Source organism: Stegodyphus dumicola, chromosome 6, assembly GCF_044657685.1.
Source record: "Stegodyphus dumicola isolate Sdum_Otavi_A_Nest chromosome 6, ASM4465768v1".
Classification (NCBI taxonomy): Eukaryota; Metazoa; Arthropoda; class Arachnida; order Araneae; family Eresidae; genus Stegodyphus; species Stegodyphus dumicola.
Window position 1 is genome coordinate 43366455 of NC_140773.1, and position 121896 is coordinate 43488350.

Genomic DNA, 121896 nt, shown 5'->3' on the forward strand with positions numbered 1-121896 from the left:
TGGTTCTCAACACTTGATTTAAAGAGTGGGTATTGGCAGGTAGAAATACAGCCTGAAGACCGAGAAAAGACGACATTTACTACGGGACAAGGGCTTTGGCAATTCAAGGTGATGCCGTTTGGACCGTGTAATGCGCCGGAAACATTCAAACGTCTTATGGAAACTGTTTTGAAAGGCCTTTTCTACGAAGCCTGCCTCATATACCTGGACGACATCATCATCGTCGGAAAGAGTTTTGAAGAACATTTAGAAAATCTTAGGAAGGTGCTTCAGAAACTGAAAGAAGCCAATCTGAAGCTGAGTCCCGCTAAATGCAAATTGTTCCGAAAGGAAGTGACTTACCTGGGACATGTCATCTCTGCAGAAGGTGTGCGCACGGATCCTGAAAAGGTATCAGCCATTAAATCCTGGAAACATCCCGAAAATGTCCATCAGCTGAGAAGCTTCCTAGGGCTTTACACCTACTATAGGAAATTCGTGAAGGACTTTTCTTCCATCGCAAGACCCCTACACAAGCTGATAGAGAGCAACCAGAAGTTCTTGTGGACAAAAGAATGCGAGGATGCATTTAACAACTTAAAGGAGGCTTTAACATCTGCTCCAATCCTGACGTATCCTCAGCTTGACGGACCATTTATTCTCGACACCGACGCGAGTAATGAAAGTGTTGGTGCTGTTTTGTCCCAAGAAATAGATGGCCAAGAACGTGTAGTGGCATACTGGAGCAAGTGCCTGTCTAAACCGGAGAGGAATTATTGTGTCACCAGGAAAGAGTTGCTCGCCATAGTCAAAGCTGTAGAACAGTTCCATCACTTCTATACGGCAGAAAATTCCTGCTCCGCACCGATCATGCATCATTGACCTGGCTTTTAAATTTCAAGAATCCTGAGGGTCAAATAACCAGGTGGATACAGAGACTCCAAGAATATGACATCACTATCCGTCATCGTAAGGGATCATCAAACGGAAACACCAACGCCCTGTCAAGAAGACCTTGCCAAGAAAGCTGCCGATATTGTTCCAGGGTGGAAGCGAAATACGAGCTGCTGACTCTGGTCGCAAGACAAATTACAACATCAACATTGGCTGATCGAGAACCGTGGAGTGATGATGAAGTCAGGAAAGAGCAGCTGGAAGACCACGACATTAAACCCATAATTGATTTAATGGAGTCATCAAACAGAAAACCTACCTGGCAGGACATTTCTATCTGTAGTCCTACAACCAAACAATATTGGGCACTCTGGGATTCACTTCACATTCGAAACGGCGTCTTATACCGGAAATTCGAATCGGATGATGGGAAGACGTTCCGATGGCAACTTATACTTCCAAGATCCCGCATTCCTGATGTCCTTAAAGAGTTACATAGCACCCCTACTGGAGGTCACTTTGGAATAATGAAGACCTTGCAGAGAGTTCGTGAGCGCTTTTACTGGAATAATGCAAAGGATGATGTGCAAAAGTGGTGCCGATCTTGCGATGCCTGTGCAGGTCGGAAAGGATTGAAGAGACGCAGCCGAGGCAAGCTGCAACGTTACAACGTAGGGGCGCCTTTTGAACGTATCGCCTTTGACATCCTGGGACCTCTGCCACGAACTGCTGATGGCAACAAATACATACTCGTTGTCATTGATTACTTCACTAAGTGGCCTGAAGCTTATCCTATTCCTGATCAAGAGGCTGTCACAGTAACTGAGGTAATGATACAGCACTGGATTTCCAGGTTCGGAGTGCCTCTTCAGTTACATTCCGATTAGGGAAGGAATTTTGCCTCGGCAGTAATCAAAGAACTATGCAAACTACTCGGCAATTGACAAAACTCAAACGACGCCATTGCATCCCCAGTCGGACGGCATGGTAGAGAGGTTCAATCGAACCATCCTTAATAACCTCTCGTTAGTGGTTTCCAGAAACCAACAGGACTGGGACAAGAAATTACCACTCTTTTTACTGGCTTACCGCAGTGCAGTCCACGAGACTACCGGCTATTCTCCATCACAGATGCTCTTCGGTCGTGACCTTCGTCTGTCTTGTGATCTATTGTTTGGCCGCCCTCCGGATGCTCCTTCATCGTCTGAGGAATATATTCAAGATCTCCAGGCCCGGTTTGATGTGATGCACAACTTTGCACGAGAGCGAGTCAACTTGGCGACGGAGAAGATGAAGACCCGATACGACACAAGAGCTACTGAACATCAGTTCCATGAAGGAGACAAGGTGTGGTTGTGGAATCCGACTCGACGGAAAGGACTTTGTCCGAAATTACAGTCACCTTGGGATGGCCCGTATACAGTCCTAAAAAGACTGAATGACGTCGTGGTTCGGATTCGTAAGTCTTCGAACTCTAAACCTAAAGTCGTTCATTACGACAAGTTAGCTCATTACTATGGCCATAGTACATAATGTAAATAATTGTAAATAATATCAGACCATGGTCCTTTTTGTTTATAAATGTGTATTTGTTTGATTTGTATTTAGTATTTGATTTGCATTTAGTATTTGATTTGTATTTAGTATTTGATTTGTATTTAGTATTTGTTTTGTATTTAGTATTTGATAGCATTTGATTTGTTTAAGTTAGTTATTGCATTTACTGTTTATATTGTTTGATATTGTAATATAATGTTTATGCTTCAGTTGCATTTATGCCACAGTTGTAAGTTTAGCTACCTGTCCAGGGATTGTACTGCCCGGGACGCGCAGTCCTAGGGTAGGGGGCAGTGTTACGAATTTGGTATTTAAAAAGCTAATATTAGTTCAATTACAAATTAAATGGTTTTATTTCTCGCGCAGTGCAGTGCGTGACGAATATTAAAAGAAAGCTAAGCCGGAAAAATTAAAAATACAAGAGCGCGTGCGTTAAATAAATAAATATCTCTTTTTGATTTCGAGAAAGTGCTGGAAAATTCTAGCGCGTGATTTTAAAATCTTATAAAAGGAGGAAAACATCTCAGTTTGTAGTAGTTGCTTAGTTTGTTGTTGTTTAGAAAACTACTGTTGTTGATTGTAGCAAATTTGCGGATTAGCGTTCTTTAGCTGTTTTGAATTACGTTCTATTGGACATTTGAGTAGTTAAAAGATAACTACTGTGAGATATTGTGATACTGCATGATAATTTGAGAAAATTTAAGCATTTCTGTTGTGATAATAATAAATTTTTGTTCATTTTTCATCGGACTTGTGCATTCATTTCATAACGAACCCGTACGCACGCAACAATATTTTATCATCAGAACTTAGAAACTATCACATCCTCGTGAACGGTAGAGGAGCGGGGATCTTCTCCAGAGAGTACATTTAACAGGCTTGCCGCCAAGCAGTGTGTGGCTTCCTATTACGGGTCACTTCAACAGATGTTCGTGGTACATATAAAGATCCTGCTTGCAATGATGTACTCGGCAGTGGGTATGCTGCTTTGGTTTAATGATGTCAAAATAGAACTGTATAGCACTGAGAGGTTTGAATGAGTTTTACAACTTGTAATAGCATGTATTAAGCATCTTGGGGCCGCATATGTAGAATACCAGAAGAAACTATTATGCTTTTAGGAAGGAAAAATGAAAAAGAAGCAGGGCACTTATCAGAAATTAAATGGCATATCCCCAAACTGATGTGTAGGGTTCAACATTCTTTAATAAATCAAATTGTTCTTTTTGCTTGTTCTCTCACTTCTGAATATATCAGATTGCATTTCACGTTAAATTAGTTAATGCATGCAAGTGCAGAGTTCTTCACTTCAAAACATTTTCATTGCCTTAAATGGCTCTCCTGAAACTATTTCCTCGACGAATCTGATTTAGCTCTGCTAGCAATGTTTGCTCAAAATAAGTTCGCAGGCTTTATCTTGTAAATCTCAAACCTGAAATGCTTAAATTCACATGTTGCACAATTAGCAGAAAGTGATTGTGCAATCACTTTCTGCTAATTGTGCAACATGTGAAAGCTGTTCTTTTAATAGACACATTAAAAAAAAACTGCATGTCTGAAGAAGTAATAAAAGGGTTAATTTTAAATCTTCTTCTGTGTTTGGTTACCACTGTAAGGTTAGGACTGGACAATAAGTCACCCGACTTTTTTCATAGACCTAGAGTTTACAAATAAGGTAGCTAGGTTCAAATCATTGGTGCTCAATATGCATAATTAAGTACACCTGGAGATTCATCTACTTTAAATATAGTAATTGTAGGGCTAAATCTACTTTAGATTCACATTAAATTAGATTTAGCCTTGGCTGCAAGCTGAAGAAATGCTAGCAAGTCTGATGGAAGGATGCAGGTTATCTCACACATGCAATTCAAGTTATGACAAATCCAATAATTAGAACAGAGGGAAGAAAGCACTGAAGTAAGTTTCTAGAAAGGCTACAAAGAAAAATGCTACTTTATACAGAGGAGACAAACTTTCACTACTTTCACTTAATTCAGGATTTAAAATAAGAATGATACTGTGATAATTATTTCTGTTAATAAATGAAATATCTCATTTGTACTGACTCCTTGCAATTATTAGACTGCTAGGTCTGTAATAATTCTTCACATAAAAAGTAGATTAACATCCTCCGAATCCAGCTCCTAAAGTTATGCTACATAAAAAGACATTTCACCTCTGCACGTGGCTGTAATTATAACTGACTGATATCCAGGCAAAAACAGACACTTAATAACAAGCCCAAAAAAGTGGTAAGAGTCAACAGGTACAATAATCTGCACATTTTGCTTATTTTACTTAGACACTGCCAAGACTAGCATCAAAATCTTTAACGAAAGCTAAATTTTTGTTTACAAGCAAAAATAATTAAATTCCCAAAGCAATCCTAACCTTACATGTAGTAAAGTCCCATAAAACAGTGGTATTTAAATAACACAAAATATAGATTTGAAAATACAAACTAGAGAAATTTAACTGCAATCATAGAATGTCATCCCTAACTTAAGTGCATATTTGACATAATTTTCCTATTATTTTATTTCAGAGAGAATAATCAAGATACAATCAAATCCTTACCTATGAACTTCCTCTTCCTTAGAAGAACAGAATTCGTTTGTACATTTGTCTTAGGCATGCAGACCTGAACAGCATCCTCATCTTCAGTTTCTACTTCTTGTTTCACCACAAGAGAAACATTCAGAATATTTGTTGGGTCATTTTTTGAACCTATATTAAAAAAGGCTCAAGTTATTAGATTTATTTAAAACCAAAATCAGAAATAATAAAAAAAATGCGCATTTAACGAATGCATTTTTAACTATTACTTAATAATACCTATTGATGAAGAATGTTTTTCGAAGGATTTGATGCCATTCACAAATATAAAAAATGCTCCATTCTGATAATCTGTATCTCCAATGAAAAATTACAAAAAAAGTAATCCTGAGGAAAGCAGTACGTGAACAAAGCATGGACAAGAAAGGGAACGCTTCCGAGGGTGTCAAGTTTCTGCAATTCTCTGATACTTTTTAAGCGAAATAAATTGCGGCCAATTTGAAGAAAACAAAACTACAGAAAAGATTTCTCAAAAAATGCAAGTACTTTAACCCATGTTCCATGGTTTTTAATTTTATTGATTTGCCTTTGTATAAAATTCCTAATGTGACAGCATTTTGAAAATCACAGTCACTATTTGTGCAATATCTTGAATTAGAAAACAGCATGTTCGTAAATGTTTTCCAAAAGAGCTGGCAATTGGTTTTGACTTTTTCGTAAAGGTGAAGATAATGAAAAATAACTACAAAATGTCTGCAAAACATAATATGCTGAGAGGAAAGTAAAAAAAAAAAAAAATTATAAATACACATGTACCTTAAATGATTTTGCAGCTAACAAAATATGGAATTTTCATATTATGTTCATCTTGTCATGATTCCATATTAAAAAAATTATTTCTCTACAAAATAAATTATTTTATATAAAAGTGAGTGTTTCTTTGTCGTACAGACAATAGAAACTTACTAACAACCCTGACTTATCCGATTTTCAAACCTGAGCCAGTCAATATGGTAATCAGAATGAATAATAACTATACAACCTCGGATGCCACCTAAAGAGTAGTAAGTGAAGGCTGCAGTGATGCTATTTGGTGTGCTACTGCATCTTACAGATGTTGCACTTTTTGTAACTGCAGACTATATTTTACCATCCCACTTGCACTTATAAAATGTGTATGTCACCACAACCATTTAAAAGGATGCCTGCCCAGATAATGATTCCAGCACTTTTGTAATAACTGTCGTTCATATTTTCAGGTTTGTGGTACATGGTTCGATCTCTCTAGCAGATGTGTAAAATCCCTCTGCAAACAAAAATGAGTCTTATCAGTGAAAAGAACTCCAGTAACAATAATCTGTGTACTATTGGAACTGGGGGAATTTTGCAGTCTTACGTTAGGACACAAATGGCCTTTATTGCATAAGCTTTTCTTTCTGCAACCTGTCTTTCATGATATGTCTGGGATAGTCAAGTTAATAATATACCTGCATTCAATTCCCTTGTAATAGGGATGAAGACAGTTCATTATTTCTTTAAACAATGCTTGCCAATTAACAGTCCTGAAAGCACATTTTAGGACAGTTTTGACCTTAACCTAGTTATCTACATAAATTGCCAGAATCTTTCAGCCATTTACATATTCTTCATATGATGCTTTTTGTTACTCTCAGGTCTACAGATCTGTGTCAGCATATTTCCTAATCCCTTTCTTAAAATTACAAGCTCATTCTGATAAATCATCATATGTTTTTTCCACAGCATGCACATCTACCACGTACAAAAAATCATAGTTTGGTTATACAAAATAATTACTTTGCGTATGTTCTTAATGATGAATAAGAGGATTATAGTAAAACAACTTGTCTTTGGTATAAGTGCTATGACACTGAATGCTATATTTTTTAATATTGTTACAAATTTGGTGTTTAAAAAGCTAATGTTAGTTCAATTATAAATTTGATTTTGAATGCCAATCACAAGAGCGATGGAAGAGCAGTTAAGACAGCTGATATCAGCCTTTGCTGCATTTAAGGAAGAAATGAAATTGGGCCAAGATTCCGTTAAAGGGGAGATGAGATCCGTTAAAAAGGAAATGGAAGCCGTTCACGAAAAGTTGGAAGCTGGTCAAGTAACTTTTAAAGAAGACATAAAAGATGTACAAGAAAAGATTGAAGCAGGTCAAGACGAAATGAAAAGAGAAATAACCTGCGTAATAGAAAGTAAATTTGAGGCTATGGAAGACAGAATAGGAGCTGTCGAAAATAAAGTCGGGCAAATTGAAGAAAAGGTTTCTTCTGTCAAAGATGAAATAGAAGATAGAGTGTCGGCTGTGGAGCAACGAGTCGAAGGAAGAGTTTCGGCCTTCCAAGAACAAATTGAAGAAAGAGTTTCTGCCGTCGAACAACAAATTGATGATAGGGTTTTTGCTGCCGTCGCCAAAGAGGTTGACAGCCTAAAGAAGTGCATAGCGACGGTAGGAAACAATTCTGAAGGTTTCAAATTTTTATCGATGCCTGCTCGTTCCGTTCTGAAACTATCTACATATGATGGAAAGACCTCCTGGCAGGTGTATAGGACACAATTTTCTATCGTTGTGGATGCGAATGGATGGGATTCCCAAGCTAAGGCCTGTCATCTCGCCGCTTCTCTGAGAGCAGACGCAGCGGATATCCTGCAGACGCTTCCCGAATATCAAAGGCTAGATTTTGATTTTATCCGGCGCTTTGGAGCTGCGCTTCGGCGAGAAATGTTTAAAAGACTACAGCAGGCTCCAATTAAAATCTCGTCAACAGAAGCTCACCGAAACGCTTCAGGAGCTCGCCACGGATGTTGAAAGACTGTCACATCACGCCTTTTAGGAGTGCCCGACAGAAACAAGGGAAATCCTGTCCCTGCAATATTTCATCGATGGCATCCGGGACCCTGAAATACAGAAAGCACTGCGAATGGCAGATGTTAAAGATCTGAAAAGCGCTTTAGTGTATGCCATGAAATTTGAGGCAGCCCAGCAAGCCACCCGTCGAGACCGCCATCCAGTCAGAGCTGCTCAAGTCCAGGAGCCAGGGGATCAAGTCACTGCTCGTCTAGACGATTTAACTAGACAACTGAACACCTTGAGACAGAATATTGGTGACAAGAAACCGACCGTAAAGTGCTGGAACTGCGGTGCTGAAGGACACATACGACGAAACTGCAGAACACCCCAGGGCACGGATGCTAAGACCGCTCCTAACAAACAGCAGGGAAACTAATTAGTGGCCATCTCGCGGGGTGGAGGTTGCCAGATCATGAAAAGCCCCAGTTTAAAGCACTTCAGATTTCTGCAGTGAGAGGCGGCAGTAATGGACTTTTCATAATAGGACATATTAATGGAGTTCCCTGCAATATGACGATAGATACAGGAGCCAACGTTACCATCATCCGAAGAGATTTGGCTCAACAACTGGGAAGCAAACTTATCTGGACGCCGCCCTGCGTTACCCTACAGACTGTGTCCGGTGAGAAGATCAACATCGATGGAAAAGTAAATGCTAACATCACGTTTGGAAGTGCCGCTTACCATAACACGGCATATGTAGCAGAGATCACTGATTCTTGCATACTCGGATTGGACTTTCTAAGGAAATACAATTTTTCCTTGGACTTTAAAAATAACGAATTGCATTCTACATCTGAGGACATAGCGTTATTTGAATAGCGAGTCAATGATGAAGTTAAATCTGTCCATAAAATCATAGCACAAGACAATATCACAATACCGGCAAGAACAGAAATTTTACTTCCTGGATCCATAGCCAAAAACAGAAATTTCCGCTACGGCATCATAGAATATCCCAATAACTGTAATAGCCCAAAAGGAGTACTAGTAGCCTCAACACTCGTCGACCTATCCAGAACGGTTATCCCGGTGAGAGTCGCCAATGTAACTGAGAAGGGGAGAATTATTAAGAAAGGTGAAGTGGTTGCAGCATGTACTCCAGTAACCACCGTTGAAAGAAAGAGTAACATCCAAGAATCCGTGTCCTCAGAGAGAATTACATCAGAGTTATTGCAGAATGCGCAATTAAACGATAAAGAGAGGAATGCTGCCGATCACGTCATTAAAGATCTTCAAGTTGTTTTCTCCCGCTCGTCTTCTGACGTGGGTTGAACTAGTTTGACACAACATAGAATAGATACCGGCGATCATTCCCCGATCAAGCAACATCCAAGACGTCTACCGTTTGCTAAACAGGAAGAGGTGCGAACACTGTTAAAAGATATGGAAGAAAGCGATGTCATCGAGCCTTCAGTAAGTCCATGGGCATCTCCCATCGTCCTAGTCAGAAAGAAAGACGGCTCAACAAGATTTTACGTCGACTATCGCCGGTTGAATGAGGTTACGAAGAAAGACAGTTACCCTCTTCCTAGAATTGATGACATTCTAGACACTCTTTCTGGAAGCAAGTGGTTCTCAACACTTGATTTAAAGAGTGGGTATATTGGCAGGTAGAAATACAGCCTGAAGACCGAGAAAAGACGACATTTACTACGGGACAAGGGCTTTGGCAATTCAAGGTGATGCCGTTTGGACCGTGTAATGCGCCGGAAACATTCAAACGTCTTATGGAAACTGTTTTGAAAGGCCTTTTCTACGAAGCCTGCCTCATATACCTGGACGACATCATCATCGTCGGAAAGAGTTTTGAAGAACATTTAGAAAATCTTAGGAAGGTGCTTCAGAAACTGAAAGAAGCCAATCTGAAGCTGAGTCCCGCTAAATGCAAATTGTTCCGAAAGGAAGTGACTTACCTGGGACATGTCATCTCTGCAGAAGGTGTGCGCACGGATCCTGAAAAGGTATCAGCCATTAAATCCTGGAAACATCCCGAAAATGTCCATCAGCTGAGAAGCTTCCTAGGGCTTTACACCTACTATAGGAAATTCGTGAAGGACTTTTCTTCCATCGCAAGACCCCTACACAAGCTGATAGAGAGCAACCAGAAGTTCTTGTGGACAAAAGAATGCGAGGATGCATTTAACAACTTAAAGGAGGCTTTAACATCTGCTCCAATCCTGACGTATCCTCAGCTTGACGGACCATTTATTCTCGACACCGACGCGAGTAATGAAAGTGTTGGTGCTGTTTTGTCCCAAGAAATAGATGGCCAAGAACGTGTAGTGGCATACTGGAGCAAGTGCCTGTCTAAACCGGAGAGGAATTATTGTGTCACCAGGAAAGAGTTGCTCGCCATAGTCAAAGCTGTAGAACAGTTCCATCACTTCTATACGGCAGAAAATTCCTGCTCCGCACCGATCATGCATCATTGACCTGGCTTTTAAATTTCAAGAATCCTGAGGGTCAAATAACCAGGTGGATACAGAGACTCCAAGAATATGACATCACTATCCGTCATCGTAAGGGATCATCAAACGGAAACACCAACGCCCTGTCAAGAAGACCTTGCCAAGAAAGCTGCCGATATTGTTCCAGGGTGGAAGCGAAATACGAGCTGCTGACTCTGGTCGCAAGACAAATTACAACATCAACATTGGCTGATCGAGAACCGTGGAGTGATGATGAAGTCAGGAAAGAGCAGCTGGAAGACCACGACATTAAACCCATAATTGATTTAATGGAGTCATCAAACAGAAAACCTACCTGGCAGGACATTTCTATCTGTAGTCCTACAACCAAACAATATTGGGCACTCTGGGATTCACTTCACATTCGAAACGGCGTCTTATACCGGAAATTCGAATCGGATGATGGGAAGACGTTCCGATGGCAACTTATACTTCCAAGATCCCGCATTCCTGATGTCCTTAAAGAGTTACATAGCACCCCTACTGGAGGTCACTTTGGAATAATGAAGACCTTGCAGAGAGTTCGTGAGCGCTTTTACTGGAATAATGCAAAGGATGATGTGCAAAAGTGGTGCCGATCTTGCGATGCCTGTGCAGGTCGGAAAGGATTGAAGAGACGCAGCCGAGGCAAGCTGCAACGTTACAACGTAGGGGCGCCTTTTGAACGTATCGCCTTTGACATCCTGGGACCTCTGCCACGAACTGCTGATGGCAACAAATACATACTCGTTGTCATTGATTACTTCACTAAGTGGCCTGAAGCTTATCCTATTCCTGATCAAGAGGCTGTCACAGTAACTGAGGTAATGATACAGCACTGGATTTCCAGGTTCGGAGTGCCTCTTCAGTTACATTCCGATTAGGGAAGGAATTTTGCCTCGGCAGTAATCAAAGAACTATGCAAACTACTCGGCAATTGACAAAACTCAAACGACGCCATTGCATCCCCAGTCGGACGGCATGGTAGAGAGGTTCAATCGAACCATCCTTAATAACCTCTCGTTAGTGGTTTCCAGAAACCAACAGGACTGGGACAAGAAATTACCACTCTTTTTACTGGCTTACCGCAGTGCAGTCCACGAGACTACCGGCTATTCTCCATCACAGATGCTCTTCGGTCGTGACCTTCGTCTGTCTTGTGATCTATTGTTTGGCCGCCCTCCGGATGCTCCTTCATCGTCTGAGGAATATATTCAAGATCTCCAGGCCCGGTTTGAAGTGATGCACAACTTTGCACGAGAGCGAGTCAACTTGGCGACGGAGAAGATGAAGACCCGATACGACACAAGAGCTACTGAACATCAGTTCCACGAAGGAGACAAGGTGTGGTTGTGGAATCCGACTCGACGGAAAGGACTTTGTCCGAAATTACAGTCACCTTGGGATGGCCCGTATACAGTCCTAAAAAGACTGAATGACGTCGTGGTTCGGATTCGTAAGTCTTCGAACTCTAAACCTAAAGTCGTTCATTACGACAAGTTAGCTCATTACTATGGCCATAGTACATAATGTAAATAATTGTAAATAATATCAGACCATGGTCCTTTTTGTTTATAAATGTGTATTTGTTTGATTTGTATTTAGTATTTGATTTGCATTTAGTATTTGATTTGTATTTAGTATTTGTTTTGTATTTAGTATTTGATAGCATTTGATTTGTTTAAGTTAGTTATTGCATTTACTGTTTATATTGTTTGATATTGTAATATAATGTTTATGCTTCAGTTGCATTTATGCCACAGTTGTAAGTTTAGCTACCTGTCCAGGGATTGTACTGCCCGGGACGCGCAGTCCTAGGGTAGGGGGCAGTGTTACGAATTTGGTATTTAAAAAGCTAATATTAGTTCAATTACAAATTAAATGGTTTTATTTCTCGCGCAGTGCAGTGCGTGACGAATATTAAAAGAAAGCTAAGCCGGAAAAATTAAAAATACAAGAGCGCGTGCGTTAAATAAATAAATATCTCTTTTTGATTTCGAGAAAGTGCTGGAAAATTCTAGCGCGTGATTTTAAAATCTTATAAAAGGAGGAAAACATCTCAGTTTGTAGTAGTTGCTTAGTTTGTTGTTGTTTAGAAAACTACTGTTGTTGATTGTAGCGAATTTGCGGATTAGCGTTCTTTAGCTGTTTTGAATTACGTTCTATTGGACATTTGAGTAGTTAAAAGATAACTACTGTGAGATATTGTGATATTGCATGATAATTTGAGAAAATTTAAGCATTTCTGTTGTGATAATAATAAATTTTTGTTCATTTTTCATCGGACTTGTGCATTCATTTCATAACGAACCCGTACGCACCTAACAATATTTTATCATCAGAACTTAGAAACTATCACATCCTCGTGAACGGTAGAGGAGCGGGGATCTTCTCCAGAGAGTACATTTAACAGGCTTGCCGCCAAGCAGTGTGTGGCTTCCTATTACGGGTCACTTGAACAGATGTTCGTGGTACATATAAAGATCCTGCTTGCAATGATGTACTCGGCAGTGGGTATGCTGCTTTGGTTTAATGATGTCAAAATAGAACTGTATAGCACTGAGAGGTTTGAATGAGTTTTACAACTTGTAATAGCATGTACTAAGCATCTTGGGGCCGCATATGTAGAATACCAGAAGAAACTATTATGCTTTTAGGAAGGAAAAATGAAAAAGAAGCAGGGCACTTATCAGAAATTAAATGGCATATCCCCAAACTGATGTGTAGGGTTCAACATTCTTTAATAAATCAAATTGTTCTTTTTGCTTGTTCTCTCACTTCTGAATATATCAGATTGCATTTCACGTTAAATTAGTTAATGCATGCAAGTGCAGAGTTCTTCACTTCAAAACATTTTCATTGCCTTAAATGGCTCTCCTGAAACTATTTCCTCGACGAATCTGATTTAGCTCTGCTAGCAATGTTTGCTCAAAATAAGTTCGCAGGCTTTATCTTGTAAATCTCAAACCTGAAATGCTTAAATTCACATGTTGCACAATTAGCAGAAAGTGATTGTGCAATCACTTTCTGCTAATTGTGCAACATGTGAAAGCTGTTCTTTTAATAGACACATTAAAAAAAAAACTGCATGTCTGAAGAAGTAATAAAAGGGTTAATTTTAAATCTTCTTCTGTGTTTGGTTACCACTGTAAGGTTAGGACTGGACAATAAGTCACCCGACTTTTTTCATAGACCTAGAGTTTACAAATAAGGTAGCTAGGTTCAAATCATTGGTGCTCAATATGCATAATTAAGTACACCTGGAGATTCATCTACTTTAAATATAGTAATTGTAGGGCTAAATCTACTTTAGATTCACATTAAATTAGATTTAGCCTTGGCTGCAAGCTGAAGAAATGCTAGCAAGTCTGATGGAAGGATGCAGGTTATCTCACACATGCAATTCAAGTTATGACAAATCCAATAATTAGAACAGAGGGAAGAAAGCACTGAAGTAAGTTTCTAGAAAGGCTACAAAGAAAAATGCTACTTTATACAGAGGAGACAAACTTTCACTACTTTCACTTAATTCAGGATTTAAAATAAGAATGATACTGTGATAATTATTTCTGTTAATAAATGAAATATCTCATTTGTACTGACTCCTTGCAATTATTAGACTGCTAGGTCTGTAATAATTCTTCGCATAAAAAGTAGATTAACATCCTCCGAATCCAGCTCCTAAAGTTATGCTACATAAAAAGACATTTCACCTCTGCACGTGGCTGTAATTATAACTGACTGATATCCAGGCAAAAACAGACACTTAATAACAAGCCCAAAAAAGTGGTAAGAGTCAACAGGTACAATAATCTGCACATTTTGCTTATTTTACTTAGACACTGCCAAGACTAGCATCAAAATCTTTAACGAAAGCTAAATTTTTGTTTACAAGCAAAAATAATTAAATTCCCAAAGCAATCCTAACCTTACATGTAGTAAAGTCCCATAAAACAGTGGTATTTAAATAACACAAAATATAGATTTGAAAATACAAACTAGAGAAATTTAACTGCAATCATAGAATGTCATCCCTAACTTAAGTGCATATTTGACATAATTTTCCTATTATTTTATTTCAGAGAATAATCAAGATACAATCAAATCCTTACCTATGAACTTCCTCTTCCTTAGAAGAACAGAATTCGTTTGTACATTTGTCTTAGGCATGCAGACCTGAACAGCATCCTCATCTTCAGTTTCTACTTCTTGTTTCACCACAAGAGAAACATTCAGAATATTTGTTGGGTCATTTTTTGAACCTATATTAAAAAAGGCTCAAGTTATTAGATTTATTTAAAACCAAAATCAGAAATAATAAAAAAAATGCGCATTTAACGAATGCATTTTTAACTATTACTTAATAATACCTATTGATGAAGAATGTTTTTCGAAGGATTTGATGCCATTCACAAATATAAAAAATGCTCCATTCTGATAATCTGTATCTCCAATGAAAAATTACAAAAAAAGTAATCCTGAGGAAAGCAGTACGTGAACAAAGCATGGACAAGAAAGGGAACGCTTCCGAGGGTGTCAAGTTTCTGCAATTCTCTGATACTTTTTAAGCGAAATAAATTGCGGCCAATTTGAAGAAAACAAAACTACAGAAAAGATTTCTCAAAAAATGCAAGTACTTTAACCCATGTTCCATGGTTTTTAATTTTATTGATTTGCCTTTGTATAAAATTCCTAATGTGACAGCATTTTGAAAATCACAGTCACTATTTGTGCAATATCTTGAATTAGAAAACAGCATGTTCGTAAATGTTTTCCAAAAGAGCTGGCAATTGGTTTTGACTTTTTCGTAAAGGTGAAGATAATGAAAAATAACTACAAAATGTCTGCAAAACATAATATGCTGAGAGGAAAGTAAAAAAAAAAAAAAATTATAAATACACATGTACCTTAAATGATTTTGCAGCTAACAAAATATGGAATTTTCATATTATGTTCATCTTGTCATGATTCCATATTAAAAAAATTATTTCTCTACAAAATAAATTATTTTATATAAAAGTGAGTGTTTCTTTGTCGTACAGACAATAGAAACTTACTAACAACCCTGACTTATCCGATTTTCAAACCTGAGCCAGTCAATATGGTAATCAGAATGAATAATAACTATACAACCTCGGATGCCACCTAAAGAGTAGTAAGTGAAGGCTGCAGTGATGCTAGTTGGTGTGCTACTGCATCTTACAGATGTTGCACTTTTTGTAACTGCAGACTATATTTTACCATCCCACTTGCACTTATAAAATGTGTATGTCACCACAACCATTTAAAAGGATGCCTGCCCAGATAATGATTCCAGCACTTTTGTAATAACTGTCGTTCATATTTTCAGGTTTGTGGTACATGGTTCGATCTCTCTAGCAGATGTGTAAAATCCCTCTGCAAACAAAAATGAGTCTTATCAGTGAAAAGAACTCCAGTAACAATAATCTGTGTACTATTGGAACTGGGGGAATTTTGCAGTCTTACGTTAGGACACAAATGGCCTTTATTGCATAAGCTTTTCTTTCTGCAACCTGTCTTTCATGATATGTCTGGGATAGTCAAGTTAATAATATACCTGCATTCAATTCCCTTGTAATAGGGATGAAGACAGTTCATTATTTCTTTAAACAATGCTTGCCAATTAACAGTCCTGAAAGCACATTTTAGGACAGTTTTGACCTTAACCTAGTTATCTACATAAATTGCCAGAATCTTTCAGCCATTTACATATTCTTCATATGATGCTTTTTGTTACTCTCAGGTCTACAGATCTGTGTCAGCATATTTCCTAATCCCTTTCTTAAAATTACAAGCTCATTCTGATAAATCATCATATGTTTTTTCCACAGCATGCACATCTACCACGTACAAAAAATCATAGTTTGGTTATACAAAATAATTACTTTGCGTATGTTCTTAATGATGAATAAGAGGATTATAGTAAAACAACTTGTCTTTGGTATAAGTGCTATGACACTGAATGCTATATTTTTTAATATTGTTACAAATTTGGTGTTTAAAAAGCTAATGTTAGTTCAATTATAAATTTGATTTTGAATGCCAATCACAAGAGCGATGGAAGAGCAGTTAAGACAGCTGATATCAGCCTTTGCTGCATTTAAGGAAGAAATGAAATTGGGCCAAGATTCCGTTAAAGGGGAGATGAGATCCGTTAAAAAGGAAATGGAAGCCGTTCACGAAAAGTTGGAAGCTGGTCAAGTAACTTTTAAAGAAGACATAAAAGATGTACAAGAAAAGATTGAAGCAGGTCAAGACGAAATGAAAAGAGAAATAACCTGCGTAATAGAAAGTAAATTTGAGGCTATGGAAGACAGAATAGGAGCTGTCGAAAATAAAGTCGGGCAAATTGAAGAAAAGGTTTCTTCTGTCAAAGATGAAATAGAAGATAGAGTGTCGGCTGTGGAGCAACGAGTCGAAGGAAGAGTTTCGGCCTTCCAAGAACAAATTGAAGAAAGAGTTTCTGCCGTCGAACAACAAATTGATGATAGGGTTTTTGCTGCCGTCGCCAAAGAGGTTGACAGCCTAAAGAAGTGCATAGCGACGGTAGGAAACAATTCTGAAGGTTTCAAATTTTTATCGATGCCTGCTCGTTCCGTTCTGAAACTATCTACATATGATGGAAAGACCTCCTGGCAGGTGTATAGGACACAATTTTCTATCGTTGTGGATGCGAATGGATGGGATTCCCAAGCTAAGGCCTGTCATCTCGCCGCTTCTCTGAGAGCAGACGCAGCGGATATCCTGCAGACGCTTCCCGAATATCAAAGGCTAGATTTTGATTTTATCCGGCGCTTTGGAGCTGCGCTTCGGCGAGAAATGTTTAAAAGACTACAGCAGGCTCCAATTAAAATCTCGTCAACAGAAGCTCACCGAAACGCTTCAGGAGCTCGCCACGGATGTTGAAAGACTGTCACATCACGCCTTTTAGGAGTGCCCGACAGAAACAAGGGAAATCCTGTCCCTGCAATATTTCATCGATGGCATCCGGGACCCTGAAATACAGAAAGCACTGCGAATGGCAGATGTTAAAGATCTGAAAAGCGCTTTAGTGTATGCCATGAAATTTGAGGCAGCCCAGCAAGCCACCCGTCGAGACCGCCATCCAGTCAGAGCTGCTCAAGTCCAGGAGCCAGGGGATCAAGTCACTGCTCGTCTAGACGATTTAACTAGACAACTGAACACCTTGAGACAGAATATTGGTGACAAGAAACCGACCGTAAAGTGCTGGAACTGCGGTGCTGAAGGACACATACGACGAAACTGCAGAACACCCCAGGGCACGGATGCTAAGACCGCTCCTAACAAACAGCAGGGAAACTAATTAGTGGCCATCTCGCGGGGTGGAGGTTGCCAGATCATGAAAAGCCCCAGTTTAAAGCACTTCAGATTTCTGCAGTGAGAGGCGGCAGTAATGGACTTTTCATAATAGGACATATTAATGGAGTTCCCTGCAATATGACGATAGATACAGGAGCCAACGTTACCATCATCCGAAGAGATTTGGCTCAACAACTGGGAAGCAAACTTATCTGGACGCCGCCCTGCGTTACCCTACAGACTGTGTCCGGTGAGAAGATCAACATCGATGGAAAAGTAAATGCTAACATCACGTTTGGAAGTGCCGCTTACCATAACACGGCATATGTAGCAGAGATCACTGATTCTTGCATACTCGGATTGGACTTTCTAAGGAAATACAATTTTTCCTTGGACTTTAAAAATAACGAATTGCATTCTACATCTGAGGACATAGCGTTATTTGAATAGCGAGTCAATGATGAAGTTAAATCTGTCCATAAAATCATAGCACAAGACAATATCACAATACCGGCAAGAACAGAAATTTTACTTCCTGGATCCATAGCCAAAAACAGAAATTTCCGCTACGGCATCATAGAATATCCCAATAACTGTAATAGCCCAAAAGGAGTACTAGTAGCCTCAACACTCGTCGACCTATCCAGAACGGTTATCCCGGTGAGAGTCGCCAATGTAACTGAGAAGGGGAGAATTATTAAGAAAGGTGAAGTGGTTGCAGCATGTACTCCAGTAACCACCGTTGAAAGAAAGAGTAACATCCAAGAATCCGTGTCCTCAGAGAGAATTACATCGGAGTTATTGCAGAATGCGCAATTAAACGATAAAGAGAGGAATGCTGCCGATCACGTCATTAAAGATCTTCAAGTTGTTTTCTCCCGCTCGTCTTCTGACGTGGGTTGAACTAGTTTGACACAACATAGAATAGATACCGGCGATCATTCCCCGATCAAGCAACATCCAAGACGTCTACCGTTTGCTAAACAGGAAGAGGTGCGAACACTGTTAAAAGATATGGAAGAAAGCGATGTCATCGAGCCTTCAGTAAGTCCATGGGCATCTCCCATCGTCCTAGTCAGAAAGAAAGACGGCTCAACAAGATTTTACGTCGACTATCGCCGGTTGAATGAGGTTACGAAGAAAGACAGTTACCCTCTTCCTAGAATTGATGACATTCTAGACACTCTTTCTGGAAGCAAGTGGTTCTCAACACTTGATTTAAAGAGTGGGTATTGGCAGGTAGAAATACAGCCTGAAGACCGAGAAAAGACGACATTTACTACGGGACAAGGGCTTTGGCAATTCAAGGTGATGCCGTTTGGACCGTGTAATGCGCCGGAAACATTCAAACGTCTTATGGAAACTGTTTTGAAAGGCCTTTTCTACGAAGCCTGCCTCATATACCTGGACGACATCATCATCGTCGGAAAGAGTTTTGAAGAACATTTAGAAAATCTTAGGAAGGTGCTTCAGAAACTGAAAGAAGCCAATCTGAAGCTGAGTCCCGCTAAATGCAAATTGTTCCGAAAGGAAGTGACTTACCTGGGACATGTCATCTCTGCAGAAGGTGTGCGCACGGATCCTGAAAAGGTATCAGCCATTAAATCCTGGAAACATCCCGAAAATGTCCATCAGCTGAGAAGCTTCCTAGGGCTTTACACCTACTATAGGAAATTCGTGAAGGACTTTTCTTCCATCGCAAGACCCCTACACAAGCTGATAGAGAGCAACCAGAAGTTCTTGTGGACAAAAGAATGCGAGGATGCATTTAACAACTTAAAGGAGGCTTTAACATCTGCTCCAATCCTGACGTATCCTCAGCTTGACGGACCATTTATTCTCGACACCGACGCGAGTAATGAAAGTGTTGGTGCTGTTTTGTCCCAAGAAATAGATGGCCAAGAACGTGTAGTGGCATACTGGAGCAAGTGCCTGTCTAAACCGGAGAGGAATTATTGTGTCACCAGGAAAGAGTTGCTCGCCATAGTCAAAGCTGTAGAACAGTTCCATCACTTCTATACGGCAGAAAATTCCTGCTCCGCACCGATCATGCATCATTGACCTGGCTTTTAAATTTCAAGAATCCTGAGGGTCAAATAACCAGGTGGATACAGAGACTCCAAGAATATGACATCACTATCCGTCATCGTAAGGGATCATCAAACGGAAACACCAACGCCCTGTCAAGAAGACCTTGCCAAGAAAGCTGCCGATATTGTTCCAGGGTGGAAGCGAAATACGAGCTGCTGACTCTGGTCGCAAGACAAATTACAACATCAACATTGGCTGATCGAGAACCGTGGAGTGATGATGAAGTCAGGAAAGAGCAGCTGGAAGACCACGACATTAAACCCATAATTGATTTAATGGAGTCATCAAACAGAAAACCTACCTGGCAGGACATTTCTATCTGTAGTCCTACAACCAAACAATATTGGGCACTCTGGGATTCACTTCACATTCGAAACGGCGTCTTATACCGGAAATTCGAATCGGATGATGGGAAGACGTTCCGATGGCAACTTATACTTCCAAGATCCCGCATTCCTGATGTCCTTAAAGAGTTACATAGCACCCCTACTGGAGGTCACTTTGGAATAATGAAGTTCGTGAGCGCTTTTACTGGAATAATGCAAAGGATGATGTGCAAAAGTGGTGCCGATCTTGCGATGCCTGTGCAGGTCGGAAAGGATTGAAGAGACGCAGCCGAGGCAAGCTGCAACGTTACAACGTAGGGGCGCCTTTTGAACGTATCGCCTTTGACATCCTGGGACCTCTGCCACGAACTGCTGATGGCAACAAATACATACTCGTTGTCATTGATTACTTCACTAAGTGGCCTGAAGCTTATCCTATTCCTGATCAAGAGGCTGTCACAGTAACTGAGGTAATGATACAGCACTGGATTTCCAGGTTCAGAGTGCCTCTTCAGTTACATTCCGATTAGGGAAGGAATTTTGCCTCGGCAGTAATCAAAGAACTATGCAAACTACTCGGCAATTGACAAAACTCAAACGACGCCATTGCATCCCCAGTCGGACGGCATGGTAGAGAGGTTCAATCGAACCATCCTTAATAACCTCTCGTTAGTGGTTTCCAGAAACCAACAGGACTGGGACAAGAAATTACCACTCTTTTTACTGGCTTACCGCAGTGCAGTCCACGAGACTACCGGCTATTCTCCATCACAGATGCTCTTCGGTCGTGACCTTCGTCTGTCTTGTGATCTATTGTTTGGCCGCCCTCCGGATGCTCCTTCATCGTCTGAGGAATATATTCAAGATCTCCAGGCCCGGTTTGAAGTGATGCACAACTTTGCACGAGAGCGAGTCAACTTGGCGACGGAGAAGATGAAGACCCGATACGACACAAGAGCTACTGAACATCAGTTCCACGAAGGAGACAAGGTGTGGTTGTGGAATCCGACTCGACGGAAAGGACTTTGTCCGAAATTACAGTCACCTTGGGATGGCCCGTATACAGTCCTAAAAAGACTGAATGACGTCGTGGTTCGGATTCGTAAGTCTTCGAACTCTAAACCTAAAGTCGTTCATTACGACAAGTTAGCTCATTACTATGGCCATAGTACATAATGTAAATAATTGTAAATAATATCAGACCATGGTCCTTTTTGTTTATAAATGTGTATTTGTTTGATTTGTATTTAGTATTTGATTTGCATTTAGTATTTGATTTGTATTTAGTATTTGATTTGTATTTAGTATTTGTTTTGTATTTAGTATTTGATAGCATTTGATTTGTTTAAGTTAGTTATTGCATTTACTGTTTATATTGTTTGATATTGTAATATAATGTTTATGCTTCAGTTGCATTTATGCCACAGTTGTAAGTTTAGCTACCTGTCCAGGGATTGTACTGCCCGGGACGCGCAGTCCTAGGGTAGGGGGCAGTGTTACGAATTTGGTATTTAAAAAGCTAATATTAGTTCAATTACAAATTAAATGGTTTTATTTCTCGCGCAGTGCAGTGCGTGACGAATATTAAAAGAAAGCTAAGCCGGAAAAATTAAAAATACAAGAGCGCGTGCGTTAAATAAATAAATATCTCTTTTTGATTTCGAGAAAGTGCTGGAAAATTCTAGCGCGTGATTTTAAAATCTTATAAAAGGAGGAAAACATCTCAGTTTGTAGTAGTTGCTTAGTTTGTTGTTGTTTAGAAAACTACTGTTGTTGATTGTAGCGAATTTGCGGATTAGCGTTCTTTAGCTGTTTTGAATTACGTTCTATTGGACATTTGAGTAGTTAAAAGATAACTACTGTGAGATATTGTGATACTGCATGATAATTTGAGAAAATTTAAGCATTTCTGTTGTGATAATAATAAATTTTTGTTCATTTTTCATCGGACTTGTGCATTCATTTCATAACGAACCCGTACGCACGCAACAATATTTTATCATCAGAACTTAGAAACTATCACATCCTCGTGAACGGTAGAGGAGCGGGGATCTTCTCCAGAGAGTACATTTAACAGGCTTGCCGCCAAGCAGTGTGTGGCTTCCTATTACGGGTCACTTCAACAGATGTTCGTGGTACATATAAAGATCCTGCTTGCAATGATGTACTCGGCAGTGGGTATGCTGCTTTGGTTTAATGATGTCAAAATAGAACTGTATAGCACTGAGAGGTTTGAATGAGTTTTACAACTTGTAATAGCATGTACTAAGCATCTTGGGGCCGCATATGTAGAATACCAGAAGAAACTATTATGCTTTTAGGAAGGAAAAATGAAAAAGAAGCAGGGCACTTATCAGAAATTAAATGGCATATCCCCAAACTGATGTGTAGGGTTCAACATTCTTTAATAAATCAAATTGTTCTTTTTGCTTGTTCTCTCACTTCTGAATATATCAGATTGCATTTCACGTTAAATTAGTTAATGCATGCAAGTGCAGAGTTCTTCACTTCAAAACATTTTCATTGCCTTAAATGGCTCTCCTGAAACTATTTCCTCGACGAATCTGATTTAGCTCTGCTAGCAATGTTTGCTCAAAATAAGTTCGCAGGCTTTATCTTGTAAATCTCAAACCTGAAATGCTTAAATTCACATGTTGCACAATTAGCAGAAAGTGATTGTGCAATCACTTTCTGCTAATTGTGCAACATGTGAAAGCTGTTCTTTTAATAGACACATTAAAAAAAAAACTGCATGTCTGAAGAAGTAATAAAAGGGTTAATTTTAAATCTTCTTCTGTGTTTGGTTACCACTGTAAGGTTAGGACTGGACAATAAGTCACCCGACTTTTTTCATAGACCTAGAGTTTACAAATAAGGTAGCTAGGTTCAAATCATTGGTGCTCAATATGCATAATTAAGTACACCTGGAGATTCATCTACTTTAAATATAGTAATTGTAGGGCTAAATCTACTTTAGATTCACATTAAATTAGATTTAGCCTTGGCTGCAAGCTGAAGAAATGCTAGCAAGTCTGATGGAAGGATGCAGGTTATCTCACACATGCAATTCAAGTTATGACAAATCCAATAATTAGAACAGAGGGAAGAAAGCACTGAAGTAAGTTTCTAGAAAGGCTACAAAGAAAAATGCTACTTTATACAGAGGAGACAAACTTTCACTACTTTCACTTAATTCAGGATTTAAAATAAGAATGATACTGTGATAATTATTTCTGTTAATAAATGAAATATCTCATTTGTACTGACTCCTTGCAATTATTAGACTGCTAGGTCTGTAATAATTCTTTGCATAAAAAGTAGATTAACATCCTCCGAATCCAGCTCCTAAAGTTATGCTACATAAAAAGACATTTCACCTCTGCACGTGGCTGTAATTATAACTGACTGATATCCAGGCAAAAACAGACACTTAATAACAAGCCCAAAAAAGTGGTAAGAGTCAACAGGTACAATAATCTGCACATTTTGCTTATTTTACTTAGACACTGCCAAGACTAGCATCAAAATCTTTAACGAAAGCTAAATTTTTGTTTACAAGCAAAAATAATTAAATTCCCAAAGCAATCCTAACCATACATGTAGTAATGTCCCATAAAACAGTGATATTTAAATAACACAAAATATAGATTTGAAAATACAAACTAGAGAAATTTAACTGCAATCATAGAATGTCATCCCTAACTTAAGTGCATATTTGACATAATTTTCCTATTATTTTATTTCAGAGAGAATAATCAAGATACAATCAAATCCTTACCTATGAACTTCCTCTTCCTTAGAAGAACAGAATTCGTTTGTACATTTGTCTTAGGCATGCAGACCTGAACAGCATCCTCATCTTCAGTTTCTACTTCTTGTTTCACCACAAGAGAAGCATTCAGAATATTTGTTTGGTCAATTTTTGAACCTATATTAAAAAAGGCTCAAGTTATTAGATTTATTTAAAACCAAAATCAGAAATAATAAAAAAATTCGCATTATCGAATGCATTTTTAATTATACCTTAATAATACCTATTGATGAAGAATGTTTTTCGAAGGATTTGATGCCATTCACAAATATAAAAAATGCTACATTCTGATAACCTGTATCTTCAATGAAAAATTACAAAAAAAGTAATCCTGAGGAAAGCAGTACGTCAACAAAGCATGGACACCAAAGGTAACGGTTCCAAGGATGTCAAGTTTCTGCAATTCTCTGATACTTTTTAAGCGAAATAAATTGCGGCCAATTTGAAGAAAACAAAACTACAGAAAAGATTTCTCAAAAAATGCAAGTACTTTAACCCATGTTCCATGGTTTTTAATTTTATTGATTTGCCTTTGTATAAAATTCCTAATGTGACAGCATTTTGAAAATCACAGTAACTATTTGTGCAATATCTTGAATTAGAAAACAGCATGTTCGTAAATGTTTTCCAAAAGAGCTGGCAATTGGTTTTGACTTTTTCGTAAAGGTGAAGATAATGAAAAATAACTACAAAATGTCTGCAAAACATAATATGCTGAGAGGAAAGTTAAAAAAAAAAATTATAAATACACATGTACCTTAAATGATTTTGCAGCTAACAAAATATGGAATTTTCATATTATGTTCATCTTGTCATGATTCCATATTAAAAAAATTATTTCTCTACAAAATAAATTATTTTATATAAAAGTGAGTGTTTCTTTGTCGTACAGACAATAGAAACTTACTAACAACCCTGACTTATCCGATTTTCAAACCTGAGCCAGTCAATATGGTAATCAGAATGAATAATAACTACACAAACTCGGATGCCACCTAAAGAGTAGTAAGTGAAGGCTGCAGTGATGCTAGTTGGTGTGCTACAGCATCTTACAGATGTTGCACATTTTGTAACTGCAGACTATATTTTACCATCCCACTTGCACTTATAAAATATGTATGTCACCACAACCATTTAAAAGGATGCCTGCCCAGATAATGATTCCAGCACTTTTGTAATAACTGTCGTTCATATTTTCAGGTTTGTGGTACATGGTTCGATCTCTCTAGCAGATATGTAAAATCCCTCTGCAAACAAAAATGAGTCTTATCAGTGAAAAGAACTCCAGTAACAATAATCTGTGCACTATTGGAACTGGGGGAATTTTGCAGCCTTACTTAATAGGACACAAATGGCCTTTATTGCATAAGCTTTCCTTTCTGCAACTTGTCCTTCATAATATGTCTGGGATAGTCAAGTTAATAATATACCTGCATTCAATTCCCTTGTAATAGGGATGAAGACAGTTCATTATTTCTTTAAACAATGCTTGCCAATTAACAGTCCTGAAAGCACATTTTAGGACAGTTTTGACCTTAACCTAGTTATCTACATAAATTGCCAGAATCTTCAGCCATTTACATATTTTTCATATGATGCTTTTTGTTACTCTCAGGTCTACAGATCTGTGTCAGCATATTTCCTAATCCTTTTCTTAAAATTACAAGATCATTCTGATAAATCATCATATGTTTTTTCCACAGCATGCACATCTACCACGTACAAAAAATCATAGGTTGGTTATACAAAATAATTACTTTGCGTATGTTCTTAATGATGAATAAGAGGATTATAGTAAAACAACTTGTCTTTGGTATAAGTGCTATGACACTGAATGCTATATTTTTTAATATTTTATCATCAGAATTTAGAAACAATCACATCCCCGTGAACGGTGGAGGAGCGGGGATCTTCTCCAGAGAGTACATTTAACAGGCGTGCCGTCAAGCAGGTTGTGGCTTCCTATTACGGGTCACTTCAACAGATGTTCGTGGTACACTGCTCAAAAAAAAAAAAAAAGGGGACAGTCCTATATCTCCCGATCTACTGGGCCGATTGACAAAATTCAAATTGCGTTCTTCATGTCTCGAAAGCGCGACTTAGGATATATATTAGATTTATATATAGCACTATTATAACATAGGTTTTATCATAACATAGGTTATTCTAACATAGGTTTTATCTACATAGGTATTTTTTGACACAAAAAATTTTGAATTATAACCTATAAAATTTTTACCATCATCTTAAAGTAGGTATATTTTTAAGCATATCTGCAAAAAATTAGACTTTTTTATTCAAAATTTTCTAAGATATACACAAATTTACATATTTTCGTGTTTTGAAATTTGGCATCTCTTTTTTGAGCGATAATAACGCCAAATGTGGTCTATGGATTTTTGTTACACTGTATTGCCACAGCTATTTTTAAACTTAAATTTCAAGTAAAATTTTACGGAGAATTAATTAAATGACATTTTTTCCCTCAATGATGCGTAATAAATATTTATTAATACTATATGAAAAGCTATTTTTATAAATAAATTTTTAATATTTTTTTTAATTTCTCTCTATCTTTTTTTTTTTTTTTTAATAAGAGTAAATTTTTACCTTCGGCGTTTTATCGTCTGCTACTTTACTTCAGTTAAATTGAATTGTCTAAAACTGAGAATTTTCGTTTGATGTTTATTTGAATTTTATGACATTAACTGCACAATTTATTTCTAAACAAACTGATGCTTTTGAAGTGGCTGAAAGAGCGGCTGGTACTATCATCCATATTTTTAAAGCACAGTATATTTTTATAGAAACATAAGATTTAGAATAATCATTTTTATAAAAGTCAAATTATGATATAAATATACAACCCTCTAGAAACTGAATTAATGGAAGTTCAATGGTTATGTAGAAATGATCTGCAGCTACTTAATCACTGGATAAGTCAGCAGACAAGTAAGAATAATTACATAAACGACACCCAACATTCTGAATTCAATTAACAACGAGGATACGATGTTTATTAAATGAATTCAAAAAGTTTTAAAACATAAAAAATCAACTCATTTTTTATCCTAAAATGTATTTTTGTGAGTAGCGTATTTTCATTATTCTAATTTAAAATTCTAATAATTCTTAAAATTCTAATTTAGAATGTAATTGTCAAGAACTGATTCCTAATCATCAGTAATATAATAAGTAATCATTACGGTTATTAATAAATCCTTATAAAATAATTGCAAATATTTCAAAAAACGTTCTGTCTGAATGCAAATATTTTTAATTTTATATTAATCAAGATTGCACATGATATTATTTATTTGCACTTCAATTCTTAACGTCAGTTCTAGTAGAAGTTACAAATCAATTATATTTAATTAAGGATTGGATTGGATTATTTAATGATGGCAAAGCACACGAGGGCTATCTGCCTAAAGGGAGGGATGCCTTCGTGGAGGACTTTCTAAGGGAAACTGGCTCGTATACACGTTACACATCGGGAAAACCACAAAAACACCCATGCAACCAGCCTTTTCGCGGGATTCGAACCTCGGACCGAACTACCAGTGATCAGCGTCTTTACCGCTCGGCCGTTTGTGGGCCTTTATGAAATGGAAGGTGATAACTTTATTTAAAATGATTGTCAGAAATACCAAAATGTTTTAAGTTGGATACTTTTTAATATACTTTCAGAATGCTTAAAGAAAAAGAGAAGAAAAATAAATTTTTTCGTAAAATTTAGTATTTTTTTTTTTTTTAATTTAAAACTTTTCAATGTTATGATATTTGATTCTTGCGATTTCAAAAATAAAATATTTGACTAAAATATGAATAACATTTTAAGAAACCAAATGTAGGATAAAATTGTGTAAAGCAATGGGGCACAATGATAAAACTGTTTAAAGCAGTGTATGCAAGTCATCCTAAGTTAAAATGTCGGTTATACATCTTTCTTATTTATATATGTCTTTTCTGAACGGAACATTGAAAGGCGTGTAAAACTGTGCTTTAGTGTATTTTCTCTTTTAATATAGTATGCAGTTTTCAAACTCATCGTAGTCTGGGTTACAAAGTATTCTTCCGAAAGAAACGCAGTTCAAATAAATAAAATCAAATTCTGGAAAATTGATATTAATACATATATTTAAAATGCTCAGTTCGAAGAAATAAATAGAAAATTTTAAAACAATTATCTGAAGAGACAATGCAACACAAACAATTAAAATAAAAGTATAAAAATTTAAAAATTACCTAAAATAATAACTATGACGAAAAATATATATACAGAAAAATATTTAAAAAAAATAAACGCTGCACCTTTATTTACGCAGTTCGAATAGGTAAATAGAATTTTTTAAAACAGTTATTCGAAAAAGAAAAATAAAAAAAAAGTGCAACTTAAACAATTAAAATGAAATTCGAAAAAGAAAAAATTACTTAAAATAATAAGTTATAATTAAAAGTATAATATAAAGAATATTATTTGGAAAAAAGGAACGATGGTGACTTTTTTTCCTCTCATGGGAAAGGAAACTAGGTTGCCATATATTGAGAAGTTCACCAAGTGAAGTATTCTTGGCGCAAACTGACAAAAAAGTGCCAACATAAATTTGTGAATTTCTCCGTAAATTTCGCTCCAAATTTTACAAAATTTCATATTTAGGCGTAATTTGAGTCGTAGAATCGAAATATGTAAAACAATTGGTATGTTATTTCAGAAAAAGAATCATAGAATATCATCCCTAACTTAAGTGCATATTTGACATAATTTTCCTATTATTTTATTTCAGAAAGAATAATCAAGATACAATCAAATCCTTACCTATGAACTTCCTCTTCCTTAGAAGAACAGAATTCGTTTGTACATTTGTCTTAGGCATGCAGACCTGAACAGCATCCTCATCTTCAGTTTCTACTTCTTGTTTCACCACAAGAGAAGCATTCGGAATATTTGTTGGGTCATTTTTTGAACCTAAATTAAAAAAGGCTGAAGTTATTAGATTTATTTAAAACCAAAATCAGAAATAATAAAAAGTTCGCATTTAACGAATGCATTTTTAATTATACCTTAATAATACCTATTGATGAAGAATGTTTTTTGAAGGATTTGATGCCATTCACAAATATAAAAAATGCTACATTCTGATAATCTGTATCTCCAATGAAAAATTACAAAAAAAGTAATCCTGAGGAAAGCAGTATGTCAACAAAGCATGGACACCAAAGGTAACGGTTCCAAGGATGTCAAGTTTTTGCAATTCTCTGATTCTTTTTAAGCTGAATAAATTGCTGTATGTTTGGGGAAATCGACACTACAGAAAAACATTTCTCAAAAAATGCAAATGCATTATTACCCATTCTACTTGGTTTTTAATTTCATTGACTTAATGCCTTTGTATACAGAATTCCTAATGTGCCAGTATTTTGTGCAATAACTTGGCAAAGAATTAGAAGACAGCATGTTCGCAAATGCTTTCCAAAAATGTTGGAATTAGTTTTGACTTTTCCGTTCAGATGAAGATAATCCAAAATAACCACAAAATATCTGCAACACATAATATGCTGAGAGGAAAGTTAAAGAAAAAATTATAAATACAAATGTACCTTGAATGATTTTGCTGCTAACAATATGGAATTTGCATATTATGTTTTTCATGTCATGACTGCATATTAAAAGAAATAGGCAGAATCAGCTATTTCTATAGAATATAAATATGAGCCTTTCCTTGCCATCCAGACACTAGAAACTTACTAACAACGCTGACTTCTCTGATGTTCAAACCTCAGCCAGTCGATATGGCAGTCAGAATTAATAACCAATATATAACTTTGGATGCCACCTAAAGAGTAGTAAGGGAAGGCTGCAGCAATGATAATCGGTATCCAGGTGTATCTTACAGACGCTGTACCTTTTGTAACTGCAGACTACATGCAAGTTATTCCATTAGCTGGATTCTTCGAACCTCATGATGAAAGATTTGTTTTTCAGCATGATGGGGATAAACATTATCACATATTAGTAAGAGACATGAACATCTAAACAGTTTCACATTAGAATGCCAGAACTGCATTTGTTCATATTTTACCATTAACTAGTCATTAGTAAGTGGTGACATGCGCTTATTAAATGTGCATGTCACTGCAACCATTCAAAAAGATGTCTGCACAGACAAATATTCCACCACTTTTGCAATATCTATTGCTTATATTTTCAGGTTTGTGGTACATGGTTTGCTCCCTCTAGCAAATGCGTAAAATTCCTCTGAAAACAAAAATGTGTCTTATCATGCAAAAGGAACGAAGTCAGTTTTTTATTTTTTAAACAATGCTTGCTAATTAAGTCCTGAAAGCGTCTTTTAGGATAGTTTTGACCTTGACCTAGTTATCTACATAAATCGCCAGCATCTTTAAGCCAATTAGATTCTTCATATGATGCTTTTCTTACTCTCGGGTCTACAGATCTGTGTCAGCATATGTTCTAATCCCTCTGCTAAAATTACAAGCTCATTCTGACCAATCATTGGATGTTTTTTTCCCACGACATGCACGTCTACCATGTACAAAAGTCATAAGTTGGTTACACAAAATAATTACTTTGCATATGTTCTTAACCCTTTCGCGATGGCACACCTTTGTTTAAGACGCTCGTGCGTGACTGAAGGGAATCGAAAGCAGTCACCATACAGGATGGAGGTTTTGCATTGCTAAACCTAATTTTATAAAAAATAAAAATAAATAAATAAATAAATAAATAAATAAAAAATCAGAAAACAAAAGTTTCACTTCTAGCATCGTAATTTTTGGTATCATTTTAGATTATTACTTGAGCTTTTATATATGTTAAAATTAGCACTTAATAACATTTTTTTCTTTATTTTACATGTAAATATACTTAAAAAATTGCTTATCTTGTAAAATAATTTTCAGAAGCGCTATTCATATTATTCCGAAGCTTTAATTGATAAAAATCCATTAATACAGTCTAAAATTAATAAAACAACACAATAAAGACTATTTACAGTAAGAAGTAACAAAATTTAAAATGAATACTAAGTGTGGTAAATCTTGAAGCACGGAGAAGTATCACTTTCTAACTCTTAGAAAAAGGTATCACTTTCTAAGTCTTTAGAAAATAAATCATCACTCTCATCTACATTAGTAAATGGTTCATTAACCATACGAGGGTACTCTTCCTCTGATAAATAGTGCCTTCCCACCATAACAGACTATAGGTGACGTTTTCCGAAATAAAAAGAGAAGAAGCAGAAAGATATCTGAAGGCAATGCAAAATGTAACAAAATTCCACATAGTAACGCTAAAAGACCTTATTAGAGGGAAAAATTAGAATAAAAAAAGGAATTGGATATAAATCAGACACACGAATGTTCAGATTAGCACACCGTGATTTAAAGAGCCACCTCTGTTTACACTTTACCTCTCCCCCACCCTTGCAATAGTTGATGAGTAAAATACCAAAGTCAGGCAGAATATATCAAACTCAAGGTCAGGAACCTAAAACATTTCAAAAGTAATGGATATAGGACACAATCTAGCGGCCTTCAGAAAAACATTCCAGTTTAAAATGCACACATGCATCACTCCTCCTTTGAATGCAATCTCTAGTGATGCGTGGATGGGATGCCCAGCTGTAAGAGACGTTCTTAGGGAATGCCTATATGGGACGCAGGTCCTGAAAGGGTTAATGATGAATAAGAGAATTATAGTAAAACAACTTGTCTTTGGTATAAGTGCTATCACACTGAATGCTATATTCTCTAATATTTTATCATCAGAATTTAAAAACTATCACACATCCCTGAACGGTGGTGGAGGTGGATCTTCTCCATAGAATACATTCAACAGGCTTGCCACCAAGCAGTGTGTGGTTTCCTATTAAGAATCACTTCAACGGATGTTCATACTACATATAAAGAGCATGCTCGCAATGATGCACTTGGCAGTGGACACGCTGCTTTGGTTTAATGATGTTGAATAAGATTGTATCAAAGTGAGAGGTCTGAATGAGTTTTACAACTCATGAAAGGACGTACTATGCATCTTGTGGTTGGATATATAAAACGACAGAAGAAACTCTTATGCTTTTAGTAAGGAAAAATGAAAAAGAAACAGTGTGCTTATCAGCAATTAAATAACATAGCTTCCACCTGCTGACTTAAATTGTAAGGTTCAACATTCATTAATAAGTTAGGTTGTTATTTTTGTTTGTCCTCTCACTTCTGAATCTGTCAGGATGCACACTAAGTTAAATTAGCTAATGTATGCAAGTGCAGACTTCCCTTTAAAACATTTTCATTGCCTTAACTGACTTTCTTGATACTATTTCCTCGGCAAATCTGATTTAGCTCTGCTAGCCATGTTTGCTCACAGAGCCAAATCTTGTTGGCAGGTTTTATCTTTTAAATCTCAAACCTGAAATGTTTAAATTTTTCTTAAAATCAGTTTCTGCTAATCCTGCAACATGTGAAAGCTATTCTTTCAATAGACAGATTAAAGAAATCGAATGTCTGAAGAATCTATTTTTTGGTTCATTTTGGTTTGGTAAATGGTTCATTTTAAACCATCTGTGTTTAGTTTTCACTGTAAACTTAAGACTTAGACAATAACTCACCTGACTTTCTACACAGAGCTAGAGTTTACAAATAAGGTAGTTGGTTTCAAATCATTGGTGCTCAATACGCATAATTAAGTACACCTGGGGATTCATCTATTTTAAATTTAGCAATTGTAGGGCTAAATCTACTTTAGATTTACATTAAATTAGATTTAGCCTTGGCTGCAAGCTGAAGAAATGCTAGCAAGTCTGATGGAAGGATGCAGGTATCTCATACATGCAATTCAAGTTATGATAAATCCAATAATTAGAACAGAGGAAAGAAAGCACTGAAGTAAGTTTCTAGTAAGGCTACAAAGAAAAATCCTACTTTATACAGAGGAAGCAAACTTTCACTTAATTCAGGATTTAAAATAAGAATGATACTGTGATAATTATTTCTGTTAACCTTCTAAAACTGGGCCGAAATTCTCATAATATAGCCTTCAGACTGGCATGATCCGAAACAGTTTTGCCCCCTCTTTGACATTTTCCTAATGAGAAAAGTCGTTAGTCCCCCTCCATGGATGAAGTAAAATTTACATGTTTGTCGGACGCTTACGTCCCATAGTAGAGGGGTTGCTAGATTTGGAATTTTTTTCAATGATTATTTTGCTTTCATTTAAATGAAGTTCTAAATAAATAGTGCATAAATAAATATGCAGTACCGGATGCATATCCAGTGCACAATTTATTTAGAACAAAATGTATGCAATGTTTATATTTCACTCACTATTTCTAATCAATCTCGTAAATAATTTGTGAATTTTTTAACTTTGTTTTCACTCTTCATTTATATTCGCGTATTTTCGTATTAGAAATTAGAAAGCGAGAACAAAATTTAACAAAATATAATAAATACGGACTAGATTTGTAAGTCTGCAGGCTGGAATGCGATTTTTAATAACATATTTTCATTAATAAAATAATGGTAATGACTAATTTAATGAAATAATAATAATAATAATATTTATTACCATTAGATGATTAGAATGAGATACAATACAATTAGATTTTGAGATGAACTTACAGCAATAATAAAGCTTTACATAACAATAACAGAGATTTAAATCTGCTTTTTTCAATAATTTTGTTATTATAATATAAAAATCAAAATCTGAGATACATTGGTTGCGTTTAATCATTTAACTTGGTATATTACATTGGACTATCAGGCAAAGAAGGTATATCTTTAACGAGAATTTTTCTTTGTAAAATTGGCTTTTGGTTATGTTAGCAGAGAAAAAAATTCGTGACCTATACATGCAATCATCAAAAGAATTTTGAGAACAGTTTTAAATGTTCATGAAGAATTAATTATATGTCAATTTCTTTTCATAGGTAGAAATTTCGTCTAAAACCATCGTTATATCCAAAGGTTGAAGTCTATTTCATTTTCAACGAATATTCTATTTGCACATAATATATTTTCTAATTTATTTTAGAAAGAGTAATCTTTCAAGTTTTCGAAAGAATAAGGACATACTGGGTGTTGACACAATGTAGTAAATCTGTTTTTCATATTTCTTCCAGTAATGAAAACGATTACCCTGAAATATTTTCAAAGCAAAATTAAGAAAACCGTTTTCGCCAAATTTTGCATAAAGTATCTTCTTGTGTATTTTTTTATTTAAAGTGTGGAATTTTCTCTTTGAAAATATCAAAAATCATGAACGGAGCAAAACTAATTCATGAGAAATAACTTCGAAATGCAATAATTCCATCGTAATATGAAATAGCAGAGAAAAGTGCAATACAGTTTATTTATTCACAAATAATCCCCCTTATATGCGTAATTTATGTACTGTCGATTGAGAAATATAGGTTAGTAAATTAAACCGGTTATTTCAATACTTTTCCTTTATCAATATTTTTATGGGCTCTTCAGTAGAGCGGTAAAGGTGGCTGAACACTTGTAGCTCGCTTGGGTTTGAATCCCGGCTAAATAATTAAATTCACGGTTTTTGTGTAACGTAAATGCAAGCCAACTTCTCTTAGAAAGTCCTCCGCGAAGGCATAACTCCCCTTATACAGGTAATTGTTGTGTGCTTTGATGTAATTCAGTAAGCAAACAAAATTAATCCAATCAAACCCGAAGAACGGGTTGATTACACGTGGAGTCTTCCACCAGGAACGTAAATGCGAGCAATTTTCTCTTAAAATGCTTTACACGAAAGCATCCATTCCCTTAAGCAGATAGCGTTTGCGTGCTTTTCTGTAATTCAATCCTAATTTTCATACATTTAATAGTAAATTGACATACACCTTATTACAGACAAAATAACAACCTTTTTTAAAGATATTTTTTATTAACTTGTCTGAATTCCCTTTATCACTTGAGGAGTATAAGAATTTCAGCAAATAAAACTGTCCGAAATTTCATACAATGTAACTGATGTTTTGATTCAATTTAGAAGTAATGTGAGCTTTACTGATATTTAAATACTTTTTGGCAGATCTCATCCTAAAAGAGGGTCTAAAGATAAATTGATTTTATTTAATTTACAATCAATGAAAATCATTGAAAGCAATCACTGAATGAATAAAAATCACAAAAACTATTATGCATACAACTGTATTTATCTCCTGATAAATCAGACAAAATTGCCTACATAATAGAAGCACTTTGAAAGAGTTAACAGTTCTTAAGGTTTTTATGCACTCAATAAAAAATTTTCAAATTAAAATCTTATTATTCATAAGTATGAAAAGGAAGTAAACGATAAAAGCGGTTTTACCTATTTTCTAGAAGGGCATTAAATCTAAAATATTAATCTATTCTTATTTGTTATGATTAAAAAACATTAAATATGGTAAGCTTAAAGAGCATGCAAAATCGCTGACGTTTTAATCATAGCAAAAGTCAGTACTAAAAAAATTAGCATTAAAATTATGAGACAGATTGAGAAAGAGATGGCCTCTATTTGATTTTCAAGTATATTGGCATGAGACGAAACCTGCGGTTTTTGCCAAAATGTAGCCAAACTGATAAGAAGAGGGAAATAATGCTTAGCCAGCAGCTACTCTGAGCAGCGACAATGGACCACCCAGAGATCTACAGATAGGCGATTCTCTAAAATGGGGAGGGCATGGATGGTACGACAGTTGTACCAATGCAGGCGTCTGAGAAAGTCATTCTCCTGGTACAACTGCTGTACCAGCCAGCTTCAGAAAGTTAATAAATGAAATATCTCATTTGTACCGACTCCTTGCAATTATTAGACTGCTAGGTCTGTAATAATTCTTCGCATCAACAGAAGATTAACATCCTCCGAATCCAGCTCCTAAAGTTATGCTACATAGAAAGACATTTCGCCTCTGCACGTGCCTGTAATAATAACTGACTGATATCCAGGCAAAAACAGACACTTAATAACAAGCCAAAAAAAGTGGTAAGAGTCAACAGGGTACAAAAATCTGCACATTTTGCTTATTTTACTTAGACACTGCCAAGACTAGCATCAAAATCTTTAACAAAAAGCTAAATTTTTGTTTACAAGCAAAAATAATTAAATTCCCAAAGCAATCCTAACCACACATGTAGTAAAGTCCCATAAAACAGTGATATTTAAATAACATTTTATCTGATTTAGCTCTGCTAGCAATGTTTGCTCAAAATAAGTTCGCAGGCTTTATCTTGTAAATCTCAAACCTGAAATGCTTAAATTGTACTTTAAATCACTTTCTGCTAATCGTGCAACATGTGAAAGCTGTTCTTTTAATAGACACATTAAAGAAACTGCATGTCTGAAGAAGTAATAAAAGGGTTAATTTTAAATCTTCTTCTGTGTTTGGTTTTCACTGTATACTTAAGATTGGACAATAACTAACCTGACTTTCTTCACAGAGCTAGAGATTACAAATGAGGTAGTTAGGTTTGAATCACTGGTGTTCAATATACATAATTAAGTACACCTGGGAATTCAACTACTTTAAATTTAGTAACTGCAAGAGTAAATTTAAAGTACATTTAACCATTGCAAGGCTGCAAGCTGAAGAGACATGCCAGCAAGCCTGATGAAAGGACGCAGCTATCTTATACATGTGGTTCAAGCTATGATAAATCCCACAATTAGAACAGATGAAAGAAAGCACTGAATTAAGTTTCTAGAAAGGCTACAGAGAAAAATGCTACTTTATACAGAGGAAACAAACTTTCACTTAATTCAGGATTTAAAATAAGAATAATAAGTATCTCATTTGTACTGACTCTTTGGAATTATTAGATTTGCTAGGTCTGAGATAATGCTTTGCATCAACAGAAGATTAACATCCTTGGGATCCAACTCCTAAAGTAATGCTACGTAGAAAGGCATTAAACTTCTGTAGCTGTCTGTAATAATAACTGATTGATTTCAAAGAACAAACATAAACTTAATAACAAGCACTCAAAAGTGCTAAGATTCAGTAAGGTACTAATTTCTACATGTTTTGCTTACTTTAGGCAGGCATTTCCAAGGGTGGCATTATAATCTTTAACTAGTGTTGTATATTAGCAAAAATGATTCCAATCCCAAAGCACTGATATTTAAAGAACATTTTCAAAAAATATAAAACTGATTTTTAAATATAAACTGGAGAAATTTAACTGGAATCACATATTATTTATTACCCCTAGCTTAAGTGCATATTTTTGCATAATTTCCCTATTATTTTATTTCAGAAAGAATAATCAAGACACAATCAAATCCTTACCTATGAACTTCCTCTTCTTTATTGCATCAGAATTTGTTTGTACATTTGTCTCAGCCACACAGTCTTGAACAGCATCCTTATCTTCAGTTTCAATTTCTTGTTTTATCAGAAGAGAAGCATTTAGAGTATTTGAAAGATCATTTTTTGAACCTAAATTAAAAAAGCTGAAGTTATTAGGTTTATTTTCATCTACATTTTCTTTGTTAAGTTTTCTTTCGTAATGCCTGGTGGAGGGAACGGGGGGGGGGGGACTAAGCATACCTTTAAACTTTACAAATTTTAACCTGTTATTCCTTACTATTCAAGCATTTTCTTTTCCTTTACAGTATTTTGAAAATTTATTATTTTTTATTCTTAGGTAATAAATTACTCATTTTAAACCCAAAATTAGAAATGATATAAAATTTTACATTTTACGAATGTCTCTTTAATTATACCTTAATAATACCTATTGAGGAAGAATGTTTTTTTGAAGGATTTGATGCCATTCACAAATACAAAAATTGCTACATTTTGATCATCTGCATCCTCAATGAAAAATCACCAAAAACTAATCCTGAGTAAAGCAGTACGTCAACAAAACATGAACACCAAAAGTAACCATTCCAAAGATGTAAAGTTTGTGCAATTCTCTGATTCTTTTTAAGCAAAATAAATTGTGGTCTGTTTGGGAAAAACGACACCACAGGGAAAAAAATTCTAAATAAAGGCAAATGCTTTACCCATGTTTCTTGGTTTTCAATTTTATTAATTTAATGCCTATGTATAGAATTCCTAATGTGCCAAAAATCACAGTCATTATTTGTGCAATAGCTTGGCAAAGAATTAGAAGACCGCAGGTTCACAAATGCATTCCAATATAGTAGGAAATTAGTTTTGACTTTTTCGTTATGGTGAAGGTAATGTAAAATAACTACAAAATGTGTACAACACATGTCAAAAAAAAACTACAACGTTGGGGAATATCGGCTAATTCTGCAACATGTGAAATCTGTTCTTTTAATAGACACGTTAAAGAAATTGGATGTCTGAAGAATTAATAAAAGGGTTCATTTTAAAACTTCTCCGTTTGGTAATCACTGTAAGATTAAGTCTGGACAATAAGTCAACTGACGTTCTTCACAGAGCTAGAGTTTACATATAAGGTAGGCAGGTTCGAATCAATAGTGTTTAATATGCATAATTAAGTACACCTGGGGATTCAACAACTTTAAATTTAGTAGTCGCAAGGCTAAATCTAAAGTAGATTTAGTCATTGTGAGGCTGCAAGCTGAAGAAATGCCAGCCAGCCTGATGGAAGGATGTAGATATCTCATATGTGCATACTAAGCTATGATAAATCCAATAATTAGAATAGAGGAAAGAAAGCACTGAAGTATGTTTCTGGAAAGGATACAAAGAAAAATCCAACTTTATACAGAAGAAATAAACTTTTGCTTAATTCAGGATTTAAAATAATAATGATACTGTGACAATTATTTCTCTTAATAAATGAAGTATCTCATTTGTACTGACTCCTTGAAATTATTAGACTGTAAGGTCTGTAATAATCCTTTGCATCAACAGATGATTAACATCCAAGAATCGAGCTCCTAAAGTAATGCTACATAAAAAGACATTAAGCTTCTTCATGTGCCTGTAATAATAATCGATCGATTTCCAGGCAAAAAGAGAAACTTAATAACAAGCCCAAAGTGCTAAGATTCAGTAGGGTACAAATTTCTGTATATTTTGATTACACAGACATTGCCAAGGTTACCATCGCACTCTAACTAAAGCTAAATTTTTGTTTACAAGCAAAAATAATTCCATTCCCAAAGGAATCCTAAGCATACATGTAGTGAAGTTCCATAAAATAGAAACAGTGATATTTAATAAACATTTTCAAATAACACAAAACATAGATTTGAAAATACAAACTAGAGAAATTTAACTGCAATCATAGGTTACTATCTCTAACTTAAGTGCATATTTGACATAATTTCCATATTATTTTATTTCTGAAAGAATAATCAAGACACAATCAAATTCTTACCTATGAACTTCCTCTTCTTTATTGCATCAGAATTTGTTTGTACATTTGTCTCAGCTACACAGTCTCGAACAGCATCCTCATCTTCAGTTTCAATTTCTTGTTTTATCAGAAGAGAAGCATTTAGAGTATTTGCCGGATCATTTTTTGAACCTAAATTAAAAAAGCTGAAGTTATTAGATTTATTTTCATCTGCATTTTCTTTGTTAAGTTTTCTTTCGTAATGCCTGGTGGAGGGATGGGAAAGAAAAACTAAGCATACTTTCAAACTTTACAAATTTTGACCAGTTATTCTTCCCAATTCAAGCATTTTCTTTTCCTTTACAGTATCTTGGAAATTTATTATTTTTTATTCTTAGGTAATAAATTCCTTATTTTAAACCCAAAATCAGAATAGCTGGAAATCGAAACGGGATTGTCTTTTAGTGAAAGGTCTGAATGAGTTTTACAACTGGTGATAGGATGTACTAAGCATCTTGGGGTCCAATATTTCATACATGCAATTCAAGCTATGATAAATCCAACAATTAGAAAAAATAAAAGAAAACAATGAAGTAAGTTTCTAAAAGGACTACGAAGAAAAATACTTTACACAGAGGGAGCAATGTTTCAGTTTATTCAGGATTTAAAATAAGAATAATAAGTATCTCATTTGTACTGACTCTTTGAAATTATTAGATTGCTAGGTTTGAGATAATGTTTCGCATCAACAGAAGATTAAAATTCTTGGAATCCAACTCCTAAAGTAATGCTATGTAAAAAGGCATTAAGCTTCTGTAGCTGTCTGTAATAATAACTGATTGATTTCAAGGAACAAATATAATAACAAACCCTCAAAAGTGCTAAGATTCAGTAGGGTACAAATTTCTACATGTTTTGCTTACTTTAGGCAGGCATTTCCAAGGGTGGCATTATAGTCTTTAACTAGTTTTGTATATTAGCAAAAATGTTTCCATTTCCGAAGAAATTCTAACCATAAATGTAGAAAAGTCCCATAAAATAAAAACATTGACATTTAAAGAACATTTTCAAATAACACAAAACAGATTTTAAAATATAAACTAAAGAAATTTAACTGAAATCACAGATTACCCCTAGCTTAAGTGCATATTTTCCATAATTTCCCTATTATTTTATTTCAGAAAGAATAAGCAAGACACAATCAAATCCTTACCTATGAACTTCCTCTTCTTTATTGCATCAGAATTTGTTTGTACATTTGTCTCAGCTACACAGTCTCGAACAGCATCCTCATCTTCAGTTTCAATTTCTTGTTTTATCAGAAGAGAAGCATTTAGAGTATTTGCCGGATCATTTTTTGAACCTAAATTAAAAAAGCTGAAGTTATTAGATTTATTTTCATCTGCATTTTCTTTGTTAAGTTTTCTTTCGTAATGCCTGGTGGAGGGATGGGAAAAAAAAACTAAGCATACTTTCAAACTTTACAAATTTTGACCAGTTATTCTTCCCAATTCAAGCATTTTCTTTTCCTTTACAGTATCTTGGAAATTTATTATTTTTTATTCTTAGGTAATAAATTCCTTATTTTAAACCCAAAATTAGAATAGCTGGAAATCGAAATGGGATTGTCTTTTAGTGAAAGGTCTGAATGAATTTTACAACTGGTGATAGGATGTACTAAGCATCTTGGGGTCCAATATTTCATACATGCAATTCAAGCTATGATAAATCCAACAATTAGAAAAGATGAAAGAAAACAATGAAGTAAGTTTCTAAAAGGACTACGAAGAAAAATACTTTACACAGAGGGAGCAATGTTTCAGTTTATTCAGGATTTAAAATAAGAATAATAAGTATCTCATTTGTACTGACTCTTTGAAATTATTAGATTTGCTAGGTCTGAGATAATGCTTTGCATCAACAGAAGATTAACATCCTTGGGATCCAACTCCTAAAGTAATGCTACGTAGAAAGGCATTAAACTTCTGTAGCTGTCTGTAATAATAACTGATTGATTTCAAAGAACAAACATAAACTTAATAACAAGCACTCAAAAGTGCTAAGATTCAGTAAGGTACTAATTTCTACATGTTTTGCTTACTTTAGGCAGGCATTTCCAAGGGTGGCATTATAATCTTTAACTAGTGTTGTATATTAGCAAAAATGATTCCAATCCCAAAGCACTGATATTTAAAGAACATTTTCAAAAAATATAAAACTGATTTTTAAATATAAACTGGAGAAATTTAACTGGAATCACATATTATTTATTACCCCTAGCTTAAGTGCATATATTTGCATAATTTCCCTATTATTTTATTTCAGAAAGAATAATCAAGACACAATCAAATCCTTACCTATGAACTTCCTCTTCTTTATTGCATCAGAATTTGTTTGTACATTTGTCTCAGCCACACAGTCTTGAACAGCATCCTTATCTTCAGTTTCAATTTCTTGTTTTATCAGAAGAGAAGCATTTAGAGTATTTGAAAGATCATTTTTTGAACCTAAATTAAAAAAGCTGAAGTTATTAGGTTTATTTTCATCTACATTTTCTTTGTTAAGTTTTCTTTCGTAATGCCTGGTGGAGGGAACGGGGGGGGGACTAAGCATACCTTTAAACTTTACAAATTTTAACCTGTTATTCCTTACTATTCAAGCATTTTCTTTTCCTTTACAGTATTTTGAAAATTTATTATTTTTTATTCTTAGGTAATAAATTACTCATTTTAAACCCAAAATTAGAAATGATATAAAATTTTACATTTTACGAATGTCTCTTTAATTATACCTTAATAATACCTATTGAGGAAGAATGTTTTTTTGAAGGATTTGATGCCATTCACAAATACAAAAATTGCTACATTTTGATCATCTGCATCCTCAATGAAAAATCACCAAAAACTAATCCTGAGTAAAGCAGTACGTCAACAAAACATGAACACCAAAAGTAACCATTCCAAGGATGTAAAGTTTGTGCAATTCTCTGATTCTTTTTAAGCAAAATAAATTGTGGTCTGTTTGGGAAAAACGACACCACAGGGAAAAAAATTCTAAAAAAAGGCAAATGCTTTACCCATGTTTCTTGGTTTTCAATTTCATTAATTTAATGCCTATGTATAGAATTCCTAATGTGCCAAAAATCACAGTCATTATTTGTGCAATAGCTTGGCAAAGAATTAGAAGACCGCAGGTTCACAAATGCATTCCAATATAGTAGGAAATTAGTTTTGACTTTTTCGTTATGGTGAAGATAATGTAAAATAACTACAAAATGTGTACAACACATGTCAAAAAAAAACTACAATGTTGGGGAATATCGGCTAATTCTGCAACATGTGAAATCTGTTCTTTTAATAGACACGTTAAAGAAATTGGATGTCTGAAGAATTAATAAAAGGGTTCATTTTAAAACTTCTCCGTTTGGTAATCACTGTAAGATTAAGTCTGGACAATAAGTCAACTGACGTTCTTCACAGAGCTAGAGTTTACATATAAGGTAGGCAGGTTCGAATCAATAGTGTTTAATATGCATAATTAAGTACACCTGGGGATTCAACAACTTTAAATTTAGTAGTCGCAAGGCTAAATCTAAAGTAGATTTAGTCATTGTGAGGCTGCAAGCTGAAGAAATGCCAGCCAGCCTGATGGAAGGATGTAGATATCTCATATGTGCATACTAAGCTATGATAAATCCAATAATTAGAATAGAGGAAAGAAAGCACTGAAGTATGTTTCTGGAAAGGATACAAAGAAAAATCCAACTTTATACAGAAGAAATAAACTTTTGCTTAATTCAGGATTTAAAATAATAATGATACTGTGACAATTATTTCTCTTAATAAATGAAGTATCTCATTTGTACTGACTCCTTGGAATTATTAGACTGTAAGGTCTGTAATAATCCTTTGCATCAACAGATGATTAACATCCAAGAATCGAGCTCCTAAAGTAAGGCTACATAAAAAGACATTAAGCTTCTTCATGTGCCTGTAATAATAATCGATCGATTTCCAGGCAAAAAGAGAAACTTAATAACAAGCCCAAAGTGCTAAGATTCAGTAGGGTACAAATTTCTGTATATTTTGATTACACAGACATTGCCAAGGTTACCATCGCACTCTAACTAAAGCTAAATTTTTGTTTACAAGCAAAAATAATTCCATTCCCAAAGGAATCCTAAGCATACATGTAGTGAAGTTCCATAAAATAGAAACAGTGATATTTAATAAACATTTTCAAATAACACAAAACATAGATTTGAAAATACAAACTAGAGAAATTTAACTGCAATCATAGGTTATTATCTCTAACTTAAGTGCATATTTGACATAATTTCTATATTATTTTATTCCTGAAAGAATAATCAAGACACAATCAAATCCTTACCTATGAACTTCCTCTTCTTTATTGCATCAGAATTTGTTTGTACATTTGTCTCAGCTACACAGTCTCGAACAGCATCCTCATCTTCAGTTTCAATTTCTTGTTTTATCAGAAGAGAAGCATTTAGAGTATTTGCCGGATCATTTTTTGAACCTAAATTAAAAAAGCTGAAGTTATTAGATTTATTTTCATCTGCATTTTCTTTGTTAAGTTTTCTTTCGTAATGCCTGGTATAGGGATGGGAAAGAAAAACTAAGCATACTTTCAAACTTTACAAATTTTGACCAGTTATTCTTCCCAATTCAAGCATTTTCTTTTCCTTTACAGTATCTTGGAAATTTATTATTTTTTATTCTTAGGTAATAAATTCCTTATTTTAAACCCAAAATCAGAATAGCTGGAAATCGAAATGGGATTGTCTTTTAGTGAAAGGTCTGAATGAATTTTACAACTGGTGATAGGATGTACTAAGCATCTTGGGGTCCAATATTTCATACATGCAATTCAAGCTATGATAAATCCAACAATTAGAAAAGATGAAAGAAAACAATGAAGTAAGTTTCTAAAAGGACTACGAAGAAAAATACTTTACACAGAGGGAGCAATGTTTCAGTTTATTCAGGATTTAAAAGAAGAATAATAAGTATCTCATTCGTACTGACTCTTTGAAATTATTAGATTGCTAGGTTTGAGATAATGCTTCGCATCAACAGAAGATTAAAATTCTTGGAATCCAACTCCTAAAGTAATGCTATGTAAAAAGGCATTAAGCTTCTGTAGCTGTCTGTAATAATAACTGATTGATTTCAAGGAACAAATATAATAACAAACCCTCAAAAGTGCTAAGATTCAGTAGGGTACAAATTTCTACATGTTTTGCTTACTTTAGGCAGGCATTTCCAAGGGTGGCATTATAGTCTTTAACTAGATTTGTATATTAGCAAAAATGATTCCATTTCCGAAGAAATTTTAACCATAAATGTAGAAAAGTCCCATAAAATAAAAACATTGATATTTAAAGAACATTTTCAAATAACACAAAACAGATTTTAAAATATAAACTAAAGAAATTTAACTGAAATCACAGATTACCCCTAGCTTAAGTGCATATTTTCCATAATTTCCCTATTATTTTATTTCAGAAAGAATAAGCAAGTCACAATCAAATCCTTACCTACGAACTTCCTCTTCTTTATTGCATCAGAATTTGTTTGTACATTTGTCTCAGCCACACAGTCTTGAACAGCATCCTCATCTTCAGTTTCAATTTCTTGTTTTATCAGAAGAGAAGCATTTAGAGTATTTGAAAGATCATTTTTTGAACCTAAATTAAAAAAGCTGAAGTTATTAGGTTTATTTTCATCTACATATTCTTTGTTAAGTTTTCTTTCGTAATGCCTGGTGGAGGGAACGGGGGGGGGGGGGGGGGGGACTAAGCATACCTTTAAACTTTACAAATTTTAACCTGTTATTCCTTACTATTCAAGCATTTTCTTTTTCTTTACAGTATTTTGAAAATTTATTATTTTTTATTCTTAGGTAATAAATTACTCATTTTAAACCCAAAATTAGAAATGATATAAAATTTTACATTTTACGAATGTCTCTTTAATTATACCTTAATAATACCTATTGAGGAAGAATGTTTTTTTGAAGGATTTGATGCTATTCACAAATACAAAAATTGCTACATTTTGATCATCTGCATCCTCAATGAAAAATCACCAAAAACTAATCCTGAGTAAAGCAGTACGTCAACAAAACATGAACACCAAAAGTAACCATTCCAAGGATGTAAAGTTTGTGCAATTCTCTGATTCTTTTTAAGCAAAATAAATTGTGGTCTGTTTGGGAAAAACGACACCACAGGGAAAAAAATTCTAAAAAAAGGCAAATGCTTTACCCATGTTTCTTGGTTTTCAATTTTATTAATTTAATGCCTATGTATAGAATTCCTAATGTGCCAAAAATCACAGTCATTATTTGTGCAATAGCTTGGCAAAGAATTAGAAGACCGCAGGTTCACAAATGCATTCCAATATAGTAGGAAATTAGTTTTGACTTTTTCGTTATGGTGAAGATAATGTAAAATAACTACAAAATGTGTACAACACATGTCAAAAAAAAACTACAACGTTGGGGAATATCGGCTAATTCTGCAACATGTGAAATCTGTTCTTTTAATAGACACGTTAAAGAAATTGGATGTCTGAAGAATTAATAAAAGGGTTCATTTTAAAACTTCTCCGTTTGGTAATCACTGTAAGATTAAGTCTGGACAATAAGTCAACTGACGTTCTTCACAGAGCTAGAGTTTACATATAAGGTAGGCAGGTTCGAATCAATAGTGTTTAATATGCATAATTAAGTACACCTGGGGATTCAACAACTTTAAATTTAGTAGTCGCAAGGCTAAATCTAAAGTAGATTTAGTCATTGTGAGGCTGCAAGCTGAAGAAATGCCAGCCAGCCTGATGGAAGGATGTAGATATCTCATATGTGCATACTAAGCTATGATAAATCCAATAATTAGAATAGAGGAAAGAAAGCACTGAAGTATGTTTCTGGAAAGGATACAAAGAAAAATCCAACTTTATACAGAAGAAATAAACTTTTGCTTAATTCAGGATTTAAAATAATAATGATACTGTGACAATTATTTCTCTTAATAAATGAAGTATCTCATTTGTACTGACTCCTTGGAATTATTAGACTGTAAGGTCTGTAATAATCCTTTGCATCAACAGATGATTAACATCCAATAATCGAGCTCCTAAAGTAATGCTACATAAAAAGACATTAAGCTTCTTCATGTGCCTGTAATAATAATCGATCGATTTCCAGGCAAAAAGAGAAACTTAATAACAAGCCCAAAGTGCTAAGATTCAGTAGGGTACAAATTTCTGTATATTTTGATTACACAGACATTGCCAAGGTTACCATCGCACTCTAACTAAAGCTAAATTTTTGTTTACAAGCAAAAATAATTCCATTCCCAAAGGAATCCTAAGCATACATGTAGTGAAGTTCCATAAAATAGAAACAGTGATATTTAATAAACATTTTCAAATAACACAAAACATAGATTTGAAAATACAAACTAGAGAAATTTAACTGCAATCATAGGTTATTATCTCTAACTTAAGTGCATATTTGACATAATTTCCATATTATTTTATTCCTGAAAGAATAATCAAGACACAATCAAATCCTTACCTATGAACTTCCTCTTCTTTATTGCATCAGAATTTGTTTGTACATTTGTCTCAGCTACACAGTCTCGAACAGCATCCTCATCTTCAGTTTCAATTTCTTGTTTTATCAGAAGAGAAGCATTTAGAGTATTTGCCGGATCATTTTTTGAACCTAAATTAAAAAAGCTGAAGTTATTAGATTTATTTTCATCTGCATTTTCTTTGTTAAGTTTTCTTTCGTAATGCCTGGTGGAGGGATGGGAAAGAAAAACTAAGCATACTTTCAAACTTTACAAATTTTGACCAGTTATTCTTCCCAATTCAAGCATTTTCTTTTCCTTTACAGTATCTTGGAAATTTATTATTTTTTATTCTTAGGTAATAAATTCCTTATTTTAAACCCAAAATCAGAATAGCTGGAAATCGAAACGGGATTGTCTTTTAGTGAAAGGTCTGAATGAGTTTTACAACTGGTGATAGGATGTACTAAGCATCTTGGGGTCCAATATTTCATACATGCAATTCAAGCTATGATAAATCCAACAATTAGAAAAAATAAAAGAAAACAATGAAGTAAGTTTCTAAAAGGACTACGAAGAAAAATACTTTACACAGAGGGAGCAATGTTTCAGTTTATTCAGGATTTAAAATAAGAATAATAAGTATCTCATTTGTACTGACTCTTTGAAATTATTAGATTGCTAGGTTTGAGATAATGTTTCGCATCAACAGAAGATTAAAATTCTTGGAATCCAACTCCTAAAGTAATGCTATGTAAAAAGGCATTAAGCTTCTGTAGCTGTCTGTAATAATAACTGATTGATTTCAAGGAACAAATATAATAACAAACCCTCAAAAGTGCTAAGATTCAGTAGGGTACAAATTTCTACATGTTTTGCTTACTTTAGGCAGGCATTTCCAAGGGTGGCATTATAGTCTTTAACTAGTTTTGTATATTAGCAAAAATGATTCCATTTCCGAAGAAATTCTAACCATAAATGTAGAAAAGTCCCATAAAATAAAAACATTGACATTTAAAGAACATTTTCAAATAACACAAAACAGATTTTAAAATATAAACTAAAGAAATTTAACTGAAATCACAGATTACCCCTAGCTTAAGTGCATATTTTCCATAATTTCCCTATTATTTTATTTCAGAAAGAATAAGCAAGACACAATCAAATCCTTACCTATGAACTTCCTCTTCTTTATTGCATCAGAATTTGTTTGTACATTTGTCTCAGCTACACAGTCTCGAACAGCATCCTCATCTTCAGTTTCAATTTCTTGTTTTATCAGAAGAGAAGCATTTAGAGTATTTGCCGGATCATTTTTTGAACCTAAATTAAAAAAGCTGAAGTTATTAGATTTATTTTCATCTGCATTTTCTTTGTTAAGTTTTCTTTCGTAATGCCTGGTATAGGGATGGGAAAGAAAAACTAAGCATACTTTCAAACTTTACAAATTTTGACCAGTTATTCTTCCCAATTCAAGCATTTTCTTTTCCTTTACAGTATCTTGGAAATTTATTATTTTTTATTCTTAGGTAATAAATTCCTTATTTTAAACCCAAAATCAGAATAGCTGGAAATCGAAATGGGATTGTCTTTTAGTGAAAGGTCTGAATGAATTTTACAACTGGTGATAGGATGTACTAAGCATCTTGGGGTCCAATATTTCATACATGCAATTCAAGCTATGATAAATCCAACAATTAGAAAAGATGAAAGAAAACAATGAAGTAAGTTTCTAAAAGGACTACGAAGAAAAATACTTTACACAGAGGGAGCAATGTTTCAGTTTATTCAGGATTTAAAAGAAGAATAATAAGTATCTCATTCGTACTGACTCTTTGAAATTATTAGATTGCTAGGTTTGAGATAATGTTTCGCATCAACAGAAGATTAAAATTCTTGGAATCCAACTCCTAAAGTAATGCTATGTAAAAAGGCATTAAGCTTCTGTAGCTGTCTGTAATAATAACTGATTGATTTCAAGGAACAAATATAATAACAAACCCTCAAAAGTGCTAAGATTCAGTAGGGTACAAATTTCTACATGTTTTGCTTACTTTAGGCAGGCATTTCCAAGGGTGGCATTATAGTCTTTAACTAGATTTGTATATTAGCAAAAATGATTCCATTTCCGAAGAAATTCTAACCATAAATGTAGAAAAGTCCCATAAAATAAAAACATTGATATTTAAAGAACATTTTCAAATAACACAAAACAGATTTTAAAATATAAACTAAAGAAATTTAACTGAAATCACAGATTACCCATAGCTTAAGTGCATATTTTCCATAATTTCCCTATTATTTTATTTCAGAAAGAATAAGCAAGTCACAATCAAATCCTTACCTATGAACTTCCTCTTCTTTATTGCATCAGAATTTGTTTGTACATTTGTCTCAGCCAAACAGTCTTGAACAGCATCCTCATCTTCAGTTTCAATTTCTTGTTTTATCAGAAGAGAAGCATTTAGAGTATTTGCCAGATCATTTTTTGAACCTAAATTTAAAAAAAAGCTCAAGTTATTATTTATTGTTATCTGCATTCTGTTTGTTAATTTTTCTTTTGTGAAACCTTGCAGACTGAAGGAAACACGACAATGCATACATTCAAAATTCACAAATTTTGAGCAGTTATTCATTACGATTTGAGGATTTTTTTTCCCCTTACAGTAACTAAAAAAAGTATTATTTTTTATTATTAGATAAAATTAGATCATTTGATACCAATTACTAATAGAAAAATTAGGTGTTTTCTGTTTTGTTTGAAAATTCACCAAAAATTATTCCTGAGGGAAAGCAGTATGTCACAGAAGGATGGACACCAACGAATAATTTCAAGGACTTCAAGTTTGTGCAACTGTCTGATATATTTTTTAAGCAAAAAGAAATTGCACTCTATATGTGGTAAACCACACCAAAGTAAAGTATGTCTAAAAAAAGGCAAGTGTTTTATTACCAATGTTTCATGGTTTTTAATTTTATTGAGCTAATACTTTTATATACGAGGTGAATCTGAACAAGGGTGCAAAACTTTACAGTGTGACTGAACACAGCTATATGAGCAATATTCATTGTACAATGTATAGTCGTAACACAAACAGTGAGAAATTAAAAGGTAGTTTGTCACTGAAACATTTAATGAATTAACACAAGAATGAGAGGAGATATTTTAGAAAATATTTCATGAACAGGAATATAATTGGTGCACGTGTGCAAAGGAATTGCTCAAAAGATCTTCTGCAGGCTGTAATGCAGACACTTGTGCAATGGGAACTGAAGTACATTTGCGAAGACACCAAGCATTTCCCGAGTATGGCTGGCAACAACAGAGAACCTGACAACTAGATCCATGTTTGTTTCAATGGGGTATTCATAGATTAGGCTTTTCATATGGCCCCACAGGATAAAGTCTAAACATGAGAAACCTGGTGAAATGACGTCCTGGAAATTTCATGGTTTGCATAACCAGCCACCGTCTCAGCAATCTACGGTAGGAAATGGCACTGGGTGCGAAGACTGACCCTTTTTATACCATTTACAATGCCACATAGCAGTTCACTGTTTGTGTTCCACCCAGCTTTATATGATGAATATTGCTTGTATAGCTGTGTTCTATCACCATGTAAAGTTTTGCCCCCTTGTTCACATTCACCCTGTAGAATTCACTGTTTGCGTTCCGCCCAGATTTTTTCAATGAATATTGCTTGTATAGCTGCGTTTTATCACCCTGTAAAGTTTTGCCCCCTTGTTCAGATTCACCATGTAGAATTCTTAATGTGACATCATTTTGAAAATCAGTTTCAACTTTTGTGCAGTAGCTTTGCAAAAAATTAGTAGAAAGCCTGTTTGCAAATACTCTCCAAAATAGATGAAAATTAGTTTCTTACTTTTTGATAAAGGTGAAGATAATCGTAAGTAACTGCAAAATTTTTCCTCTACATAATACTCTGGCATGATAAATAAGTAACTATAAATATGTATGCAACTTGAATGATTTTCCAGTTGAAAACACAGAACTTGCATAGGATCTTTAACTTGTCATGCCTGATATATTTTAAAAAATGCAGAATCAGCTATTTGTCTGCAATATAAATTTACATGAAGCTAGCAAATGCAATATGAATTCAGGTAGGGAAAATTTAGCATTACATATTTTTAGAGATGCACTGAAAAGGTCAGTATGATATTTGTTTGTCCTTGTCTGATATGCAAGCTTTACAGTTATTGTGCATTAAATTGTCCCCAAGTTCCTGCATTAACAAAATGCATACATTCCTGAGTTTGAGATTTGCATTATGCAGAGTTCTTACTACATTCCAGTGAGTCAAGGAATTAATTTTAAGGCCTGCACTAGGCAGATCAAGATCCAGGCACCTAAATGGCATAATAGCTATTATTAATATAATTGATGACTACCCTGAAGATCAGTAAGAAGTTTTTACACTACTAAAAGAATTGGGCTTTAAATGTATCCAAATGTAAATTTGTGGCCAAAGAATTTTCTTACTTGGGGTACAAAATATCACATTAAGTACTGATACAGATGACTCCAAGAAAGTCACAATAAAAATTTGACTGACTGTGGTAAAGAAATTAGTGTTGGATATGGATATTGTCAAAACTCTCATTTTACACACAGAGGGATGGGGGTGAACCTTTCATAATTCTGTAATTGGTAAGTAAAACTACAACTAAGATCATAATTACCATTATATTTTGAAGTCTCAGGTTTAATTGTCTTCCAAGGAACAGCCACTGATTCTTCTTCACTTTCTGATGTAACATCAGAGCTTTCTTCCTTGTCTTCTCCAAGCTCATACCTATAAAATGAAATGAATAATACACAGTTTAATATGTATATCAGCTAACAAAAATAAATAAATAAACAAACAAATGAAATTTAAAAAATAAAAACTTACTTATTAAAAATTTCTAACTGCAAGAAGTACTTTTGCTATCACTCAAAATACACTTCATTGAATTTAATATAAAATAAAATGACAGGAAAATGATTACAATTATTTAAGTTACTTTTTCTCTTGCATTCATTACATTAAAAACTAAAAATATATAATTAATTTATTCTGCACTGTAATAGATGAAGACACACATATTTAATGGATTAATTTTATGCAGTTATGCAATGAAGCAAAAGCATTTAAAAGCGATTGCCTCTAAAGTTACAGCACATCATTTCTATCCAGCATGCTGATATTCTGGAAAATCTGGGCAGTCGAAAGAGAAAAAAAAAAAAACCACTTTCAGCAGTGGTTTTTAAATATCTGTAAGACATTAAATATAAAGTAACAAACAATACTTTGCATATAATATGTTAAATAATTTTAAATGTAAAACATTTTAATAGTATTTAAAATAAATATTACACGAGGAAATATGCGAGAGTATGAATCATTGAAGCATAACACAAAGATTGAGGAAAGAATGATTGGATGGAAAAAATATGTAATTATTGTGGTTGGTAAATCATGTATGGTAAGTTGGCTTTAATATCTGGACTATGCTGTAATATCTTAAATGCATTAATTAAGTTTAAATGAAAGTTTCAGCTGAAAGGTGATAAATACATTGCTCGATTACAATAAATATAGGATGATTCATGTAAATAATGCTTTTGGAGAGCCTACTCAACATTAGCACATGAAAATTTGTTCTAAAACCAAAAGTCAAAGGAAAAGAAAGAATTCCTTACCACCCATAAGGTAGTTTTAAGTAATTCAAAAGGCACTTTACAAAAATGTTAACCTTTTAATTGATTTTCTGCTATACTTACTTTTCCCAAGGTAAGAGAGCTTTTTTCTTATAGCAATCTAATATCCACTTCTTGCTTACAATTTTCCCACCTGCCCTCTGGACTTGGACATATTTAGGAGTATTTACAAATGCACATCTAGAAAAGTAATAATACATGTTTAAATATAGCCTGTTGTTTCCACTATGGATTCAATTAGACTGTACTGCTTAATTACATAAAAGTATACAAAAGACTTTCTATGGAACTTAAGTTAGTACTGTATTGCAGAGAAAATCATAAAAAATGCATGGTACACCCAAAGCCCATGGCCTGTTTGTGAGAATTAAATTTACCACAGTTTAGTAATATAATCTACAAGTCTCCAACAAATGACAGATGAACTAAAGCATTGATGACATAGCTATTGTTTGGCATAAAATATCCCAGTTTGAAAGGATTATTACAAAATAGTAATGTAGTAGTACTAATATCCTTCAGCATATATGTGGCTCTGGACTATGTATCCTTCTTTACAGTGATTAATTAACAAAATGACAATAATTTAGTTTAATTTCTGTTCCCAGCACAAAGTTTACGTGAATTAATGGTAAATTCAACAATATCCTATTGAAGTATATTATTCATTGCAAAATATATTTCTTAATGCTTTTACTGTCAAGAATTGCCAATTTCCACTCCGACTCGATAAACTACTGAATGCAAAAAGTCAAATTCTTAAATTTATCTTATTTTAATATTAATTGAGTCTACAAATTGCACATAATAATTTAAAATCAATCTTACAGTATCTGCTTAAATAAGGACATACTAAGAGGCAATTCTCATATATATATGAGGAAAAGCTTTTTCTTGTTAAAAAAAGCCTTTATTTCAAATTTATTCCCTAGATCTTAATAACTAGGTATAATTATTAGATTACTATAAATGTTTTTTTAATTAAACACAAAAGTATCTTTAAGGTGTTTATTGTTTTTTCATTAACATTAAAAGATGCTATTGTGAAATGACAATGCATAAAAAATTTCTTCCATCTTAAATTTAGTATGTAAACTTATTATTATATATTATTATTTAACTGAAATGCTCAAGACAACATACATTACAAGACAACTCTCCATGCCAAAATGTCATGAACAAAATAGGTATATAATATCCTATATTTAGCAAACCACAAACATTTTAACAATATTTCTTTGATATCTATCATTTGGAATTAAAGTAAAGTTTTAAAGATAAAATTCTTTAACAACAAATGGATAAAAACTTCTGTATACAGTTCTAAATATAGTTCAAATAATAATACACTTTTTTAATATTTCATTGTTTAGATTACTTTAACCCCTTCGTGCCGACTGTCACGTATATGTGCCAACAACGAACACACTTATCTACCGGCCGACACGCAGGCGTGCCAGAGCATTGTTGCGTTTTCTACCAACTGTCACGTATTTGTGCCAGTACCTTGGAACGTTTTTCAAACTATAATTCTGCCACAAGATGGCACTGTATGTCCATATGGTTTCAGATACATGTACATTAGAGCTTCTACTCAAAATGAGAGAAGCATGACTCACATACACGTGTTTTTGATTATATAAACAAACGGGGAACTAAATGTTTCCGAATGGCGTGATTTATGATGTCTCTTTAAATCGCACTTATTTCGCACGTGGTTTATTGTAAGTAGAAGTTTTATATGTGCTAAAGCATTGAGTATTTCCGTTTACAGTTCAGTTTTTAGAAAAATTAGATCTTGTTAGATGTGAATTCTTTCTGTTTTTACCGTTGCAATGTCGAAGCGTCGAAAATGTTTAAAAAATGTTTAAAAAAAAATATGATTCAACAAAATTTTTTAAAATTTTCATGCTGTAAGTTTTATGCAACTCATTAACAAATATCAACACTTAAAAGAAATTAGAAGTATGTAACAAAAACTAAAAACAAGGACTAGATAACGTTAAAAAATGCAGCTAACAATTTTCAATGTTTTTGATAATGATTCAGTGTTTTTCACTGAATCATTATCAAAAATTCAGATTTCAGGATTTTTCACCGATATACTAAAACAATAGAATTATTTTCATATCAAGTATATACTATCATAATATAAGTTAATGATATGAATTATACCATACAACCAATTATGTGAAAAAAATCATGTACAAATCAGATAATAAGCATTTAAATATTGCCCTTTAATCCTTTAAATCTCATTTCAACTTAAATAACATGTCACTGGATTCTCATACTGAGCAAGTCAGGAGTTAAAAACAATCAATCCTCTACTCACTTTGAGACTGCCGCCTGATGCAGTAGTAGTCAACCCGATTCCTACTGTCCACTGGGCGTTCCAGCTTTCATAGTGGGCAGTAGTGGGGACAACCAAACAGTACAGGGATTACATAATAATTGACTAACTTTCGACCAGTCAAGATCAGTCAGCCGTCACTCTGTTACAGGGCATTTATATTGGGACTCCACCCAACCTCTTTTGCAACCATCTGGCCCTCACCCACCTGACGAATGCCAGAAGACAAGAAGAAGGTCTCGCACATCGAATCAGAAAAGCACACAGCCTTCCAAAAATCGCAACCATGCAACAGACTTCAAGCACATAAGTTTTGTTCATGTGATGTAAGTGAAGCTAAATCATTACATAATAGAAACAAAAGTCAGTATGTAGTTACATTTCCGACAGAAAGCACGTGCTTACAGCTTCAAGCAAAATATTATGAAATATCGTGAGCGCATGTCTTAAAAAAGGAAATACACACATGGCTATTCGCCAGAGTATCTGAAGATTCATTTCATAGAATCTGTTGCAAATAAACATCCAATGTGCTTCGTATGCCATTAAACATTATCTAATGAAGCTAAGTCGATTGTGAGAACATCTTTCTACAAAACATCCAGATGACAAGAACAAGCTCAGTGAATATTTTCAGGAAATATATAAAAAATTTCAAAATCTTTCAGCTATCATTGCATCATTTAAGAAACAGCATACAACGAACAAAGATGGATTAATTGCCCCTTATGATATTTCACAATTATTTGCAAAAAGTGGTAAAAGCTATAATATTGGAGAAACTGAAATAGTACCCTCTATAAAAGAATTTATCTCAGCAGTAATGCATCAGTATAACTCAAACTTTAAAAACATTGCCTAGTATAGTAAAGTGACAAATTGATGAAATGGCAGCTAAGTGTTGAAAACAAACTTATAAATATTCTCCAGAATTCTCCATTTTCCATGCAACTGGAAAAATCTACCATAGCAGATAATGACGCCTTTGTTGATGGCATATGTACACTGTTTTGATGAAAACAATATATTATGAGAAGAAATGCTATTCATAATAAATCTCATCAATCACAGATACAACAGGATTACCTATATTTAATACTGTGAGAACATACTTTACATAAAATATTAATGCTGCATGTGCTACTGATGGTGCTAGTACCATCAATGATAGGTCACAATTGTGGATTTGTTGTTTATTTGAAGCATGACAAATGTTTATGTATGCAATGCCAAATGTTTTACATATTCATTGTGTGGTGCAAAGACAACTTCTTGCAGGAAAACATCCAAGTACGAATTCCCATTCATCATTAACTATAATAATTCGAGCTGTACACAAGATCAAATCCAACAAAAAGAATGATAGAATGTTTTGGCAACTTTTCTAGGACAATAATGAAGATTTTATTAAGTTACTTTTGCCTTTTTATTAAGTTCGTGGCTGTCACAGGGTACATCTTTGGCTAGATTTGGAGCATTTTATGATAGTATCATACAATTTTTTTAAAACTAATAATAAGATCAATCTGCATCAACAGTTAAAGAGAGTAAAGAATGATGCATTTTTCTTGGCAGGTATTTTCAGAAGGTTTAACAATGTCAATTTGTCACTTCAAAAAGCTAATAAAACACTTATATGTTGCCAAAGTATTGTGCTATTATTTATTGATAAACTTGAACTACTTCGTCATAATCTATTGAAGACAGAATTTCATCAGTTTCCTCAATTTTCATCTACAAAAGATGATGTAACTCCAGAGTATATTGACAGATTCAGTAGCCACCTCAACAAACTTAAATCTGACACATAAAAAATGATTTGAAGATATTTTGATGCTGAAGGTGTATGATTGGGTGAAAATCCTTTTATCTCAAATACTGAAGAGGCTAATACAATTTGCTAAGAAGAATTGTTAGAAATTACATAGATATGAAAAAAAGGGGGTAGATATGAAAACCTATGGCAAAATGAAAAAATGCCGGTCTTCTATCACAATATCTGGAAAATGGTATTCAGTTTATTGATCCCTTTCCACATCATATCTTGTGAAATCAAGATTTATTTCTGTTAATCCTATTATAACACAAGAAAGAAACCACCTGAATATTTCCAATTATTTGTTCTTCGTGAAAATTGAACAATATTCAATATTTAGTTTCTCAGCATGAGACCCAGGGATCCCACTAATAACTCAGCTAATATAATTTCTATGCATGTAAAGTATAAATAAAAAAATAGATTTTCGTAAGTTGCTTTTTATAAAGATTTATTCTGCCAAACTTAGTGAAAATCTAACATAAAGTACTTGGTAAGTAATTATTAGCACATGTTTGCTATAACTCTGCTTTATCAATTCTATAAAATAAAGTTACTTCTCTACTTTGCAAATCACCATTACTGTGGAACCAGTGGGCAGTTAGGAAATTTTACTGCTAACAGAGATACAAATGTGGATGGTAGGTATAAAAAGGTTGACTACCCCTTGCCTAATGCATTTGGCTGATATACTTAACATATGTGAGGATGAAATTCATAATAAGTGGAAGAAAAACATTTTTTGTTAGGGTTCTGAGAACAGAAAATTTTACAATGTTAGGAAATAATTACTATAATACGAGGCACATCCAGAAAGTAAGTTTCCCGATGTTTTCCCCTTTAAAGTAAACGTAATTAGCCATATCAATTGCGCATGCATAACAGATCTATGACGTATCAATCATATGCTAGTCGGACAGGTCCTGCCTCATGCCAGTAGCGTGATAGCAGTGGTCCGAAATGGAAGCTCTTATTCCTTCTCCCGCCGCCTGCGAGGTTCGGTTGGTGATAAAGTTCTTGAATGCACAAAGCATTGCGCCAATTGAAATTTGCCAGCTCTGACAGGTGTATGGGACAAACATTATGAGTAAGTACATGGTGCGTCGCTGGTGTAGGCAGTTTTCGGAAGGTTGTCAAAGTGTCCATGATGAAGAATGCAGTGGGCGACTGTCCCTCATCAATGATGATTTTGTTGAGCTCGTGCGGCAGCATGTGATGGAGAGCCGTGTCGCTTCACGATTACAGAGCTGAGCAGCCATTTTCCGCAGATATCATGATTCTTGTTGCATGTGATTGTCACTAAGCATCTGCTGTTCAAAACAGTGTGTACCAGGTGGGTGCCGAAAAACCTGACACCCGAACACAAAATTGAATGCTTAGGAGCAGCACTGACATTTCTGCAATGGTATCGTGATAACGGCGGTGAATTTCTCGACAGGATTATCACGGGCAATGAGACTTGGATTTTGCACTTCACCCTAGAAACCAAGCAGCAGTCAATGCGCTGGCGGCATAGTTGATCTTCGATCAGGACGAAATTGAAACAGACGCTGTCGGTACGGACAGTGATGTGCATGCTGTTCTGGGACAGGAAGGACATTCTATTCATTGAGTTCCTTCCACATGGTGAAAGAGTAAATGCTGACCATTACTATAAAGCATAGCGGAAATTGCGACCTGCCTTTCAAAACAAGAGGCGTGGAATGCTTACTGCAGATGTTGTGCTCCTCCACATACGGCTTGACGCACAGCAGCTGTTTTGATAGAATTTGGCTGGGAGTTGTCTGATCATCCACCCTACAGCCCTGATCTTGCTTTCAACGTTTGTCACAAGCTGGTTCCATTCACAGGCGGAAGACTTAACATACTTAACATATATGACAGAGGGATACAAAAGTTGATCCCACGATACAACAAGTGTCTCAATTCTGGTGGTGGCTATGCTGAAAAAATAGCTGAAATATTGCTGTACTTGTTGCCAGTAAATATGTTTTTGAAAGTGCGAGTTCTTTAAAAAAAAAAAAAAAAAAAATAGGGAAAATTACTTTCGGGATGCCCTACGTATTTTTTTATTCCCTTGAACTTTATGAGTATAATTTTTTAAGATGAAAACTAGTTCAAGTTTGCATATTCTGAGCTTTAATTAAAAAAAAAAAAAAAAAATCTTACACAAGATGTGTGCAAGAACTATTCCAGTCTCCTCTATATTTAGCTCCCATTTTCAGAGCTTTATTCCTCAGCTTGCTCCTTAAAGAATTTACAAATCCACTCAAGACAAAAACTACTTTACTCATGATTTGGTTAAAAGGCTTTTTCTTATTCATTTTTTGAACTACAAAAGAAAAAAATAAACAAACAAATAAATAAAATTATAAATAAACAATAAAACAAAAAATTCATTTTAAAATAAAAATTCAATACAGTTTAGGAAAAAAAAGTATTAGTCATAGTACACATAAAAATTTCTTAAAAGAGAAATGATACCGCTTTAATTTGATTCTAATAGCACTCATCATTTTTTTTTATCCCCCTATGACAAAGCCAAAAGATTTCTACAACTATATGTGATTCAGATATTTAACTAGAAACATTTACTTGTGTCCATTGCTTTTATACATTGAATTACTAGTGATCAAGATGAAAAAGTAAAAAAAAAAAAAAAAAATCTGAAAGCTTTCAGATTTTACATTCCTTCCAAAGGGGCATTTTTTTAACACTTTGTCTGTTACTTTTATTTATTAAATATCATATTCTTCACATTTTAACCATAAAATTCAGTTCAACAGCAATATCACAAAATAATTTTAAAAGGAGCATATCTTTCAAATTACCGATAGAGACTCGCATGCTGGAGATAAAAATGTTTTTTTTTTTCTGTACAGTGCTCACTTTGAAATCATTTTGTTAATCAAAAATTCGTTAAAGTTTTACAAAACATGAAATAAATAATAAAACAAAGTCCAAATTTGGACTTCCAGATGCCCATATTCGGGCAGAAATGTACATGATTCAAAATTCGATGGCTCTAGCTATCGTTTTATTACAATGCGAGAAACATACATATATTCATGCAGATTCTTCATTATTTATTTTTTTTTAAATATAATACACGGCACTAATATTTGGTGGCAACAATTTGAAAAATGAATCAATGCAAAATGCCAAAATGAAATTAATAATCCTTCCTGACAAATTGCCTCTTTGGACTAATAATAAAATATGAGTAGAGAAATTATAAATTCCACACTATATTTCCTACCCCAAATCCTATTACTACTGCCCAAGTTAAAATTAACAAAAAATTAGCTCTTTTTTAAATCAGAAAGGCCAGATACTTGGGACATAGAGCATATAAACTGAAGAAAATGACAATTTTTGACAATACAGTATAATTTTAAGTTGTGGGAAAATAATGAAAAATTTAAAATATAACACACACACGCACCAAAAAGAAAAAGCATTCTGGTAAATATGAATTATAAATAGACATAAAAAAGTAAACTTTTCAGATAGTAACAATAAGAATAAACTAATTATTGGCTATAAAACTTAGACTATTCAAATAATTTTTAAAATATTAGGTTAAGAAATTTTAGGGGGAAATTAATAAAATTTCTCCCTAAACACATAAAATTATGCATAATTTTATCCTTCTTTAGAATGTAAACAATAAAATAAGGAAAATGGAATTGAGGAAATGGCTATCTCACTAATTTGACGAGATACTGCACATTATAGTTGACATACGACAACTGTTTGGTGACAAATTTCGCGAGAAATCGCTAAAAGTCGCCAAACTTGAAGACTATTTGCCGACATTTTCTCCGATTCCCATATCACTATAATTGGTATTGTAATTGACAGGGTTGCAACTCAAGCAGGAGAATGAAATTCTCTGACTTTCCCAGGTTTTCCAGATGTGATTCAAGAAAATTCCAGATTATCTACGTAGTGTGCATTGGCTGTGCCGAGGGTAAATTAATTATGAAACAAAAACTGACAACAAACATAGCCAATTACATGATTTAAATATACATAAAGTCCCAAAAGCATTACTTTTATAACAATAATAGGAGTTGTTTTCTTCACTAAGGATTGAGATTAGAATCTTGAAATTATTGAAATTGAGATTAGAAATCGGAATTTGAAAACGGCTCTCGGCACACATTTTGCAGCTAAAAATCTGCAGAAATAAATCTATTTAACCCTTTGATGCGCACTATATTATGTTTATATTTTTTTTAAACTGAAAATACTAGAAATTAATTATTATGATCCTAGAGACAAGTAATATATGAATTTTAAAAAAATCTACTCTTGCCCATTGCTCTGTGGTTGGTGGTTGCAATGTAATGTATGTAAATTTTTTACATTATTATGAGGTTTCTTCCTTGTGTTACAAAATGTACACTGCCTGGATCTTCTAAATTTCACCGGCATATATCCAGCATTATTTAGTTTCTTTTCACATGAAATTTATGGTTTTTTATGTTAATGGGGGAGAGGTTGGTCTTTTTGGCTTTGGTACGGATCATTCGCTTCCCATTCATATTTATTTTATTCATATTTCGTCCCAAAATATTTAGAAAAATCTTTAATTTAAATAAAACTTTTACACAATTTCTATTTTTCATTATAACAAAGTATATTTACACTAAATTTAAACCACACCAAATAATTTATAAACTTACAATACTAGCTTGGGAAGCAAGTGTTTTGAAGTCAGAAAAAAATCTCTGGAAAAGAAAGACCTTTTCACTAGGCAGGTGCATGTATTTTTAGTAGTAAAATAACTCTGTGGTTTCAAAGCCCCTATCTATATCCAGGTAAAAATAAACATTCCCATTTGAAAAGCAAGCAAACACCATTGTGAAGAGCAGTGGTTTCAAGGCGCGACCACCGAGCCTCTACAGGATTGTGAGCATTGTGACGCAACGCTCTAGAGTGCACAGTGATCGTGCCCTGAAACCACAAAGCAAATGCCATAAATACAGATAGGTGTATATATATATATATGCAGTTTAATTATTGCAATTTTTTATTGTTCACGATAGAAATCATGATGTGTGATGAATAACTTATGAAATTTAAAGTTGTTTATATTAATAAAAGGAAGTTATTTTGTCTCACTGAAAACAAATTTTAAAAGGCAGGTGCATGTAATATCTTAAGTACTAAGACTTAAAAAATGTATGATTCTGCAGTCATTTTGTGTTATTTAGAGGTAAAAGATCAGTAATCAATTGATTTTTCACTCAACAATTTCGGACAGAAAAGGAGAAAAAATTTGAAAATTGGTGGTTTCAGGGCACGACCACCGCATTTCAAAGGGTTAAATGATAATTTAAAATAAATTCAAGCATTTTATATTTATTTAGCAGCATACATAAGTAATAAATACGTGAACTAAATTTTACGATGGTATGTCATATTACTTCTAGAATTAGTTTCACAAGTATGCCATAGAAAATTGCCTGAAATTTGGAAGTATTATTAACTAATTTAGGAATTTAGATGGAAGAAGGTGCATTAAATGATACAAATAACATTAAAATAAAGTCAATTACTTAAGGATTAAAAATGATTTACAAAAATCAATGGTATTTTGGTGAATACAGATACATTAAATGGTTAGCCTAGATGATTTTTTTAAAATTTTATTTTACTGCAAAATGACAAATAAGGCATTTAAGAAAGAAAAAGATTTTGTTTTATATGAGAATTGGGAGGATTTACTTTCGTTCAACTTCCACTGCACATGTGCATGTGAATCTCTGGATTCTCGAGGCTACTGGAAACTCGTTTTGCCAAAGGACAATCTGATTGCCGCTGCAAAAACTGGCTCTATGCCAGCTGTCCACATGATGCTCACACGATACATGATTCGCCAAGATAGTGATCGCTTCTGACATTGGCGGGAAAATCACTTTTTCGGGAACTGCAATATGAAATTCCCTAACTTTTACAGACTTTGACTAAAATATTTAAATTCCCTGATATTTTTGATCAATTTTTGAATTCCCTAACTTTCCTTGGTTTTTCAGGTTTTCCAGGTAGCGTGGCAACCCTGATTTGACCACTACATTAGCTGCAACCTTAATTCAGCCCTTGCATGCTTTTCAGTAATTTTGAGAAGCAAAAAGTACTAGAAATACCTCGGCAGCTGGATGAAAACTATATAAGACTGAAGACACCATCCGCTCTTAGTTGTTGCTGCAAATTGTTAGTTCAGCATGAAATTGGAACACTGAGATATCTCAGTTAGCTTCTTCTTCAGATATGCTTTGCACTGTGTTGTGTTTAACATTCTTAGTAGTTTGAAGTGTAACTACTGATTGTACTCTGTGATACTGTGAACACCTGTACGAGTACTTCTGTGGAAAGTTTCAGAACTCTTAAAGTGTTTCTTTTATAAAATAAATTTTATCAACCAATTACCAGACTTGTATGCATTCAATCTATTATGAATCCATCCGCATACATATATTTATCTATTTGCTTATTTAACTGAGAATAGCAGAACATGCAAGGGCTATTGGTCTAATGGAGAGATACTGTCATGAGGACTTTTCTAAAGAGAAAGTGAAAATTTTTACTGCTAAATTGAGTATGCACATTATATGTGAGAAAAATCCATGTAGCCAAGCTAATTGCAGGGAAATAAACCTGAGACAAACTTTTAGTATTCAGCCACTGATGGGATTACGCATGTGTAATTCAGAAAAAATGCATGGTAATAATCTGTTACAGTAATAATCTATCTGGAGTACCATGATATTATTACTATACACAAATGAATATTGTGTACTTAAACAGGTGTAGGCATTTTACAAATATTACTGATCAAAAATCCTCATCTGCATTGGTTATTAATACTGGACACACAGCGTTTACATTTTTAATACTCAAGGGAAAATGTGTCCTATTATAGTAAGTATTGTTGTAGTAATAAATATAGTATATTTAATATTCATTATCTTTCACACTACAGGCCAAGATGAAGATATTTTGCCCAAAGATCAAGATCCATTTGTGTTCATGCATTTAAAAAACGGTGCTAGTTTTATCTTAAAGGAAAAGATGGTTCTGAAATCATGGTATAAGAAAAACAGTCTAAGAGATGAAGTCTTGTAGTCTGTCAAAAACAGACAGGCATCCCATTAATAAGGGAGGTTTTAGGTGCAGCCCCTGAAGAGTATTACCTAAGCAAATCTGGTGCATTTCAAGTTATGCAAAGCACAGCAAATACAGTGAGTTTGCTTAGGTTCTGCAGCAACACACTTGCTATATTATCAGGCTTAAAGACGAGGAATGGGAAATCAGCCCAACATAAACAGAAGTGCAAAGTGGCAATGAATTGAATAAGCAACTAAAGGAAACATGACAAAAAAAAAAAAGTATGAGGATTCAGGTTCAACAGAAGCATTAAAGGACCACAGCTCATCAAAAATAAAGCATGGTGGCTAGCACTGATATCAGTACAGAACCTCGAATGCAAATTATCCAGTTAACCCGAAGACCAAGAGAATTCAAGATAACATGGTTTGTACACATTTCTGCACGTGGAAATTCAGTACTTTTAAGGACTATTAATGAAAAAATTAAGGACCTATCCGCAAATGGTAGCTGAATAAATTCAATTAACTTATGTCTGAATTTCACTTTTCTAACAACACTCTAAGAACAAAATACACCCATAAGCAGGATGCATTCTTATTAAGCATAGTTTAATAAACATAACTATAGAACAAATTCGAGAATAAAATCCACTTTATAAAATTTATCAGGTAGCATTAAATATTTTACATGTATAATAGTTGGACATATCTGAAAGAAGATTCAGGACATTTTATTTGTGTTTTGCTAACAATTAGCTTTATATTGATTTTTTTCTTTTATGTCTCATTTTGTCGCGTACTTAGTCTAGAGGTTTAGCAAATAGCAGGTAGATTTTACACCAAATGGCATAGGTTAAAATGAGAAATAAAATCATAATCAGCATGATTTCTAATAGAAGACTGGCTGTTGCCAGTACTGCTGCTTGCCTAGAGAGAGATCTGTTGACCAGAACAAACCTGAAAGCCTGATGTAGGTATGGTTGGCAAGTTTTCAAAGTTAGTTGTGCTCTGTCTGTTTGATGCAGTTAGTGTTGTAGCTTCATGTAGAGATTCTTTGGATTGTAACCCAGTTAATATATTTTAAGGTTGCAATAAGCCACTAATGCATTAGAGGAAATAAGGTTGTTAAGTCTCCCTAGATGCAAAGAATAAGTTTTACATTAATTTTTACATTTTTGTGTTGTAGCTTCTGACCAGTAATAATTAATGAAAGCCAATAACTTGCTTTAATAAGCAGAGATAACTTTTAAAGGTGAGCAGTTAGTTATAAACAATTAAATAAGGTAGTTAAATATCCTTAGTCATTATAGATTTATATGACCACTATTAAATTCTATTTATTTTTTAAAAACATTTTTTAAAAAAGTACTATTAAAATCACAATCTAATAACATTTCAGTTTAAAATGCATCAATTTATGACATTGATTCTTAAACGGTATTAAGATAATTCCAGATTAAAAGCTATAAAACATATATGTTTTATAGCAACAACACACAACAAAATATTTATGCATCTTTTTAATTTGAAGCCTTCCCAGACATTTTAGCTTAATTTATATCAATTTTTTACTCTTTAAACATCTTTCCTAAAAATTAAAAATCTGTTTCAATACACAAACCAATGTTCCCACTAGTTGTGTTCTTTATCTCTTAACTTGCTAATCTTTTAACAGTGTACATAATGAGGTTTTATTTGATCTGGTCAAAGTTAAATAGTCGACAATGAAAGACATGAAGCAAATTATCGCTACGTCTGAAAGTAACTACAAAGATACATAAAGGTTTAAATAAACCTTTTATTTCAAAAGAACTTAGAGCATACAGACACATTCTTATGTTGACAAAATCTATCTTTGTTTTCGAGAATACTGTAATTTCTATTCTGTATGTGAGAAAACTTGTACAACTGATAGTATATGAGAAAACATACACTTTATACACAAATAAAAAATATGTGATCTAAAGATAATTGCAATGTAATAATTTTAATAGTAATTTAGTTTTACTACAAAAAATTACGAAACATCATAAATTATGGAGCATTTAAATCAAAATCACAAATGATACAGCCGATAGTTATTAGTTTAAAAATGCATATTTCTCAAAATTAAATTTAAAATGTCTATTTTGACATAACTAATTTTTAAATCAAAAACTAAGCAAGCAAGTATAAAAAATTACAGTCAACACAAAAACTACATAATCAAAAGCATTTAAAGTTTTCATTTTGCAGTTCCATTACTGGCAAATTAATCTACAACTAAAATAAAAAGACTACCATTATATTTTGAAGTTTCACGTTTAATTGTTTTCCCAGCAACAGTCATTGGTTCTTCTTCACTTTCTGATACAGCATCGGAACTTTCTTCCTCGTCTTCTCCGAGCTCATACCTGTAAAATTAAACAGATAACACATACAACACAATTTGAAATACATATCAACTAACTATAAAAACTAACAACCACCAAGCAAAAATATTTATTAAAATTTTTTTAATAAACAGTGAGCTTCCAACAATAAAGAAACAGTATGTATGTACATTCCTCATATTATGAAAAAATGGCAGCACCTAGAGCCACCAAATTTTCAGCACATGCAGTCTTCCACCCAAATGCGTGTATATCGAATTCCAATTTTTGCATTTTATTTATTTCATGTTCTGTATGAAATTAATGGCATTTTCCTAAACGAGCTTGATGACCTAAAAGCAATGTATTTCCACACAGCATGTTTCAAATTTAATCAGAAAAATCAATGATTTAACAGAAAAGTATTGGCACTAATGGAAATAAAATATTTTTATCTTCCACATGCCAGTGCATTGCCATTCCACATTGTGTAAGACATTTAATTTTTCTTTCCAAGTTTAATCTGTCTGTTTTTGATTTTTGATTAACAACATACATAATTTAAAAGAATTAAATGCATTTTTTCAATTACATTATTATTGATTACTACTTGAACCCATGAAATTATACTAGCTGGAACCAGTATAATTGTTATATTTTTTTCTTTTTAATAATAACTTTTTTAGACAGCTGGACGCACAAGAAGATAGTCACATTAAAAGGTATACATATACTTAATTTATACTGCATAATAATAAATGAAAACACTAATATTTTAATGGGTTAAATTAATAAAATCATGTAAAGCAATAAAAGCATTTAAAAGTGAATTCCTCAAAATTTTTAGCAAATCATAGCCAGCCACCATGCTGATATTCTGAAAATAAGAGCAGTAAAATGAAGGTTGGGGGGCCCCTGTTGTAAACAATGCTCTGCTAGATATAAACACATGATAATTAATTTTAGCATGAAATAACTATTATGTACCAGTAATATTTTTAACTATACAAATCTCTACTTTCATTTTCCTGAAATACAAAGTATTCTTCATCTGCAAGAAACTGTGAATAATTCCTTCCTGGTATGTCAGATTTTCGTAACAAAAAACAAACGTTAAAAAATAACAACTTCTTTCATTTAAGCTTTAATCTATTTCATCCAAAAGATATTTTTAAATAATTCAAAAGACATTTTATAGAAGTACTACAATTTTGAATGACTAGCTGCTATACTCACTCTTTCCAAGGTAAGAGAGTTCTTTTCTTATAGCAATCTAATATCCACTTCTTAGTTATAATTTTCCCACCAGCACTACGGACTTGGGCATATTTAGGCGTATTTGCAAATGCACATCTAAAAAAGTTATAATACATTTCTCATTATTGATTTTCAAACTTAAAAAGAGTATTTAAAAAAACTATCAAAGAAATTACATATTTACAGATAATATGCAAAGATTATAATATGCCTATTGGTTTTTCACAATAACCGGCTTTGAATTGAATTGGACTGGATTACTTCATTAAAATATACAAAAGACTATACAACTTAGCTTAGTACTGCATCTCAGAGAATACCATAAAAATTGCACAACAAGAAAAATATATACAGGGTTATCCAAATTAAACTTCCCCAACTCAGAGGCCTGTGCAGAGTGTTGTATGGGTCATAATGTGATGAAATTTTAAAAACAGACACTTCAGATCATGCGCTAGAGATTTATTAAACAAAAAAAATTAGTACAAGAAGTTGCCGATAGGTGGCGCTGCAGATCAAAGGGACATTCTACAGATGTTCTATATGTGTGCCGTGGTTCTCCACAACTCTTTCCATTCACAAAGCACTGTGTTCCATAGCGGAACGCAGTAAGTCCACATTAATTCCACGAACATGTCGAATAATTGCGTCTTTCAGATGTGCCAAGGTTGCTGGGTGTTCTCGGTAGACCTGATCCTTTAAGAATCCCCATAACCAAAAGTCGCATGGCGTAAGATCAAGCGAGCGGAGAGGCCAAGCTGTTGGGAAACAGTGGCTGATCACACGTGCATCGGTAAAAGTTGCCCGTAACACCTGTTTAACACCACGAAGAATATGGGGAGGTGCACCATCCTGCATAAATATCGTGTCCTGGAGGCGGCCACGTTGTTGCAGTGCTGGGATCACAAACTATGTCAACATGTCCTGATACCGTTTTCCTGTGACAGAGCATGTTTTGAACCCTGTTGGAGTCACCTCTTCAAAAAAATAAGGCCGAATGACAAATGTTGCAGTGAAACCGCACCATACAGTAACCTTTGGAGGGTTCAAGGGCACTTGATGGATTGCGCGCGGGTTTTCACTTGCCCAAATGCGGCAATTGTGCGTATTCACTTCACTTGATCATTCAGGTGAAAATGGGCCTCATCCGTCCAAAGGATGTTCCATGGCCAAGCAGCATCGACTTTCATTCTGGCAAGGAACTGCAATGCAAATGTTTCCCGAACTACAGGATCCCCGTCGGACAGCTGATGACGACTACGGATTTTGTAAGGAAAATAACCGAGGATTCGATGCATCACACGCCAGACGGTTGAATAGGACATATCAACAGCACGAGAAACAGTTGGCACACTGACAACACCATGTGGCGATTGACTAGTGGGGTTCACGACCGCCAAAGCAACGTCTTCTACGCGTGCAGATTCCACAACTTGTCGTCCTCTATCTGGTAAAATTCCCAGCTGTGTCGTTCTTTCGAACTTCTTCATGATGTCTTGTAGAACGCGTGGTGCCATTGGTCCTCGGCGTAAGATCTTCAGCCGACGGAATGCTCTTTTCGCAGCACAGGAGTTCTCGTCATTATGGTAGACAAGTTTCACTAACAGAGCTCTGTCTTTCAAAGTCGCCATTGTGCATCAGCGAGCTGGAAATAACTGCCTGTACAAGGCCTGTCTTCCACTTTTGTAGGGCTCGTCTTTTGGATACGTCGCACAGAAGCTTTATTTCTGCAAATCACGTTGCTGCAATATGCACATTACTAGTGTTACAGCGCCACCTATTGGCAACTTCTTGTACTAATTTTTTTTTTGTGTAATAAATCTCGAGCACATGATCTGAAGTGTCTGTTTTTAATATTTCATCACATTATGACCCATACAACACTCTGCATAGGCCTCTCAGTTGGGGAAGTTTAATTTGGATAACCCTGTGTATACTCAAGCGGTTCAATTTACAATAGTTCACTAATGTAACTAATGTATTCTACAAGACGCCAAAAATAATAATAATAATAATAATAATAATAATAATTTTCAGAAAGAGAAGTAAAAGCTTTGAAGACATGAAGACTATGTTTGGCATGAAGTATTTTAACTTGAAGTGATTACTGCAAACGGTATGTGCAGTATTGCTAGATATTCTTATGCATATATTTAATTTCAGACGAGTGATTCTCAATCACTTGTGCCACCAAATTCTTAAAGTGTGCTGCCAAATTTTAGAAATGTATATAGTAAAAATTATAATGAGTTTAATCCTAGTACACAATACACATGAGAATTGCAGAAATTTGGTTTTTAAGCATTAATAAGCGCATCAATAGTAGTATCCAGGCTGATTTTGGTGCTCTGGAGGAGAGCACATTTTGGAGCATTTTTGTGCATGTTCAGTATATAATTTAAATTAAGAAGTTCTGATTGGTGCAGATGGGACAGAAGCATTATTCAAACCATCATTTGAAGTTCCAATAATCTTGGTTTGTCAGCTGAACTAAAAAGAAGATAAAGAAGAAAGGATAACCTATTTTCAGGTAAATTTATTTCTCTTTTATTTTTTGTACCTTTTACAATAACAGAAGTGGTTTTGCAGAGTTTCTGATTGGTTACCATTTTTGTAATTAATTGGTTACTAGTTTTTGATCAGTTACTGTTTCTATTTTGCATTCGTGAGCCTGAATATGATTTTAGTTTGATAATGATTCATTTTCAAGTAAATTTACTTCTCTTTTATTTTTTACAATAACAGTAGTGGTTTCGCCGAGTTTCTAATTGGTTACTATTTTTGCAATTAATCGGTTACTGTTTCTATTTTGCATTCGTGAGCATAAATGACTTAGTCTAAATATGATTTTAGTTTGACAACGTCTTTTCTTCTACAGCTGGAGTTGCTAACACATATTGTTCTACAGTTGGAGTTGATAATGTACTTTTTTGGTTATGATGAGTAGTGCTACAGGTGATGAATTTTTAAATATGAAATTTTTAGAACTGGAAGAAAAACATGCTGTTACTTAATGGAGAGTAGATGCCGGATGCTGTCGAAGGCTTTCCGTCGTCCTAAATGTGGAAAAGATATGGAACTTGCCACCCGATGTTTGCTGAGAATTATATTTTTATTTGTTATACGTCTGTTAAAAATTATTTTCAATTTCTGAATGCTTGCTTTTGTTCTTGTGTCTCGCCATATGCTTACGGATTTATAACTTTCAGATTATCATTCTGTTTTTGCCTAAGCAAACTTGTGCTGACATTTAACTTTGAGGTTGTCAAAAATTTAGCGACAAACATAAAAACATCATTTTTGTGAATTTTAACTTTTTGAAATTGGAAAGACAGTGAGTGAGTAAGTGAGTACAATGGAAGTCTCACAGATGGTGGTAAACTGAATTATCAGGGATTAATTAAGAGAAAAAGATCACGGTTTACATTCACGATTTATATATATATATATATATATATTTTTACCACACCCAGTTTTCATGTCTCTGTGCACTCAGTGGATTTAAAAAAAAAATGCACAATTTTTTTTTATAAAGGCAAAAATAATCTTTAATGTCTTATGTAAACAAAAAGATGCATCAATACTGGTCTTTTGTCGAAGTGAAGTTAAATAAAGCAGGGTTTACTTTAAGTATTTCAGAAAACAGATTAAATCTAAAAATTAACAACCACAGAAAAGAATAAATTAACAGTAAAATATAAAGTAAGCAATTCATATAATCTCCAGAAATATCAAGATAAGTGTAACCTTTCCTATTACTGAATTGTTCTTGTACCGCATATCTTCCTATGCTATCAGGACTTTCCAACCAGATATCAACGATAGATATCATTCTCATTTACACTCTGTTTATGGATGATTACCTTTTTTCCACTTTAAATTATTAGTCATCAGGCTTCAACAATTTTTTCTCTCTCATAATGCCTTTAAATTATGCATAACTCTTCAAAAACACCATCACTCCAATAAAAATATTATTTGGCAAAATTTGTGAAAATGTTTATTTCATACGTTTTAAATAATTTCATTGCAAAATAAAAATAGTTCTAAAAATAAATTAGAAATATGTAACAAAACGAATTTAAAAAAATAGCAAATTTCATTGAAGCAACAAGCAACATGTAAGTGTATAGAACATTAAAAAAAGCTGAAAAAAACTGATAAAATATTTCAGAATTTTTATGCCTAATTATGTTATTGAATAAGGCAATAATACTCTTAAGAGCAAGCCCAATCCTTATCTTGAACTACCTTATGCTAGCCAATGCAAGCCACGTAAATGATTAGATTTTTAACATGTTGATAAACAAAAAGAAAACAAAAACAAAACAAAAAAAAAAAAAAAAAAAAACACGCACCAAGAAGGAGTTATCCGAATGGGACGAATATCGGCAGAAGTAATGTACATGTACAGAACAAATGATTACAGTGAGAAAAATTGGATGATTTATTGAAGTGATAGAGCTTTACAAAGTAAAATAAGTCAGTAACGCGTTTGTCCACCTCTGGCCCCTATGCAAGCAGTTATTTGGCTTGGCATCGATTGATAGAGAATGCGGATGTCCTCCTGAGAGATATTCTGTCCAACTGGCATGTTAGATCGTCAACATCCCGAGCTGGTTGGAGGGCCCTGCCTATAATGCTGCAAGCATGCTCAATAGGAGAGAGATCCGGCGACCTTGCTGGCCAAGGTAATATTCGGCAAGCACTAAGGAAGGCAGTAGAAACATGTGCAGTGTGGGGGCGGGCATTATCTTGCTGAAATGTAAGCTCAGGGTGACGTTACATGAAGGGCAACACAACGGGCCTTAGAACTTCGTCGACGTACCACTGTGCTGTAAGGTTGCGATGGATGACAACCAAAGGGGTCCTACTATGAAATGAAATGGCACCCCAGACCATCACACCTAGTTGTCGGCCTGTCTGCCGGAAGAAAATGAGGTTGGCATCACATTGCTGTCCGGGGTGTCTCCAGACTCACCTTCAATGGTCATCAGGGCTCAGTTCAAAGTGGGACTCATCACTGAAAACTATTCTACTCCAGTCAGTGACATTCCAGCGCGAATGAGCCCGACACCACTGCAAACGGGCTTGACGTACAGAGGTCAATGGTAGTTGGCACAAGGGGCGCCGTGACCTCAGCCCCTTTCTGTGAGCCGTCTATGAATGGTCCTTGCGGTCACTAATTACACATACAATCGATGATAATGATGCATTTGGGGCTGTGAGTGCTGCTCTGACGATTGCTTCATGTTCTGCCGTTTCTCTAGACCTACCGCTTCCTTCTTGACGCTATGTGCGACCATGGTACATCCATTCCTGCCAATATCGTCTAATAGTGGCATCGCTCCTGCTCAAATGTTCAGCTATTCGACGATAAGAACAACCGGCTTCTTTAAGCCCAATTACACAACCTCTCTCAAATTCTGACATCTGCACATATCGTTTGCACACTTGTATGAGAGGCATAGTTAATGTCTACCAGAGTACACGGAATGAAATTCGTGAAGAATTTATTACCTGGAATCACTATTTCGTAATTTCTTCTCTTAAATATCCTGCCGATTGTGCAGATCAGATGCGCTGTAGCGACAACCGTTCATTCACTGGCAGCCAAAATGTAAAATTTTGCATTTTCCGTCTAAACCCATATGCATATCAATTTGTCTTGCGAATTCATTTCGTAACGAACCCGTATGCACGCAGCAATATGATTAGGTTTGGGACAACCTGATGAAACGTTATGATAGGAAAAATTAATTTGTCATGTCACTTGACAAAATATTTCTTGAGCAACCCAGAATTACTAGCGCCGATCCTGTTAATATAAGAAAACTATCTGATATGTCTGATGAAGTTGTCTGTGGATTAAAATCTCTTGGTGAAAAAGCTTTGTCTAGAGATGTTTGGCTAAATAATTTTTTACTAAAAAGCGCTAATCCTGAAATGTGCCATTTATGGTCACAAAAGATTGGCGAAGAAGAATTTTCTACCTTAGAATGTTTTGGGAATTCTTAAACTCAAGATATGTTCCACTCGAAATGTTAAATAGTCATAATACTGAAAGGTGGGTATTGTATAAAAATCAGTGCACTGTTTCTAAGTGTTTCACATAATAATAAACATTCTATTCTAAAATTTCAGCAGTGCAATGGTTCTCATGCTTTAATCAAAGTGATAGGAATTGAAAAGTGCAGATATTGCAACCAAGGAAAATATCATACAGAATTTATTATGCTTCAATTGTTTTGGGAATCATCAAGTAAAATTTTGTTCATAGCAAACTTTATGTTTTATTTGTAAAGGAAAACACCATACTTTACTGCATGAAGATATGAAATGTAATAACGTAATGTTGTCATATTCCTCTCTGTCTGATGAACAAAGTTGTAACTCAGACGAACAAAATAATATTTCGAGTTTTTCTGTTCAAGATCAGAGTATTTAATTTTTACCAACAGTAGCAGTAATAGTTTATGATTCTACTGGTCATGGTCATGAATGTATTAACCTTTTCGACAGTGAAAATGAAGCTTCTTTCATTAGTGAATCATTTATTCAACAATTAAACATCCAAAGACAAAATGCCCACATTTGTGTAAAGGAACTTGGTGATTCTGAAGCAGCATTAACTCACGGTTATGTAAATGTAAAATTATTTTTGAAAAAAATTAATTTGAGTTAAAAAAAAAAAAAACGGTAAGCATACATTCTTAAAAAAATAACTTCACATGAGAAAAGAAAAATTCATTTAGAAAAAACTGAACCTCACATTCGCCTTCAGGAAATATTGACAGCAAAGACCTTGATTATTTAAATTCAATTAATCTTATCAATTCGAATTTCAGTATGCCCAAACAAATAGACCTGAAAATTGGAGTTGACTATTTCTTTTCTATCCTTTAGCCAGGGCAGACTGTTGGTTATAAAAATGTGATTGCACAAAATGCACAAATGTGATTGCACGGTTGGGTTGTATTAGGATTAAAATAGAAGGCAATGCCCCGCATCCCATTAGTGTTAATCACATCAGTTAACATACTGAGGATAATGTCGATGGAACACTTAAGCGTTTTTGAAAGTTGGAAGAATTAATGCTCCAGAACCAGAATTCTGTCATAAATCAAACCTCTTTTTTTATCTTTTTTTAGAATATATTTTCTATGTTGTGACTAGAATCTTGCACTGAGTGGGTCACGGTTTGGAAGAATTTGATCCTCCACACTACCTTGAGTTTCAAATAGTCTAATGGGTTTGGCCGATTGTCTTAATGTATGCAAAGACAAAAATTATTAAAAATGGAAAAAAAAAGTGTCCCTATGTTGTAATCTGAAAAAAGAAAGCTGTACAGCTTTACGGAATAATTACTGCAACAGTATAATTATGCAATTCTTGAACATGACCAAACTTGCATAAATTATACGAGGCGTATTCGGAAACTAAGTACCGTTTTGAAAAAAAAAAAAAAAAAAAAATAGTAAAACAATTTTTTCGAATCCAATTTTATTTTTACATGAAAATACACGTCTTAAACTATTTTTCAACATAGTTTCCGCCAATGATCAAATGCTTGTCATAGCGGGTGACCAGATTTTGTATACCATCGTCAAAGAAACTTCCCACCACTTTCGATAACCTAGACTCCACAGCATTTTTCGTGTCATCGTTAGATCCAAAGTGCTTGCCACCAAGCTCGCGCTTCATGTGCAGGAACAAATGATAGTCAGATGGCGCCAAGTCCGGGCTGTACAGCGAGTGATTGAACTGCTCCCAATGAAACTGTCGAATTAACGATTGAGTGACACCAGCAGTATGGGGCCGAGCATTGTCATGGAGCAGCACAATTCCTTTACTGAGCATTCATCTCTGTTTGTTTTGAATTGCACACCTTAGTTTTGTTAAAGTCTCACAATATCGTGCCGCATTAATGGTTTCACCTCTGGGAAGAAATTCAGTAAGCAAAACGCCTTTCCTATCCCAGAAGACAGAGCACATGATTTTTTGTGATGGCATTGTCACTTTGAACTTTTGTTTTTTCGGAGAATGAGTGTGTCTCCACTTCATTGATTGTTGTCTGGTGTGAAATGACACACCCAAGTTTCATCACCTGTCACAATTTGGTTTAAAAAGTTTTCTCCCTCATCACTGTACCGCGTGAGAAATGTCAGGGCACTTACCAAGTCGCTTTGTTTTGTGAACATCAGTGAGCATTTTTGGAACCCATCAGGAACACAGTTTGCGATTCAGGCGGTCAGATACAATTTCGAGCAAAACAGTACGTGAAATTTGTGGAAATGCCTCTGAAAGAGTTGTCATTGTGAAGCGTCTGTTCTCATGAATTGCTTCATCAACTTTCCTTACCAAATCATCGGTGACAACAGAAGGCCGACCACTCAGCCTCGGCGTGGACATTTGTTCGACCTGCATTAAACATTCTTACCCACTTTCTCACCATTCCATCACTTATCGCGTATTCACCGTAAACTTCTGTCACTTGACAATAAATTTCGGCCGGTTTAACATTCCTCGCGTTCAAAAATTTAATCACGGCACGAATCTCACAGTCAGCGGGAGAAGTAATTGTCTTAAACATTTTGAATGTGCACAGCAAACTGAAAACACAACATAGAGCAACCAAAATGGCGACAATTGAGAGTCAGCGAACAAAAAAAACTAGTGCGCATGCGCGGGACGCCTACCACAGCACTGCGACGGCGCTAGAATGAAACGGTACTTAGTTTCCGAATACGCTACATAGCTTTTTAATATTGAAATTAATAAATATTTAAGTTAACATATCCTGAGGTTTAATTACCCACTTCCAAAAAAAATTTTTTTTTAAACTTACACAAGATGGGTGCAAGAACTATCCCATTCTCCTCTATATTCAGCTCCCATTTCCAAAGCTTTATTTCTCAACTCACTCCTTAAAGGATTTACAAATCCACTCAGGACAAAATTTACTTTGCACATGATTTGGTTAAAAGGCTTTTTTTTATCCACTTGCTGAACTGCAAAATAATAAAAAGTTAAATAAACAATCAATTTAAAAACAAAAAATTAATACAACTTAGAAATAAAATAGAGTATTCACTAGTATATTTCCCCCTTTTCTTACTAATATTGATGCTTGAAAACATGTTGTATACTATTTCTCAAAAGAAAAAAAATAAGTTAAGTAATAAACACAGCATATTAAAAAGCATACATAAAATATTTATATATTTCAAAAGACTTATTAAGACCAACATAAAATATTTCCTCATTTGTGCACATATTTTATGCTGTTACCAAAAAACCAGAAGTTTTTGAATCACATGCCGAAAAAAACTACAGGGAAAAATATGCAAGGGGAGAAACATGCAAGTATATAAATCATATATTATTCATTGTATATACAATGATTATGAAAAAGAGAAATGATACTTTCTTGAATTTTACATTAACAGTCTTTTTTTTTTTAGCATCACAGGCGACTATTACTTTCAATCCCCACCTTTGCGGTATAGCACTTTTCAAATCAAAAGTTGGTCACATGCACACACAAACATACATATATAAATTGCTGGCCATCTAAAATGCAACACTACGAAGGAAGCCTCCAAACAGAATAGGATTTGCATCATTTGTATATGATGATGGAATATGCATATGACTATAACTTCAGTGCATGTGCACATTATGGGCAATCCCATGTGTCCTTGCAAGTGAGACTTAATGTGTGTGCAGCTTCAGTATGCCTCGTAGAAAAATATGAGCATCATTAGAGCCTCTTTCTGAATTCAATCAAGTCAGACTTGCTGCATACAGACATTGCATATTATCCTTCAGGAAATCAGTCAGCACATCAGAAGTAGCTAAGCAACAGTCATGTGAATATGGATTCAGGGATGCAGAAGGAATGACTGATGGGTAGGAGGAATTGCAACTGCCTTGTCAAACCACTACATGGAAAGTCAGGCATATTGTGCACATGGCACTGACACAGCACACTGCCACATCTGCAATGATATCATAATGAATGCAGTATGTAACATAACCATCGGTGTCAGCAAGAACAATTCAACATTCTTTACAGTACAATCAACTGTCTACTAGGTGTTCATGGTGTTCATTACTTTTCTTACCTTTTACTTAAATCACAGGCATTTGCATTTGCAATGGTGGACTGAACAGTGGAGATGAACATCTGAATGGCATGATATTGTGTTTTGGGAAGAATCCTGCTTCTACCTGCACTACCATGATGGTCAGATAAGAGTTTGGAGATACCATAGAGAAAGGCTGTTCAACTGTTATGCTATGCATTATCATACTGGTTCTGTGCTCAGCGTTATAGTGTGGGCTGGTATTGGATTCCACTCCTGCACCCATCTGCCACCCTGCATTATCAGTACATTTACCAGCCAATGCTATATCTCTGAAGTTTTGCAACCTGCTCTTCCTTACCTTCAGGGCTTGCCTGCAAACATATTTCAACAACCACATGTTCCACACAATGTTCAAGCTTTTTTCATAGCCAACTATACTGCATTGTTACCCTGGCTGCTCGTTCTCTAGATCTATCACCCATTGAACATATCCTGTCAATGAATAGCCTGGCATGCTGCATCAACAGTATGCTAGATGAACTTTGCCTACATGTGGAGGCAGCAAGTGCTGCAATTCCCCAACAACTCCTCCAAAACCTTTTCACTCAACGTCATGCTACGTAGCAGCGATTACTGACAATGTGGAGGCATGCTTATTACTGTTTTTCTAAACTTCTTCACCTCAAGAAGGCTGCATTTCAAATCAATCAACATTATGTGTAATCTCTGAAATACAAGGTTCCCAAGTTCTTGCTGTTTCTGATAGGACATTGGAAGAGTGAACCCCAAACATAAAAATAGTCGCCAAACCTAACTCACACAGCGACTGATAGAAATGGATGCGTCAAAGGTGCTCATTCAGAGTTTTTATGTATGATTTTAAAGTGGGACTGCCAGTAGCAGAATCAAGTCGCTGAATTCGCCAGGCCTTTACGGATGATGCTGTTAACAAACTGCTAGGCAATGGTTCCAGATGTTCAGGTCAAGGGATATGTCTTTTAGAGATGCACCACACAGCGGTTGGCAGGCCTGCATTCGCAGAAGTTGGAGTGTATGCATCAGACACTGATGCATAAAGAGGTCAATTGGTTAATTATAAGGGTGTACTCATCATCCATGACAACGTGAGGCCACATGTGGCTCAGAAGGCCAGGGATACCATTCAGCGACTGGGTTGGCAGACACTACCCCATCCACCATACTCCCCAGACCTCGCACCAACAGATTACCACCTCTTCCATTCCTTGGACAACCATATTCATGGGAAATGCTTCAACAACTGGCCAGACCTCAAAAAGGACCTCATGGACTTCTTTGCATCCAACACTTCTGAGTTTTACTGCGATGGTATTGCACGGCTAGCCACTCATTGGCAAAAGGCACTGGATGCCGATGGTGATTACTTTGAGGATTACCGGTGATTCTTATTTGTTTTATGACTTTTCTTTCTGACTGTCCAAAACAGCAAGAACTTTTTTGGTTACCTTGTAAATGTGACTTGTCTTGTGCTTGATATCTTTTGTCTGTTTTTGCGTTGCATTTTGGATGCCCAGCAGAGTATATATATATATATTCTTATATATATATATAAGAAATATTTCATAAAAGAAACACTAGTCAACAGGAGTAAGCCCAAGAGCAGGCTCATAAACTGAAAGCTCAGCAAGAGAATTTGAAAACAAAAAATTTATAAAGTTTTTCAGATTTTAACGATAACTCAAAAGGGTTTGCTAAGGTTATACTTTTTCCTAACACTCTTCGATCTACCATTCCGCTGTTGCACACACTCCTATTAACCTCACCCTTTTTTTTTTTTTTTTTTTTTGTCATTTTAGCTCTATTATCAAGCATCATTTTCTTCCCACTAATGTCAAATACAATTCAACAACAAAATCAAAAAAAATTTAAAAGCTACATACAGCATATGTTTAGAATCCTGATGCAGAGTTAAGTGCTGGCATACATTTTCCTACTTTTTCCAGTCTTTTCTTAGTTCATCATATCAGTGTTAAGTTTTCTTAGCAAGATGGCTAACAAAAAAAATTTTTTTTGTCTTTTTATTACCTTTGTGTCAACTTTACTTATTAAATAATCACGTTCTTCACACTTATGCCACATAAAATGAATTCAACAGCAAAAGCACAAAAGATTTAAAAACAGTTTGTTAATTAAAGTTGAAAGATAAATATCTTACATTTTTCCAAATGGAAACAGTCTCGTGCACTGGAGAAAAAACTGTTTTATTTTGAACAGAGTTACTACTGCTTGCTTTCAAATCATTGAACTTGTTAATTAAAAATTCATTTAGGTTTTATGAAATATGAAATAAATAATAAAACAAATTCGAAATTCAAAATTTGGAGAGCACATGTTCAGGTGGAGGACTATGTTACGCAGAAATTGTGCTTCCAGGTGCACATGTTTGGGTGGAGGACTATATTATTCAAAATGTGATGGATCTAGGTATTATTAGAACAGGCATACATTCATACAGATTCTTTATTATTTAATTTTTTTTAAAAATAATAAGAATAATATTTGGTGACAAAAATTTTAAAAGTGATACACTGTTTATACTGAACGAATGGAAAATCCCATTTGGGGACTAATAGCCCGATCTGGGATTAAAAAAAAAAATCCCTGTGGTGCTATTCTAAAATCTGAATTCTCTGTTTCTTTTATTTTTGTTAATAATGAAGTCCTCAACTCCTCCAAAAACTTTTCACTCAATGTCATGGCGCATAGCAGCAATTACTGACAACATGGAGGCATGCTCATTACTGTTTTTCTAATCTTCTTACCTCAAGAAGGCTGCATTCAAATCAATCAACATTATGTGTAGTATATGAAATCTTACTATGTGTAATCTCTGAAATACAAGGTTCCCAAAAAAGTTCTTGCCGTTTCTGATATGACATTGGAAAAGTGAACCCCCAACATAAAATATGAATATAAAAATTAAAAATTCCTTACATAAATTCTTTACACTGGTCCCTATTACTACTGCTCAAGTTTTCATTCAAAGGAATTGGCTAATTATTTTCTTCACATCTAAAAGGCCAGATACTTGTGATCTATTCCAAATATAGATTTTAAAGCACATAAAGTCAAGACTGTGACAGTCTTAGACAGTTCAGTATAATTTCGTAGGAAAATGAAAAAAAAAAAAAAAAAAAAAATTGCAAAGTATAACACACACACATACAAAAAACAAGGAAGAAAAAAAGTGTAGGAAAGAAAAGATTTAAAAAAAAGGCATCCTAGTGAATCTGAACTACAAATAGACACTAAAAATTAATTTTTTAGGCAGTAACAATTAGAATAAACCAATCACAGGCTACAATGCCTTAGACTATTCAAATAATTTTAAACATTATCAGGTTTCGAAATTTTGTATAAATAAAAACTTCTGAACACGTACAACTATTCTCAATTTTCCTTTTTTTTAGAATAAAATGATAAAATATGCACTAATTACTTCTTGGATATATAATTTTACTTATTTGTATATTTAACTGAGTATAGCAAAGCATGCAAGGACTATCTAAATGTCATGAGGACATTTCTAAAGTGAAAATGAAAACTTTTTACATCTAGCCAAGTATTCACATTACATTGTAGGAAAAAACATGCAACCAGCCATATTGCTGAAAAATTAACCTCAGGTAAACTTCCAGTGTTCAGCAGTCTTATGCATTCAGTTACTGGTAGGCCCACCACACATGATTCAGAAACAAAGCATTTTAGTAATGTTGTGATAGTCTACTGTTAAATTAAAGTATAATGATATTATACACACACATACATACACACACACACACACACGCAAAAAAAAAAAAAAAAGGAAAAGTTTCAGATTTTAAATTATGTTCAAAGGGACATTTTTTTTTAACATTTTGTGTGTTAGCTTTATTTATTAAATATCATGTTCTTTGCACTTAAACCATAAAATTCAGTTCAATAGCAATATCGCAAAATAATTTTAAAATGAGCATATCTTTAGAATTTCTTCTACACAGTTCCACGCACTGGAAATAAAAACATTTTTTTTTGCCCCGTAGAGTGTTACCATTGCTTGCTTTTAAATCGTTGTTACTCAAAAATTTTTTAAACTTTTACAAAATATGAAATCGATAATAAAACAAATTCCAAATTTGATCTTCCACATGCCCATATTCACAGTAAGATAACATCATTCAAAATTCGATGACTCTATGTACCGTTGTTTTATCACAATGTGAGAAATCTACATACATTTACGCAGATTTTTCATTATTTAATTTCTTCAAACATAATGCAGGACTCTAACATTTGGTGGCAACAGTTTGAAAAGTGAAACGAACATTCATAGTGATTCAATTCAAAATCGCAAAACGAAAACAACAGTCCTTCAGGGAATTTTTAGAATCTATTATTACCTACAAAACTTTATAATAAATAATGTGATACTTAAATAAAAATAAATATTTTACAGCTGTATATGTGTATTGTGTATGCACATCAAAAATCCACTTCTAAACTGGTTTTTAATACTCGACATAAGCTATTATCAGTTTTAATAACTATAGAGTAAATGTGTCCAATTAAACTTAATTATTAATCAGAATGCTATAACATCTGGTTCTTACAGATAAATGTTTGAGAATTCAAATGGAAACTAGCACATTTGAATGAAAGGTTAGTTAAGGATATTTGCACAACTTCAGTATTTGCAAAGTCACATGCATGCTAAATGCACGGAAATGTAATGTAACGCAATGGTCTAAAATTTTTTGGTAGATTTTACAAAAGACATTCCAAACATCAAATGTAATGTATATTAGAAATTCTCTGACTTGAATATTTTGATACACCAAAATCAAATTACAGTTATAATGAAACTTCGCAAAAGTCACAATTCCATAAAACTAGATTCTTGTTTTAAATTAATAATAATAACATTAATACTGCATGTTGATAATTAAATATTTTTTTCAGAAAATGGAACTATTGTTAAATTACTAGCATGTACAATATTTCTCATTATTAAATTGTACCTATTTATAAAATTTCAGTAGCAACACAGTGAAAACTTTAAGATTGTGTTCTTCAATAATATTAAGTTTCCTTTTATAGGAATAATAAATTAATAATAATATTTAGTTTCCTATTTATATATACAAGTAAAACCACAGATTACCAGGTTGGGTACCACTAGAATGCAATCCACTATTTACAGCAGCTGTTTTACTGTTGTTATATCCTTCCTTTTTAAAAATATACTTATGGTCAAATTCTTTATTCTCCGGAATGGTGGAAGATGTTTCCTTGTCAAAAGGATCTTGCATTTTTAAAACATCTTTATCATCAGTATTTTCTTCATTGGTTTGAAGAGTGGATGAAGCCTTTTTAGTTGGTGGTTCAGCTAAATCTTTATTATTCTCATCAAACTTTCTCTTCCAGACATTAACCTAAATATAGCAAATAGTACAAAATTAATGTAAATAATGAAAATAAAAGAATATATGGAATTATAATTTTAGAAGCTTGGATGAAGAGTAGAAAGACTGCATGCAAAAACTGTAGATCACTTAGCTGCAAAGTGTTTCCAAGGTGCACCACAAGGAGGTGGATCTATGTTGCACTCACTTATTATACACTCATTTCTTATTGGACGATTAAACTGTTTTTTAAAAATTTATTTCCATATAATATCTTACAAGATCTTCAGACTTGTACAGCATTAAAAAGTTGGAGAACGTTAAGTTCTTCTCTTATTCCCAACAGTCCAAAATGCAATGCAGTTGCGGCTTTTTGTCTGTCTACAAGCCATGACTGTCTTGCTTGCCTACCTGCACCACATTGCATTTCAAGCGATCCTATTTACCAACTTTGTGATTTTGAAGAAGAAACGGACAAAGACCACCTGCTCCAATGTAGGACTCTTTGTGGTCTTACAGAAGGGTCGAGATACTGGGAGGCAAGCATGCTTTTTAGGAAATGACTTCGGTCATTTTTTTTCTTAGTTCTACTGTTTGTAACCTCTGTTTATAAGATTTTAGTTCTTTGTAGCATTTTGCCTATCATTGGGGGGGGGATACAAGCTTTAAAGAATAGAACAAGTCAAAAACATGAATTCCATCAATTAGCTATAAAGTTGAACATATTTTGCAGAAATTTAACTTTCAGGTCATTTATTCTCCCATCAATAAAATTCCGAGTTCCATACTCAAGGACTCCATTCCGGATATGAATTCCTGGGGTATTTACAGGATTCCTTGCCAGTGTGGTTTAATTTACATCGGACAAACTAAGACAGCCTTAAAATTTCGCATTAAGGAACATGAGGCATATGTTAGAAAAAAGGAAACACAGAAGTCTTCTGTTACCTGTTGGTACGAAAATCACACTTTCAATTTTTTTGCTGCCAAAATTATTGAAAAAACATCTTCCATTGGTGAAGTGGATTTTCTAGAAGCATTTCACACACTCAAAAAAATCTTTGTTATAGTTAATGACCCTAATTCCAATCCATCTTTGCCTTCAGCCTTTAAAGAAATTATGTTTTATTTCTGGTTTCATCGACAGATGGTGCCAGTAGCTTGTTTCCTGTCTAGGCTTTCTTATCTTATCTTATCTAATCATTATATCTTATCTCGTTCATTTACGCTTTTGCAACTGAGGATGATGGTTCGGTAAAACCATCGAAACTAGTCCTGTGAAATTCGAAAACATAACACTGATTTTTATTGTTTGACTTCTAAATTAATATTTGTTCGGTGTGTTATTGTATCTTAATTACGTTAAAAAGAGACAAATATTTTTTGATTTTTTTATATTATTTATAACTTTCAGAGTAAATTCATAAATATACAACTGTTAAATATGTATATAACTTTTTCATTATCTGCATTCCCACCTCTGAAACATATTCACAAGACAACACAATATGTCATGAGATTAGTGATGTTGCAAACATGGTGTCACCAAAATGTATTTATGCGGCAACCTTCTTACGTGTGCATGCAGCCCTCCAAATTTGAGAGTCATTTCTCTGACTTTGTTTTTTTACTGAATTCATTCTTTTCTCTGGGACTAACCGCAACTGGATTGTGGAGTTTGCCAACTGATGAAAAAGAAAGCATTGCATTTCCTTAAAAATATGGCAATTTTTCCAACAGTAGAGAATGCAAATATGCAAATATTCTCATTCCATGATGATACCTTTCTTAAACAACAGAATTTTATAGAAATACAATTTGTAAAAATAGCAGGCAAAGTGTTAGAATGCAGAATACCAAATTTATGTAGTTATCCGACTTTTTTTTTTTTTAAACAGAAAACAAATTGTTGCATACATGGAAAGAATAAAAACACAAGGAATGTTAAGTTCATGCCATTCTCTGCTCTCTCTCTCTCTCTTTTTTTTAAGTGAGAGCAGGTTGCTGCGTACTTGGAGAGAACAGTGCAAAAAAATTACATAACGATTTCTAGAAAAGGGTGTTTTAAGGTGGATGCTTCTTATTTTTTAATTTTGTTGATTGATTACTCTTTTATAGAATTCTTAGTATCCCAACATTTTGAAATTAGGTGTTGCTTTTCATGTATTAACTTGTCAAAAAATTAGTCATCAATGAGTTGGAGGCTTTTCAGGAGGGGAGAGGCAGGTAATCAAAAAGTAGATTTTTTTCCTACATGCAGATTTTAAGATATGTGATAAAAAGTTTTCGAGCTTTTAAACTGGCATATAAACTTATATGTAAGTTAATGCTTTATTTGTAGCTACCTTATGTTTAAATTACATGATTATTCTAATTAATGTTATTGTGCATTCACTGTACTGTCATGTTTTGTATTACTATGAGACAGACAGCAATCTTCAAAGAAATAGAATATGTACATCGAATCAAAAAAAAAAGGGGGGGAGGTGACAGTTCTATATCTCTTGTTCTACCGGGGAGACTGATGAAATTCAGCTTTCATCTTTTGTGTCTCAAAAGTACATATTAGATTTGCATATAGCATTGTTCTAACATAGGTATTTTAACACAAAATCAGACTTTTTTCTGAAATGGCATACTGAAATTTTTTCCCATACTTTGATCCTATGCTTCAAATTATGCAAAAGTGCCAAGTTTCATAAAAACCACATATAACCACATAGTTTTTTAAAAATTGGGTCTCTGAATTTTAGCTCCTCAGTGTTAATTGTATTTGGTATATATTTATTAATATCTCTTTTTTTATTATTCTTACTTTATTCCTTCATTTAGAATTTAAATTTAGTTCAATAATAAATAATTAATTTTAGGTTCAAAATAAAAATTTGCATATTTTAAAAAATGTGTACTTTGAAATATTTATAATCTTATATATGTGAATTTATATAATGGAGCATTACTGAAATTTGGAATATTTGTTATAAGCGATAACAATGCCAAATGTGTTTTATGCCCTTTGTCATATTCTTTAACAAATCTGAAGAGTTATTTTGAATCTTAAATTTCCAAACAAACTTTTACTGAGGATCATTCATGGAGAATTCTTTATTTTTATTATTAATGCCTAATAAATATTTATAAATAATACATAAAAAGTAACTTTCTAAATTTATAAAGAATATTAATCAAAAGTTAAAAAGATTTCTTTTTTATAAGAGTAAATTTTTAACTTTGCCATTTTATCAACTGCTGTTTTGCTTAGTTAAAAGATGTCTTTTTCTGTCATAAGAGTAAATTTTTAGCTTTGCCATTGTATCATCCGCTGTTTTGCATAACTTCATTTTATATGCATTAAAATTTATTTGGCTTTGCTAGCAATCATGTCTTGCTGTTAGTTTTCAGCCAGCTCTGTTTAAAAATTATAATGAGGCTTTAGCATATTGTCTAGCTAATGCTTTAAATATGTGCAGTAAAATAAATGAGTCAGCTTACTCTATTTAATATGCAGTCTTAGACTACATTATCAATTTTCAAATATAATTGTCTGTTCTATTAATTTAAAATAGCCACAAATTGTGAAAATTTTGTCTTTATTACATGTTGTGTCTTTATGTTCAAACTGAGAGTAAAGTAAAAAGATTATTTAATTTTTTTCTGTATTTTAGAAGTTGTTCAAGCTATAATGATAGCTCACTACCTGCCCAGTAGGATCTGCAGGAGTTTGACTCTAGTTTCCAGTTAGTCTTGGTAATCTTAAAATCTAATCTCATCTTTAGATGGGAGAAAGATTGAGCAAAGCATTACACATTAAATAAAATAAGCTGGCTTATATATATATAGCATATATTTAAAGCATCGGCTAGCAAGAATGCTAAATCCAGAATATATTTTTTAAACAGAGCTGGTTAAAAATACTAACAGCAAGACACAGTTGTCAGAAGCTCGCTCATCTAAAAATTCAGAACACTCAGATTAAATACACAAAAAGGTAAGAATGTCACAGAAAACATGCTGTTTTAAAAGTGAGTATATAGTGACTGAAAAAGGGAGGATGATTATGAGTATATCTGCAGATCTTGAGGCAATAAGCCATTTAGAAGAAAAATTTTAGTCATTAAAAAATATTAATTAATTAATTTTTATTTAATTACTTTTATTTATTTATTTGCATAAAATATAGTCTCTTTTTATGTTATGCTATTTGATTTTTTACAATTAGAACTTATTTGGAAATATGGATACTATTTTAACAAACTAAATGTAGGATGATAAAATTGTGTAAAGCAATGGCACAATGATAAACCATGGAAAATTGCTTGTATGCATAATCATTTTAAATTAAAATGAAGATTACATAACTTTCTCATTTATATATCTTTTCTGAACGGCCCATTGGAAAAAAAAAAAAAAAAAAAGTGTTAACTGTGCATTACAGTATTTTCTCTTTTAATGCAGCATGCAGTTTTCAAAGATGAATACTGGGTATTGAAATGCTACTCAAATAAATAAAATCAAATTAAAAAATAATAATGTAAATAAACATGTTTAGAAATACATAATGCAAATGAATAAAGAGAAATTTTTAAAATAACTATTTGAAAAACTATAATTCAATCACACAACTCAACTAATGAAAATAAAATTCTAAAAAGGAAAAAAAAAAGTCTAGAAATAACAACTGTGATTGAAAAATCTAACATAAAGTAAAAATATCCGGTTGACAAGAAAGTAATTTCGGTTTTTTTTTTTTAATGTGAAACAGTTTTTTTTTTTTTTTTTTTTCCTATACAAAAAAATAAACTTTAATCAGTCAGATATTTTCAATTCTATTCCATGACCTTCTGCCATCTTTTTGGTAATTTCACGATTATGTACTCATAGAACTTATTATCTTTACCAGCAAAAAATTCAACCTAGTGTGATTTAAGGTCATTATTATTACAGAGATTTTTACCCTTTAAGAAGTTTAGTAAACTTCAAAATAAATGATAACCCAATAGTGGAAGGTCGGAGCTATATGGGAAATCGAATAGTTTTGTATGTGCTGTTAAAGATGCGTGAGGCCTCGTATTGTTTTGGTGGAACATGATTCCTTTCCGATTTACTAATTCTAACCTTTTCTCGTGGAATGCTTCCTTCAATTTCATAAAATGTTGGCAGTAAGCATCTCAGTTGATTGTTTAGTTGCTTAAACACAGCTCAAAATACACATCTCTGTAATCCCACCAAACTGACAACATGATCTTTTTGATGCAATTTAGCTTTCGATATGATTTGTGATGATTCATCATACTTGAACCATGATGTTTTTGATTAATGTTATTGCAGACAATCCATTTTTGATTAACAATGAAAATTCGTTTAAAAAAAGGTTGAATTGTATTACATTTGAAATGTGTAACGCAGATACTGATTTATTGTGTTATGCGAATTTCCATTCAGTGCAACCCAAATATCAAATTTCTTAATGTGTCCAAGACATCTTGTATTATTTTCAGTTGTTGTTTAAGATACATTTAACTTTTTTGCAGTTTTTTTCCATAGTTATATGACTATTTGGTTCCAATTATGGCTTTAATTTTATCATCATCATCAACTTCAAGTCACCCAGAATGTTGATCATCTTCAAGTGAAAAATCTCTAGAACAAAATTTTTTAAAACAATTTTAACACATGTGTTCTGTAGAGCAGTCAGCACCATAAACTTCACATATCTCTTTGCGAGCCTTAGCCGCTTTCCTGCCTTTAAGAAAATAAAAAAGTAAAATATACTAAAAATGTTTGTTTTTGCACCCCATGTTAAAACTGATCATAAACTAACAATTGTATACAAATATGTGGGAAACGTTATGTCATGATATTCCCTAATCCCCTACTGTATGACGTATGCATTGCGTCAGCATGTGTTTCCCGCCTTCGGAAGAGGACGAGGATTAGCTGGCGAGCGGAGCAGACGTCGCTCTATCGCTCGTATACCATTTTCATTAATTGTAATCCTAATATAATCTATATTTGTAAATAGTAATAAATGTGTGTTATCAACTATGGTCGTTGCCTTTCCCCACATTTTGGGGGCTCGACCGTGCCTTTTGTGCATGCGTTATAATCGATCCCTAGACACCAGCAATCACTAAAGACGTTCAGAAAGCTAACAAAGGCAAGACGTGCCTTTATGACGATTTAATATTCTTCTTCAAGCCAGACGACGTATGTGAATGAAGATGTGCCTTTATGACGATTTAATATTATTCTTCAACCTGGACGACATATGTGAATGATGTTACATGCTACTTGTCCATTCTTCTGATTTTGGACGTTAAATCGAAATTCGATTTTGGATTACATTGGATTGGCCAAAATATATATTGGATTATAAGGACTGCCCCGAAGTTAGGTAGGCCCATTTTTCCATAATTCGTTCGTAATTTATTAGTATTACGATTTTAAGCTGTGTTTATACTGTTTAATTATCATTCATACATACCCTATTTCATATTCATATTGTCCTATTTTACTGTTTAAAGAACTATGGCCCTAAAATTAGGTGATATCCCATTGATAGCGAATTCTCTTAAATATGGCACAACACGAGTTATTAAATTATTTAATACCGTGCTCGGATATTCCGATTTCGATCATTCTTCGCGAAAGAGAATGCGAAATTTTGCCGCGTTCCCGTACAGTTTCGATTTGGCAAAACATAAAGAACTTCTATTAAAAGATTTTTCTTTATCAGATTTTATATCAGTGGCGAATTTATTGCATTTGGAAGCTTCCACTAATAAAGATGTTTTATGTGAAAAAATTTTTCATGCGCTCACTAATCTGACGGATTTTCACAATTCCCTAGATGTTAGTTTTTTATCCGATGACGATCATTCAATTTCAAACACCGACAGTGGACCGACGCCTGTAGGTATAAGTTCTTCTGTTCCCCCTTTCCCACCCTCCACGGCGCCAAGCCCAAATCGCGTTGTTTCTTCTGACGCGGAAGTAATACATTTGAATTCGAGTCGCTCCGGTGTTTATACGACGGCGAACACCGAGATTCGCGAGATGAGTCATGATTTATGGTTTATTTTGAGAGATCTTTCAAACACTTGCAGAAACTTTTCAGGCAATGATTCCTATTCAGTCCGTGCTTTTTTCAACGATATAGAGGATAATTTCCAATTATTCCCAAATCTTACCGACCAGCAAAAATTAGTTTTTGCGAAAAGACTTGTTGTGGGTACTGCTAAAACTTTTTTGTTTTCACAACGGAATCTCAATTCATACGACATGTTTAAAACAGTATTACTTAATGAGTTCTCCGATAAAATTACTTCTATTGAATTTCATAAACAACTGGAAAGAAGAAAAATGCGCTCGAATGAAAGCTCTTTGCAATATTTTATCGCAATGCGCGAAATCGCGAATCGTGGTGACGGTGTTATCGACGAGGCTTCTGCCATTCAGTATACCATTCAAGGAATACTAGGTACCCCATCCGATAAAATTATTCTCTACGGTGCAAAATCATATTCTGAATTCAAGGAAAAGCTACGCACTTATGAATCTGTAGTTACGACTAGACATACAAATATCTCTCATCCATCAAATTTTAAAAATACGAATAATGGCCCCAGACGTGGTACTGGACGCAAAAATTCAGACCAACAACACGACACGAAATTTAATAATGCTGGTCCATCTAAAACTAAACCACAAACTTGTTTTAACTGCAATGAGGTCGGACACCTCTCACGGTCCTGTCCTAATCGTTCTCTTGGCCCAAAGTGTCTAACTTGTTGTCGTTTTGGACATAAATCTATGGATTGCCGCCCCACTACATCAAATGAGACTTCCATTCCACCTGCCGAAGTAAATACAGTACAAACCTCTCACGGTAATATGTGTAAAACTGTCGTTATACTCAATAGCACAGTTTCTGGATTAATTGACACTGGAAGTGAGGTCACATTACTGAACGAAAACACATGGATTCAACTTGGTTCCCCACCACTTTCAAATAATTCTGGAGTGTTAACTGGTTTCGGATTCTCGAAAATTCCTATTATTGGTTATTTTCAAACCATTATCAACATTGATAATCAGGACTTTCCGGCTAATATTAGAGTTGTTCCAAATCATTCTATGCAATTTTCTCTTATTGTAGGCTGTGACGTAATTAAAAATGCTAAATTAACTATTACACCAGACAGTATATATTTTTCAAAGCCTCCAGAGCAATGCTTTGAAACTGCTCCTGAATCTTTCATTTTTGCAATAAATGACGATGTTCCAGCTTTTGATATTGGTTCAAATGTTTCCAAAGAAACTCATGCTGCGGCAGAACGTTTGCTGAATTCTTATATCCCAAATAAAACAAAGACGACAGATATTAAACTTAATATCACTCTATCCGATGATAAACCGATTTTTCACCCTCCTAGACGCCTTCCTTTTGTTGAACGGGAAATTGTTGACAAACAAATAAATGAATGGTTGAAACTTAAAATTATTGAACCTTGTTCATCTCCATATGCCGGTCAAGTTCTCGTGGTGCGTAAAAAAGACGGTACACCCCGTGTTTGCATCGATTATAGGAAACTTAATCGACTTTTAATTAAGGATCATTTTCCTCTTCCTCTTATTGATGACATTTTGGATAAACTTCAAGACGCGCAAATTTTTAGTACTCTTGACCTACGTAACGGCTTTTTTCATGTGCCAGTAGCGGACGAAAGCAAACCATATACAGCTTTTGTAACTCACAATGGACAATTCCAGTTTCTTCGAATGCCATTTGGTCTTTCAAATTGCCCTTCAGTATTCCAGCACTTTATAAATTATGTTTTTCGTGATTTAATTGTCAAAGGTTATGTTTTACCCTACATGGATGATGTAGTTATTCCCGCCAAAAATGAAAATGAGGCCATTCATCGTCTGAACCAAGTACTCAAAGTTGCTAGTGAATATGGTCTAGAAGTTAATTTTCGCAAATGTCAATTTCTTCACAAAAAAATCGAATTTCTTGGACATATCGTCGAAGGTGGTAAACTTTTTCCTTCCCCTTCGAAAACAAAATCTGTAATTAACTACCCCGAACCTAAGAGTACGAAAGACATCCAACGCTTTCTCGATCTCACGGGATATTTTAGGAAATTCATCCCCTCATATTCTAGCATTGCAAAACCCTTAGTGATCTCCTTCATAAGGACACCCACTTTCAATTTCATGCTGATCAGAAAGCCGCATTTCGCAGATTAAAATATTTGCTATCTCAACAACCAGTTTTAAGTATTTTTAATCAAAAGAGTCCCATCGAAATTCATACCGACGCATCCATTGATGGCTTGGGCGCAGTCCTACTACAAAAATCTATGAACGATAACAGCTTTCACCCTGTCTACTACATGTCAAAGAAAACATCGGACAATGAGCGTAAATACACCAGCTATGAACTCGAAGTCCTTGCAATTGTTGAAGCTTTAAAAAAGTTCCGTATTTACGTCCTTGGTTCACATTTTAAAATTATCACTGACTGCAACGCTTTTGTGCAAACTTTAAATAAAAAGGAACTCAATTCGAGAATAGCCCGATGGGTTTTATATCTCCAAGATTTTGACTATGAAATTGAGCACCGTACCGGCTCAAAGATGGCTCACGTGGATGCCCTCAGTCGCAGTCCATGTTGCATGACTATCCAAGACAGTGTCCTTCTCCAATTTCGCAAAGCACAAGAAACCGACAAGCATATTACGGCTATTAAAGCACTCCTTCAAACAACGCCTTCGTATGATAACTTTCTCGTTAAGAACAATCTCCTGTACAAAAACGTCAACGGCATTGACTTACTTGTGGTGCCTGAGGATATGCAGGCAAATGTCATTAAAACAGCTCACGAACGAGGCCACTTCGCCGTAATCTGCACTCAAGAACTTTTAAACAACAAATATTTTATCCCAAATTTGAAAGAAAAAATTGAGCAGTGTATCCATAACTGCATCCCATGCATCCTCAATAATCGAAAGCGTGGCAAGCAAGACGGACTTCTGCACCCCATTGACAAAGACGACGCACCCTTGCACACGTACCATATCGACCACTTAGGTCCCCTTGCCACCACATCAAAGAAATACAAACATATTTTGGCAGTTATAGACTCGTTTACTAAATTCGTGTGGCTTTATCCGACAAAGTCTACAGACGCAGATGAAGTTATCAGTCGACTGGAATCTCAAAGATCAGTCTTCGGAAATCCTTCACGGATTATCTCTGATCGAGGCCCTGCATTCAAATCCACTGCATTTGCAAACTATTAATACACAGAAAGTAACACACAGAAAATAAAGCACGTTCTTATAACAGCTGGCCTCCCACGATCGAACGGTCAAGTTGAGCGTTTGAACTCCATTATTATTGCTGTCCTTTCTAAACTCTCCATAACCAACCCTGAGCAATGGTACCGCCATGTTCCCGCCGTGCAACAAATTATTAATTCAACTTTTCAATGTAGCATCAATTCTACTCCCTTTGAACTTCTCTTTGGGACTAAAATGAAATCGCAAAACGACATAAACATTGCTGCTCTAATCGACGAGGAGATCAAATCTGCATTCATTCAGCAACGTGACGATCTCCGTAAGGACGCAAAACAGCAAATCTCTAAAGTGCAAGACGAAAATCGCTGTACTTATAATTTGCGATGAAAACAGGCACAAAAATTTCAACTTCATGACCTTGTGGCTATCAAACGAACTCAGTTTGGCCCTGGTCTAAAACTCAAACAGAAATTTCTCGGACCTTATAAAGTCACCAGGCTCAAACAAAATGACACATATGATGTGGAAAAGTGTGCATTTTTCGACGGACCATCCAAAACATCTACTTGTTCTGAATACATGAAACCCTGGTCCAACAATATTGAACGTATCACTTAATTTTTATTAAACTGTCAGCATTATAGGTCCTCCTGTGTTTGGGCAAACGACACCTGAGAATTTTCTAATATTTTTTTTTCCTCATATCAACTTTTTAATTCATTTTGTCATACTAATGTTCTTTTTATTTTTAGTTAACTGCTGTGGTGTGTTTAATCTATTTTTTTTGCTCCGTTTGTGTAAGTATACTCAGCTTTGTATCTACAGATTATTTTTTCCATACCTATGTTACTATGCTATAATAATTTTTTTTTTTAATTTGATGATATACTATGTGGCTTCAGGCGAGGTCGCCTGTCCGGTCATGATGGCCGAATGTGGGAAACGTTATGTCATGATATTCCCTAATCCCCTACTGTATGACGTATGCATTGCGTCAGCATGTGTTTCCCGCCTTCGGAAGAAGACGAGGATTAGCTGGCGAGCGGAGCAGACGTCACTCTATCACTCGTATACCATTTTCATTAATTGTAATCCTAATATAATCTATATTTGTAAATAGTAATAAATGTGTGTTATCAACTATGGTCGTTGCCTTTCTCCACAAATATACATGGCATTTATTTCTGTAGCAACCTAAAAGTGTCAGCTGCCAAATCTCAAAAGAAAAAAATTGTAAGACTGATAAAAGAATATAAATGAACGTAACACTATCTATTTGAGCAAACCAAAATTACTTCTTGTCAACTGAATATATGCAAGAAATGAGAAAAATGTTACTTTTTTTCTGCTCATATAGAATGAAAGGGAAAGTGAAATAAGTTGCTGTAAACTGAAAAGTTTGCCAAATGAATTAATCTTGGCACAAAGTAAAAACAAATGCACAAAATTAAATTTTTGAATTGCTGCTTAACCTCCTCAAACAGGGTTGAAATTCTCATAATATAGCCTCACACATACAAACACATTTTCCCCCACCTTAACTTTCCTCAATGAATGACACATTCGAGATTCAAAACACATTTCCCCCCACCTTGACTTTTCCTCAATGAGGAAAATCGTTACGGTGATCATTTGTTCCCTCCATGGATGCAATAAAATTTAGAATTAGATGCTCGGAATGGGTTGCAAATATTTGAAATTTTTTCGATATTTATTTTTATTTAATTTAAACTAACCTGTATTATTTATTTACAGCAATATGTATACAATGATTATATAACATTTACTATTTCTGATCAATCCCGGTAATCGTTTATGCATTTTTGTGACATTTTGTTTTCACACTTAATTTATATTTTTAGATTTTCTTATTAGATATTAGGTAAGCAGAACCGAACTTTGCAAATTGTAATACATATAAACTGGATTATATTTATTACTATACTATTGTGTTTGGATTGATCCTTCCAACAAAGCCAAATGTAACAACATAATAGGTCTACAGGTTGGTGTGTGTGTGATTATGGCAAAGCCTCGAGGGCTATCTGCCTAAGAGGAGGGATGCCTTTGTGGAGGACTTTCTACGGGAAACTGGCTCGTATACACGTTACACATGGGGAAAACCACGAAAACGCCAATGCAGCCAGCCCGTTCGCAGGATTCGAACCTCGGACCGAACTACCAGTGTTCAGCGATTTTACCGCTCGGCTGCTGGTGAGCCCGTCTACAGGTTGGAATGGGATTTTGATAAACTATTTTCATTAATAAAATGATAGTAATAAATCCATTAATAACATTCACTACTATTGGAGGATTAGAATAAAATTCATTACTATTAGATTCTGAGATGAAAATTATAGCAATAATACAGCTTTAAATCTGTTTCTTATTTCCCATAAATTTGTTAATATGGTACAATAAATCTGATGGGTACACCACATGACTGCCTTGTACGGACTATTAAATTATATGCAATTTTCCTGCATTTCATTTAAATATAATAAATCAACAGATAATGAATTTTGAATTAAATCTACTTTGTGAATAGCACATAAACCACAATAGAAAAAATGCACTTTTTAAAGTTCATGGGTATTAAATGATTTTCAAAACAATCATTCATTATCCTTTTTATCAATTCATTATCCTTTTTATTACTTGCATGATATATAACGGGGAAAATCATTACTCCTTTAAATACTCGAGGTCGTCTATTTTTACCTATTACGAAAAGTTTGCATTTGTGCTTTCCTACAGCATTTACGCATGCTAAAATTGTTAGTCTCGCTTTGGAATCTTTGACACCAGTTGAAGCTTTTTCCATAGAGGTTGCCAAGGTACTTTGTGATACATATTGCCAGAAAAGACCAGTTTCATCAGCACTATAAATTTGTTCTGGAGATAATTTTCACAAGTAAACAATGAGTTCAATGACTTCTTCTGCAAATAGCTCAGCAGCTTCAGTTTTTTTTTTTTTTTTTTTTTTTTTTTTTTTGTGGAGGATTCAGAAGAACTAGCTCTCATTACTGTTTTTCATTGGGAAAACAACAAAAAAGTTCATTTGCTGGGACTTGAAGCAAGATGCTTACACATAAAAGATTCACTTTATGCATTTCTTTACGCAAGGATCTTCTAACTCTAGATTTTTTTTTTTTTTAAAGTAATCTCAGCTTTGTCATGCTCATTTGGCTGTCTCTGTTCAAATAAATTATTAACACTGTCTTCGAAGTCTATCTTTTTTAAGAGACTGATCAAAACACATTTTGCCTGCATCTGAACAGTCAGAACCGGTATCAGAGAAATTTTCTTTTTCTAAATCTCTCAGCAACTTATCGTTCTAACTGAGACCTTTGAAACCAGGTGCCATTATACGATTAAATATAGCAAGGGAAAAGTTAGCACTCTAAAATTATGAGACACTGCTTTAATGTTTGAAAAAATTTTCGCCAAAATGTAGCCAAACTGACAAGAAATGGAAAACAATGTGTAGCCAGTAGTTCCTAACAGCAGCAACAGTAGACTATCCAGAGATCTAAAGATAGGTAATTACTCTAAAATGGGGAAGGGAATCCTGGTAAGGCAGTTGTAATGTAGTCAGTATTAAAGGAAATAATTTTGTCGGTACAGTATTTGTACGAGTGGCTTTAAAAAGTTAAATTTCACACCAAATTTTACAAAATCTGGTTTTTTACACATAAATTTAATCACAGAATCAAAATATGGGGAAAAACCGGCATGGCATTTCAGAAACGTAAGTAACAACAATCTTCTATATAAGTCTAATATATATCCTAAATCATGCTTTTGAGACATGAAAAATGCAAGTTAAAATTCATCAACTGTCCCAGAAGAACTGCCTTTTTTTTAAATGAGTGCACATTTTAAGACTCTTTGAAAGATAACATTTTCTATTTTATCTGAAACTTCATAATTATAGCTTTTAATGCACTTATTACAATATTTAATACAGTCGATTCCAGTTAATCGGACCACATCGGGAAGCGATCGTTTTGATCCTAATAACCGGCTGGTCCGATTACACAAACATGTCCTATGCTGCAAGACAGGACATGTTATATGTAGCAAACAGCAAATGTACATGTAAATCATGTACTAAAATGTAATTATGAACTTTATGGTGCGGTACACATGTATGGCGAACATACAGATACAAACAAGAAATACAGTCGAACTTTTTTCATTAATTTAGAAACAAATTCTAAGAAACAATCTCCACAATACTCAACATGCAAAGTACAATAATAACAATTTCTTACCAAGTTACAGTCAACATTTGAAGAACTTATCCAATGTGATCTGACGTGTTCTCTTGACGGATTGCACGTGAATGAAATTGCCACAAACATCTAATGCAGCAATGAGACTGCCTTAATTTCCCTCCTGCATGAAATACTGACGCAAAGTTTCAATGCCTTTCTTCGCATCCTGTGTTGTCACTTGCACCAACTTATTAGCAGCATCATCATCATCATCACTTTCTTGGTCTTCCGATGTTGTCATGTGTTTTGCTGCATCTCGAGCAAAGATTGCAGCGTCATAATCTTAATTTTCATCGTAGCATTGAAGCTAGTTGTCGGCCACAAATGTAACTGCTTGTAAGATGTTGACCTTTGCACTGACTTCGCTGGCTTTTGACGTTGAGGTCAGCAAACTTTCTTCAACTGCTTCAAGGATGTAATTAACCAATCTTGCACGATAAAGGGTCTTCAAATTTTTTATGATGCCCATGTCCATTGGCTGGACCAAAGCTGTAGTCCTGAGAGGTAGAAATTCCAGTTGGACATTCATCAAACAATTTAAATGAGGATGTGCTGCACAATTGTCAAGAGAAGCAGCACTTTTCTCGACTGTCATTGTAGATCTCTGTCCCAATCCTTCAGCCATTCTTTAAAAAGTTCAGAGGTCATCTACACGTTTCTGTTCGCATGATACACAACTGGTAAACTCTCCTTTGAAGCAGCAAGGCTTAGTGCTTTTTCCTATAGCCAACAGCTTCCTCTTGTCTGTTCCTGACATGTTTGAGCAGCACAAAACAGTTATGCAATCCATCTCTTTTTGGGAGCCAGAGACTGCAACATGTTTGTAACTTAACGAGCAGTCCGGTATAGCACGATAATACAGCTGAGTCTCGTCAGCATTGTAGATGTCATCTGCTGAAAAATTTTCAAGAAGCTCGGGCAGTTTTGTTGATTTTCATTCTTCAGCATTTGCACTATCAGCACTTTCTCTCTCGCCATGTGCTTTCTTGAATTTTATGTCATGTCTAGATTTCCATCGAGACAACCAATCGCCCGTAGCTTTAAAGTCATCATGGCCCAGCTTTTTAGCGAGTTCTTCTGCTTTGCATTTGAAAATTGGGCCACTTACTCGCACAGATCATCCAGTAACAATGGCAAACCATTCATTAAGGGCCTCATCGACATCCGAGTCCTTGCCTTCATGCTTTCGTTTTTTGGAGGTTCCTCCTCATCCTTCACATTGTGCTCATTCTTCTTGCAGCTCATTCTCTTGTTTTATCAAGCTCGAAATTGCAGTCTTTGCCAATCCAGTTATTTCCACCAACCAATGCCTACTAGTGTTTTGTGTTTGTTGCTTGATCTTATCCAGAAAACCAATTTTTCAGCTGACGTCAAGTCCCGTCGTGGCATTTTGGCAGGAGAAACAAGACACGTGCACAGTTCTCTGGCTAAAGTGGTCTGAAAAAACCTTGGTGTTTCGGGTTCAAGACGTTGAGGTCAAGAGAGAGATAAAAAGATAAGATCGCCATTCAAAGCTTTGGCACCATTCCAAAAAGGTGATGAAATGATAGCTTTCTCATGTAAACTTTAATCATGATGAACAGGCAGGAATTCCTTTCAGGTGGAGCCGGACACTCTATTGTTCATTTCCTTGAAACTCGGAGGCGCAAGTCAAAGAAAATGGTGCGTGTGTTCACCTCCCACCGCTTTTGCTTTTGTCATGCACTTTAAGGAATTCCTGACCTTTGATAACGCATTTTCCTGGGCAGCCGCAACTACAGATCCTCCCATATGTCGCAGACCACCTGTACATCCACTGTATGCGGCCAACTTGTGGCTTCTGTTTCTTATTCGCTCTCATGTTTTTTGGTGCGATTAAACGGAATTTTGGTCCAAATAAGCAAATAATATTAGGCTTATGTACATAGGATTTGTTTCGGTTTTTTAAGATTTGGTCAAAAAAAGCGGCTGGTCCGATTATCCGGTGGTCCAATTCAACTGCGAAACTGGGAGAAAGTGCAGAATCGCCCACTGCTTGCTGCGTTTTTAATAATTCCACATACATGGTATCCATGTACACGTCGACCTATTTTCACTTAAAAAAAATATCCCAAAATTGCATTGTGCACACTCTTGATTTTATCCATGTACACTGCTAATGTCCTAGCTAGTAACCTTTATCGCCTTACCAAAATATCGCCAAACTACCTGTTACCATATTCCACACATTAGCAGTTGAATGTTATGGAAACCCTATTGTGACATAATCAGGTGCATGATTCTGGGAAATTTTGAATCATGGGATGTTTTGTAAGCATTTTTGTGTTGTGTGTTAAAACCGTTTAGATGGATTTGAATGGGTTTGTAGGAAGAAAGGTTCAGATGGTCACTATGTGAAGCGTTCGATCAGAAAGAGTACCTGGTTGAAAAAAGTAATTTGAGTATGATTGATATTTTGATTTTTATGTGGCTCTGGGTGTACGAAGTGAACTTGAAAATCATGGTATGTGAGTATTTGCTTTTGGTAGTACTTAAATGTATAACATGTTTTTCCTTTTTTTTATATTATTTTATTGTTTGGTTTAAAATGTATTTTATTGAGATTATGTATTTTTTGTTTGCCTATATTGTAGAATTTGGTGCTCCTTTGACTTTTTAAGTGAAAATATATTGATGTGTACATGGACAAAGTAAAGGGAGTGCACAATGCAAGTTTGTGCAATTTTGGGATTTTTTTCTAAGTGAAAATAGGTCAACGTGTACAAGGACAAAGTTAAAAGAGTGCGCCATGCCATTTTTGTGCAATTCTGAGATTTTTTTTAAAGTGAAAATAGGTTGACGTGTATATGGATAAAGTCAAAGGAGTGCGCAATGCCATTTTTGTGCAATTCGGGGAGGGGGCTAAGTGAAAATAAGTCGATGTGTACATGGATACTGAGTTTGTGCAATTGTTTGTCTTGTTATTTTGGCTTTGTGTAGCGACGATTTTTGTGCTAACGAGTCAAAGAATTGCACAAAATCGGTATCCATGTGCCGCCAAAAATCGCCAAGTTTCGCCAAGGGGTACCCTAAACTATACTTCTACCTAATGATGATTTAATGATTAGTTAAAAAGAGCAGATCAGTGAGTTAAATCTGTATATTTTAACTTACTCAGAACAATTTTTTAACTTCTAACAAACATCTGTATACTATTCTTCATGTTTCAAACACTTAGCAGGTAAGCTTGGAACTTAAATTAAGATCGCAATAATCCAAGTACACAACAAATCGAAAACTAAATGTTTTAACTAGTTTATCAAACTAACATTTCACCATATGAAGCAATCCTCACAAGCGTAAGCTTACTTAAAATATTGAAAAACAATTTTGGGCTGATACAAATATACGCCGTCCTTATATATATATATACAGTTAAAAGTCGTTAATCCGGACTCGTCGGGACTTCGGCGATTCCGGATTATCGATTTTTCCGGATTATAGATCATCAGTTTAAGTCTCGTAAGATGGCATGCAGAAATTCTAAAATTAAAAATATGAAACCGTAATTTATGAAATAAAGAACAATTATGATCTAAAGGTTATCAAAATTTACAAAAGAAAAAGCTTCATATTTATTTGTTTAGTTTATTAAACATTTCTTCCAATGTAAGTTGTTTAAGTTGCTTCGTTTTATGTGATAATACTTTCTCTTTAATTTTATAAACAGACATACTTTCTTGTTCAGTTACAAAGTTCCGCTGTTCAAGTCCCATAATTGCTCTGCCGAGAATACCGACTAACTTGTCAATCGAAATTTTTTCATTTTCACTAACCTCTCTGTCACTTTCTTCATGTCTTTATCCAATTTTTGCAGCAATTCCACTTTTTGTTTGATGGACATCAAAACATATTTTCGTTTTGTAGATCCTTTGGGAGCTCCAGCATCAGAAATTCTATTTGACATAATCGAAAGTTCAAGTTTACTTTTATAAAATTGCTCTTACAGTCCGCAAAAAATAATAAGCCGCATCCAATTCGAAGATTAAGGAACAACGCAATCATCAACATTAACTGAAATAGATAATTAGATAATTTTAGCTTATACCGTCCGTTATACGTTAAACGCGTACGAGAAAACGTATTCTGCACTTGCACACATGCATATGCGCAGTCGTAAAGGTCTTACGGGCACGCGTAAACGTCTATGCGCATGTGTCAACGCGGCGCATGCACAGAACGTTTTTAGCTTTGAGGTCCGGATTATAGATCAATCCGGATTATGGGTGTCCAAATTAATGACGTTTGACTGTATATATATATATATATATATAATAGTCCTAAACTTTAACAGCCACTTTAATAGAAGAAATAGAATGTTTGTATGTAAGATGATCTCGCATAAATGAGCTAGCTGTATAAATATTTTCTTCTAAATTAAGTCAATTGATAAATTATGCCTATGTATTTTTTATATATACTTAATAGACTTCAAATGAACTTGGAAAAATACTGAACTAAGGGTTTTTTTTTTTTTATTAAAATTTGATCTGTAGTATGGAGCATTCTAATGTTCTTGATCCTAAGGTACTTATAATTTATAATGGGATTTGCATTTTAAGAGCTCAAATCTAAACAGGTTTTAATAAATCAATTATACAAAAAGTATACTTTCATTCTTTTAATTTAATGAACAGACACCAATGTGAATTTCTTTCACTTTTTTACAATCAACAGAGCCAACTACAGCAGAGAAGTGAGCTTAGAATTTTTATTTACAGAAAGAAAAAATATATAAATAAATAAATGTCAAACAAACCCACAGCTTTTTGGTTGTTGACAGTGGCTCAGAAAAACACAACAGATGTTATAAAAAAAAATATACTGTCAAAAAATTTATAGAAATATCCCCAATTCCAAATATCATAAAAAATTATATATATATAGCTACCTAATTTATTTGGTATTTCCATTTTTTAATAAAGCACATAATGCTATGTTGTATCATAAATTATAATACGACGTTTAGCTTAAGAGAGCTTCTCCTGACGCATGCGCCGTTCGCGTTTATCCGCGCGGTGATGATGACGTAACTTTTTATTACGTATGTATGTATATGTATATCATTCTTACTTCTTCGCCTTTTTTCTCTGCTGTACGCAACTATGTTTAAGTTAATCTCTGTCATTAAAAATGTTCATTGATATTACAATCTATTTAGGCTCATTTATTTCTTCAATGGTTATGGGCCCAGGAACGTTTCAACTGTGCCTAATTAGCAAAATACTTATTTTAAAATGAACATTTTGAAGTTGAGCATTGAACTCTTAAGCCTAATTCAGTGCAAGAACTGTTACATCTAATCAATGGTAAGAACTGATCAGCGTTCAGTTAAGCCTATTTTTATCTTGTTTTTTTTTTTTTTGGTTGTGAGAGACTGTATTACATTATGTCGCATTTGACTACTATAGAAAAGCTCGGAAAAGATAATTTTGACAGTTGGAAATTACAAATAGAAGCAGTATTGATTAAAAACGACCATTGGGATTATGTAACCGGTAAAGTGCTAAAACCTGCTGAAGGAACCGAAGACGAAAAGAAATGGCTCCAAGCTGATCAAAAAGCTCGCGCAGATATAATTCTTGCAATTAATCCTAGTGAACTGTGTCATATAAAGCATTGTGTGACATCAAATGCTGTGTGGAATAAGCTCAAAGCCGTATATGAATCGAAAGGACCTGCGAAGAAGGCTACATTATTAAAACAGCTTTTATTTAGAAAAATGGCGGAAAGCGAAACGATGTCTGAACATTTGAATAATTTCTTCGAAATAGTTGATAAGCTTAAACAAATGGAAATTGACATAGCTGATGATTTATTATCGATTCTTCTGCTCTACAGTATTCCAGAAAATTTTGAAAATTTTAGATGCGCCATCGAATCAAGAGATCAGTTACCTAGTCCCGAATCTTTGAAAATCAAAATGTTAGAAGAATGGGAAGCAAGAAAAGGGAAATCGTCTCAAGATTCACAAAATGCATACTATACTGATTATAAAAGAAGAAATCAAGAACAGAAGAAAAATGAAAAATGGAAGCTAAATTCAAACAAAAACTTTCCAGCTGAAAGAAATTTTCGAAACTTGAAGTGTAATTACTGCTCGAAAATTCGGCACAAGGCATCTGAATGCAGAAAGAAAATAGCTGATAGAAAATATGCACAATCAAATAAGGGAAATCAAGGTTCTATGATGGCTTCTAATTATGAAGAGCAGATTAGTTTAGCAGTAAACAATGCTTATCAGAAGACCTCCTCATGGTGCTTAGATAGTGGCTGTACATCTCACATGTGCAATGACAGAAGGTTATTTTCAGAATTTCACCCTCGAACGAATTCAACCATAAAGTTAGCAGTTGACAAAACAGCAAAAATTACTGGAATTGGAACTGTCCTTATCACAGTACCTAACGGAAATAAGACAATTAAACTTACGCTCAAAAATGTGTTGTGTGTTCCGGAATTAAAATGTAATTTGCTGTCAACATCTAAAGCTACTGCAAATAATCGTTCAGTGATTTTTACAGAACGACATGCTAGAATAATAGAACCAAATGGATCTATACTAGTGCAGGCTATTCGTCATGGTGATCTTTATTATATACATCCAAGCACTGAAACAGCTGCAATAGCACAGGTAAGTGATTTTGTAAAGTGGCATCTTAAATTAGGTCATTTAAATGAGTCTGATTTGAAAAGACTTAAGTCTGATAACATGGTTAGAAATTTAAATTTTAATAACACTGAATCTCTAAAAGACTGCAAAGTCTGTATCAGAGGTAAACAAACTGTGCAACCTTTTCAAAAAGAATCAAAATTTCAAAGTGATGAATTACTGTACTTGATTCACTCAGATTTGTGTGGACCTATGAGAGTCCCATCCCATGCTGGTTCGCGTTATTTTGTTACTTTCATAGACGACAAATCGCGTTATGTCGAAGTCAGTTTTCTTAAAACTAAAGATGAAGTAAAAAAGGCATTCATTAAATACAAAGCTGCGGTCGAAAATCGTCTAGGAAAGAAAATAAAAATCCTTCGGACTGATAACGGTCTCGAATATCGCAGAGAAGAATTTAATAAATATATTCAAGAATGCGGGATTAAACGAGAATTCTCTGCACTAATGACTCCTCAACAGAATTCGAGAGCTGAACGCATGAACCGCACTTTAACTGAAATGGCCAGATGTTTGTTACAACAAAGTAATCTTCCCCAATCCTTTTGGGCTGAAGCCTTGAACTGTGCTGTTTATATTCGTAATCGTTGCCCGAATCGAAGCCTGGGAGCAAACAAAACACCTTATGAGTTATTTTTTGGCATCAAGCCAACTGTATCTCACTTCAAAGTATTCGGACAGAAATGTTTTGTACTTAATAAAAGGTCTAAAGGAAATTCGATCCTTGATCAGAAGAACATATATTTGTAGGATACTCAAATGAATCGAAAGCATACAGGCTGTGGAATAAAAATTCCAGAAAAATCGTTATAAGCCGAGATGTTAGATTCATTGATGAATTTGAAAACTCTACTAATTATGATAAAGATTTAGGAGTTTTATTTCTCGAAAATATTCCTGATAAAAAGAAGGAAGAACCTCTGAATGTAAAGCAAATATCGGCTGATGAAATAACTGAAGACCCTTCAAATATGGCAGAATCATCTGATAATGAAGATTCTGATTCTGAAGCACTACCTGAAATGCAGATTAAAAGGGGGCCAGGTCGTCCAAAGAAAGTCAAGACTGGGAAGCCAGGAAGACCAAAAAAAGGAGTACCACAATATAAACATAGGAAAGGAAGAAGCACAAATTGCTGAAGAAGATACAAATCCGACATTAGAAGAAGCATTAAATGGAAGTTATGCTGAAGAATGGCATAAGGCTATGCAAAGTGAGTATGAAGCACTTGTTAAAAATGGTGCATGGAAATTAGTAAAGCGACCACACAACAAAAAGGTAATAGGATGTCACTGGGTTCTTAGAACGAAATATAATGCAGATGGAACAGTTCAAAAGAGAAAAGCTTGATTGGTTGCTAGAGGATTTGCACAGGAACCTGGAATTGATTTTAATGAAACCTTTGCTCCAGTAGCCAGAGCAAGTTCTATAAGAACTGTGATTGCATACAGTGCTGAACAAGACCTTATGTTATATCAACTAGATTTTGTTATGGCTTATGTTAACGGAGATTTAAAAGAAGAAATTTTCATGGAACAAGCTAAAGGTTTTGAAGACCAAAATAATCCTGATTATGTTTATGCTTTGCAAAAGTCTCTTTATGGTTTGAAACAAAGTGGAAGACAGTGGTATGAAAAATTAGACAAAAAACTCAAAAACTTTGGATTACAACCATTACAATCAGATAAGTGTGTATACAGGATGAAAACATCTCAAGGTGAGTTAATTCTAATTTTATATGTTGATGACTTAATAATAGCAACAAATAGCTGTGATTTATATGCTGAACTTAAAGGTTATCTTTCTAAAGAATTTCATGTTAAAGATTTAGGCAAACTTCATTATTGTCTTGGAATAGAATATAATCAAGATGTAAACAATAATTCTATTAGTTTATCTCAGCAGAAATATGTTGATAATATTCTACGAAGGTTTAATATGCAAGATGCAAAACCAGTAGCAACTCCTTTAGATCCTAGTGTAAAATTAAGTAAAGAAATGTGTCCTTCTGAAACTGAAAAGGAAGAAATGAACAACGCACCTTATCGCCGTCTAATTGGTTTGCTTATGTATCTTTCTGTGTTTACTAGGCCGGATATTGCATATGCCGTCAGTCACCTGAGCCAATTTTATAACAATCCTGGAAAATTACACTGGTTGGCTGCAAAGCACGTTCTTCGATACTTAAAAGGAACTAAAAATTATTGTTTAAAATTTCGAAAGACTGGAAAAACACTTATTGGATATACCGATGCCAACTGGGCGTCTGATGTTAATACTAGAAAATCATATACAGGTTACCTATTCAAGTTTGCTGGAAATCCGATAACATGGGAATCATGAAAGCAACAAACTGTTGCATTATCAAGTACTGAAGCAGAGTACATCAGTCTTTCAGAAAGTGCCAAAGAAGCAGTTTATTTACGTCGTTTTCTTAAAGAATTAAATTTTACTGCTGATTATCCAACCATTATATATTGTGATAATCAAGGTGCACAGAAGCTTATGAAAAATGCTGTTTATCACTCACACACTAAACACATAGATATTAGACATCATTTCATTCGTGAAATTTATGAAAGAAATGAAATAAGACGTTAAATATGTGCCAACAGAGAAAATGCCTGCTGATGTACTGACAAAAACATTGACTGCTTCGAAACATTCTAAGTGCTGTAAATTAATTGGAATAACTGTAAATGATTAATGTTTATTTATTTATTTTTTTTTTCAGCTGCCAAACGTCGAAAGGGGGATTGTTGTATCATAAATTATAATACGACGTTTAGCTTAAGAGAGCTTCTCCTGACGCATGCGCCGTTCGCGTTTATCCGCGCGGTGATGATGACGCAACTTTTTATTACGTATGTATATGTATATCATTCTTACTTCTTCGCCTTTTTTCTCTGCTGTACGCAACTATGTTTAAGTTAATCTCTGTCACTAAAAATGTTCATTGATATTTTAATCTATTTAGGCTATTTCTTCATGCTACACACATGCAATAAATTAATCTCAGGAATAATGTTATATGCAATGGTGTGAATTAAAAGTACTAGGTAAACAAAAAAGTTCTTGCCGTTTCTGATATGACATTGGAAGAGCGAATCCCAACATAAAAATAGTTGCCAAATCTGGCAATGACTCAACCCCACTCACTGTCTGATGCAAACAAGCAACAGCGTGTCGCTGCCTGTTTGTCACTGCTTACTAAGCACTGCAGTGCATCCATCCATATTTGATCAAGTACTCACCAGTGATGCAATGTGACTCTAGTAGACACACCCAGGCATTCCAAACATTGGTTGTCACCAGGGGACTCTGTGCCTCACACTGCAAGACCTTCTCGCCACCCACGCAAGATCATGCTCTGTATCTGGTAGACTGGGAATGCAGTTGAAATGTGTGCATCAGGCACTGATGATTGGTCAATTGTGAGGGTGTACTCATCCTCCATGACAATGTGAGGCCACATGTGACTCGGAAGGCCAAGGACACTATCCAGCATCAGCAACTGGTTTGGGAGACACTACCCCACCCACCATATTCCCCAGACCTCGTCCAACAGACTACCACCTTTTCCATTGCCTGGACAACCATCATCATGGTTCAACAACCTGCCAGACCTCAAAAAGGCCCTCACAGACTTCTTTGTGTCCAAAACTCAAAAGTTTTACTGTGATGGCGCCGCACAGCTTGCCACTCCTTGGCAAAAGGCACTGGATGCCAATGGCGATTACTTTGAGAATTAGCAGTAATTATTATTTGTTTTATGACCTTTTTCTTTCTGACTGTCCAAAGCAGCAAAAACTTTTTTGGTTACCTTGTAGAACATACTACCACTAAATTTTATGTCTTATATCATTAGGATTAATATATATTAATCTGTATTGAAATAACTTATAATTTTCTAAAAAATAACTGAAAACTTACAGTTTTTGTTTCAGGCTTAGGCTGTTCTTCAAAATTTTCAGATGGAGAATGAAATTTTATGAATGTTAAACCGTATGTAGTACTCTAAAAAAAAGAAAAACTTCTTTTATGAAGAGGTGATAACAAAGGAGCAAAATTTTCATGAAATTCAATATTAAGTTTTTGTATCTTAAGGTTCTAGATTTTTGTAAAATCAAATCTATACATTAATTTTCTGGCCTGAATTTAGATAAGCCAAATTTTGTATTACTTGAAGTAAGATTTGCACACTTATTCTTTTTGAGATTAACTAACGTTCACTTTTATTTCACATATATTTATAACAAGATAAAGGTTACATTTCTTTTCAACGTACATTAGAGTTGAAAAGAAAATTCTATTTATAGATCCATAACAGTCTTTCAGGCATTAAAACAAAACAAAAAATCAATAATACCTTATTAAATGGCTGAGTGCACACAACTTTTATATAATCCCATTTCTCATCTTTCAAATTCTGAGCCAATTTATCAGGACCAAACATCTGGACCCTGTTGGTGAAAATTCCAGCTTGACTTTCGAATGGGCTCATGAAAGGTGAAGCCACTAATAGAGCCTAATAAGAAAATTATTTGGTATTATTTTGAAATATGTCAATATTATTTATTATGATTTAAATGCAAAGTAATAATTATACACATGTTTATAGAGAATGAAAATGTATATTAAGTAGATGTTATATATAAATTCTAAACAACCGAGTTTATTGAAAAAAAAAAAAAAAAACATTAAAAGTATTCAGAATACATTAAAGTGAAATGCAATTTACAGTACCATTATTCACAAAATGTGTCTGTACATTAAAAAAGCTACTTAAATGACTTTAAAAAAAATACTTGGTTAGAGTAGACTGAAGGGTACCCCTTGTATTATTACCAAGTTGTTTCATTTATGGTAACCTGAATAGTTGAATGTTATGGAAACCTTATTATGATGTAATCGGTTGCATGACTGCAGTAAATTTTGAACTATGGGATGTTTTGTAAGGACTTGTAACGTGTGTTGGTTAGGAAGTACATTGCTTGTTTTGTTGTTTAGACGGTAGAATGGCTACAACTACAGTGTTTTTAAAAGTTTAAACAGAATGCTGTGTACATGGTATTCTTTGAAATTTAGTGTAGTTAATGTTAATTTATTGAAACGAGGTGTGCGTAGTTCGTAGATTCCTTCACTGCCTAGAATGTTTTTGAAGAATGTTTTTTCGTAGATGTTTTTTGAAGTTAAAATTCATCACTGTGTACATGGATTCTTGGCAAATATTTTTGGTTAGAAACTTTATGCTTTTGCTATCTAAAATTTTTGTTTTTGTTTCGGATTTTTAGCTTAAATTGTGTCTTCAAAACGTGGTTTTTGCATTTGTGAAAACCGCGTTTTTGGAGACATTTTAGGCTTAAAATTCGAAATGTAGACAAAAAGTTTACGTAGTAATATGGTGGTGTGGAGTTTTGGCGAGAAATTTGGCGATCTGAGGGCGCATATAAGAGTAGTTCCAAATAAAACTTCCATTTTAAGGCTGCAACTTATTGATAAATTCGAGAAACTTGAAGGCTGTCAGTAATTAATTACTATTAGTTTACTGGAGACTGAAGATGGTAGGAAACTGTACACCAATGATTTTGAAAAAACTGAAACTTACAGAGACAGACATGTAGAAATTTGCATTAAACTGTAAAAGCAACTGCAAGAAGCTTCTGCACAAGAAATTAAAAAAGAAAATTTAAATTTTCAAAAATTGAGCAGAAAAAATTTTCAATTCCATTTCTGGAATTTATTTCAGATGCAGATAGCTTTAAACTTCTTTTTGATTAATTTGCATTTGCAAAGCACAAAAAAGACATTTTTCTTGTAAAAGTGTATATGGATAATTTACATAAGAAGCCCCACCAATATTTCAAGTTGCTGGATATTGGTAGTTCAGTCTGGGGTTCGAATCCCAGCAAACAGGCTTTCTGATTATGCATTTTCATGGTTTTCCCCATGTGTAACTTGTATACCAGCCAGTTTGCTTTAAAAATTCCTCCACGAAGGCATTCCTCAGCTTAGGCAAAAAGCTTTACAGCACTTTGGCATAATGAAATAAATCAAACCAAAAAATTTACAAAAGAAAATAGTCACAGTATTTATGATATTTTATTAATTCATGTATTTTTAATAGCTAATGTAGAAGCACTTCCGCAGAGAACCCAGTAAATGTAAACATCGCCAACGTTGGCGATAATAGTTCAAACCTGGTAACCCAGCTAATTTATCCTATTCACATGTTCGAAGTTTGCAACAATTCCTCTTGCGTTCATTTTGTTGAATTAAAGCTGTTGTTGTTCGCATATGCAGGTTTATATTCTTTTTCTCTTGGAACTACTCTGATATGCACCCTCAAGGCGCCAAATTTCTCACCAAATATTTTTGGCGAGAAACTCCACGCTGCCATATTGCTATCTAAATTTTTTGTCTACATTTCGAACTTTAAGCCTAAAATGTCTCCAAAAACACGGTTTTCGCGAATGCAAAAACCACGTTTTGAACACACAATTTAAGCTAAAAATCTGAAACAAAAACAAAAAATTTAGATAGCAAAACCATGAAGTTTCTAAGCAAAATTATTTTACAAGAGTCCATGTGCACAGCGATATGTTTTAATTTTAAAAAAAAAAATCTACGAATGGCACAATCTAGGCAACGAACGAATTTACGAACTACGCACACCTCGCTTTAATAAATTAACATAACAATAAATTTCAAAGAATACCATGTACACAGCATCCTGTTTCAACTTAAAAAAATATCTACGAATTGCACAATTTAGGCAACAAACGAATTTACGAACTACGGGCACCTCACTTTAATAAATTAACATAACAACAATAAATTTCATTGTTTTCCCCATGCGTAACGTGTATACCAGCCAGTTTGCTTTAAAAATTCCTCCATGAAGGCATTCCTCAGCTTAGGCAAAAAGCTTTACAGCACTTTGGCATAATGAAATAAATCAAACCAAAAAATTTACAGAAGAAAATAGTCACAGTATTTATGATATTTTATTAATTCATGTATTTTTAATAGCTAATGTAGATGCACTTCCGCAGAGAACCCAGTAAATGTAAACATCGCCAACGTTGGCGATAATAGTTCAAACCTGGTAACCCAGCGGATTTATCCTATTCACACGTTCGAAGTTTGCAACAATTCCTCTTGCGTTCATTTTGTTGAATTAAAGCTGTCGTTGTTCGCATATGCAGGTTTATATTCTTCTTCTCTTAGAACTACTCTGATATGCACCCTCAAGGTGACAAATTTCTCGCCAAATATTTTTGGCGAGAAACTCCACGTTGCCATATTGCTATCTAAATTTTTTGTCTACATTTCGAACTTTAAGCCTAAAATGTCTCCAAAAACACGGTTTTCACGAATGCAAAAACCACGTTTTGAACACACAATTTAAGCTAAAAATCCGAAACAAAAACAAAAAATTTAGATAGCAAAACCGTGAAGTTTCTAACCAAAATTATTTTACAAGAGTCCATGTACACAGCGATATGTTTTATTAGCGATATTTTATTATTTATATATTAGCAATATTTTATTAGCGATATTTATTTATTAGCGATATTTTAAAAAAAAATCTACGAATGGCACAATCTAGGCAACGAACGAATTTACGAACTACGCACACCTCGCTTTAATAAATTAACATAACAATAAATTTCAAAGAATACCATGTACACAGCATCCTGTTTCAACTTAAAAAAACATCTACGAATTGCACAATTTAGGCAACAAACGAATTTACGAACTATGCGCACCTCACTTTAATAAATTAACATAACAACAATAAATTTCAAAGAATACCATGTACATAGCATTCTGTTTCAACTTTAAAAAACATCTACGAATTGCACAATTCAGACGGTACACACTAATCAACAAAATAAATAAATTTCAAACAATTCAAAAAAACAACAATAACGACAGAAATTCATACTAAAAAAACAATGAACATTACATTCTACAAAATAAGAACAAGAATAAAATAAAATGCACTTACCATTAATGCTTTTTCGAACAGCAGATATACCAATTTCATACCGCCTTCAACATGCCGCCACGTAATCACTAGTATCGTATTTATATGACAGCCAGACACACTATCCAGAAAATTCATACTATGGTTCACAAATAAATAAAATAACAAATAATCACAAATCCCTACTTCTATCACGCACAACCACTAAAAATAATCTCCCATACCTTCTTTCCACACCTCCAAATACCCATTGCCCCTCAACAGGATGACCACGACGATATTTCCTTATGCCGAACTTCAATTCAACAACTTTCACCATTAAATCTTTCCCCCATAGCTTCTCAGACACAAAGCATGACGGGAACCAACGAACTCCAGCAAAAGACTTTTCAACGTCAACAGGGTTGCCATACAACACGCAATCGTGCCAAAAACCAGCGCAGAACACATATCGCCACATTTGGTGAAATTAGGGCGTATATCAGAGTTGTACCCTTCTCTTATTTATTATTATTTTTTTTTTGAATTTTTTAACAACGAATAGACAGAAATATTTTTGTAGACAGATCCCGGTTCTTGGTTCGGGATGAAAGGAAGAAAATACGGCGGGAGGGGTGAATGCTAATTTGTAACACGGCTGTTCACGTTGTGTTCTTAATTTTTAACAGCTCTAAGAACCATGAGGTTTCCAACCTCTAAAATAATTTGTTTCTGTAGGCCGAAAAAATGTGCATGTGCATTTTAAATAAGTAAGTAATGCTTTTATTTTTATTATTGGTTATTGTCATCTAAAATTATGAGAATAAATAAATTTTTATGGCGTAAAATTTTAACAATATATTGTTAATGCTTTTCTAACAATAACCTTTCAGAGGATGGCAGGTGTGACATACATAGATGATTAAACTGAAATAAAAGATATTGATTATCTAAGATGACAGAATAGTTTGATGCATCACCATGGTCAGCAAAATTAGACCACTGCTGGTGTAAGGAATATATTATTTTCTGTGTTAACTGGAATTTAAGACAAATATTTTTCATTTATCACATTTAACCGGTTAATTTCAGTACATTAATGGCTAAAATTCCATAAGTGGGGTAAGTTGGCGCCAAACTATTTTGGCCTTCAAAATTTGGCGAATGTTTTAGGTGCACTAAATGAAAGCACTAAAATGTGATTTTTAAACGTAAACAGAATAGTAAATTTTAAGTTTTGCAGTAGTGAAACGCCGTTATTTTATGTAAACAGAATAGTAAAATGAGATGATAAAATACTAGATGAGAAAAACAAAGTCCAATAGCTTTGCAAATAAAAGCATAGTCATATATATATGTAATTCATCATAAAATAGTAGAATGAACAATTCTTGTAAATAATTATTGAGTAAATAAATGTATACACTAATCAGATCAGAGCACTACGAAGTCAGTTTTAAACGTAAACAGAATAGCAAATTATGCGCATTCAGCATCATAAACTAACTAAAATATTCGGTTGATCTTTACATTACGGTAACTTGGCGATTTTTTGGCGAAAATTTGGCGACCAACTCCCCTACAGCAACCCTCTATTTTTTTTTCCCCGCCGCCATTTTGTCTTCACGAAGTAAAGACATGTTTCTTTTCTTCTTATCTACTGAACACTTCTTCCAACAATCTACTAGCCGAATTACATTTATGCTAGAAATTTTATCAAACAAAACTGCTTAATCATGACAAATATTCACTGCAAAATTCGGAAAAAGTGCACAATACCATACACCTTACGCGTTTTTCAAAATAACACATACACATAAACCATGTACACGCCGACTTATTTTTACTTAAAAAAACATCCCAGAATTGCACAAAAATGGCATTGCGCACACTCTTCACTATATCCATGTACACTGCTTTTTTCTCATAAATTCGAAAAATTTCACGAAAATACATGACAATTTTCTCAATCTTTAAACCCGGTAAAAAGAACATATATGAAATTACCTCATCGCGAAAAAGTATTTACCCTTTCCAAATATGAACATTTCAACATATAAAATAAATAAAATATCCAAAAACTTTTACCTCTAAATCATCTATTACATTATACACGTCACCAACGAATTCATACATGAAGCATTACAAATATTTAGTATCAAATATTTAAATTATTTCCATGCACGTTTATTTCAACTTAAACGTAAACCAAATTCCTACAAGCATAAAATTCACAAAATAACTATCATTTCATTAAAATATCACTGAACCATGTACACGTCGACTTATTTTTACTTAAAAAAACATCCCAGAATTGCACAAAAATGGCATTGCGCACACTCTTCACTATATCCATGTACACTGCTTTTATCTCATAAATTAAAAAAATTTCACGAAAATACATGACAATTTTCTCAATCTTTAAACCCGGTAAAAAGAACATATATGAAATTACATGATCGCGAAAAAGTATTTACCCTTTACAAATATGAACATTTCCACATATAAAATAAATAAAATATCCAAAAACTTTTACCTCTAAATCATCTATTACATTATACACGTCATCAACGAATTCATACATGAAGCATTACAAATATTTATTATCAAATATTTAAATTATTTCCATGCACATTTATTTCAACTTAAACATACACCAAATTCCTACAAGTATAAAATTCACAAAATAACTATCATTTCATTAAAATATAATTAAATTCAAAAACACCACTTAAAATATACATGAGCACATACATTCAATTAATAAAAATTACCTTACAATCCTAATTACTTTAAACTAAATCATTGCTAATAACAATTTTCCCAATAATACCAAATTCCTTTCCACCTTACATTTCCAACAATGCATAAAAATAATTAAAAGTACTAACTTACCTAATCTCCTTCAGAATCTTCATTACGTGGCGGATACACTTTTCTTCATTCTCTTTCAGAATCTTTAAAATCATACTTATCTTTCAAAGCAAGATACCAGGTAAAATAAATAACATAATAAAACATGTTTATTTCTCTCTCACACAACCTTAAAAAACATTTCTTACTATCCTTTTCAATACCACTAAATACCCATTTCGAATTCACTTTACTTACGGCCATGGGATCCAAAAATTCACAAACACTATTTCACACAACACAGAATAAAGCCAAATACAAAATTTCCAGATTTTTTCCCAATTTCCCCCCTTTTCCGATTAAAGAACCGTAATTCGTCCATTAATATCACATGACATATCCCATGATCTCTCATTTCCCCCACACAAAATAATGCGTAATCGGAACTCAGTACTGCTCACATTATTACCAAAGTCCCAGGTAGTAACCTTTATCGCCTCCAAAATGTCGCCAAACTACCAGTTACCATAATGTAAAGATCAACCAAATATTCAAGTTACTATCGTCGTGGAATTCAACACACTAAACAACTTTCGTTGAAAGCTTTAAATATTCCACATCTTTCGATTGCCACATGCAAGAAACATAAATAACAATAATAATAATAAAAAAAAAAAAAATTAACTAAATAAAATTAAATGAAAACATTCATAAATTATAAACTTCATGTCATATGAAATCCAACACCAACAGCATATTCTCCCACCAACAGCAGCTTAACCTTCTGCAAATATTTATATGGCTGATCTTTGGAATATGGTAACTGGTAGTTTAGCGACATTTTGGAGGCGATAAAAGGTTACTACCTAAGACTTTGGTAATAATGTGAGAAGTCCTCAGTTCCGATTACGCATTATTTTGTGTGAGGGAAATGAGAGATCATGAGATATGTCATGTGACATTAATGGATGAATTACAGTTCTTTAATCGGAAAAGGGGGGAAATCTGGAAATTTTGTATTTAGCTTTATTCTGGGTTGTGTGAAACAGTGTTGGTTAATTTTTGGATCCCATGGCCCTATCTAAAGTGAATTCGAAATGGGTATTTAGTGGGATTGAAAGGGGTAGTAATAAGTGTTTTTTTAAGGTTGTGTGAGATAGAAGTAAAGATTGCTTATTAAGTTTTATTAAGTCTGTTTGGAGGATGAAGGTTTTCAACATCTTGCTGTGAACTGTAAGTATGATTTTAAAGATCCTGAAACAGGCGCACATATGATTGCTTTTTATTTAGCGGAAGAAATAAGAAAAGTGTATCCGCCTAGTAATCAAGATTCTGAAGAAGATTAGGTAAGTTAGTATTTTTAATTATTTGAGGATATTATTTTTATGCATTGTTCTAAATGTAAGGAGTAAACAAAGTAATATGGTATTATTGGAAAATTGTTATTAGCAATGATTTAGTTTAAAGTAATTAGGATTGTAAGCTAATTTTTATTAATTTAATGTATGTGCTTATTTGTATTTTAAGTAGTGTTTTTGAATTTAATTATATTTTAATTAAATGATAGTTATTTTGTGAATTATATGTTTGTAGGAATTTGGTATACATTTGAGTGGAAGTAAACATGCATGGAAATAATTTAAATATTTGACACTAAGTATTTGTAACCATTTGTAATGTCTGCGGTATGAATTCGTTGGTGATGTTTGTAATATAATAGATAATTTAGAGGTAAAAGTTTTTGGATATTTTATTTATTTTATACGTGGAAATGTTCATCTTTGGAAAGGGTATATACTTTTTCGCGATCAGGTAATTTCATATAAGTTCTTTTTACCGGATTTAAAGATTCAGAAAATTATCATGCATTTTCGTGAAATTTTTCTAATTTATGAAAAAAAAGCAGTGTACATGGATATAGTGAAGAGTGTGCGCAATGCCATTTTTGTGCAATTCTGGGATGTTTTTTTAAGTAAAAATAAGTCGACGTGTACATGGTTTATGTGTATGTGCTATTCTGGTGGTGTATTTAATTATGGCAAAGCACACTAGGGCTATCTGCCTAAGAGGAGGGATGCCTTCCGTGGAGGACTTTCTAAGGGAAACTGGCTCGTATACACGTTACACATGGGGAAAACCACGAAAACACCCATGCAGCCAGCCCGTTCGCAGGATTCGAACCTCGGACCGAACTACCAGTGTTCAGCGACTTTACCGCTCGGCCGCTGGTGGGCATGTGCTATTCTGAAAAACGCGCAAGGAGTTTGCGATTGTGCACTTTTTCCCAATTTTGCAGTTAATATTTGTCATGATTAAGCAGTTTTGTTACATAAAATTTCTAGCATAAGTGTAATTCAGCTAGAAGATTGTTGAAAAAAGTGTTCAGTAAATAAAAAGAAAAGAAACATGTCTTTACTTCGTGAAAACAAAATGGCGGCGAAAAAAAAATAGAGGGTTGCTGTAGCAGAGTTGGTCGCCAAATTTTTGCCAAGTTACCATAATCCAAAGATCAACCATTTATATAAATATAATATTAAACATATATATAACAATAATATTAAACAGTAAAACTTTTAAAATCAAACACAGTATTTCAAAATTAAATTTAAAAAAAAAATCTGGCTACTCTAAATTTGCACTCTTACAATTACCTAAATAAAGCTCTAGGTTTGCCACAAGAAAACATACAACTAGAAACCACAACCAAATTAAAAACTCTCGCCAAGCTTGGCACTCACCCCGATTATGCAATTTTAACCACATTAATACTAATTTATATTTTTTAAATGAATTTTTATTTCCGTTATAAATGCTTATAATATTGTCTTATGCTTAATATATTCTTTTCTGTGCTAACTTTAATTTAATACAAGTTAATTTTCGTATATCACGTTTAACCGGTTAGTTTTACATCTACATGCTTATTATCTGCGAATTTTTACTACCATATGCTTAATATATTGTTTTGTCTGCTAACTTGAATTTACATGCACTAAAAAGCACGTTTACGGCTCGGCTCATCGTCGATTAACGCGAGCTTGGCGAGTAAAAATGCAACGTTGCCAATGAATTCTTTCCCAAAGCGCCAATGGGTTCTCTGCGGATGAAAACCCGCTAATGTACACAGATAACTGGGTCAAACATATTGTTGAATGATGTCAATATATTCAAATTTAATTTCTTACCTGATAATCAGTTAAGCGATCTGATGATCGACGCACAAGAACCTCAATGAAGGCTGAACCATCATTCTGTATATTAATTGAATGTATCTCAGTGGCTTTCTCAAACTGCAATATAATAATTGCATTCTTTTCCCCTGGTGTTGCACAATTCCATCTCTTATAAGTTTCCGGCACCAATAAATTCTCAGCTTTGTGAACCTGAAAATTAAATCAAGTAAACTCATTTTTATATCTGTATCAGCAAAAAAAAAATTCTATTCATTCGAAGAAGGATACACATCAAGTGATTTCCAATAACAATTCCATTATTGTGAACAATAATTTTTTATAGTACAAGTTTTATACATATAGTTTACAATTTTGTAAACAATTAAATAAAATGACAATGAAATCAAAATAGAGCTTTATTCTAGATAAATAATTAATTCTCTGATGTCAGCTTTAAAAATTGATCTTCAAGTCATATTAACATGAGTTACCTTATCTTCACTGCTAAAGGAAACAATGCGCTTAATTTCAATTTCTGACATTTTAAAAACTGTATAGATTTCTGAATGTGTTTGTCTGTTTCAGAGAAAGAATCTAATAATACTAAAAATCATATTCTATTAAGCAATTCAAAATACTGCCGCGCCGGAAATACAAAGAGAGAAAGATGTCTTGTTTTGCAGTCTCACAGGTCTTTTACCACGGGGTGGAAAATCAACCTTATTATCCGGACAACAGGCTTGATGCCAAACAAGGAATAAACAGCTCAGACTGTGGTAACTCAGACTATGGTGGTTATCATAGATATAGTAATAGTAGGTAACAACAGAATTCACCAGGAACTGAAAGTCGAACTACTAAACACCTGTAGCTCAAAACGTTTATGCAAATAAAAAAAAATCATGTTATCGAAAAGATGTCAACGAACAGACCGGTGTTTTTTTCTAAACACCAGTGTCCTTATCTAAACACGAATAATGATTAATTACTGTTTGTCATTTTGTCTGCTAGCTATGTATATAACCATATTTCACTCAGTCTCTCTGCATATCCACTTTCAACTCATATGATTAAGTATATTGTTATATTGTAAGTTCACCCATACTGTCAAGGCCCATTTACACTAGCGGAACTTTGAGCCTAAGAAACGCAGGCGAATTTGAAGATTCATTTGAGAGCTTTTAAACAGCAATTTTTTCGTATTATGAGGGAATATTTAACTCTTAAACTCTTGAATAATGTTATAAGTTAGGCTGTTTATTTAAATGTGTACATATTCAGTTTCAGTTATAAAAAAAAAGAGTAACATTTTCGCCATTTAGTGAAGCTAGCAACTTCCGCGTGCATTTCTTAGGCTCAAAGTTCCGCTAGTGTAAATGGGCCTTAACGTATTGTAAGTCTTGCCTCATACTAACTTACTTGAAAAAGTTCTCGCATTTTACTTGTTACATGTTTTCAGCAATCACACGAGTTCGACGGCTTTCTGGTTCAACAGCTCTATTACACCTCTTACTCTCAAAGTTCATTTTACTCATCATTTCAGCTCACATATTAATTTTGCGCCAAGTTGGCCCAACTAATGCTGTTCTCCGAAGCATATCCGAAGCTTTATTACACAATGCGCGATCAATTATTATTACTATATCTCTCCTCCATGGAATGGAGTATACACCAGGTGCAAGACCTTAGTGCTAATCGAATAAAATTGTGCTTTCCAAATCAATACAAAAAACATAAACTAAATCCAAAATAATAAACTTTTGGATAATCTACGGAAAACAGCCTTAGTTGCGCCAACTTGACTCCTTTAAGGATATGGGCGACATTTCATTATGCCAACGGAAGTAAATATCATGTGAGGAATAGGAGCTAGGGAGAAAGCAAAATATGCAAATGCCAATGATTATAAATTACGGAGTGCCTATGGTTCAAAACCATGTACATCCACATCAGAAAAATATCTAAGTGTTAAGTTAGAATATAGCGCCACCTATTGGATAGGGAGAGAAACTCTCACTTGGCCATCTGGATTCGGCTAAGCAACATGCCAGAGCATGTATTAGATCTGAATAGTTAATTACTGTAAATAAATTAGTTAGTTCTTTTGCTATACAGTCCACTTATTAGTTTAGAATCATAGTACACTAAGTAATGAGCAGAAATAGGAAAATTGCAGAATTGGTTATCATGATGCACACTAGAGGGAACTACATTAGCTTAAGAAAGTTTAGAGATAGGAAAAATCAAGTTTTTATTTATTTTTTAAAAGACAATATATGGGGAAAAGCGGGATTAAGATGTGTTTGTATTTGTTTGGTAACTGGTTGCTAGTTTGGTTCTGTTATATTGCTAAATAAGCATTAAAAGTAAAATAATGTGCATTTCAGGCATAAACGCAGGGCAATTACATTTGGATCCGATTTCTGTTTTAATCATGCTAATATTAGCACATACACTGACATAGCACGTTGTTTATTACAGACCAACATCAACTGACAGTTACTTCACTTCAGTTTTACCAGCAACTAGTGTGTTTCCACATATATGTAACACCTCCCCTCTTTTGGGAAAGTCATAGGAATCAATGCATTACATAATTATCATATTTGGATGGTCGATATACATTACGACCACTTCTTGTTTTATATACACAATCACGATTAATATTATTGCTATTATTTTGATGGTGAGGATCATTATGTATTTTTGGATGTTCACTACTTATATTTTCCTCATTCTCATTACATAGATCATAATAGTCTAATGTCACTAAATTCTGATTTTTAGTTTTTCTTAAATGGAATTTATTCAGTCTAATTACCCTATTATCTTTTGTTCTAATCCAATATGATCTAGAAGTTGAATGCTTTTTTAAAACTATAGCAGGCTCCCATTTATTTTCCCATCTCAATATTACCTTTTCCCCAGGAATAAATTCAGGTCTTTCCCTTGCATGCTTATCATAATAGATTTTAGCCTGTTTCTGCTTACTCCTCACCTTTTCTCTATATTGATCTTTTACAGTTGGTTTCAATTCTGTTTGTATAATTGGTAATCGTGTTCTTAAATTCCTACTTAATAGCGTTTGACTTGGTGATAAATTTACACCTAAAATTGAAGTATTTCTATATTCCAGTAAAGCCTCATTTAATTTCTCTAATCCTGCTGTTTCTCCGCGTAGGTTCGAATCCTACCGGCTGCGCCATGTTTTAATCATATTAATATTTATTGATCTATAATTAAGTTCATTACAACACTCTCACATAGCACGTTGTTTATTACAGACTAACGTCAACTGACATTACTTCACTTCAGTTTTACCAGCAACTAGTGTGTTTCCACATATATGTAACAATTTCATATATGTATCAATATATCACATTCCTGCTCATATGATCTACATATGTATCAGATAACTAGCTACTTCTGACACTTAGTTCTGGATGTGTACTATTTTAAAACTCTTTCTGCTTTGAAAACCCAAGTATTGAAAAATTATGTTTATGCTTGTGAAAATATTATTTTAGTTATTCTTATATATAACTAACTATACTATAATCTCGTATTATTCAGTTCTCATATAACTACGATAGAAATATGCTTCTATTATTTACTTAAAAATGCAGTATTTGATAGCCTTTCTCGTAGTAGCCATTCTAGAATTAGTTCTGTAATGCTATATAATGTTCACTAAAGTGTCTTATACATT

General features: G+C 34.0%; 1 protein-coding gene across 3 annotated transcripts; it reads right to left on the bottom strand.

The window, feature by feature from the left end:
- Positions 1-4969: 4969 nt before the first annotated feature.
- Positions 4970-118865, bottom strand: LOC118202968 (uncharacterized). Of its 3 annotated transcripts, XM_085818260.1 has the most exons (24): positions 118679-118865; positions 118200-118397; positions 108559-108717; positions 108123-108206; positions 82671-82941; positions 76249-76411; positions 67380-67496; positions 66073-66185; positions 58844-59006; positions 52569-52685; positions 51485-51597; positions 49125-49274; positions 47954-48103; positions 46783-46932; positions 44741-44890; positions 43570-43719; positions 41538-41687; positions 40394-40543; positions 39223-39372; positions 37188-37337; positions 28703-28852; positions 23851-24000; positions 14427-14576; positions 4970-5157 (listed from the first exon to the last, which is right to left on the bottom strand). In XM_085818260.1, the coding sequence occupies exons 1-24, from the start codon at positions 118727-118729 to the stop codon at positions 4985-4987; spliced, it is 3522 nt and encodes a 1173-aa protein (XP_085674386.1). In that variant the 5' UTR covers positions 118730-118865; the 3' UTR covers positions 4970-4984. The 3 variants fall into 3 exon arrangements, with proteins under 3 accessions (XP_085674386.1, XP_085674387.1, XP_085674388.1); XM_085818261.1 differs by lacking the exon at positions 44741-44890; XM_085818262.1 differs by lacking the exon at positions 41538-41687.
- Between the last annotated feature and the right edge of the window lie 3031 nt (positions 118866-121896).

Coding starts and splice junctions, on each gene's coding strand:
- LOC118202968 (XM_085818260.1), bottom strand. CDS start 118,729: ATGTCAGAAATTGAAATTAAGCGCATTGTTTCCTTTAGCAGTGAAGAT. Junction 40,544..41,537: donor AAAGAAGAGGAAGTTCATAG/GTAAGGATTTGA, acceptor TTTTTAATTTAG/GTTCAAAAAATGATCCGGCA. Junction 28,853..37,187: donor AAAGAAGAGGAAGTTCATAG/GTAAGGATTTGA, acceptor TTTTTAATTTAG/GTTCAAAAAATGACCCAACA.